Source organism: Dreissena polymorpha, chromosome 15 (genome assembly GCF_020536995.1).
Source record: "Dreissena polymorpha isolate Duluth1 chromosome 15, UMN_Dpol_1.0, whole genome shotgun sequence".
NCBI classification, from domain to species: domain Eukaryota; kingdom Metazoa; phylum Mollusca; class Bivalvia; order Myida; family Dreissenidae; genus Dreissena; species Dreissena polymorpha.
The window spans coordinates 9297620-9413937 of NC_068369.1; the positions used below are offsets into that span (position 1 = coordinate 9297620).

At 36.5% G+C, this 116318-nt stretch overlaps 4 protein-coding genes across 7 annotated transcripts; 2 read left to right on the plus strand and 2 right to left on the minus strand.

Annotated features, from left to right (window-relative positions):
• Positions 1–7927: 7927 nt before the first annotated feature.
• LOC127861051 (acetylcholine receptor subunit alpha-like) lies at positions 7928–21981 on the plus strand. Of its 2 annotated transcripts, none has more exons than XM_052399410.1 (10): positions 7928–8042; positions 11212–11351; positions 14168–14212; positions 15316–15425; positions 16150–16325; positions 18185–18352; positions 19004–19156; positions 19875–19958; positions 20642–20751; positions 21365–21981. In XM_052399410.1, the coding sequence occupies exons 3-10, from the start codon at positions 14210–14212 to the stop codon at positions 21716–21718; spliced, it is 1158 nt and encodes a 385-aa protein (XP_052255370.1). In that variant the 5' UTR covers positions 7928–8042; positions 11212–11351; positions 14168–14209; the 3' UTR covers positions 21719–21981. The 2 variants fall into 2 exon arrangements, with proteins under 2 accessions (XP_052255370.1, XP_052255369.1); XM_052399409.1 differs by lacking the exon at positions 7928–8042 and adding an exon at positions 8114–8759.
• A 7885-nt stretch (positions 21982–29866) lies between these two features.
• Positions 29867–44617, minus strand: LOC127861121 (acetylcholine receptor subunit alpha-1-A-like). Of its 3 annotated transcripts, none has more exons than XM_052399496.1 (10): positions 44258–44617; positions 40607–40746; positions 38416–38460; positions 37308–37417; positions 36562–36737; positions 34839–35006; positions 34063–34215; positions 32327–32410; positions 31417–31526; positions 29867–30769 (listed from the first exon to the last, which is right to left on the minus strand). In XM_052399496.1, exons 1-10 carry the CDS (start codon positions 44334–44336, stop codon positions 30413–30415), a joined length of 1422 nt encoding a protein of 473 aa, XP_052255456.1. In that variant the 5' UTR covers positions 44337–44617; the 3' UTR covers positions 29867–30412. The 3 variants fall into 3 exon arrangements, with proteins under 3 accessions (XP_052255456.1, XP_052255457.1, XP_052255458.1); XM_052399497.1 differs by having other exon boundaries at positions 44003–44617; XM_052399498.1 differs by lacking the exon at positions 44258–44617 and adding an exon at positions 42276–42490.
• Positions 44618–49638: 5021 nt separating this feature from the next.
• On the minus strand, positions 49639–79437 carry LOC127859966 (intraflagellar transport protein 57 homolog). The gene is made up of 11 exons (XM_052397623.1): positions 79279–79437; positions 74304–74488; positions 73344–73452; positions 72711–72764; positions 64220–64338; positions 62404–62497; positions 61354–61428; positions 59705–59824; positions 53461–53727; positions 52079–52145; positions 49639–50978 (listed from the first exon to the last, which is right to left on the minus strand). Exons 2-11 carry the CDS (start codon positions 74462–74464, stop codon positions 50812–50814), a joined length of 1233 nt encoding a protein of 410 aa, XP_052253583.1. The 5' UTR covers positions 74465–74488; positions 79279–79437; the 3' UTR covers positions 49639–50811.
• A 94-nt stretch (positions 79438–79531) lies between these two features.
• Positions 79532–109309, plus strand: LOC127859965 (tetratricopeptide repeat protein 12-like). Its single transcript, XM_052397622.1, has 17 exons — positions 79532–79679; positions 87613–87783; positions 87963–88046; positions 88885–89033; positions 90630–90740; positions 93681–93813; positions 94926–95114; positions 96899–97063; positions 97827–98007; positions 102989–103081; positions 103751–103814; positions 105205–105333; positions 106038–106322; positions 106763–106856; positions 107227–107449; positions 108441–108469; positions 108515–109309. Exons 1-17 carry the CDS (start codon positions 79541–79543, stop codon positions 108553–108555), a joined length of 2280 nt encoding a protein of 759 aa, XP_052253582.1. The 5' UTR covers positions 79532–79540; the 3' UTR covers positions 108556–109309.
• The last annotated feature ends 7009 nt before the right edge of the window (positions 109310–116318 follow it).

Sequence of the window (116318 nt, forward strand, 5' to 3'; positions counted from 1 at the left end):
CGTGAATGCAATCTTGCAACTCAAGAAAAGTACCTTTGAGAACGCTTATGTCATCTGCTTTACATTAATATATTACCTTAAACAAATCTGATTTTAGTATAAGATAAGTTAACTTTTATTTTTTTCACGTCGGGGTCCGTACATAAGTGAAACTAAGGACAATATCACACATTTCGTGATGGTTATCAAAGTCGTCATGTCATGTTTAGTAAATTAAAGGACATTGCAAACAGCGTAGACCCAGACGAGACGCCGCATAATGCGGCGTCTCATCAGGGTCTACACTGTTTGCTTAAACGAAATTCTGTAAGAAATATTCTAAAAAAAGAAATAAATATACCAGACATCCCTAATTTTGGAAATAACTTGATCCAATTTAGAAGGATGGGAGAGTCCACGAGGCATAAATGGGTTAACAAAAAGAAACAAGACATGATGTAATTCTGTATTTTACTATGTTGATCATTTCATTTTAATAGATGCAGGGACAGATGCGGCTTTAAAATTGTCAGAAAAAGAACGAACTTATCACCAATAAAACGTTATTTTTACATAAATAGACATTAACAGGTTATTACATTTCAAAACATTGTTTAATTAAAAAAAGCTTCATAGGTTCAGCATCATCGGAAAACTATTTTTAAAATTTGATTTATTGGGCGTTTGGCAAAGCGCAACAAGTTCTGTCTTTAAGCCATGTCGTTTGAAACATTAACTCAGACCCGACATGGGAGAATGGGTCTTACGCCATATTTTGCCGCTTATCTCCATGACAGCCTGCGTAAATCCGAAGTCTGGCAAATAATACAACCATCGGAGGAGATATGTTAGTCTCCGATTTCCAAGCCAAACATCTCAGTGAATAGACCTGTTATGTGATAAACCATGCTTACATTCAACTTAATATGAGTCGCGTTCTGAGAAAACTGGGCATAATGCATGAGCGTAAAGTGTCGTCCCAGATTAGGGACGACAATTTCCTCTTAAACTTGATTTTCGGTAAAGAGGGACTTCCTTGAAACTAAAAATACCATAAAAGCGGAATGTGTCGTCCCTGATTAGCCTGTGCGGACTGCAATCTGGGATGACACTTTACGCACATGCTTTAAGCCCAGTTTTCTCGGAACAAGGCTCATATAAATCTCAAAGAGAAGCCAGTTTTTAAAAATCGTGTATCCGAAATCTTCCGTGAAAAAAACCCTGAAAACAAAACTTATACTACACCGTTGTGTCATACATTATATTTCGTGTTTTTTATGCCGACTTAGTGTCATAATAAATGTATTACGGTTTTGGTTAAAAGACGTCTGAGACTTGAGTTTAGTTTAGCATAAAATACGTTGCCATGGTTTCAACATTACCATGTCTATGAAGATTTTATCACGTGGGCTTAATGTTCGTTAATTGTTTGCGTATCTTATTGATCCCTAATGGCGCGGACCTAATACACCGGAAACTGCAATTACGCGGGAAAGCTTCCTACGATTTTAATGTCGTAAACAACGGCTCACTTACGGTTTCCAGACGACAATTGATTTTCTTAATGAAGTGAGAGATTTGCGCGTCAAAAACAATCAAACGAGTTCATCCTATAATCATATCACTTTTGTCGATCATTTATGAAGCTTTTAAAAGACATTAACAGAGAAATTAGGCTATTAAAATCCATTGTTTGTTAAGGTAGTGGCTTACGATAATAAGCCAGTCATTTTCTACATTCAATCCAAAATACAAAATAATAAATAATTTAAAGACGTTTTAAAAATATCGAAATGTTCATCTCAAGAAATTTATAATTAACAAGTTTCATAGTTCGGTAATGGAAATGTATTCAAGCAAATTTCGACTATGTGGAAGACACCTCATATAAACGAAAACTTCAATAGAAATGGATACTTTAGTTAAAACATTATTAAGCGTTGCAACGCGAAACGATTTGATAATTTGGAGAGTTCTGTTGTTGTCGTTTAATTTTGTGAAACTACGAAGATTGTTTATATAAGGTATAAACTACGGCTCTTGTACATACTTGGCAGGATGGCCGAGCGGTCTAATTGGTTTTTACTCCAGGACTCCGGGGGTCACTGGTTCGAGCCCTGCTGCCGGCTACTTTTTTCCTTTTTTAAATTTTATGCTTGATTTTTTACTGGAGCTTTTTAGATCCAATGTTTACATTTATCAATATAAAGCATTTAATGACAAACTTCAAAACATGCCAAAATCTGTGAAAAGGCCTTTCTGCACCGTCTAATGAGGACTAAACTTTACGCCTAAACTTGATTTTCTTTTGAAGAGTCTTTCTTTGAATAAAAAAGCGGAAAGTTTAGTCCCTGATTTGCTGCTCCGGACTGCACAGGCTAATCTTGGACGGACATGGATCAAGTCCAGTTTTGCCAGAACAATGCCCAAAGAGTTCACTGACAATAGTATGCAAATTGTCCGCCTTATTGTAAACATACGATTGGCTCAGAAGGTAGCTTGTTACATTTAAGTTTCAACAATAAATCGGTGAAGCCGTCAACGCATGGTATGCGATATTTAAAGAGAGAATGTCACACAATGGCTGTGTATTATTATTATTTAAATTGACCAACTAATATGATGATAATGTTACAGCCTCAAAGTCAAAGGTTGTGAACGTATCAGAAATTATATCCGCATGTCTACGTCTGCCTCCTATTGTAATATAAAGCGGTATTTTTAAAGCAGTTTTTGTGCAAATATACGAAGACGAATAGTATTCAATGTTGTATAAATGGACGGTTTTTGTGGGGAGGCGGAAAACTACAACGGGCGAGGCAAGGTCAGGGGTGATTACCCCAAAAAAGGGTTAGGGTAAGGGTTAGGGTTAGGGGTCGGGTTAGGGTTAGTGTTGGGTTTAGGCTAACCCAAACCCTAACCCGACCCCATTACACTAACCCAAACCCTAACCCTAACCCTCTAACCCCCCCCCCCCCTTGCGCAATACCATACCATGCCTCGCCCGTTGTCGTTTTCCGCCTCCCTGGCTTTTTGTGCGCTGACGTTTGTTCCACTCAGGTTACATTATAATAATAATGGGGTTATGTAGGTTACTGCTTTTAAACCAGAAGAAAAAAGGAACTACATTCAACTGGACCGAGGAAGATATAACATGATTTAGCATAATATACTGTGTGAATTAATCAACACATTTCACTCGAAGGCATGTTTTAGACAATCGTTCCCTGTTATCTTAAACGACCTTTATGATCAAAGCACCGAAAACGAAAGCCAGATGGTTTGTCATGCCTTACTTACACATGCACGTTCAAGCATTTCTACGTAAAGAATCAATCTGAAATTAGGTATGCACTCGAAAATAAGTGAAAATCATAATGAAGAAGAGGTATTTTTTCTGGACTTATACACTGTAGTTTTATTTAAAGGGTAGTTCTCTAGGTAATCAAGGGCTGTTTGTAAAACATGCATGCCCCCCATATGGGATGTCAGTTGTAGTGGCAGCCATTGTGTAAATACGTTTTTTGTCACTGTGACCTTGACCTTTGACCTAGTGACCTGAAAATCAATAGGGGTCATCTGCCAGTGATGATCAATGTACCTATGAAGTTTCATGATTTTAGGCCTAATTATTATTGAGTTATCACCCGGAAACAATTTTACTGTTTCGAATCACTGTGACCTTGACCTTTGATCTAGTTACCTGAAAATCAATAGGGGTCATCTGTCAGTCATGATCAATGTACCTATGAAGTTTCATGATTCTAAGCGTAAGCATTCTTGAGTTATCATCCGGAAACCATTTTACTGTTTCGAGTCTCTGTGACCTTGGCCTTTGACCTAGTGACCTGAAAATCAATAGGGGTCATCTGCCAGTCATGATCAATGAACCTATAAAGGTTCGTGATCCTAGGCGTAAGCATTCTTTAGTTATCATCCGAAAACCATTTCACTGTTTCGAGTCACTGTGACCTTGACCTTTGACCTAGTGACCTGAAAATCGATAGGGGTCATCTGCTTGACATTATCAATGTACCTATGACGTTTCATGATCCTAGGCATAAGCATTCTTGAGTCATCATCCGGAAGTCATTATCCTGTTTCGAGTCACTGTGACCTTGACCTTTGACCTAGTGACCTGAAAATCAATATGGGTCTTATGCCAGTCATGGTCAATGTACCTGTGAAGTTTCATGATCCTAGGCCTAAGCGTTTTTGAGTTATCATCCGGAAACCATCTGGTGGACGGACCGACCGACATGTGCAAAACAATATACCCCCTCTTCTTCGAAGGGGGCATACAAATGTATTTTCTTTAGATGATACGGTATTATGAAGCATGCAATACTAATTAGTGTATGAATACAATGTAACGTAAAAGACAGGGCGTGTACTATTGTTTAGTTTTTAGCGTTATAAACGAATTTTAAGTGCAAAAAACACCAACTACATTATATTTTATTCAGACGACATAAAAATAATAATATAAACCCCGCTGGAAAAATAGAGCTTAATGCAGGCGCACAAAGTGTCCTCCAATATAAGCCTGCTTAGTCCGCACAGGCTTATGGGGAGGTGACAATTTCGGCATTAAATGGATTTTCTCTACGGAGAGAATTCTTTTAAACGAAAAAATCCATAAAAACGGAAAGTGTCTTCCTAGAAATGTTATGGATACAATGCTGATTAATACATAATAAATTATGTCTAAATTGCAATAGGTTTCGGACCAATAAAACAGTCACCACCCAACAGTCACCACCCAACAGTCACCACCCAACAGTCACCACCCAACAGTCACCACCCAACAGTTTGTTGAGAATATTCAGCGTCACGTTTTAACGTGCCAATCTTGCAAACGTGTCGCCTTCAATCGTGTTTGTCGTCGTCTTATCACACTTTCACAGAAGATCAATTCAATTGTCGTCTCCTAAAAAGAAGCCCTAACAGATCGGTATATGCTAATGACATTTAATCAAGTAATTATTTGTTGGACGTTAAAATATTGTTCTCGTGCCACGATTATGTGCATGTTCCACTGTTTATTGTAGTTATGTTTTCTTTTTGATTGATATACACTATTAGATCTGGAGGAATGTTCTGTGATACTTATCATTTATTGGTATAAAAATAATAACACCTTGTCTGATAAAACAGCTTATGTTACCTATCGGCTATTTTATATAAAAAAAAACGTATGAAATGAATCATTGGGATATTGTTTCAACCACATGAAACGTATTATTATAGATCACGCTGTCGATACTGTTTAGTTCAAATAAACATTCTGCAACTATATATTTGCATTCGCTTTTGTAAAGTGTATCATATATGCTTGCGTTTAAACATGGTGTCGTTAAATATATATTTTATTACTTCATTCGCTTTCGTTTAGAAAATTAAATATAGTAATTTTAGTAATGTATGTTTTGCCTCGAAGCTGACAAGAAACCATGGCAACCGCACACGCTTCATGATCCATATAAAGATGTCTGCTTTGTTACTAGATGAACTTTTTTAAACGATCGTCTATAACCGTTAAACTGTGCGTCAATAAAGGAGCTTAGATCTTGGAAAGCTGAGGTTTATTCAGTCCGAACAGGTTAATCAATGCAGACACTTTCCGCTCATAAGGTATTCTTCGTTTAACGAAAGTCTCGTGTTGAGGAAATCCGATGAAAGTGGACATTGTCGCCCATGATCAACCATACATCAATAAAAAATATAGAGTAAAAAAACGGAAAATAGTATTTAAATTGCTTGCTTTTATATAAAAATAAGATTATATAACGATTAAGCTTGTTAAATTTACCTTTCAATAATATATATCGGTGAAGACATAAATTTGTGTAATGTTATACACGATGTGAAAATGTCCCACAATGTCTGTGTATAACTATGTAAATCGGCCAACTAATACAATGGTAAGGTTACCTTTTCATAGTCAAAGGCTGGGGAAAGAATTCTCACGTATCAGAAACTGTATCCGCATGTCTATGTCAGCATCCTATTGGAATACGAAGCCGTCCATATCGTTTCATCTCAAAAGAATTTTAAACATATCGGGTTGTATTTGAATATGTAATTGACTATTGTAACGCCGCGAAAAGATAGTTATTTTATAATTGTGCAGTCAGGAAGAATACCTGGTAAGGTTTGTTGTTGTTTTTTTTTCAAATTGCAATACGAATACTGGTGAATGAAATTAAGCTTTCATTTGGTAAAACCCAGTTTGAAGTATGTTCGCAAAATGTGTTAAAATATAAGCATGTGAAGTCCGAAATCGGGGGCAACACTTCACGCACACGCATACAATCTCGTTTTCCATGAGCTAGCCACAATGTTTTTGTTAAATATTCATTTCTCGTTAAGGATCATTATTTAACCATTTGTTTTACAAAATATTTTTATTGGGAAAGGGTTTGTAACCTATAATCAACTATGATAAGTTATCTCAAAATGAACTCAAGACTATGGATATTGACAAATGATTAGAAAAAAAAACTGATTTGAAACTCAAAACATACTGTTTTTATTTTCCTCAAAAATATTGTTCGTGATTGAGAAATCAATTTTATTGACACATTCAAGTGCGCGTTTGTCAACAGTTTATTCTTGCTTGTCACACGAAATGTGAAATACAAAATCAATCAGGAAATGTATATATTAATTGCGTGAATGTTCTTAATATCTCGTAACCCTAGCTACGTCACGGGCTTCCGGGATCGATTGTTAAGAAAGACGACTTAAAGAGACTCGCTCTGAGAAAACGGCGCTCAATGCATGCGCGTGTACGTTAAATGACGTCCGTGATTAGCCTGTGGAGTCTGCACAGGCTAATCATGGATCAAACTTTCCGCCGTACCTGGATTTCCGTTAAGAAGGGACTTGCTTTAAACGAAGATTACAATGAAAATGGACATTGCCGCTCTTGATTAGCCTTGAGTGGACAGCACAGTCAAATCTGGAACGGCACTTTACGCACTTGCATTAAGACCATTTCTCCCCAAAACATGTTGGGGTATGCTTACTGTAAACGTGTGCGTTTTCGAGTCTTTCTAGGACCCAAAATTGTGTAACTGATCATCGTCACACCAGCATGACTACTGATCCTAACAGTGCATTGACTGCAAAATATCACAAAATAACTTCAAGAGACTTGCTAACAGATTGTTTGTTGTTGAATAGTACCAATTCATGGTTATACTGCATAGTTACAGTACTTGCAATAAATCTAAATTTATTGAAACAAATGAAGAATTTGTTTAAGGCTCTCGGCATTGCAACATGGGTTCTTTGAGAGCAAAACATTACCCGTTACCACTTGGCTATTCTGGCTATTCAAGCTGTATAGGTTTAGTGCTTACTGTCAACGCTACGTTAGGGAGAAGCGTATTTTTAACATTATCCATAAAAAACCGTACAATCGCTTATAAATAATTTTATCCATTTCAATAAAGGTTTATCTGTAAAGTTATCTATGTTTTAACGAATTACTAGTTATTGTAATTTCGCATAATACTTTATTAATTTTTATTCGATCACAGTTTTTGTTAGGGTCATTTTTAAGATGGACAAATAATAGACAAGTGTCCAACATTTTATCAGAGGTTCTACTAAAACAAATGCAATATCTTCCGTGTATTATCTGTTGTTCTGTTCGTATTCTTAAAATTAACAACCAGTAAATAATACACAACACATGGTTCGATTGCAAATGCAACTAGACTAAATAACATGCTGGTTTTCTCGGTAATACACTAGAAGAAACAATCACAACGTTAAGCACAATAGAAATGTAACTTGTGAGCATGAGCTCCTGATGTCGTTTTTTTGTGAAATATGTACCTTAGGCGCTTTAAATAACTTGCTGCATTTTCTACAGGGAGCGAGTATCGACAATTTGGTTATCTGCGTTCTACTCGAGTGCTCAGATTTCAGAAATTGTTGTTTGGAACGTTATGAAAATTGACACAATCGACAGAAGTCATGTCGTTTAATAAGCCTGCCATCGATTTCTTCTCAGCATTTCCATAAAATTTGCGACTCTCTGAAGATTGCAGGTAAAGTTTCCCTGAAAATTACTCTTTAGAACACCCCGGGGGTATTTGACATTCTACCGTCGGAATATATTAACTTTTCTCGTGTTTTCCGATCGACTAAAAGTCTACAGTTTATGTATTGTTTGTCACTGCTTTTGCGAGTTGTTGTTAACAGGGTTGGATACTGTTAAATTTCTCAATGCAACAATATTGGCTTTTACTTTTGTAGCGTTTTTATAACATGCCCAGACAAGAACGTCTTAACCGTTTGATCTTAAGGCAGATGGGAAAAGGTGTAGAACAGTTTCAATAGTATTAAAGCGACGACAGATTTATACGGAGAAGAAATGACCATCGTTTGCAACCGCAGAGAAACTGGTAAATTAAGTTGGAAAGTGATATATAGTATTTTAAAAACCCATTGAAGCGTACCGCCCTAGTAGCGAGATGGGTACAACACGTACGATTCTTCACACTGCAAAAGTAGATTGTATATGATTTCAATGTAATGGGTGTACTTGAGTATTATCTACTCGTATTCATGAACGTTTTCTACACGGGGAAGTTTTCATAATTATGTGCGGCTTGCTATACATTAAGACAGAAATTATTGGACACTTGCTGTTTATAAAGTGAGAAGACGGCGAAAGGTGTTTAAACCTATCTGAACTTTTATCATGGATAAGACATGTGTTTTTGCAATATTTTACGTGACGATGATCTATTTTATTCAAAATGGTAAGTTATTTGCTCATGTATGTTAATGGTTATTCGTGTGTTATGTTGCCAGGTAATTATATCTAGTCGTCTGTGTCTTAAAATATAACTTTACAAAAATGAACATTTGAGCCTAGCTCTAATGTGCGTATATGGTAGTTCCATATTAGCCTGAGCAGTATACACAATCTAATCAGGGACGATACTTTCCGCCTAAAATGGATTTTGGTTTTGAAGAGACTTTCTAAAAATAAAAACAACAGCGGAAAGATCGTCCCTGTTCAGCTGGTGCGAACTGCACAGGCTAATCAGGGTCGATACTTCCCACCTAAAAAAAGTTTTGTTTTGAAGAGACTTCCTTAACATAAAAAAATACCATCAAAGCGGAAAGTGTCGTCCCTGTAAAGCCGGTGCGAACTGCACAGGCTTATCTGAGACGACACTTTACGCACATGCATTCAGACCAGAACGAGGCTCATATACTTGCGTTAAGCATCACACTCGGTATCGTGATCTTCGATTTAATCTATATCGCAACGACATAACTAAACTAAGAGATAAAATTAAAATCAACCAAAATACAACCGAGCTGGTCCGATGCTACGATGGCCGCATGTGGCATACGACCCATTTTCGCATGTCGATGCGCATATGCAACTTCTATAATAAATCTAACGGCACGGTATACCAATGTTTAAAGATGCACAGTCTAGCATACAGGTGGTAGGATCAGGGCCCGTTTTCACGACGCGTCTTACGAAAATATTAAGAACCCTTCACATTTGAGGCACTTATACACTTGATTTTTAGAACGAACGACACGACGTTTAGAACGAACGACACGACGTTTAGAACGAACGACACGACGTTTAGAACGAACATGTGATAGTAGATGAAACTTCGAGTTCGCTTCCTGCAAGACATCAATAGTTTAGAAGCATTATGTAGAGGTCTTTAGGTTAAGGTTATCAAAATGTTTCGTTAACTTAATCGAAATTAATTGCTATTAATTAGGTCGCAATACATCAAACTGTAATTGAACCGGCCCGACCAGTTCATGAAGAATGGAGAATAACAACGAGCAATCTCAGATTTAAAGTTCCGTTTAATTTGATGTTACGTAACTTAAATGTGAAGACGAAAACAATGCGAACGTCAAAACATTTACGGATCTATTACTTGACACGACAAAACTACATGAGTATATATTCCAATTTAAAACCCATTGAAAAATAATGCCTTGCAAATTATTCGTATACATATTTGTACTTTACTTTTGAAAATAAATCAGGAAGAAACACATTCACGCATATGTATTTAGCCGAATTTAAACTATACATTCAGCAACGTTTATTTAACAAGAAACGAAAGTCCATAGTACCAGTTCATCTCGAAACTGCAAGTGGCAGACTAATGAAATTTAAATTTTATAAAGATACTTAGAGCTTCAAAACATAAATTGTGTATTTAAAATACATTTCTTCATCGCTAACAAATTTTACCTTCATAATTGCATACTTTCGTTTATTCGGTTTACAAAGTAAATTAGTCAATACAACAAACGCTTGTTAAAGCTTGGTTTACTATATATATAAGGAATTAGTGTGAGATAATTTTTAAATAATGCAGTATACCAAACAATTTCATATTGACATAATTTCTAACGTCAATATATGAAGTAAAAAGAAAACAAATTTGATTGAAAATCGATAGAAAATCCTTCCGGCAGTGAATTGTTACTCAAATATTTAATCTTCGATATTTTACAAGCAGTGACTTAACGATTCGTGTATAATCATTAAATTCAGACTTAACAACGCAAATATCATATGAGATGCGTTATACGAAAATCGGTCTTATGCCGTACGCGGCCAGCTCAGCTCTAGACCAGTATGCGAATAAGCACAGTCTGGTCAGGATCTAGCCTGTCCTATATAAAGTCAAAAAAATTGTGTTAGTAATAGCGTACATGGTAGCTCACGACCATACGTCGCTTAAGCGCAGGCCAGTCTGCATCTACGCGGCCGCATATGACTCAAGACCCATGCTCGAATGTCCCTCATTTATTAGTCAATATAAGTCCCTATACGGACTTTACTGTAAATGTATGTCGTTTTAAAATGTCACTTAATAAATTAACATTTGTGCAATCTTACAGCTCAAGAACAGTTACTAGGAGAACGCTTATGTCTTCTACCATAGGTTCTTACAATACCAAACAAATCTTATTTATGAATAAGATATGTCGACGTTTCTTTATTCACGTCAAGGTCTGTACAGTATACATAAGTGAAAGTTAACCTATTATTTTCGGTCAAGTTCAGGAATTACGTGATGATTACTTAAGGTCAAGTTATGTTAAAAAAAATTAAGGGACCTCTTTTTCCTGATCACAGTTAGTGCAATAAGTAATGCTCACCTCGTCTGTCAGATCAAGGTCACTACAGTTAGTAAATTTAACCTCTTCTTCCAGGTCTATGTCAGTACAGGGAGGCTAGTCAGCTACTCCAGGATTTGAGGCGTGGATACGAGAGACACGTGCCTCCCACGCGCACTTCCGGCTCGCACGTCTCAGTAAAAATTCACCCTTCCATTGTACGCATTAATGATCTGGTAAGCGATGCGAACAAATGAGTCTCGTTCGAGATAAAGAAACAATACATGTTGTGATTATGTTTTGAAATATGTTGAACACTACATTTAAAAATATTTGTGGAAAGATTCAGTTCGAAAATGTAGGGTAAAGACTGAACTTTCCACCAATAACACGCTGCTGCTTTTTCTGATTAATAAACATTAGAACTTTGTTACGTTTTAGGACGTTTTTTAATTCTACTACAAAGCAAACGTTTCAGGCACTTTATCATCGGTGAAGTATGCTTTTTATCTGCGCATGCGCGAAGTCTGGTCAGGAGCTACCCTGTTCAATAAAACAACGAAACCGTGACTTTATGTTGGACATGGTAGCTCCTGGCCAGACAGGGCGATTTCGCAAGCTGGTCTGGAGCTAGGTAGGAAGAAAACATATGACATAAGACCCAATTTTTCATGACTTGGCATAATTGTTACAATACAAAGAGCTGACTATACATCTGTTTGTTTAATTGTTGTATTAAAAAAATCGTGGAATTGTGCAACCAACGATATAGACTCCTGTTGGCTTAAGTAATAACATCTGATCAAGCAAATAATATTGCCCTTTAAGGAGATATTTTAGTCTCCGGTTTCCAAGATCAATTTCTCGGCGAATAAACATGATATGTGATTAAACGTGTTACTATTCAATTATATATCAATCTTAAAGAGGAGTCCTTTTGAACAAAAGTGTGGTCACAAAAACTTCCTGGAAAACAAAAAAAAAACAATGCAAATACTAAACCTTCTAATTACTCATAAAGGACATTTCGTTGTTGTTGTTTTTTATGCCGACGTATTGTCATAAAAGAAAGATTTTGGTTTCAAAATGTCCGAGACTTGTGTTTTGTTTATAATAAAAATACGTTGCCATGTTCGCAATATTACAATGTCTTTGAAGATTTTAGCACGTGGGCTTTATGTTCGTTAATTGTTTGTGTATCTTATTGATCCCTAATGGCGCGGATCTAATAAACCGGAAACAGCAATTACACGGGAAAGCTTCCTGAGATAGTGATGTCGTAAACCACGGCTCACTTACGGTTTCCAGACGACATTTGATTTTCTTAACGAAGCCACTGTTTTGCGCGACAAAAACAATAAAACGAGTTAATCATATAATAATATCACCCTTGTCTATCAATTATGGAAGTTTTAAAGACGCTGACAGAGTCTGAAGGAAATTTATATTTTAAATTGAGCAGTGGCCTGGGAAAAGGGGTTTAATGCATGTACGTAATGTGTCGTCCCAGATTAGCCTGTGCAGTCCGCGCAGGCTAATCAGGGACGACACTTTCCGCATTTATGATACTCTGTTTGAAGAAAGTCTCTTCTTAGCGGTCTAGCAGTTTAGGCGGAAAGTGCTGACCCTGATTAGCCTGTGCGGATTGCACAGGCGAATCTTGGAAGACACTTTATTCACTTGTATTAAACCCCTTTTTACAGAGCACGGCTCACATGTAGCTTTGTTTAAATATTGGTTTAAAAGAAATAGCCAATCGCCTGTTACATTTAATCGAAAACGCAGAATTTGAGAATGCCTATAAAAATTAAAGTACTTAGTATAAAAGGACGTTTTTAAAGAATGGAAGTGTACGTCTCGGCAAATTGGAACTTTATGCAAGCAAACTCCGACTGACCGTTGAAAGATTGCTTTATATGGATCTTGTAAATGGATCTTTCATAAACATCTTTCATAACATTTACGAACAAAAAATGTTCTTAACCCATTTATGCCAAGCGTCTAGAAAAAGGCATTGGCAAACAGCGTAGACCCAGATGAGACGCCGCATGATGCGGCGTCTCATCAGGGTCTGCGCTGTTTGCTTACAGGAATTTCTGTAAGAAATATTCTAAATATAGAAATAAATATACTAGACATACCTAATTTTGGAAATAAATTGATCAAATTTAGAAGGATGGGTGGGTCCACTAGGCATAAATGAGTTAAACTTCCCCTTATTTATCACAATTCTTACCTGGCGTGGACCGAAGTAAGTCTGTAAAGATAACCGAAATTTGGATAAATCTTTTTAAATGATAACCAATTGATTGTTTGATATGCACGAACTTAACTGAATATTTTGTACCGGAACTTATACATGAGTCGTGTTCTGAGAAAACTGGGCTTAATGCATGTGCGTAAAGTGTCGTCCCAGATTAGCCTATGCAGTCCGCACAGGCTAATCAATGACGACACTTTCCGCCTAAATTGGATTTTTGCTAAGAAGAGACTTCATTTTAACGAAAAATGTCATAAAGCGGAAAGTGTCGTCCCTAATTAGCCTGTGCAGACCGCACAGTCTAATCTGGGACGACTCTTCACGCACATGCATTAAGCCCAGTTTTCGCAGAACACGACTCATATAATCAAAAGTTTTAGATTTTCGTTAATTTCATTTTCAACTGAATTTTGTATGCCAACCAAATGATAAGCCCAGAAGACTTTTTCAAAAATTAAACATTTCCTTCTGCCATAAACACAGCGATGCACGATTTCTGGATACATTAAGTTCTGAAAACAACTTGGCTCAATACATGTGCGTTAAGTGCCGTCCCAGATTAGAATGTGCACTCCGCACAGGCTAATCAAGGACGAGAGTTTTCGCGAAGACTGAACTTTCGTTTAGAAGAGATCTCATTTAAACGAAAAAGTCCACAAAAGCGGAAAGTGACGGTCCTCATCAGCCTGAGCGGGCTGCACAAGCTAATCTGGGACAATTTACGCACATGCATTAATCCCAGTTCACCTAGAACGAGGTTCATTTTATTTATATTTGTTACATTTTTTTCAGAATGAGAACAGAGAAGCTTTATCAGCGACGATCAGCCTGTCAATGGTAACCATGTTACTTCCTTCGTAAAATAATAAACGAAGTTCCACGACACTCCTGATTCAATTTATTCAATCGCGATCAAACTGTAAAGTCATGAAAGTGGAGACTATCAGATGTTCACGACGCGACTCATGTTTTCAATCATCATTCCACAATTTAACCGCGCTCTGAAAGTAAAGGGGCCTTTAAAGGGGCCTTTTCACAGATTTTGGCATTTTTTTAACTTATTCATTAAATGCTTTATATTGATAAATGTAAACATTGGATCGTAAAAGCTCCAGTAAAAAATCAAGAATAAAATTAAAAAAAGGAAAAGAATATTGCCCGGAGCAGGTTTCGAACCAGTGACCCCTGGAGTCCTGCCAGAGTCCTGAAGTAAAAACGCTTTAGCCTACTGAGCTATTCCGCCGAGTACACATATTTGACGTATTTTATACCTTATATAAGCAATCTTCGTAGTTTCACAAAATTTAGCGACAAAAACAGAACTCTCCAAATTATTCAATCGTTTCGCGTTGCAACGCTTTATAATTTTTAGGTTTTAAAATCGTCAAAAGATGCATATAATGGCTATATTAGACCATGGTAAATGTTCAGTATTACTGTTTCCTCACAAATATCATAACTAGAACGAAAATTTGCGAATCTGAAACAACTTTTTTCAATTTTGTCAATTTACCAAAGCGTGAAAAGATCCCTTTAATTCATTGCGTAAAGTATCGTTACATATTAGCATGTGCAATCCGCGATCAGGGACTGTACACATTCAGTCCGGCTTTCTCGGAACGCGGCTTATTTACAGCATCCTATTGTGTGATATCGTCATGCAGCCGCTACAAACGTCATTATCGTCATCAGTATACAATAATTATCATCTTTTTCATAATCACCATTTACATCATTATTAACATCATTCAAAAAACGAAACATAAGCGACGCCAACTTTGAAACGACCATTCAGATCGAATTCATTTATATATGTGCTACGGCATCAACGTGGCGCCTTTATTTTTCTTCTTTTTACAACAATCAATTAAATCAAAGCGGGCATGATTAGTGGCTCTAGTTATTTCACTAACTTAAAACAATTGTTTTCATTCTCCTAGAATTGGTCTGACCTGCGCCTAGGCTGGAACCCGGCTCAGTATGCCGGCGTTGAGAAACTCTACCTGCCCGCCGACACCATCTGGCTACCGGATATCACCGTACATAACACGTGAGTTCATGAGGGTTAGGGTAAGAAGTGGCCTGCGTCTTATGGAGTATGTTCAAGTAGGACTAAAAAAACCTAAAATGGGTCCACTCACACCGTTTTTATGTTCAAATTGCAATTACCAATGTTTGAAAAAATGCATTTAAATGTAGTTTATGAATTTATTTTTTGTTAAAGTAAACTAACGGGGAAAATGTTCCATTAATGCTATATATTATATTGTTATAAACATTATTTTACGAGTCGCTACGTGTTAAAATGGGTAATACCGGTATGCCATATGCGGACAGCGCAGCACCGGAGTAGGCTGCGCATGCGCATTTGCGCAGTCTGGTCATCTAAACAATCAAGACAGATTGTGTGAACTTAATAGCGGACATAATGGCTCCTCAGCATCGCATAAGAATGCAGATGCATTTCTGGAGCTACTATGTTCGAACATGTTATAAGGCGGCTCTTAACACAATCGTGTGTGACTTTATGAGAAGCTTCCGTGGCGGTGTATTCGTGTTAATACACAGTGTAATTTCAGGAAAACGTGTACCTCAATGTTTCTTTCAAAAGCATATCAACTTACGATTTACTTCGTTTAAACTTGTTGCGGCTAATTGTGTCGATACAGATTCATGCAATTTAGTGAATGTGGAAACAATGACGCTGTCTGCTTTCAAAACAGTATGAATTACATTTGATTTTACTTTTTGTCAATCGCATCTGGATATTCCAGAGTTGAGGGTTTAATGCCGGAACATAGCACGAGCCAACTCGTGGAGGTCTCGCACATAGGTCACGTGCTCATGGTCTCGGTGCTGCACGCAGAGACCTACTGCAAGATGACGCTCACTGGATACCCACGTGACGTTCACGAGTGTGACGTCATCATCGGCTCGTGGATGTACTCAGGTGGGTACAGTGTCAGTTGGTTAAGAAATATAAAAATGGCAGAGTGAGTAAGGTAAATTGGGAATTTTCAGAGTTACACCGGTTCAGATTAGTGTTAGATATAGCATAAAAATAACGGTTTCGTTTTGTATTATATGGCATTAAGGTAGCGTCTATATAAAGGTCTAGTGTTGCAGTGGTGTAGTTGATATTGTGTCCGCCTAGCGATCGGGAAGTCACGGGTTCGAGCCCTATTGTGGGAGCGTTCTTTAGATTTCCCCCATAGACTACAAATACTGTTTTTAGTCCCAGGAAACGGACTCGAGAGCGTTTCAAATAAGTATTAGGCTTTCTATGCAATCAAGCTTAAATAAATTGGTTTAAACTAAAGGTCTAGTGTTGAAGACCGTTGTGGATGTATTGATTGTGAAGGCATAGTTGTAGAAGACATACTTGTAGTGATGGAATTGTAGTAGAGCGATATGCATTATAAATGTAACCGCATATTATTAGTGACGATAATGCTCTTGGCTGTAGATGTGGCAGTAGTAGTTCTAGTGATGATAATGTAATTGGTTTTAGATTTGGCAGTAAAAGTGTTTGTGGTAATATGGAGTTGGTTTTAGATGTGGCAGTATAATGTAAATGGTGATAATGGAATTTGTTGTAGATGTTGCACTTTAGATTAAGTAGTGATAATGTAAGTTAGCCTTGTTCTGTGAAAACGGGGTGTAATATACGTGCGTAAAGCGTTTTCCAGATTACCTTATGCACAGGCTAATAATGGAAGACACTTTCCGCTTTTATGTTTTTTCGGCGGAGTTGATTAACCCAGCTTTACACCTTTAATGACCTTAACATAACGCCAGCAGACCCGAATGAATACATTCGCAATATTCCTTTGGCCGATTTTCAGAATAATCCCCCGGAACATTGGCAACCTTATTGCGTCTTTGAAATATAGGATGAAACACTAAATAGTGATTTGCGGACTACTCTCTGTATGTGAAACCGAAACATAGACACACATTTTGGCCAAGTTGAAATTCCGCATTACCCGCAAATTCCATCCCCAAGACTTAAAGGGTCAGAGCTGGGTCATTAAATCTTCAGGGAAGACGGAATGTACTATCAATAAACGCCCTATGTGTATCACACAGTTTTGCTTTGAAGATATCAAATAACACGAGATATCAAATTTGTATCCTCGAACACTATTATACTTTTATGTGGTTTTATGCAGGAGAATTTCATAACAAACATTTCAAGTGGTGCATATGCGACTATTAAAAGAATAAAGAACACAACCGTTCTTATTTTATTTAATTTAATAACTTAGAAAACATTTCGACCTTTATTTTAAAGTCAGGATATACGCCGAATATCTGAATATCTTTTTCAGAGATAATTCTTGTTTTCGTTTAAAGTAAGTCTCTTCTTTGCTCAAATCCAGTTAAGGCGCAGAGTGGCGTCTCTGGTTGTATATCTGGCATTAGTAAAGGGAGTGTTAATAGCGAAAAGAAACTCAGTTCACGTTGTTCACATGATCTTGGTGGAGGTGGTGTCTGGAAACTATTGTCGGTTTGGTAGTGTGATAGTAGGAGATAAAGCGCTTGAAGTAGCAACAGAGGTACTGCCCATGTATTTGAGCTTCACATTATGTGTGAGTCCATTAATAATGTCATTGAATGGGGCGCCATGCATGTGCGTTTACAAAAGACTCCCTTAAAACGAAAAATTCAATTAAAGCGCTATGTGCCGTTCATGATGAATCTGTGCGTATTGCACTGACTTATCTTGGACAACACTTTGCGCACGTGCATTAAACCCGTTTTCTCAACAAGTCTCAATTTCTAAGATCGCCCTGTGCGTTATTCCAGCCAAGTTCCTGATACTCGAATCTTGGGCCGGCGGGACTATGATTGAGGACGTGCCCTTGTCCGCAAACATCGACGAAGCAATTCCGGCCCGCGATGGACGGAGCTGGAATCTGCTAGGACGCGCCGGCAGAGCAAAGATTCAACTTGTTACCTACGAGTGCTGCCCAGGTATTTAAAACGTGCGTCATTTAAGCACATAGTGGGGCAAGTTATAAGATTCCTTTAAGGAACATGGTATATTTTTGCAAGCAAGTTTGTGCATGAAACTTTTTTTCTTTTTTTTTATGTTGACGCCTTAGTCATTCATATAAAGAAATAAATTATTAAATGTACTTAAACACATTTAATAAATAAAGTGTGTTTAGATGCATTATATTTTCTTATAACATGCGTCTAGATTATCAAAATTAAGCTCGTACGCTACTCAATTTACCATCTGAAATTAACATCTGTGTACTCAAATATCTGTTCTTAACTATTTACAGTTAAACATAGCTATTTAGAAGTCGGAAAGGCTGTCTAAAATACTTCCAAATAAGCAAGTTGGAAATAGCGATTTTCTATCGTAAATATTAAGAAATACATTTGTATATTTATGTTTTATTATTAAATACACTTTCTTTAATTAAAGTGTAAATATTTCATTGATGCTTGGTCAATAAACGACCATCTGTCGTTGTGCTGGGCGGCTATCACACCACTCGTGCTAACGACATCGCGTTAAATTCACTACGCATTACACCATCAAGGGGTTTTTAACTGTCAAATGGACAACGATAATTTATCGAAAATTATTATTTCAAGTAAAATCCTCTTTAGATGAGCAGTACGTTCAGTTACGCATCTCACTGACCTTGAAGCGCCACGCCCCCTACCTGTCCACGCAGCTCTGGTTGTTCTTCCTGCTACTACCGGCGCTCACCGCTTTTCAGTTTCTCATTCTACCGGACAACGACAACAGAATCGTTTACGGTAATGGCTGAGGAAAAATGCATACATTGACTTGACTATATCTCCATAAAACTATGTATATATTTTTATTTTAATATAGTCGCAATAGTCGTTAGTCTGAAAATGTGTGTTACACAATCGCATGTTAGACTGAAACGCTGGTTGTACCTAGGGATTAGTTGCGTTGTAATCAGGTCAATGGTTCCAGTGAAATAACGCAAAATGACGATTATCATGTGCGGTTCATACAATTGCATGCATGACTCTTGCCGCGTAGCTTATTAATTAACAATTGGGTAGGTGTGAGGCTCGGGTGGTCCTACTGGTTTGCATAGACCGCTCAAATGCAGTTGTCCCAGTTTTTGGCATTTAATAAATAGTATATGTATAAAGTAACTCGCCATAGAGTCGATTTTGCCCTTGGGTCGAAACAGTTTGGCAATGTAGATTGTAAAGTGAAGTTTTGTTTTAAATTTAAATTTCATTGTTAAATGTACTCAAATTTTAAAATTTCCTAAATACATTGTAATCAAACATTTTCTAACGATGGCATTTGATATTAACAGTATTAATAATTTCTGGTGACGCTAAATTAATAATACTCAATTATAGATCAGCTATAAACCATCGGCATTTAGGCCACATGCATATAACAGCATTCACCCATGACTGTATATTAAAAAAAGTACTTTGTTCTGTAATAATAGAAGTTGTCGCACTGCTGTTTTACATATTGCAGGTCTGGTGGTCGTGCTGGCTCACCTGGTGTTCTTCGTACACGTCTCTTCAATGGTTCCGTTTTCGTTTGAACCGCCTCGTATCGGTAAGATAAAAAACCAACAGCTCGAAAATATAGACTGGTGATATTAATTTCACATTTCATTTAAGGTGTAAACAGTTAAAAACAATAAATTTTAGAAAAATGTTTTTTCCTTTTAGAACTTTTTTTTTAAATATGTATGTTTTCTTATGTACAATTAAGTAGTATAATAAGTTTTATGAACGTGTTCTATTAGTTGTTATTTTAACGTTTTGACTCTGGTTGACTTTTTTCAATCAAATGGTCAAACAATATTTTTTGAGAGCTCTAAGTTTAAACTAGATTTGATTTTGTTTCAAGTTTATCCACGCAAAAAAATAGAACAGTATTTCGACACCAGCATTGCTGTACCAAACACTATACGAACTGTCAGTGATGACTGAAGAACCAAATGGGCCATGCTCAATGAAAATGGGGTTTAATGCATGTGCGAAAAGTGTCGCTCCGGATCCACCTGTTCAGTCTGCGCAGGCTAATCAGGGACAACCCTTTCCTCCTAGACTGGATTTATTCTAAGAATACACTTTCTTTTAACAGAAAATATCATAAAAGCGGAAAGTGTCGTCCATGATTAGCCTGTGCGAACTACACTGACTTATCTGGGACGACACTTTACGCACATGTATTACGTCCCGTTTTCCCAGAACGATGCCCAAGGAGACCTGTATAGTTGTAAATGTTTGCAGGTATCCTAGCAACCGTTAATCTCGTTGTGTCCGCCATCGCCCTTCTGATGTCCATCGTCATTGCGAAGACAGCGACCGCTCCGAACAAACTCTGCCTCAAACTGATACAAGTACGTTCGTTTATTATATGAGCAGCGTTCTGGGCTTAATGCATGTGGGTAAAATATTGTCCTGGATTAGCCTGTGCATTCCGCACAGGCTAATCAGGGAAGACACTGTGCGCCTAAACTGGATTTTCGGTTTCAAGTAACTTCGTAAAAACGCACACTCTTTAAACCCCGTTTTCCCAGAGCAATGCTTATGAAGTAGTTATGGTGTTCAATGCTACAAAACACACACTTCAGGGTTTTAAGCAATCTCGTTACAATCATCTCCAGCCTGTCGCTGCTCTACATATATAAGTCATGAACCGCCATCGAATGGGGCTGATCTTATAATATCATTCTTATGATATTTTCTCTAAGCGAATTGTGGAAACTAGTACCTTATTAAACAAACTGCAAACGTATTGTCGAAAACGCACACGTATATCGCATTTTCATGAAAGTTCTTATTTCGATTTTTCGTCAAAACATTCGCATTGTTATCATTTGTTTCCGGAAAGGGCGTGTTTTCGAATTTCTGATTCTTGCACTCCAATTCGAAATAAAGCATGGTCTTAAAAGGAGCAGGTCTATGATAGTTTGCACTATTGTATAAATCTCGATATGTTTCTGTGTTTAGTTCCTTCCGTGCTGCGGTATCCAAGATCATTCCGCGGAATCAGTCACCGGGAAGCACTTTCGACCACCAAAGCCATCTGATGAAACCAAACACCTCATGACACCAAACGACACCAACGCCGTCGAATACATTGAACTAGTCGATACACATAATAAGACGAAATCTTCAGAAAGTCAATTACTAACAAACATTCACAAAGAAATAGCATGCATAAAAGACATAATGCGAGACAATCTTCAAAAGAAACAATATCTAGAAACCTCGCGTAGAACGTGCAATCTTCTAGATAATGTTTTATTATGTGTATTATTGTTTTCCTTAATTGTCAACATAATTGTTTTAGTAGTGCTGTAAGTGCATACAATCTTAATTAAAATATATTTATACGGAAATACAAATTATATTTAATCCACTCAGTGACTGATTGCATTTTCGACGCACTAGAAATGTTGCTATGCTACTATAAAGCACGGATGCTGAAAACATGATGTAAAAATGATGTTACAAAATGATGTTACTTTTGTCTTCATGTCACTGCTTATTTTAATATATACGAATTTACTGTTATACAGTATGAATGTACTCAGATATGCGGATGCCATTAAACTAGAAATATTCGTTTGTTCTTTTAAAATACTAAGGTCATTTTTGTTAATGGCTTTTGGCTGTGAAAACGTTTGAACAATTAATAAGTTGTAAGCTATCAATACTTTAGAGTTATACCTGATGTATTGCCAATTATAATTCTAATCGAAACCATTGTTTTCAGCAGATATGTTTGATACCTTGTAATGTGAGCTGTTTTTTCTGCTAATAATGAAACTTTGAAGATAGAAAAAAATAATATATCATGCGAATACTGCAGAATACAATATTGTTGTTTTGCAAGAAATATGTATTTATAAAATACCAATATATTGTGTATTTCAATGTCTTTTCTGCTTCATTTGATCTCACTGACTGGAATTAAACTTTATATTTTAAAGAAAATAATTTTTGTAATAAACAATTACATGGATTTATAAAACGAATTGTTCATACTTTGAAATCTGCCACTCAGTGTATTAACGTCGAATATTTAATCGTAGATTTTGGATAGTTCACAAATAATAATAAAATCACATATATTTACATAACAAAAAATACGTTTGGGGAACTCGTCGTTAAACTTCCAACTGTTCAAAAAGTCTGAAATCAAAATCAACCATTTTTCCTTTGCCATTCCGACTTGTATGCCGAACCTGCTTTAATTGTTTAGTGAAAGCAATCCACATTTTGTAAGCAAATTTAACGAAACGATCCCAAGAGTTCCGTCGTTACAGCACTGTCAGAAATTAGCACCCTTCGTATGAAGATAAAATAAATGCGCAAATGTAAACGGAAATAATAATGTACTCACAGAGAAAAGAAGCCAAGTATATTGAGTTCTGTGCAAACCGACACAAGCATATGCAAATAAAACAAACGGATGTGTGTTCGTGCCAGCTATTGAAATGTTTTGACAAAGATAATATGTAGATAGAACGTGAGTACATTTAACAATCAAATTTAAATTCCATTTGCATTCTTTTTTGTGTTATTATATTATAGTTTTGTTATTGATATTTTAAATTTAAATGTTTCAAGCCCTATCTGTACGAAATTTACAGGCGATGGCCCGAAGCTTCAAACAAAACCATTGCTACCTTACAGATACACATGAGCCTCGCTCTGGGAAATCGGGGCTAAATGCATTAGCGTAAATTGCCCTGCCAGCTAAGTCTAAGGAGTCCGCACAGGCTAATAAGGGACGAGACTATCCGCTCAATTGGATTTATAATAAGAAGATTCTTCCTTTAATCAAAAATAATATTAAAGCCGATTTATCACTGATTAGCATGTGCAGACTGCACAAGCTAATTTGGTACCACACTTTACGTACATGCATAAGGCATCCATTTCAAGAGCCCGGTTCAAATATTTCAATGGACAGCTTATTCAAGATTCATTCTTTATAGACACTCCAAACATTTTTTTTAAATAATTACATGTTTCTTGAATTGTTCTTGTCGCTTCATTAGGAAAATCAATTGTCTGCACTCAGGAAGAGGGACGTGAATAACGGTATAACAACCTCAGAAAGCTTTTCGGAATAATTGTTGTTAAGACGTATGCAAACGACAAACTCTTTCATTTGAAAGGACTATATTACCGGTAATAATGAATAATAATAAATAATACCAAATAAATAAATAAGAAGCGTTTGTCGTAAATAATAGTGCAAATACCTGTACACCAAACTTATCGTTAACAAATTGTGTTCCCCACACCACATGTGAAGGAAATTTTTCAACATTTTTTAAAGCTTAACCCTATAATTAGTTGAGGCCGTTGCAATGGAACGATGTGATAGCCATGTATTTAAAGATCTAAAAAAAAGCCGAAAATGACCCTGAAACATGTTACATCGCCCATATATAGGCGCCATCGAAGAACAACCATCATTTAAACGAATTATCTCATCCCCGCCATGCTGATGCATATAATATAATCAGTAATTTCTAGCTAATACATTCTACCAAACGGCTGTCCCCTGTTACTGATAGGGTATTGACATGCTCAAACCAAACATGCAAATTATAACTCAGGCGATGCCATATAAATATTATTTGTAACACAAGCCTCGATCGTTCTGGGAAAAGGGGCTTAATGCTTCTATTCTTATCTGGCCGATGCGTTTTAAATAGTAACGGCAATTGCTACGTTTTACTAGGCTTCACAAAGTATCAAGGTAACAATTGGTCGGAGAAGTTTAACGACTTTTATTGCGTATCATTAGAAAAAATAGCCAATTATATATGTTACGAACCAATGTATAAAACAAAACATAATCTTAACTTTTAATGAGCAATTAATTATTTGTTATAATAACATCAGCTAATTATACCAATAAAAGTACTAAGGAAATGCCAGTAAAGTGCGGAAAGTTTCGTCCCTGATTAACCTGTGAGGATTGACAGACTAAACAAGGACAACACTTTACGCAAATGCATTAAGTGCTGTTTTCACAGAGAGCGACTTAAGCAACAAAGCAGCGATTTTTTAATGGATCATTGAACTTATTGGTTACCATGGTTTCGTATCAGCTGCAAGGCACTACAGACATTAATACTATTACTAAATTTAATGAAAGCGAACGATATAATGATAAAATTTATGCCATGACACGTTTTTAAAAGGCAAGTATATCAGCATAATCGATAACGAAGAGGATGCAAAGACACAGTGTCAACATGTTTCTTTGAACTTAGCAATACCATAGGCGTGATTTAAAATAATGGAACAATCTCGTGTACGTTTCATGTGATGAAACCGATTTCGCAAGCATTCATTTAAGTCATTTGTGTAAAACAGCCTGTAAGAAACATAAGAAGTTATTTTTCTTGGCAGATGTGTCTATTTTTTATAGCAATAAATTATAAGTATCACACAACATTGCTCCACTGTCCAGAGCTTAAAATGTATATGAAGAAACATAAAACAACAACAACAACAACAACATTAAACACAGCAACACGCACATATTTGTGCATACTAACAATATTATTTACGTTCCAAATATAATTACATAATTTAATACCATTAGCATATACCGATCTGAGAGACTAATTTTTATGTGACGACAATCGAATTGAGCTTCTTCTATGAAAGTGTGATAAGACGACGGCAAACATAATTGGAGGGGTCACAACAAGATTTGCACGTTAATACGTGACGCTGAATATGCTCAACAATACTTAAAATAACCATTAATACGGCCAGCATCCGTTGATAACTGATTGAGACGCGTTTTGGGCAAACTGGGCTTATTGCATGAGCGTTAACTGTCATTTAATTGCAGAGGCTAATAAAGGACGACACTCTCCTCTTTTAAGGATTTTTCGTTTATAGGAAGTCACTTCTTACCGAAAATCAAGTCTAGGCGGAAAATGTCTTCTCTGATAAACGTGTGCGGACTGCATATCCTGATCTGGGACGAAACTTTACGCACATTCAGTAAGCTCTGTTTCCAAGACCGAGGCTCATAAACAATACTTTAAATCAAAGCGCTTAAGGCACTGAATATGTTCGCTGTTGTATAATCTTAGACGCAACTCAGTTTTTAAAATTATGTTATAGCTTTTTATATCGCAAGTTTGAAATGATCACAACCAATTCAAATTTATAAAGAGTGTGTTTTAAAGAACAGATCCAGATGTGTTGGTGTTTTTTTTCAAATAATGCATACAGCTAATCAGTGTGCACAGGCTAATCTTATTTGACATGCATTAAGCCCCTTTTTTCTGAAAGCAGCCAATATGTACAGATTTCATTGATAAACACAAGACTGGCGAACGTTGTCTTACAAGCTGTTAAATACTTTTGAATACATGCACACTATGTTGTGTACCAGTGGGAACTATAAACAGGCAGATGTGGTGCTTAGAGCAGACGCATTTATCATTCGTCGTCTGCTTAATTTTGATGGAGTTATCCACACAGGCAGTCACGGGTTACGGTTCCAAGCGTAGTTAAGCACATACTGATTTGCAAAATTGCCTCTACATCATTTGTGAGCTAACGCCAAAACCATTACAGCAAGCATCGGGAGGAATTGAGTTATTGGTCCGAAACCACTTACAATTGAACTGTAATTTGAAACTAAGAATAAATCAGTATTGTATACAGAGACATATGATTATCTTTATATCGACATAATGCAATGACTTTAATAATATGTAAGTATCTCTTTTGCACTAAATAATCATTAACAATGGCTTCTTTTCAAACAGTTTTAATATCGAACGAGGGGTTCGACAAGGATGTCCACTCTCATCATCGCTATTTATTATTTGCATCGAGTACCTATCACATCACATCCAATCAAATAAACACATAAAAGGCATATCACTAGAACCTGACGAAGAAATCAAACAATCCCTATTTGCTGACGATGCAACTTATTTTTTAAATAACAATTACGATTCTTTCCATAACCTAATAGAGTCGCTAACCCTTTACGGAATGACATCGGGTCTTAAACTAAACAAAAGTAAATGTACTGTGCTACGAGTAGGTAAATTAAAACAAAGTAATGTTCAATATAAAAAAGAAATGAAATTTAATTGGACATCCGATGAAGCCACAACGTTAGGAATTACATTCACAAATAATGAAAAGGATACAGTTCTTAAAAACATACTACCTAAATTACAGAATTTTAAAAAATGCTTAAAATCATGGCATCATCGTAAACTTACACTAATCGGAAAAAACACAGTATTGAAAACGTTTGCACTTCCTAAATTAATATATGTATTAACAGTTCTCCTCAATCCACCAAATGATGTTATTAACGATATAAAATCAGCAATATTTAATTTCAAATGGGACGGTAAGCCTGATAAAATAAAAAGAACTCAGTTAATTCGATCTGTAGAAAATGGAGGTATCCAATTAACGAACATTGACTCATTCTTAAATGCAATCAAATGCAGCTGGGTTAAACGATACCTAGATAATACCAATACGAGTAAATGGAAATTATTCTACCAGAAAATCCTAAAAAAATATGGTGACTCCTTACTCTTTGAATGTAACATCAGCAATACTATCTTACATGAAATTGCAAACGAAAACATATTTCTGTCTGATGTTCTATCAGCGTGGAGTGATGTCACTCATAACTTAGAAACCCAAACCAGCAGTAAAACAATTTTATGGAACAATAAAGAAATAACTTCAAACAATAAGACGTTTTTCTATAAAGACTGGTTTGAACGAAGCATTAAATATGTCGACCAATTATATGACTACAGAATTAAGGATTTCTACTCTTTTGATAATATATGCTACATATATGGAATACCTTCAAATAATTTTCTGAAATACTACACACTAATCAAAAGAATACCCATACATATAAAATCTGAAATCTATACAAATAATACACCATGTACTCAAACAACATTTGTAGAAAACATACTTGGAAGAAAAAACAAAAAAAATAAAATATTTTACACACTACAAATTAAAAACCCTACAGAAAACTCCAAAATCCAAAATAAATGCCAAGTCCTTTTTGTAGAAAATGAACTTAATTGGAAACACATATTTACCATGCCATATAAAGCAACTATTGAAAGCACACTGATAAATTTTCAATACAAATACATCCATAGAATTATAGCTACAAATAAATATCTCTTTAAATGCAAATTATCTAACTCAAATCTGTGTGACTTCTGCAGTGAAAACATTGAAACTATAGAACATCTTTTTTGGGAGTGCAAACACATCCAGCCTATTTGGAATCAATTAATATCTTTTCTTGAACAACATCAACTAAACGTTAAACTATCTTTCTTAAATGTAAGTTTCGGAATTAACTCATTGAAATCAATAGACTGTAATAATATTGTGAATTTTATGGTTATATTGATGAAATATTTTATCTTAAAAATGAAGTACAAAAAACAAGTACCAAATTTTAATTGTTTTGTCCACAGTCTTAAACTAAAAATCCAGATTGAGAAAGAAATAGCCCTCAGTAAAGACACATTACAAATCTTTGAACAAAAATGGAATCGGATTAAATTCTCATAATGTTTTGTCCACTTATATACATTTCACTCTAATGTTAGTTTATCTCTCTAAAATAGTTTTGTTTATTTATTTATTTTTTATTTTTATTTTTCAATCTGACAAGATCATTGTGAATACACAACAGAACACACAAGTCCAGTATGCTTTTCTCCCGACTTTATACAACTCATCATTTTTCATAACTATTCCTCTGTTGTTCTTTTCTTTTCTCTCATTTTTTTAAATATATTAGCATATCTTGTATAACATGTCTGAACTTTATTGCTTTGTACAATCACTATGTTGTATGATCATATACATGTTTACATTGTATGTATGATATTGAATAAAAAAAAAATATTCGTTCATAATGCTCGAAAGTAATAAATAGTACAAGCTCTATTATAAACATGATTTCCGATACTATTTATAATTAAATGAGATACTTATTTCCGGAAAATCCTTTCGCGTTTATAACGCTTTATAAGCATAGTTAAAGTTAAGTATTACTGTTTCCGTGCAAACAGCATTACAACAACGAACATTTTGAAATCTGAAACTTTTTTTCAATTGTGTCACTTTACCAAAACGTGGAAAGTAGAATATAAATAATTCACGTGACCATCTTAATGTATTCACCAATTGTGTTTGTTTGTTATATAAGCAAAGGAGGGATGTAAGGGAATACGATTGTGTAATTCGACATAGAAGGAGACCAATCGCATTAAGTTAACAATTGTTGGCGTAATGGCTTATATTTGTCTCAGTGGCCAATCATTTATGCAGATTAACCAATATATATGCATATAAATTGATCATACAAACATCCGTTGAAGTTATTACTACGAGCGTCTTTTTCTACAATTGAATAACATAAACGTTTAACATATGTGTCTTGTTCTGATAAAACTCGGCATAATACATGTGCGTAAAGTGTCGTCACAGATTAGCCTGTGCAGTCCGCACAGGCTAATCAGGGACGACCCTTTCCGCCTTAACTTGATTTTCGATTAGGAGGGACTTCCTTGAAACTAAAAATACAATTAAAGCGGAAAATGCCGTCCCTGATTAGCCTGTGCGGACTGCACATTCTAATCTGGGACGACACTTTACGCACATGAATTTAGCCCAGTTTTCTCAGAACAAGACACATATGTTCATCTTCATGCAGCGTCATGAATGTTCAAGACTTAATTGCATTTACAGCCATCTGGCTGGTCAGCATTTCATTGATGTCATGTATTCAAAATTTACACGGTAGCCCAACCGCACCTTGATACGAACATGTGTCGGACCACATTGTTGATAAATCACATGTGTTGAACATGTGGAAAATAGAGACTCAAATTGAACACTTCTATTAGGTCAGATTTTGTGTAGAAGTTATGACCGTGTCCGACTTTCGATAAACAACTATTATAAAAATAAGGTTGCGATGTTCCTAAGTAGTAGATTTGATGATGAAGATGATGAAGATGTCGGTAGCGGTGGTGGTGGTTTGGTCCAACACATGTTTAATAACATAACGTCATCTGCAGCACTCTTATTGTTTTCTTGAATTGCCTATGCATGTATCATTGCATTAATGTTGCAAACACAAATTTCATCTTAAAAGAAGACACACTAAATTTGATTTAACTATTCTAATGTACTAATTGTTTACCTCCATGTAAACTTTGTCAAAACATGTCGATAAATATCAATCGTGATACATCGACTATCACCGGCACCATCGTAAGCTGATTGATTGCATTTTGATCACAAGTTCTCTGGTTTAAATCCAAACTTATTTTTTACTATTTGATAAATATATGTTCTTTCACTATCATACATGAACTGTCGGAAAAAAAAAGAATATTTCAAGTATTGAATGGCGAATTTCAAAATATGACCACACCGTTTAACAATCCATATAATTGTTTATTATAAACAACATTTTCATCAAAACAAAAGGTTACATTCCGTGTGAGATCAACGCTACAGTAAAGACAGTAAAATTCAAAATAAATAAGTAGTTTATAAATTAACATTTGGTAAATAACTATTTTCTTATTATGCAGTATTCGCATTATAAATGAATTTGTATCTATAAAGACAATAATAACACACAAAAACACAGCCTGCATTACAATGTTTAAAACATGTCTGTTGACAACAATATGTTTTAATATTAAAATAATATTCAATATTGGTAACAACAGGTAAAGTTATTAATAACATACAACTTATTACTTGTGCAACCATTTCCACAGGTTAAAAGCAATTGACATTATTATGTTAAAGACACGAGTAATTATGTGTTATGGTATAATCAAATCTGAGTATACTAATATTGTATCACAATACAATCGATTATGAGTGCCTCGTTCTTCGGACTGCACAGGCTAATCACATTAAGCCCCGTTTTCCGAATTAAAATTATGTTTTCATTAATATTTTGAGCACTTACAACACAGACAGAACAATAATGTTTACAATAAATGACAACAGTAATACACATAATGAAACATTATCAAGAAAACTGCAAATTCTACTCGAGGTTTCTATATCCCGTTTCTTGTGAAGTTTGTCTCGCATGATGTCTTTAATGCATGTTATTTCTGTGTGGATCTTCGTTAGTAATTGACTTTCATCATATTTCATCTTATAATGTGTATTATGTGTATCTACTAGTTCAATGTATTCGACATCGTTGGTGTCGATTGGTGTTATGAGGTGATTAATTTCATCAGATGGTGGTCGGAAGTGCTTTCCGGTGTCTTGTTCCGCGGTATGATCTTGAAAGCCGCAGCACGGTAGGAACTAAAGGCAGAAACATACAGAAATTCGTAACGTAGTGCAAAACTCATAGACCTGTTTCGTACAATGTGAATGCAATAATCCGAAATGCGAAAACATGCTAATGGCGGAAACAGAATTACAACAAAGCGACTGTTGTTTAGGAACACGTGAACAATGGATATAATTGTGCGTTTTCGACACAACGTTTGCGCGTTTTTATCATTTCTGTTACAGTTGAAACAGGGTTGATTTTACCAGTATTTAGTAAGAGACAATATCATAAGAATAAAATCACAAGATTCGCCCCCATTAGACGCCGGTTCACGGCTTATACATGTGTAGAGAAGAGACAATCTGAAGGAGATTGAAACGAGATTGCTTGAAAAACCTTCACTTTGTGTTTCTTAGCATTTAATTAACAATACTGTATGAACCTTGCTCTGGGAAACCGGGATTTAAAGCTTTCATTAAGGGTCGCCCTAGATTCGCCTGTGCAGTTTGCACACGTTCATCAGGGACGATACTTTGCGAATAAACTGGATTTTGGTTTGGTAGAGACTTCATATAAACAAAAAAAACATAAAAGCGGAATGTGTCGTTTCAGATTAGCCTGTGTGGAACTAAACCCAGTTAACTAAGAACGCGGCTCATATAATAAACGAACGTACTTGATTAAGTTTGAGGCAGATTTTGTTCGGAGAGGTCGCTGTCCTCGCGCTGACGATGGACATCAGAAGAGAAATGGCGGACACCACGAGGTTAAAGGTTGCTAGGATACCTGCACACATTCACCAGCATACATGATTTATTGAATCTCGTTCTGGGAAAACGGGGCGTAATGCATGTGCAAACAGTGATCTTCCAGATTAGCCTGTGCTGTCCGCACAGGCTTATCAGGGACGAAAGCTACCGCCCCAAACTGGATTTACCCAAAAAGAGACTTTCTTTCAACGAAAAAAATACCATAGAAGCGGAAAGTTTCGTCCTGATTAGCCTTTGCGAACTGCAAATGCATTAAGCCCATCTTTCACAAAACGCGTCTCCGTTGCACAGGATTTTGAAAAACAAAGTGATTTGTTATGAAAGTGAGATTAGCATCTAATATATTCAGTCGGTACTGAAAGTTCTTAAAATACTTCAAACAGCATTGCTCGTGTCGAAATGCTGTTCTGTTTTCATTGCAGAAATGTTGTGCAACTTAAAAACAACATTATTTCAATGCAGATAAAACATAGAGCCCAGGTAAATATTGTTTAAAACCTGATTGCAAACAGTCAACTATAGATAAAGTGTTATTAAAACACATGATAATATAATATCAACTTCTAGAAAACGTTAATTTTTCTAACTAGATACTGCATAATAGTACATAAGAAAAGAACATATTAAGAAGGTATTTAAAAAAGGTCTTATTTGCAAGAATAAAATGCTGTCGAAATATTCATTACATTCAATACAAAATCTGCGACGAAATAAAACTGCTTTGAATTGTTAAATTAACAACAATAATTTGATTGTCGAGCTGTATTTCTTAAACGGTATCGTTATCGATAAACCTATGTGGGGTTTGCTTCTTACCTATACGCGGCGGCTCAAACGACGACGGCAAAATTGAAGAGACGTGCACCAAGAAAACCAGGTGAGCGAGCACGACCACCAGACCTGGAATATGTCAAACAACAGAACAGTGCGACAGGATGCGTATATTATTTAATTAGTAAATTTAGTTCGACCTAGAATGTATTTGTGAATAATTCTGGGCAAAATCTGAGATTTGAAGTTCCTTAACCCCCCCCCCCCCCCCGGTGTCTTCAGTGTAATTAATTTTTGTGTTAATCGCGTATATGTCTGTCTGGTCTAGCCGATTTGTTTGTGCCTCACTGTTTTAAAATTGGTTTCTTTCCATGATAAAAGGACAGTATGCTGTAATGATAAATCAAACAACTGCTGACCAAACTCATAGACATTATTTGGAACGCATTTAAAGACGACCTACAAAATATCATCTCAATAAAGCGTTCTAACTAAACAGACTTTCTTGGACATCTAAAGAATAAAAGACAAAAATAAACGAAATAACGTAAACACTTTAAAATCTCAACAACAAAAAACGTAAAAGCAATCGCTTTTAAAAACGAAAATAAAACGCCAAGTCCAAAAAAAGCTGCGCCGGGAATATTGGCGGCAAAAACTTGAAAACCTCATCTGTTACATCCTTATTTTAGAAAAATTTAACCGAGCATACTCGAACATTAAAAACACTGTTCTCGTACACCAAGACTAAAAAACTGAAAGCAAGACCATATCACATCTGAAGGAAAATGGTCTCCTTAAATCGGAACGACAAAACAAATCTAGTATACTCAACATATAATTTCAACGTCCCCCACCAGCACCTCTTATATAAACTAAAATACTACGGCATTACATCAAATGCCTTCTTCTGGATCTCTGACTTCTTAACAAATAGAACACAGACTGTTGTCCTGGAGGGAACCATGCCAGACAAGATACATGTTACTTCCGGAGTCCCACAGTGTACTGTCTTGGGGCCCATCTTCCCAGCTAACAATCTATATGGGACCCATATGGACCCCATGTGGGCACCTATATGGGCCCCATGTGGGCTGCCAGCATGGGACCCAGATGGGGAGTGCAACCGGGCTCCACATGGGTCCCATCTGGGCTACCCCATATATATGGGGTAGCCCAGATGGGACCCATGTGGAGCCCGGTTGCACTCCCCATCTGGGTACCATGTTGGCAGCCCACATGGGACCCATAAAGGTGCCTATATGGGCCCCACATGGGCAGCCCTTATACTCAATACGGGTTTCATACGGGCAGCCCTTGTACTCAATATGGGCTACATACGGGCAGCATTGTACTGAATATGGGCTACAAACGGGTAGCATTGTATTCAATATGGGTCCCACACGTACACAGAGCCTGTAAAATCTTGGACAACGTATGACTAAGATGCATTAATGGAAATTCAGGTTGTTATAAATAATATGTAGGCTGCACACATGAAATACTGTGTGTTCAATTTAACAACAGACAAAAGATTCCACAGTGTACTGTCTTGGGGCCCATCTTAAATTACTCATCTACAAAACGGACTGTGCAGGCTATACCAAACTTAGTAGCACTCTCAGACTTCTAACTGATGATGGCATCATTATAAAAAATATCAACAACCTCTCTGATGCACATAAGCTCCAGCTAGATATAGAAGCTGCTGGTCGATAGTAGCAGGGCTGGTTAATGTTAGCTTTATGGAGATAGTCAGGTTTTTTTTCGGCAACCATTACCGTAAACTGTTCTGTTGTCATTGTCCGGAGGAATGAAGAACTGAAAGGCGGTGAGCGCCGGTAGTAGCAGGAAGAACAACCAGAGCTGCGTGGACAGGTAGGGGGCATGGCGCTTCAAGGTCAGTGAGATGCGTAACTGAACGTACTGCTCATCTGAAGAAGAAAATAACTCCTCGAAATAATTATGTTTGCATATTTGCCAATAAACAACGCCTAGATGATGTAATGCGTATGAACTTTAACACACGATGTTGTTAGCACGAGGGGTGCAGTAGCCACATGGCACAAACAAAGATAGTTATTTATTGACCAAACACCAACGAAACATTAACAAGCCTAGTATACTTCATATAAACATGTATAACTAGATATATAAAATAGAGATGCGCTATTTCTATTATTCTTATTATTTATTCGAAATAGCTTGATTGTCTATCCGACTTCTTTACAAAAATGTTTCATTGTAGATATACTAGTATAAGAATTCAAATTTTAAATGAGTCATTTACCGCTTTCGAGTTTAATGTGTGGTCACTAGACGCATTGTCAACTAAGAAAATGTAAAACATCAAAGCACACTATAATTAGTTAATGTATTTTAGTACATTCAATAATATATTTCCCTATATAAATGGCTTCAGCAACGGTAAACAAACAAATAATATGTGAACGATTCTAGCCCAAAATTGTTCGTCCAAATACTAATAAACCATATTCCTCAAAGGAATTGTTAAAAGTTACTCACTTTGTGCTGATATGACGCACCATTTTATTACCTGGACAACATTCATAGGTCACAAGTTGAATCTTGGCACTTCCTGCGCGTCCCAGCAGACTCCAGCTCCGCCCTTCGAGGTCCGGGATTGCGTCGTCCGTGTTTGCGGACAGAGGCACGTGGTCAATCACAGTCCCGCCAGTCCATGATTCGAGCACCAGGAGCTTGGCTGAAATAACGTATACGCTTTACCACTTCTACCAAAAACAATCGTTGCAATATACCAGCTTACTCAGTGGCAGTTTTATCGCAATCTTTTTTAAACACAAGCACAATGTGTATTACTACTCCAATTTCAGTATCACCTATAAACGCTATACAGCCTGATATAAAACTTATTCCATAACCGCAACTAGCGCTATACTGTCGCATCTATAACCAATTCCAGAATCACAACTAAAATTATACTGCCACAACTACAACCAATTCCAGCATCACAACTAAAATTATACTGCCACAACTACAACCAATTCCTGCATCACAACTAAAATTATACTGCCACAACTACAACCAATTCCTGCATCACAACTAAAATTATACTGCCACAACTACAACCAATTGCAGCATCACATCTAAAATTATACTGCCACAACTACAACCAAATCCAGTATCACAACTAACACTTTACTGCCACGTCTACAACCAAATCCAGTATCACAACTAACACTTTACTGCCACATCTACAACCAAATCCAGTATCACAACTAACACTTTACTGCCACATCTACAACCAAAACCAGTATCACAACTAACACTTTACTGCCACATCTACAACGCCAACCAGTTTCACAACTAACACTTTACTGCCACATCTACAACCAAAACCAGTATCACAACTAACACTTTACTGCCACATCTACAACCAAATCCAGTATCACAACTAACACTTTACTCCAACACCTACAACCAAATCCACTATCACAACTAACACTTTACTGCCACATCTACAACCAAAACCAGTAACACAACTAACACTTTACTGCCACATCTATAACCAAAACCAGTATCACAACTAACACTTTACTCCAACATCTACAACCAAATCCAGTATCACAACTAACACTTTACTGCCACATCTTCAACAAATTCCAGTATCACCACGTACATTATACTGCCGCAATTAAAACCAATTCTATAATCACCACTAACAATATACTGTCAAATCTACAACAAATTACATGACCGCCGCTATCATTCCACCGACAAGTCTAGAACCAATTCCATTAATGAAGGTTGCCGTTTCGTAGTGGTTATGGTGTCCGCCTAGAAATCAAGAGGTCATGGGTTCGATACCAACCTGGGAGCGTTCTGTATATCTCCCTTTAAGACGCCATGTCTCGGTTCTAGCCTGGAAACGGTCTCGAGGGCGTTTCAATAAGCTTCGTCTGTCGATGAAACTCAAACTTGAGCTTAAATACATAGGTTTACATTTAAAAAAAACTCAATTCCATTCTCCCCACTATTACTATACTTCCACGTCTATAGTAACGTCTCCTCTACAACTTCATAACAACAGCTATCACTTCTACAACAACCATTACGACCAAAAGTGCATTCACAATCACTGCCTCCACAACAGCATTCACTACTTCATAATGTATATTACCGCTAAATGTATGCTTCATCAAACACTAACATGAAATTGTGTAACTCTGAAAATTCCTAATTTACTCGACTCACTCTGCCATTTTCAAAGTTTCTTAACCCACTGACAATGTACCCACCTGAGTACATCCACGAGCCGATGATGACGTCACACTCGTGTACGTCACGTGGGTATCCGGTGAGCGTCATCTCGCAGTAGGTATCCACGTGTAGCATCGAGACCATGAGCACGTAACCTATGTGCGAGACCTCCACGAGTTGGCTCGTGCTCTGTTCCGGTATCGAACCCTCAACCCTGGAACACGAGAATGAGATCGATAATGATTAAAATAAATGTAATTCATACTGTTTTGAAAGATGCGCGGTATGTAAAGCAGGCAAATTCTTTATTTATGCATTAAATTGAAGCCTTTCAGGTGCTTGTTTTTACAAACTGGCAGCAATTATTTTTAACAAACTAAATCTTCAACCGTTATGCTTCTGAAATAAACCTCAAGGAAAAAACACTTCCTGTAGTGCCGTCTCAGATTAATCTATTCAATCCGCACAGGTTTATCACGCACGACTGTTTTCCGCCTTAACTATGTTTTCGCTAAGAAGGGACTTCCTTGAACCGGAAAATACCATAAAAGCCGAAAGTTTCGTCCCTGATTAGCCAGTGCGGACTGCACAAGCTAATCTGGGACAACACTTAACGCACATGCATTGAGTCCCGTTTTCCCAGAGCGATGTTCATTTAAATGTGATCGTTCGTGGACATAAATTAACGCTTGCCCCTTTAAACACAACAAGTTGCGCGTTGATCCATTTTGGTACTGCGTTCATATTGTACCAGGTGGAGCATAGGCAAAAAGAAGCAACTCACGTGTTATGTACGGTGATATCCGGGAGCCAGATGGTGTCGGCGGGCAGGTAGAGTTTCTCCACGCCGCCATACTGAGCCGGGTTCCAACTGAGGCGAAGATCAGACCAATTCTATGAGAAGGAAAACAATTGTTTCAAGTTAGTGAAACAGATGTGGGCAACAATCATTCCCGCGTAATTGATAGCTGCAAAAAGTAAAAAACATGTGCCACTATACTTTCTGAATACATGCATGAATTAATTTTATCTAAATGATACTTTCGAAATGGCGTCACATGATGATACTTATGATAATTATTAAAAAGGAGCTGATGATTTGAGTTCAAGTGAGGATGATGTTGTTGATACGGTGGCATAGAGGTGACATTCACATCTCTTGTTTTAAATTGCTCTCCTCTTTTTTCTATCTCGTGGCCACGAGTTAGCTATGTCGTGGCCACGAGAAAGAAAAAAGAGGAGTGCAAAATTAAATAAAAGCGGTGTACAATTAAAAAAAGAGCGGTGCTTCTCTTTTTTTTAAATTGCTCTCCTCTTTTTACTATCTCGTGGCCACGAGTTAGCTATGTCGTGGCCACGAGATAGAAAAAAGGAGTGCAAAACCAAATAAAAGCGGCGTACAATTAAAAAACGGCGGTGCAGTGAATAAAGGCAGAGTGCATTAAATAAAAGAGGAGAGAATTTTCGTCATCTCGAGATCCCGAGTTAGTCAGCCAATCAAATTTTGCGTAACATGTGTAATACGCGAAACGAAAATCCAGTCAAGGCGGAAAATGTCGTCCCTGATAAGTCTGTGCAGATTGCTTTTTTGGGAAGAATGTGTATGCACATGTATAAGTATTTTTTTTTCCAAAAACAAGAATCAAGTGATAATGACTGGTAATGATGCTGATGCTTTTGGTGCTGCTGGTTGTGCTGCGTCAGCTGATGCTGCTGCTGATGATGATTATGATGGTTAAATACGTGTAATTGTGGAGTTATAATTGAAGACATGAAACCCGTCGTGAACATCTGTTAGTCTCCACTTTACAGTTTGATCGCGATTGAATAAATTGAATCAGGAGTGTCGTGAAAAATCGTTTATTGTATAAAGAACGAAGTAACATGGTTACCATTGACAGGCTGATAGTGGCTGATAAAGCTTCTCGGTTCTCATTCTGAAAAAAAGACAAACAAAGACGCATTAATCGAGCCTCGTTATGGGAAACGTGGGCGTCGAGCAGGTGCGTAAAGTGAAGTCCGCACAGACTGATCAAGGGCGACACTTTTCGCTTTCATTGAAACCTTCGTTTATAGCATGTCTCTTCTAAACGAAAAACCAGTGTATGCGGACTGCACAGGCTAATCTGGGACGATACTTTACGCACATGAATCAAGCCCGGTTTTCTCAAAACGCGGCCCAAGAAATCCTTCATCGCCGTGTCCAGGGCAGTTTGAAAAAAATCAGTTAACAATGAAATCGTAGAAAACTTAAAAATTAATGTTTTTGGTACAGATTACCAAACGGATATGCGCTTTTGATCATTTTGACAAACAGTTTGCACATAAACATACGGTTCGTTAATATTTAGTTCATGTCGTGTACATTAAACCCAAAATAGGAATTTATGAAAAAATATTTCTCAATACGTGAACAATCTTAACAGATTGGCTGAAGTCCAGTCCAGGCCAGGTAAAAATTGTGGTAAATAAGGGAGGTTCAAGAAAAAAGTATGTTGGCAAATGTCATGATAGATGTTTGAAAAAAACTATACACGGTCCGTATTTATATTCACTTATTCATAAAGGAAGTCGGAACACTGTTGAGACATGCAGTTCCATAGCTTTAAAACGTCCTTAATAGTTTATATGCCATAGCCATGTTCAGAATATGTGTTTAGGAGTAAATAAAGCAAATGATTATGTTTGTCTTTCCAGCCCATTCCTTAACAAAGCTAAAGATACAAATTGCCTGAAATCTCCGTCGGCGTCTTTTAAAAGCGTCATAAATGAATGACAAGGGTGATATTATTTTATGATAAACTTGTGTGATTGTTTTTTGTCGCGCAAAACTGTTGCTTCATTAGGAAAATCAATTGTAATCACAAACAGGAAGTGAGCCGTGGTTAACGGCATAACAATCTCAGGAAGCTTTCCCGCGTAATTGCAGTTTCCGGTTTATAAGTTCCCATCCTTTAGGGATCAATAAGATACACAAACAATTAACGAACATAAATCCCACGTGATAAAATCTTCATAGACATGGTAATGTTGAACCATGGCAACGTATTTTATGCAAAACAAAACACAAGCCTCAGACATCTTGGAAACAAATAATGCAATGATTAACTTCCGGAACAAAAAACGAAAATTCATTATTGAGTTAATAGATGGTTTAGTGTTTGTATTTTTTTTCGGAAGTTGTCGGAACCTTGATTTTGTTCAAAACAAATTCTCTGTAAGATTGATTTATACTTGAATAATATCATGGATAATCACATAACATGTTCATACAGAGGGAAACAGGAGACTAACATTTCTCCTCCAATGGCTATATTATTTGCTTGAAAGAATTTTATTACTCCAGCCAAGCGCAAGTCTTTATCGGTGGTTGCACAATTCCAATAATGTAAACTTGTGTACAAACAGATAAACAAAATATAGTAAGCTTTTTATTGTTACATTTCAGACGCGTCCTGCGAAAATGGCTATTATGCCATGTGCTTGGATCCAGACGAGCCTCCGCATCAAGCGTAGATAGCTCAGGATATACAATGCCCACCAAATAAGTGTTCGTCGTCTCTTAGGCGGACAAGTTAGCTCGTGTTAAGAGTACGCGGGTGCGCAGGCTGGTCTGGACCTACGCATATGGCATAAGACCTATTTCTCCATGACGTGGCTAAAAGAAGTTGTTTGGCAAGGTCAACGTCCAATACAAACAAATTAGAAAGTATACTTTACCAATGATGCTTTGCCTCTTTAGTTTGCTTTATAATTAAATTAAAAATATATTTTGAAACGTAACAACTATTTAATGTTTATTACGAGTACAGTCAGTTGAGCCGCCTTCTGCAAGAACTGGGATTAATGCATGTGCGTAAAGAGTCGTCCCAGATAAGCCTGTGCAGTCCGCACAGGCAAATCAGGAACGACATTTTCTGAATGAATCTCTTTAATGAATATTTCGTTTAAAAGATGGTCTATTCTAAAAGAAAAGCAAATGTAAGAGTAAATTTCTGCACATGCTAATCTGAGGCGACACTTCACAAACATGCATTTGGCCACGTTTTCCCAGAACGAGGCTCAGTTATACGCCTCGCTCACCAAATCGCTGATGCGCACAATGGATGGGTGTATCTTCACTGAAACGTGCGACCCGGAAGTGCGCGTAGGAGGCACGAGCCTCTCGTAGCCACGCCTTAAATTCTGGAGCAGCTCACTGGCCTCCCTGTACTGACCTTGACCTGAGAGAAGAGGTTACATTTACTTATTTAAACTTAACTTACTTACTTAAACGACTTTGATATTCAAAAAAAGGTTAAGGTCCCGAAATATATTTTCCTTTACGTAAAATAATTCAATCTCTTAATTTACTTAACATGACCTAAATGCTTAGGTCAGCATCACAAAATTCCTTATCTCGGTCTGAAATATGAGACCAAGTACCACTAATGTACTAACCTCTACGTGAAAAAAGAGACATAAATGTCATACACTGGAATAGAGTTTTTTGATGATGATGTATTAAATTATGACAAAACACCAAAGTGTTTCATAGAAACTGTTCTTCTTTTCGATTGTATACACGTTTATTGTTGAAGTGATCTTTGAAAACGACATACACGAATAGTAAACATCCATATATGTGCTTATATTGACCAATTCGAAGACATAAACGCCCCCATTTGAGCCAGCGTTAGCATGAACAAAATATTAATATTTAACTTAATATTGACATGGAATATTTAACTTTTAAAGCCCAAGTCAAATTGTATCATACTCAAACCTTATTCTTAGTTACTTAATGATGTTAATCTGTAGTGAAAATAGCGAATATTTATTATTTGAATACATTAATCACTATTTTAACATGTCTACGAGACTACAAAACTGTGCATGACTTTACAGCGGCCAAGGTAGCTCCTGAATAGACTGCGCATGTGCCAAGACTGGTCTGGAGCTACGCGGGTCGCATATTGCAAAAGATCAGGTATCGTATGACGAGGCACAAATGATATTTGCGTTTTTCAGTTTCTAATAACAATTAACATGTTATTAACATTAAAAAAATATCGGAGATGAAATATTTGATCGACTATTCATTGCCGGAAGGATTTTCTATCGATTTTCAATCAAATGTGTTTTCTTTTCACTTCATATATTGACGTTAGATGTTGTGTCAATATAAACTTGATTGTAATAGTGCATTATCGAACAAAGAGCACACTCTAATTCCTTCTATAAAGTTTGCCAACCAGTAGATTTTAAAATCGTGTGTTGTTCAGATTAATTTATTTTTTAAATTGAATTTAACAAAGTATGCAATTATCGAGGTAATATATTTTGTGATGGAGAAATCGATTGATAATCTATCCGTCATACCTGTATACCGGTACCTAATGTTCAATGTGAGCAAATGCATAATAAATACCAAGTTTCAATGTTTATGGCAATTAAAGGATTTAGCATTAAGGGGCTATTTTAAAAACGGGCTATTTTAAAAACAAATTTCCGGTTTTGAAGCACTAAGCGTATCTTTTTTAAGTGTATTTAATTATTCTGACACTTGTACTTTTGAGATGAACTGGTATTATGAGCATTCGTTATTTTTTATTAAATAAACGCCGAAGACTGTGTGTGTGTTTTTATCTAATGTAATTTAAAATGTAAATACGAATGTAGTGCAATAAATCCTATATACAAAGGATTTTAAATAAATTATATAAACATGAGAATAAGAACATCTCGAGTTGTAACTCATCAAGTTTTTTACCGTGAAGACAATGTCATTCTCTGTAACGAAACGTGGCAAAACATTAAACGAAAACTTGAAATCCGAGATAGTTAATAATTTCCATTCTTCATTAACTGATCCAGCCGGTTCAATCGGGGTTTGATATATTGCGATGTAATGAATATCCATTAAAGTTAAGGAACACTTTTTTTTTTATAAACTTTACATAAAGTTTCCTACATATTTTTTTTTAACTAGGGATGTATTGCAGGAAGCAAATTCGAAATGACCTCTTAAATGACACGATTGTTCTAAATATCAAGTAAATACTATCAAACTTCCGTATACAGTTTTCATAATCGAGTAGATCAAACCGACATTCGTAAAGCTTGGAAGAGACGTCTTAAATGCATGCGCACTTACGATGAATACTTAAGATCAATGTCTCTATACGAAATCTGAGTTTTCTAATTATTAGTGATCATGAGTCAGCAATGTATATGTATCTTTAGTTGTGTCAATGTATTTTAGTCCGAGACCGAAGGCTCGTTATAATCTTAACCCAGTTATGCTTAGCGTCTAGGCAAAAAGGCCTCGGCAAACAGCGTAGACCCAGATGAGACGCCGCATGATGCGGCGTCTCATCTGGGTCTGCGCTGTTTGCTTAAAGAAATTTCTGTAGGAAATATTCTAAATATGTAAATAAATATACTAGACATCCCTAATTTTGGAAATAAATTGATCCAATTTAGAAGGATGGGTGAGTAAATTAGGCATAAATGGGTTAAGGAATTTCCCTAAGAAGCGTCGTGAAAACGGTTCCTGATGCTAACACCAGTATGTTAGACTGTGCACCTTAAACATTGGTATACCGTGTTATAAGGATTATTATAGAAGACACATATGTGTATCATCATGCGAGAATGGGTCGTATGCCATATGCGACCAGCGTTACCAACTCCGGACCAGCCTGCGCAGTCTGGTCGGGATCCCCCTGTCCGATATAAAGTCACCACAGGCTTCGTAGTGTAATAAGCTGGGTAGCTCCTCACCAGACTGCGCTTACTGCATAGGCTGATCTGAAGCTACATAAGTGGCAAATTGCATAAGACTTATTTTCGCACGACGCTGGTCCTATATCATCAGTATATGTATTTTTATAAAGAAGTAGCATATATATAGTAGCCCTGTGTATATTAAAATACAAACAAAATACATCACTGTTTTCGATGCTGCGGCGTTTTTTTTTTGCAGTAGACAATTACGTGATATCGCATAACATATTAATACTTCGACAGTCCGCTATAGAAAGGATATGATATTTCGTAATACAATGTACATGTGTCTGAATATTAAAGGATTTCCATGCGTCTAATACACGGACAAAATGTGCAGGAGACCATACGTATCATGCTTAAAACGATTGAATTTACATATTAATATTGTAAACTCATTTACAGAAAAACCGTGCAGAATATAATTACATGAATACCGGTGCGCGTAAATTGTATTATGCTACCGACTTTAACAAAGATAAGAATGTGCACTTATAATAACAGAAAATTCCTCTTGTTAAATTACATTTTCGTAATCTTTGAGAAGAAGTAAAGTAAAGTCTATAAAATCAAATCTGAACTCCGTTTTCCCAGAGCGAAACTCATATGTTCATTTGTGTATAGTTGTTTTATAGACACATATGATTACTTATAATAACTTGACAACTAAACATACGCTTAAAAATATGAATACATGAGAAATTAACTTACCTGTTTGGATGAAATAAACCACCGTCAGGGTAAATATTGCAAAAACACGAACGTTATCCATGATACAATTTAGACAGGCTTTAAACACCTTTCGTCGTTTTCTCAATTTATGAACAGCAATTGTCCAATAATTTCCGTCTTAAGGTATAGCAAGCCGCACATAATTATGAAAACTTCCCCGTGTGGAAAACCTTCACGAAAACGAGTAGAAAATACGAAAGCACAACCATTACAAAGAAATCGTATACAATCTACTTTTTGCATTGTGAAGAATCCGAAATGTTATACCCATCCCGCTAGGGCGGTACGCCTCAATGAGTTTTAAATATACCATATATATCACTTTCCAACTTAATTAAACAGTTTCTCTCTAGTTGAAAATGATGGTCATTTCTTCTCAATATAAATCTGTCATTGCTTTAACACTATTAAAACTGCTATACACTGGTTTCCCAACTGCATTAAGATCAAACGGTTAAGACATTCAACTTTAAAAGGGTCTGTGTGCAGGCAAAGAAGCAAACCGCTGTTAAAGTAAAATCCAATAGCACTGCTTTGTGAATAAAACAGTATTATATCAGTCCTTGTTAACAAGAAGTCGCAAAAGCAGTGACAAACAAGGTAGAAAATGTAGACATAGTCGATTTGAAAACACGAGAAAAGTTACTACATGTATATTCTGACGGTGGAGTGGCAAATACCCCTGGGGTGTTTTAAGAATTAATTTCCAGGGAAATTTTACCTGCAATCTTCAGATAGTCGCAATGGATATGGAAATGCTGTGGACAAATCGATGGGAGGCTTATTAAACGACATGATTTCTGTCAATTGTGTCAATTTTCATCACGTTCCAAACAACGATTTCTGAAACCTGATCATTCGAGCAGAACGCCGATAACCAAATTGGCGACACTCGCTCGCTGTCGACAATTGCAGCAACAGTTTAAAGCGGCTAGGATACATAATGTACTAACAAACTTGAGACGCAGCTATTTAAACAACACCCTCGTGAGTTTGTGCTCACACATTATGTGCTTATTGCTAAGTTTTGTGATCGTTTCTACTTGTTTATTAAAGAGAAAGCCAACAAGTTATTTAGTCTAGTTGCATAAGCTAGTTAGCTCTTATTGACGAAGTATTTGATGCTTACTAAGTAATAGTTATTCCCATAATACGAGAGTACATTTGTTTCAGTGAAGACACTTGTCTATTATTTATCAAGCTTAGAACAGAAGCTAAGCAATGAGTTTATTCACAAAAGGACAAATTAATACAGTGTTATAATCCATAACCAAATACATAATATGCACGCAAGCGAAATAACAATACCGGTAATTATTAATATATTATAGACATAGTTTCCTTTATGAGTAAGCATTTCTCGAAATGGATGAAATTATAAAGGGTTTGTAACGCATTTTATTCGTTCTGCCATTTGAAAAAGTACTTCTAGCCGAGTTATCTTCTGATCTGCATAATTTTAAAAGTAATTCTCTTGTCACGACGTTACAATAGGCAATTACAAATTCAAACACAACCCGATATGTTTAAACATTCTTTCAAGATGAAACGATACGGACGGCTTCGGTTTACAATAAGATGCTGACATAGACATGCGTATACAGTTTCTGATACTTGAGAATTCTTTCCCAGCCTTTGACTTTGAAAAGGTAACCTTATCATTGCATTAAATGGTCAATTTACATAGTAACACATAAACATAGTGGGACATGTTTACTCTGTGTAACACATAACATATCTACGGCTTCACCAAAGTTTTGTTGAAAGGTTTACCGTTAATTAAACAAGAGCAATCTCTAGTTTATCTTAGTTTTATAGGCGAACCATTCAAACACTGTTTTATGTTTTTCTCAATATTTTTTAAATTGAATTTCTGATTAAGACAAATGCAGGCAGGGATTTGATCCAGCTATACTGGTTCCAGTCAAATCTCTGCGCAGAGGTTTCACAACCGCTAAAAGCTTTCCGGAATAATTGTTCTTTCCGGTGCATTAGGCCCGCGCCATCAAGGATTAATACGATGCACAACCATTTAGCAAGCATAACGCACTTTCTGACATGTATGTGGAAATAAGGTGTCCATTGCGGAATAGGGTCATTTACGCAAATTTGCATTCAGCAATCCGCATGTAATATTTGTATTCAGATATCTCACCAATTAGAGTGCAAACTGCTACCTTCGAACAGAATATGGTATTAAAGGCATTAAATATCAGAACTTGTACGAGATTCCATAAATATGTAAGACGAAACTCAAATAATGTTTATAAAGAAAATGGAAAAAAGGAATACATTGCCATTTTTACGACGATCTTATATATTCGTATTAATATACTTCTATTCAAAGAGAAAATTCTACAAATAAATACATATTTAAAATTTGATCATGTTGAACAAAGAAGCAATGTTACTATTAATTATAGTAATAAAAGGAACTGAAACACCTGCGCCGCAAACATTTGACGATGGAAAATTTAGATGCTTTGATAAATATTCATAAAATGGTCGTAAAATGTTTCTATATAGAACTCAGTGTAAAGTGTTTTGATTATATGATTAAATAGCAATACACAAGAGGAAATGTGTCCTTGGAGACGTATCAGATTGTTTTGTTTCTAGATTTGGGCCGTGCTCTGTGAAAAGGAGGTTTAATGCATGTGCGTAAAGTGTCGTCCCAGATTAGCCTATTCATCCGCACAGGCTAATAAGGGATGACACTTTCCGCATAAACTTGATTTTTGCTAGGAAGTGACTTTTTAAACAAAATATATCATAAAAGCGGAAAGTGTCGTCCCTGCGGACTGCACAGGCTAATCTGGGACGACACTTAACGCACATGCATTAAACCCCTTTTTCGCAGAGCACGGCCCATTTGTATTTAAATGGTAATCGTTCATTGCTGCAACAACTGTACGAAAGATGCTGATGTTAAAACACAACTAAGCGTTACAACCGGGTATTTTACATGAGTATAATTAGCAGTGTGTCACATTTTATGATATAATTGTCGAATGATATGAAAATATAGCAAGCAGATACATGATTTAAGCTTGGAAGCCTGTGCAGTCTGAACAGGATAATCAGGGACGACACTTTCCGTCTACATTCGATTTTCGCTAGAAAGAGACTTCATTTAAATTAAAAATATCACAAAAGCTTCACGGACTGCACAAGCTTATCTTGGTGACACAACGCACATGCATGAAACCCCGTTTTCGTTAAGGGCAGACCTTGGTAGTAGTGATGTCTTTAATTACTTCTTATTTTGAAACTGCATTTCGTATGCATTGAAAAGGTTTGTCATTTAATTTACTGCAGTTATAACATGTAAGCAACCCGTTTAAATGTCACTATTGAATGCGTGGAATGGTTTAAAGTTATGTAACACTACAGCCGAATGAGGGCATATTGCAGTAATGGTTAATGGAAAGAACGTCTGCATATCATCTTAATGGCGTCATTATGTGCTTGATTGAATTTGAAGCTAATCGCTCGTGCCGTGTTAAAAGCAGGGTTGATTTTGTTACGTGATTTATCGCGGTTCGCTGAAACTATGTGCGTTTTAACAAGATGGTGTTAATGCATGTTTTTTAGAATAAAGCGAACATACATCGTATTCCATTTTTTTGTGAATACTCAGATAGTCAAAACTATATTTCTTACATACAATATGAGCCTCGCTCTGGGAAAACGGGGTTAAATGCCTGAGCGTTAAGTGTCGTCCCAGATTAGCCTTTGCAGTCGAAATAGGCTTATTAAGAACAACACCTTCCTCCTAAACTGGATTTTAGAGTAGAAGAGACTTCATGTAAACGAAACATTCCATGAAAGCGGACAGTATCGTCCCAGATCTGGGACAACATTTAACGCGCATGTATTTAGCCCAGTTTTCAAAGAACGCCGTTCAAATTATGCGAGGTTGCCTCCTTAATGTCAATCCGAAGAGAATGTTCATCAAAATGTATTTCTTTCTTTCGCAGCAATCAATTCTGATCGAAAGACTGTGTTCACTAGATATTCAAGACAAACATGCGAATATCAGAATTTCCTGATTGATCTTTCCATTTCAAATTCCATAACGACCTTGTATCGTTGGATGTCGTCTGCTTGACAAAACACAACATCGAATGGTTGAGCGAGCACCGCAGAAACCGTTATAAGAGAAGTTTCATATGCTTAATCTGCGACTAATCGACGGGAGGACAGAATGGAATCAAAGCTGGTTTAGGATTGTTTAAGAACATTATTTTTTATGTTCATATATTTCACTGTCGACATTTGGTACAAAGAGCTGGTAATAGATAACTAAGAACTTTTACAGACGAGTGTAAAACACTTGACAAAGAAATAGAAATATTTTTTTAAAGAAATATTTTTTAAAAGAAATTATGCATTATGGGTACTATCAATTGTCAAATGGATTATAGTGTCATACTTTGCAAACAAGATTTAGGCGATTCTGAAAAAGGAGCCAAGCGATGTTCATATATATATATCTATTCCTAATCATATCCTGTATGTAGGTCGCTTGGCAGGAAGGCACTCGGTAACCCTCGACGCAGCTAGCTCCTGGGACGGAAACCGACCACGTCAAAAACAGGTTTTACAAGCAAATTCGTCGAATTGATATCCACCGTCAAAAATAAATTTCGTGACAGTTGGACGGACTAACAACGTCAATTCTATTTCCCTCCGCCATCGAACCTTCAACCATGTGCTAAATAGATATGCAGCATATGTCCAACTCGTTTGAAGTTCTGTCAAACTTCTGGTCATAACTAGGAACTTATCGTTTGTGTTCAATAACGAATATTAACGGCTGATAAGGTAAAGGATTTTATAAGAAAGCCTCGTTCTGGGAAAATATGGCATAATGCACGTGGGTTAAAGTGTCTCCCCAGATTAGCCTGTGCAGTACGCGCATGTTAATCGTGGGAATACTTTCCGCTTTCATGGTATTTTTTATTTATAGAAAGTTTTTTTTAAGCAAAATTAGCTTAGGCGGAAAGTATCTTGACATGTATTAGCCTCGTTCTAGCAAAACTGTGTTTAATGCATGTGCGTTAAATGTCGTCCCAGATTAGCTTGTGCAGTCCACAGTCAGGGACAATACTTTCAGCGTATTCTGGATTTTCGCTAAGAAGAGACTTCCTTTAAACGAAAAATACACTTAAAAAGTGGACTTATCAGAGACGACACTTTCTGCTTTTGTTTTATTTTCATTTCATGGAAGTCTCTTCGAAGTGAAAAGAGGAAAACGTGATAAGCATTACGGACTGCACAGGCTTATCTGGAGTGCCACTTTACACACATGCATTTATCCCATTTTTCCAAAGTCAAGTCCCATTAAGTATTTTATTTTACACGATTGCTTAACATACACGTCTCGTTTTAAATAAACGTGAAGACGGAATATGCTAAGCTCTATTACCTGTCATTTTAGGAGACATATCGTCGATATGCCTTTGTTAAATTCAAAACTCTCAAGTGTTTGCAGTGTCCAAATTGAAAAGTACATAGTCTCACAGTTAGACCTAGGAAACCCAATGATTTCATGCAACAAAGATATTACCAGGATGTTTACACGAAACATGAGAAACAATGATCCATTCATCAACATTTCATACATTGTATTGGCAATAAATAAATAAATACTAATAGAATAACATTTTTAAGTAGATCTAATACTACAGCTATAACATACTTCACATTTTTTCTTAAACATTCTCAAGATAAAAACCACACATACAAGATGCATTTTAAATCTTAAAAAATCTTTGTAAAGTGCACAATTATACATCTTAATATTTTCAACTTAAGTCAATTATCTAACAATCATAAAGACAAAGTTTGGACGGATTCATTTAATACACACAGAAAACAAGTGTGTTTATACATAATATACATAATCACAGAATATGCTTCTCAAAGTCTGTAAGAAAAACAATACACCCAAAATATTCATTTTTGAATACTAGTTCTTCATTAGACTTACTCACCATTTATTCCTTACAGTTATATGAAGAGTAACTTAAAGAACAAAACAACTGACCACTGTTCCGATAAAGCCTGTGTTTATTTCATTTTGAGCTGCGCTCTGTAAAAAGGGGGTATAATGCAGTCTACACAGGCTAATAAGGGACCACACTTTATGCCTACAATTGATTTTTGCCAGGAAGTGAAAAATATCATAAAAGTAGAAAGTGTTGTCCCTGATTAGCCTGTGTGGACAGAACAGGATAATTTGGGACTACACCTTTCGCACATGCATTAAACCCCTTTTTCTCAGGGCAGGGGGCATATCTAAGTTCAGTTCAAGATTAATCATAGCATAGGTTTACATGTACAGAAATATTCTACAAATATACAAGCCAATAACAAGAGGAAAAATATGATATGCTAAAAGGCAATTTTGGTCCAATTAGAGACTAAAAGAATTATATGAGCCATGTCATCAGAAAGTTGGTCTTCTGCCATATGCAGCCAGCGAACTCCAGACCAGCCTGCGCATCCATACAGTCAGACCAGACCAGCCTGCGCATCCATACAGTCAGATCAGGAGCTACACAGGCCACTTAAACGTCAAACAAGGTGATCACATTGGTGTACAGAGTAGCTCCTAACCCGTCTGAGAGACTACGCAGACTGGACTGGAGCTACACTGGTCCCCTATGGCATAAGATCCATTTTCCCATATGCCAATGAAACATCTGCCCATGTATAATGATAAAGTCAAAACCAATTCTGTATCAAGTCCATTCACAGCCCTGTTGGTGTTTCCTCTCTACTCAGTAGCTGGCAGTGGTCGGGGCAGTGTGCACCTGTTTGTTCTGAGAGGTCTTGTCCTTCAACTTGGCCTGCAGCAGTATGTGCTCCACGACTCCCATGCGAATGTCCATCTGTGTATTCTCCTTCTTTAGCTGCGTGATTGCCTGCTTGATCTTCACCAGTGGAGCTGGGGACATTGAGAAATACAAATATTAAATTGGCCTCGTTCTTGTAAAACTTGATTTAATGCACGAGCGTAAAGTGTTGTTCCAGATTAGAATGTGCAGTAAGCACAGGCTAATTAGAAACGACACTTTCTATTTCTCGGATTTTTGCTAAGAAGATACTTTGTTGAACCAAAAATATCATACAAGCAGAAAGTTTTGTCCCTGATTAGTCTGTGCAGACTGCACAAGGTAATCTGGGATGACTTTACGCACAAGCATTTAACCCACTTTTCACGGAGTTTTTTCAAATGTTAAATGGGCCTCGTCCTAGTGAAACTGGGTTTAATGCAGGAGTGTAAAGTGTTATTCAAGGTTAGCCTGTGCAGTCTGCACAGGCTTATCAAGGACAACAATTTCTGTCTAAACTGGATTTTCACTAAGAAGGAATGTAATTTAAATGTAAAATAATAATAAAAGCATAAAGTTTTGTCCCTGATTAGCATGTGCTGACTGCAAAGGCTTATCCGGGACAACACTTTCGGCACATGCATTAAGCCCAGTTTTCCCAGAACAAGCCTCATTTTTATGGAAACTCAATATATGATGAATTTTCTTCGTCATAATCATACTGTAACTCCACAGAGGTATCGATTTATCTAATATGTATTTAACTCTGTTCACTAACCACAGCTTTAAAGTTCTTCATGTCCAATCTGACACCAATCTTATTATTTAATGCAATAAAATACAGGGTATTGAAATCTGTCATTTGAATATTGTGTAAATTTAACAAGCCAAACGCAGCAAACAATTTTACTACAATTACCCTTAAACTGAAAATAAAAATGGGTCGCGCTCTGTGGAAAGGAGGTTTAATGCATGTGTATAAAGTGTCGTCCCAGAATTCCCTGTGCCTAAAGCACAGACTAATCAGGGACGACACTTTCCGTCTTAACTGGATTTTTTTGCTAAGAAGAGACTTTCTTTAACCAGAAAATATCATAAAAGCAGAAAGTGTTGTCCCTGATAATCTGGGACGACACTACGCACATGTATTACACCCCCTTTTGACAAAGCACAGCTCAAATATAATCCATTGGTGAGACGCAGCTGTTCTCACCTCCGTCAGTCATGCTGGACCCTCTGTCATCCATCTCCATCTTGATCTTCTCAAGCTCTTCTGTCACCTAGGTAACATACACAGCAACCACTTTTTAGTAAGTATTGCACATACAAATATCATTACAGTCCATTGTGTGTACAAAAGCCAGGCAAGGGAAGTGTTCAAAGTGGCTCCTGTAGGCAGGGGGCTGCTACAGTAAGGTCACCACTTTTTGATTGATAAGTGAGTTCCATACGAAACCAACTCCAAAGTTCTAATAGGTGGTTACTTAATTTGCAATAATTAAAACTTGTAATATACTCTGATGAAATTGATTTAAAAGATTTACCCGTATTTAAATAGAGTGGGCCACATTTATTATACAACACCAGCTACCGCAATAAGATTCTTTAGCTGCAATATAAAAGCTCAATATGACGTCAGGGTTGAGACAGATCGCAGATTGAGTCGAGTGTTTTCTTTTAATAGTTATTTGTGCTTTCTGCGATCTCTTAACACAGGTGAAAAATGGTGTTCAAAGCGAAATATACTGGCCACTGACTGCTCGCAGAAGGTGACCGCTTTATTTAAGGCGTTATAAAGACTGAATTATGTTGGGGGGTCTAGACTGACGTCGTACATCAGGTCACTGTTATCATCATTGTAAGACTTGTTTGCAGAGAATCAGTCTTGGCTAGAAGTGCCATCCCCTCAATGAGCTACTGCACTCACCAGGTGCATTCAGCCTAATTAAGCCAATGACAAGACTCAATTGTTTCAATCAACAGTAACAAAGAACAAGACATTGCATTCAATAAATGAATATGAATATTGATTGATTGGCCTATTTGAATAAACTCCCAGTGGAAGCAATGTCAATATTGATTGATTGGCCTATTTGAATAAACTCCCAGTGGAAGCAATGTCAATATTGATTGATTGGCCTATTTGAATAAACTCCCAGTGGAAGCAATGCCAATATTGATTGATTGGCCTATTTGAATAAACTCCCAGTGGAAGCAATGTCAATATTGATTGATTGGCCTATGTGAATAAACTCCCAGTGGAAGCAATGTCAATATTGATTGATTGGCCTATCCAGTGGAAGCAATGTCAATATTGATTGATTGGCCTATTTGAATAAGTCAAAAGTAGGTAAATGTCAAGGTCAAAATTAGGTCAGGTGAGTTTGGGTGTTCATTAATAACCTCCATGACTGCACAGGCTAATCTGGATTAACACTTTACACACATGCATTAAGTCCACTTTCCCCAGAACACATCTTAAGGACTAGGTTTATGAAGCAGCTTTATATGCCCTATGAAATTTTAAAACAATACATTTCACAAATTATCATAAAGGGATACAAAGGGTTAACATGCATTGAACAGCCATCTGACCTCTGCTAGTAGCCTTGACCTCTCTGTGACCCCTCCGCTGGCCTGGCGATATCTCTCCTTCGTCTCTGCCAAACTGTCCTGAGCCCCTCGGAACTCTACCAGATGGTGCTCCAGCTGGTTGTTTATGTATTTCTCACGACTCGATATTTTCTCAAGCGTACGTGTGATTTCGTCATGCAGTTTATCGAGGTAGCTTTTTGTCTCCGTAAGTGAAGACTCAATTCCTTCTTTGTGTTGGTGCATTTGTTCCACGTGCACTCTCCAATCCTTGAAAAAGGAATAGGGACACATAAATTATTTTAATATTTTGATTTCTACACAAGCATGTCTCACAAATGTTTCTTTTCCTGACAATAATCAAATACTTTAGTGTTTTAATAATTTATGTAACAATAGCAATATATAAACAAGAGCACCGCCTTGTGGGTGCAGACCGCTCATCTATTTTCTTTTTAAAGGTGAACGGACTCTCGATTTCAATCACAAAGGAGGGAGGGGTGGAGTGAAGAGGGGTGTATAGTGTGGGGGTGTGGACATTTATTACATAATCTTCCAAAAATGCGAAAAAAATGCAAAAAAAAAATCGGGAGGGGGGGGGGGGGGGGATTCTTGGGTGTGATGGTTGGACGGTATTTCAAACATAAAATAATAAAAATAAATATTTGTGTTTTTTAACCTTTCAAAAAAAAAATGTGGGGGGTGAGGTGGGGGGGGGGGTATAGTGTGAGGGTGTGGTGGTAATTTTTGAGATGATCTTACAAAAAAAAAAAAAAATTAGGGGGGGGGGGGGGGGACTCGGGTGGGGAAAGGGGTGGGGGTGGGGGGGGGGATTCTTGGGTGCGATGGTTGGACGGTATTTCAAATATAAAATAATAAAAATAAATAGTTGTGTTTTTTAACAGTTTAAAAAAAAATTGGGGGTGGGGGGGGTATAGTGTGAGGGTGTGGTGGTCATTTGTGAGATGATGTTAAAAAAAAAAAAAAAAAAAAAAAAAAAAAAATAGGGGCGGGGATTCGGGGGGGGGGAAGGGGGGGGGGGGGGCACAGGGGATGGTTTGGGTGGAGTCTATTGTGGTATGTCAGGTAAGAGTAGTTTTGTCAAAGTATCAATCAAATCTAATCATAAATAAAGAAGTTATGGCAATTTTATCAAAATTTAATAATTTGACCTTGAGAGTCAAGGTCATTCAAAGGTCAAGGTAAAATTCAACTTGCCAGCAGGTACAGTAACCTCATGATAGCATGAATGTTTTTGAAGTTTGAAAGCAATAGCCTTGATACTGTAGGAATAAAGTGGACCTAAACACAAAACTTAACCAAATTTTCAATTTTCTAAGTATAAAAAGGGCACATAATTCTGTCAAAATGCCAGTCAGAGTTACATTACTTTGCCTGCACAGTCCCCTTATGATAGTTAGTAAGTGTTGCAAGTATGAAAGCAATAGCTTTGATACTTAAGGAATAAAATGGACCTAAACAGAAAACTTAACCAAAATTTTCAATTTTCTAAGTATAAAAAGGGCACATAATTATGTCAAAATGCACGCCAGAGTTATCTAACTTTGCCTGCCCAGTCCCCTCATGATAGTAAGTAAGTGTACCAAGTTTGAATGCAATAGCAGTGATACTTTCTGAAAAAAGTGGACCTAAACGCAAAAATTAACCAAAATTTTCAATTTTCTAAGTATAAAAAGGGCACATAAATCAGTCAAAATGCACGCCAGAGTTATCTAACTTTGCCTGCCCAGTCCCCTCATGATAGTTAGTAAGTGTTCCAAGTTTGAATGCAATAGCATTGATACTTTCTGAGAAAAGTGGACCTAAACGCAAAACTTAACCGGACGCCGACGCCGACACCAAGGTGATGACAATAGCTCATAAATTTTTTTCAAAAAATAGATGAGCTAAAAAGGATTTGATTTACTTCGAACATTTTAATGTTTTTTTCTTTTTCATTCTAGAATCCTTAATATTAATTTTTATCTTTACTATCCATATTTTTTACCAGCAGCACAATAATTGGCAGTCATAAATAAAATGTTAAATGACCCAATTCACTTTATTTTACGACTGCAACGATAAAACAACACATTACTCCATTTAACTAGTTTAATGACCCGATTCCAAGTGCGGTGGGTGGGGTTTGTTGACGATCTGAACAAAAGCACAGGCAGTTTGCAAAAGGCGGAATGACGTAATATCACGTGGTACGGAAATGCGTAATTTCGTTGTTTTAACGAACTCTACCGAAGCATTCCGTACATAACGTTACATCCGTAATCTTATCTATAGAAACCAGCAAACAACATTCGTTTCCGCGAAAATAAATATTATTAATTTATATTCAGAAATTAATAAGTCTTATTTCTTAATAATTGCCTTGACAGCGGGACTCTATAACAACAAAACCACAATAACATCACCAACTCTGCAAATAACTGCAAGTATACCTTGTTGTAAGTCACCGCCACCACCACTATGCCCACCCATACCACTGTTGTCTGTCTGGATGGTAACATAAACCTGCGACAGCACTCTGATTTCTCCAATAACACCAACATCACTGTCACCACCACCACCACAACTTTCACCACCACCGCCCCATCACTTACAAAACCACCACTACCTTGTTGTCAGTTCGGGTGGTGACCTTTCAGCTGTGGTAGACTGCCACTGGAGACCACCACCACCACCACAAAAACAAACCCTACCTTTTTTTCATTCATGATTGTAACCTTGAGCTGGGGTAGTACTTAGTCCATAACAAGAGATGTGTTCGTCAGAAACACAATGCCCCTATTGCGCCGCTTTGAAAAAAATTAATAATTTTTTTTAACCTTTGACCTTCAAGGATGACCTTGACCTTGAACTTCCACCACTCAAATGTGCAGCTTCATGAGAACACCGCTTTGAGAAAAATAAATATTTTTTTTACCTTTGACCTTGCAGGATGACCTTGACCTTGAAGGATGACCTTGACCATGAACTTCCACCATTCAAAACGTGCAGCTTCATAATCACACTGCTTTGAATTTTTTATTTTTTTTAACCTTTGACCTTGAAGGATGACCTTGACCTTGAGGGATGACCTAGACCTTGAACTTCCACCACTCGAAACGTGCAGCTTCATGAGAATGCCGCTTTGATTATTTTTTTTACCTTTGACCTTGAAGGATGACCTTGACCTTGAAGGATGACCTTGACCTTGAACTTCCACCACTCAAAATGTGCAGCTTGATGAGAATGCCGCTTTGATTTGTTTGACCTTTGACCTTGAAGCATGACCTTGACCTTGAACTTCCTCCACTCAAAATGTGCAGCTTCATGAGATACACATGAATGCCAAATATCAAGTTGCTATCTTCAATATTAAAAAAAGTTATGGCCAATGTTAAAGTTTTCAGACGGACAGACGCCATATATTTGACATTTGACCTTGAAGGATGAACTTGACCTTCACCTTTCACCACTCAAAATGTTCAGCTCTATGACATACACATGCATGCCAAATATCAAGTTGCTATCTTCAATAGTGAAAAAGTTATGACCAATGTTAAAGTTTTTTTCGGACGGACGGACAGACTGACATACACACATACTGACTGACGGACAGTTCAACTGCTATATGCCACCCAACTGGGGGCATAATAACGTACTCCCAGAGCCTCTGATAATTTTTGCTATGGCGACTCTGGGTTATTAAGTTGCATAATTGCAACTAGGGTAGTACTAAATTTATAACACAACCACCACTACCACTTTCACCACTACGATGCTGTCCGGTAATCTTGCGCAGTTAAGGGTCAATTGGTTTAAAAAACATGTTCTTTTATAAATTGACAACATTATATCTATATTTATTATGAAAATAAGAAGTTCATGGGCTTATTAACAAAAAAATATCTAATTAATGCAGTGAAGAGCTGTCCGATTTGATTTCAAAACAAACATGACTCAACTCATTTTCAAACTATCACAGTGTCAGGTAATCTTGCGCACTTGGTGTAATAACCTCATTTAGGCAAAATTGTAGACATTATGGTGTCTAATAAGGGACAAAAAACATTCCAGAAAATTATCCAAAAAATCAGTTTGTAAAACCATTCAAATTTAATTTAGTGCATTTTTTTCAATACGTCAAATAGTCACTAGTAATCATTCAGCCAGTCTGTAGCAAAAGAAACAATAAACATATAAAATGATTGATTTCAAGCATGAACAAGAGATGTTTTTGTCAGAAACACAATGCCCCCTATTGCGCCGCTTTGAAGCCAAAAATTTGACCTTTGACCTTGAACGATGACCTTGACCTTTAGCCACTCAAAATGTGCAGCTCAATGAGATACACATGCATGCCAAATATCAAGTTGCTATCTTCAATATTAAAAAAGTTATGACCAAACTTTAACAAAGGTTAAAGTTTTAGGAACAAAAAATACAATGATATTTGATCTTTGACCTTGAAGGATGACCTTGACCTTGACTTTTCACCACTCAAAATGTGCAGCTCCATGAGATACACATGCATGCCAAATATGAAGTTGCTATCTTCAATATTGCAAAAGTTATAAAAGTTTAACCAAGGTTAAAGTTTTGTGACACACACATACAATGACTGACTGACTAACAGACAGACAGACAGGCCAAAAACAATATACCCCCGATCTTTTGATCCGGGGAGCATAAAAAAATGTTAATGCATAACAGGTTTAATTTTACCCCGATTATGCTTCCATAGTTTACAGAAAATATCAAATTTAGGCCATTGTGCATGCGAAGATCATACCAAATGTGGTTTGACAGAATGGCGGGAAATGATGACAATGTCTTCTGATGCGATATATTTTTAATGGCCAAAAAATACCATAACTGATAGGATATTGTGCAATGAAATGCTAAATTACACGTTGGATTTATGAATTCTTAATTTCAAGAATGAAAATGCTAAAGACTGCAGGCAATTTGTGATTAATTTCCAAATTTATCGTAAGTAGGTCAGTGTTTACGATACATGTACAATGTACAGTAGAATTGCAATAACTCGAGCTGGCGATTTCTCTAAAACTGGCGATTACTCGAGCATTAAAGGAAGTCCCTTACATTTTTCCTTTAATTTCTATATACAAATACCCGCAATAACTCAAACATGCGATTTTCGATAACTCGCGGATGTGTGCCGGTCCCTGAAAGGCATTTCACACCTAATTAACTGGCAATTATTCGAGGACACTTTCTCGTCTGGTCGGTGCTAAAAAAATTTGAGTTGTGAAAAGAGCGCAATCAAGCAGACAAAAGACGCTCGATTAGGTGTGAAGTTAGTTGCAGTTTGAGAACCACTGCAAATTGTCATCCTTTGAGAAACACTGCAAAATTAGTACGCCAATTCTTTCAAGCAAAGCCTAACACAGACTGGAAACTACAGATGCTCTGCTCGCTGTTGCGAAACGTCTTCCGCCATCAGTTCCGGGAAGCAAATGGGTTGCGACAATCTTTAACCCTAGACTTTGCGCAACACAAGTCTGACTGAATGAACATAAAATACAAAGTGTGTAGTGATAATGATGTTTTAGTGTTTTTTTCATGCGCATGTACGTACCTTGTGTGCTTTTTTAATATGCTACATGTACATTGAATATTTATGTAATATTTGTTATTATATTTGTGTTTTGCATGTATGTTGAATTAAATAAATGAATTTACAATCATCCTTATTGTTTTGTTTATTATACTGTAACCTTAAGCAATTTTAACAAAGCCTTTTTTTTCTAGCCCCGTCTTACATGTAAATAAAGCGTTTGCGGTCAGAAATTGAGCATCATCAACCGAGACAGTGAAAACAAATAATACCATGGATTACTCAAAACCTGCTATTACTCGAGCATCGAGATCAGTCCCGTGCTTCCTCCAGTTATCGCAGTTTTACTGTATAGGGATGACGCAACCGGTGTTAAAATGTAATGATCGAATTTTATTTTGCATGAAATATGTACCTTTTAAATCTGTTAATTCTTAAAAATGTGAAGTTCCATCTTTCAACACTAAAGAAAACCATTCGTCGTCTGCGAAATTCGCAACTGCAGAGTGCGCAAGATTACCGGACACGCATGATAACCGGATTTAACTGTACCTCTACCCTTACATTGTAACTTCTGATGCTTACTTTTTGCCGTGGTTGCAGTCAAATTTATAACACCATCACCACCAGCACCACCACCTCCACCAGCACCACTTCCCCCACCCCTACCTTGTTGTCAGTCCTGATGGTGACCTTGAGCTGAGGCAGCACCCTCTCCACCTCCATCTTCCAGTCGGCAGCATCGGTTGTGGACTCCATGATCTCCTCGGGTTTGGACTTTAAGTCATTCTACAAGCAGAACTTTTGTTCTCAGACTGAAAATCTTCAATTATAAAGGAACATAATAAATCATTGTCAAAATGGTGACATTTACCCCTCCCCTCAAACAAGGCTGCATGCTGTAATATTCATGTTATAGACCTTCAACAGTGAGAAAAGCTCTTGAGCAAGATTATTAAAATTGTACATGTAGAAAGTAATATCATAAGAAACAATGAGCATATTGGTTTGAATGCTTTAAATTTTGATTTGAAAATGTACACATATTTTATTCAACAAATTAGTGCCTATTGACAGATGGACAGTCAAACAGGTTCAGTTAATCCAGTATACCTCATTCTAATCCAATACATTTGTATTAATTGTCAAAATGTTTCATAGATAACAAAAGAGGTATCCATTAAACAAAAATCACATGCAATTCCACGTACATTTTTATCAAATCCATTAACTTAAATATCAAATTTTAACAAGGTCATGGAAAGAAAAATTATGCCCATCATATAAAATGGACCGCATATATTGAACGTTTGGTAAAGAGAGTTCAAAAAGAATTGGGGAAGACTGCTGCCGAAGTCTCAAAATATAGCAAAGCTAAATAAACAAGAGCACCGCAGTCAGAGACAGATGCCCCACCAAACAGGGCATTGACAACAATCACTCAATCCTTTGATAAAATATCAAACGGAAACCAATTTAACACTTGAACTTGACGTTTGATTTAGTGACCCGTATTTCAATAGGGGTCATCTACTGTCCAAGGCCAATGCACATGTGCAGTATCAAGCAAATGTGTCAATTTGTTGACAAGTTATTGATCGGAAACAATTTTCACACTTATTGTGAAGTGACCTTGACCTTTGACAAAGTGACTACAACATTAAGAGGGGTCATTTACTGTCCAAGGCCAATGCACATGGATAGCATTAAGCAAATCTGTTGATTTTTTGACGAGTTATTGATTGGAAAAGATTTTCACACTTATTGTGACAGTCACCTTTGACCAAGTTACCCCAATTTTAATAGGGGACATCTATGTCCAGCGTTAATGCACATGGGAAGTATTAAGCCTATTGGTCAATTCGTTGACGAGTTATTGATCGGAAACAATTCTTACACTTATTGTGACAATGACCTTTGACCAAGTGACCCCAATTTCAAAAAGGATCATCTACTGTCGTAGGCCAATGAACGTGTGAAGTATCAATCTGTAAATTTGTTGATGGGTTATTGATCAGAATATTTTCACACTTATTGTGACAGTGACCTTGACCTGAGACCTAAAGACCCCAATGTCAACATGCAGACAGACAGACCGACCAACTGACCGACATTCAGTTAAAGAATATACCCCCTTTTCTTCTAAGGGCGCAAAACAAAATTAAAGCATGTATCAAAATGCAAGAAAAATGTTTCTATTTCTACTTGAGGTTATCTTTGTTTAATAAATAAATCAGACAAACAGTAGATAGGGTACTAATAATGGCAACCTGCACTTAAACTTGGTATAACCCTAGAACATTCAATAATCCTGATACCTTCTGGTTGAGTTTACTGAGTCCCTCAAGATCCATCATTGGCTCATCATCTTCGAATTCCTCATCTTCATGAACCTAGAAAAACAAAAATGTTGCAATCATAGGAGCAGCATACTGGTAAAACTGGTCTAAACGAATGTACATAAAGTGTCGTCCCAGATTAGCCCGTGAAGTCTACGGAAGGAAAAAGCCATACAAATAAATGTTAATTATTATCACACGTATTTATGCAATTTTTTTACTTAAAACATAGTTCAGATATTATGTAACGATTAGCAGTGTGCCAAAACTACAGATCAATGTATTTGATTGAGAAAGACATAAAATACCAAGATGCAACTTTCATGTATGTTTGGTACAATATGATTTACTTAAGAACACTGAAATGTTACTATATTTGTATTTGATTAACAATCATGACCCAAAGGGAAACAAAAAGAACTACTTTTATGTAAACCACATCTAATTATCCGATTAATGTGACACAGAGCGTTTCTGGACAGTTTGGATGAAAACAAGAGTGCAATCGGCAGACCACACAACTGATTGACTTCCTAAGAAAGTAAGAACCTCATTCTGGGAAATCTGGACTTAATGCATGTCGCCGTGGTGTAATGGATATGGTGTCCACCTAGCGACCGGGAGGTCTGGGTTCGTACCCACCATGGGAGGGTTCTTTGGATCTCCCCCAAAGATACCAATTACTGGTTCTAGGCCCAGGAAACGGACTCAAGAGCGTTTATATAAGCCTTAGGCTTTAGATGCAATCGAGCTAAAATAAATAGGTTTAAACTAAACTACCGGTAATGCATGCATTAAGGGTTCCGCAAGATCAGCCAAACCACACAGGTTAATCTGGTACGACAATTTCCGCCTAAACTAGACTTCCATAAGAAAATACTCCCTTTAAACGAAAATACCATAATAGTGGAGAGTGGTCCCTGATTAGCCTGTGCAGACTGCACCGGCTAATCTGGGACAACTCTTTTAACACATGCATTAAGCCCTGTTTTCCCTGAATGTGGCTAGTATTATCCCTGTTGATCTTACCCCAAAGATATTGTCCTCCACCTTATTCAGAGTGAGTTCTGCATCATCCTCTACGATGTTCTCTTCCTCCATCTCTTCTTCTGGGTATTCAGGCCTGTTTGAGTGATAAATATGTTAACAGTTATTCATGTCATGATTTTCTCTAGTTTGTAGAGAGACATTAGCAATTTAAAACTGGTGATTCATTCTTTAAGAGCATTTATTAGAGAATTAATTTCCACTCATTCAAAATAATAACCATCACACAATTCTCATTTTAAAATTACAAAGTTACTAACCAACATGCTCTTTTGTATAAAATAATTTTTCTGCTTATCATGTTACAGTCAAACCTGAATTCAGCGGTCAGTCAAGGGAAATGATCAAAGTGACCGTTGTCCACAGGTGACCGTTGAATTCGAGTCACAATTTTAAGAAGGTTGGTCAGTTGGTAGTATTACTACGTCGTTACCCCACCCAGTCGTTTGCATACAGTGTAAAACAAATGCTCATTGCATTAACAAAGCATAATAACAGCATTAACTTACGCGTGTACATTGAATAATAGAGAATAATATCTTTTAGATTGATTTAATTTCATATTGTTAAATTAAACAATGACTTTATCAACGCTGGTATAATAGTTTACTCATGCATCTCATTCATTCAGTAAATAAAGCTTGTTACGTTCTGTTGACATCATGTCCGTAAAATACTAAAAAGCGGATTCGGTGTCATAAACCGATAGTACGGTGTAATTGTACCGTTCTAATTCAAAGAAATAGCGGTCATTTAATTAAGCGATAATTACGTTCAACAAGTCATAAACTCTGATATATTTTCTTTTGAAGATACCCCCACAATTATCCCCGGAAAAGAAACCTTCTCAACACCTTATAATTTGTTTACTCGCAGCGGGCCGCTTTTATAACATCATACACAATAACTGCTTTCAGACGCTTTAAACGCAAAATAGACGGACAAATAATGTGCTGTGTTTTTAATTTTCGCGACTCGAGACGACTGACGCGTGACCGTTGATTTCAGGTAAAACATGAATTTCGGAGTGGAATATTGTGGCCGTTGGCCGTTATAGTCAGGTGGCCGTTAAATTCAAGTGTAATATAGAGTGTTTTTCGTCGGGGGGATTCCAGACTGACCGTTGTCTGCAGGTGACCGGTAAATTCAGGTGGCCGTTAGGTCAGTTTTGACTGTATATCCAATTCCAATGACAGGCTGACATTTCTTGTTAATATAAAATAGGTTTGACAGATGTGGAAGCATAAAAGAGCCTCTTACTGGGAAAACCGGACTGTCTGCATACGCGGAAAGTGTAATTCCAGATAAACATGTGCAGTCTGCACAGGCTAATCAGGGACAGCACTTTCAGCTTTTATTGAATTGTTTGTTTCAATGTGGTCTCTCCTAAACAAAAGTCCTGTCATGGTGGAAAGTGTTGTCCCTGATTAGCCTGTGTGGACTTCACAGGCTTATTTGAGACAACACTAAACACACATGCATTAAACCTGATTTTGCCAGACAGAGGCTCAATTTAACTGCTTAATCTTTCTCGCTCAGAAGCAAAGTTAAATGGCTATAAGCAAACAGCATTAAACCAGAACAGCCTGCAAGACCCACAGTCTGTTCAGGTTTAATGTTGTTTGCCACTCATCAATACATTAAGATTTGAAAAGAACCCATAAAACTGGGAACTCGTAAGAAAGGTGTTAAATTTCATTTGGTTTTTTCTGGGGACTAAAACATATCTACATGCTATCTGAATGGTAAAGGGTTCATTTAAGCAGGATTGACAGGTATGCAAGCATCACTACCATACCTTGCCCAGCGGAAGTTGGTGGCCTTGAGGGCCTCATCTGCCAGTCGATCCAGTACATAGAGGCAGTGTTCACCTGCACCCTGCTTCAGCTTGGAGGGGGGAAAGTCCACTGAGTAGTTCTGGAATACAGAGGGGATAATGTATGTGAAAAAGGGGAAATACAATGGAGATGCTTTCTGTGAAATAAGGGGAAACTGGGGGGCGGGGGGGGGGGGGTGGAATACAGAGTGGAAAATATCTGGGAATATGGGGAACTGGGGGGAAAGTCTACTGAGTAAACCTGGAATACAGAGTGGAAAATATCTGGGAATGAGGGGAAACTAGGTATTTATGAAATATTTCTGAGAGGATATGGAGTGGAGAATTGTCAGAGAAATCTGGATAGTTCTAAACATGTAGTGATAATTGAATGTAAATTAGGGGAAAGAGATTTGATTAAAACAACAAAACATAGAAAATATTCCGATTAATTGATTGAAACTAATCTGAAATCCATGGGGTATATGGTGTTCGGAAATCAAGACAAAGTGGCAGTTCTCTTCCCTTCCTTGGGAAAAGGCCTGAAAACGAAGTCAATGCACAATAAATAAATAACATTTTGAATATGTTAATGTATGATAATGTTTTTTATACTATGTAACTCTCATACAGTTTACTGCATAATTTTGTTGTGCTTTGACAGGCAAATGTCTCTTAAATTACAAAAAGAGATTACTGTATAGTATACAAAAATAAAGTTGAGTAATAATATGATACTTTTTCTACCAGTAATACAACACGGTCTTCGGGAAAATGGCTAAAAACACCAGCCATCCACTAGACAGGCATTTTTTTAAAGTTGCCAATCCAACTTAAAAATTGCCAGACTGAAAATAGATGCCATGTTTAACTTTAAATATTTATATTTTCTGTCTGCTGGACCAATATTTCAGAAAACATTCCATTAACAAGGGCTGTTTGTAAAACATGCATGCCCCCCATATGGGCTGTCCGTTGTAGTGGCAGCCATTGTGTGAATACGATTTTTGTCACTGTGACCTTGACCTTTGACCTAGTGACCTGAAAATCAATAGGGGTCATCTGCGAGTCACGATCAATGTACCTATGAAGTGTCATGATCCTAGGCAAAAGCGTTCTTGAGTTATCATCCGAAAATCATTTTACTATTTCGGGTCACCGTGACCTTGACCTTTGACCTTGTGACCTCATAATCAATAGGGGTCATCTGCAAGTCATGATCAGTCTACCTATTAAGTTTCATGATCGCGTATGCGTTCTTGAGTTATCATCCGAAAACCATTTTACTATTTCGGGTCACCGTGACCTTGACCTTTGACCTAGTGACCTCAAAATCAATAGGGGTCATCTGCAAGTCATGATCAATCTACCCATGAAGTTTCATGATCCTAGGCGTATGCGTTCTTGAGTTATCATCCAGAAACCATTTTACTATTTCGGGTCACCGTGACCTTGACCTTTGACCTAGTGACCTCAAAATCAATAGGGGTCATCTGCAAGTCATGATCAATCTACCCATGAAGTTTCGTGATCCTAGGCGTATGCGTTCTTGAGTTATCATTCAAAAACCATTGAACTATTTCTGGTCACCGTGACCTTGACCTTGTGACCTCAAAATCAATAGGGGTCATATGCGAGTCATGATCAATGTACCTATGAAGTTTCATGATCCTTGGCCCAAGCGTTCTTGAGTTATCGTCTGACAACCACCTGGTGAACGGACCGACAGACCGACCGACATGAGCAAAGCAATATACCCCCTCTTCTTCGAAGGGGGGCATTAAAATATAATTTTTGGGGTCAACACTGGCTAACTGGCGATTTTGCACAGACTGAGGCTACAGCCATTTTAAATTGTAAAGATGCCCATCTTAGACAAGGTTTATGCATAAACACTGTTCCGTTGAAAGCCAAAAAAAGCATCATTACAACAGCATGTATGTGTAAGCCATATACACTGAAAAAGAAACAAACTATGTTAAACAAAACAAGAATCCATTTTTACTGACTAGTAAATAATCTGAATTGAAAATATATTGGTACAAAAAATTACTAACAAATATTATCAGAAATTAATACAGGGAGGAATATTAGATGATGCAAAAACAATATTCATGATAATTTTTTAAGTTTCTAATATGTTTTAGAACCTTTTATTCTGAAAATAATGAAATATGTTTAGTTTAAAATTCTGATTCTGACCCTTGTATTACAGGGTAAAACACTATAAATAGCAAGTAAAGATTACATAAAAATACTAACTACATGTAAACATACATTTCACTGTAGGTCATATATAAAGTATAAATATGTACCTTGCTCTGTGAAAAGGAAGTTTAATGCATCTGCTTAAAGTGTCGTCCCAGATAAGACTGTGCAGTCTGCACAGGCTATCAGGGACAAAACTTTCCACTTTTATTGTATTTTTAATTTAAAGGAAGACTTAACGCAAATCCAGTTTAGGCATAAAGTTTCATCCCTGATAAGCCTGTGTGAACTGCACAGGCTAATCTGTGACGACACTTTCCAAGCATGCATGAAACTCCTTTATAACAGAGCAAGGCTCATATATATCATCTGAATAGTCTAACATGCTTCTTGTATTCCTATTTTCACTTAACACCAATTATCATACATTTAAGCGCATGAAAGTTATACAGCAAAATTATATATATTTCAAAAAAACATATATTAAATAAATGTAAGTGTTCAATTTATTAAAAGCACGAAAATTTCAATCAGTAGATTAAATTTATGACCAGCAAAATGACCAGTGATAATGGCCGAAGCGCTCACCCAAGTTCAATGTTAACCAATCGTCTAAGAAAATACCTGGTCCCCTACTTTTTACCCCACTTGACATTTTCAAGATACATATACCCACACGTTTCTTTAAGATTGTGTCTTAAATGTGGCGTCCTGAGCAGTAAAATGTTAATTTCTGCGAAGACTTGATCTGATCTCCTCATTTTTGGAGAGAAGTGATCAACATTCAAAGTAGATATTTGCAAAAGAAATATTCTAACCAAGTTTCATCAAGATTGAGTCATACTGCGGCTGATAACGTTTCGTAACGTAACGTTTAGAGTGAACTTAGTTTAGACCTGGAGATCTAGTTTTCGGACGCATTAAAAAAGTGGCGTTGATATTGCCAAGACAGACATTCTGACCAAGTTACCACTTAGATATGTATTCTGACACATGTGTAGTAACTTAGAAAGTTAAATTTAAATAAATAACTTCCTTACTAGAGTCAAGTTTTTAAGGCTTCATTTCAAACACTGATTAGCAGCAAACAGCATAAAACCTGAACAGACTGTGAGTTACTCACAGGCTGTTCTGGTTTTATGCTGTTTGAACATAGCTATGTTCACTTTGGTTCTGAGTGTTATAAAGGGTTAAGATTGAATGCAAAAATGTGGCCTCTAAAGTGAAAATTTGCTAAAAGTAGGTTTTTTTTAGACTGGTGACCAAGTTTTTTTTAAACACCAAACCATGATTTTAAAATGGCCTAAAATTGTTAAGATAAACATTCCGTCCGAATTTCATCAAGACTGAGAAATATATGCAGCTTTTAAATCGGTAACAATGTTCTTCTATGACTTAACCCAGTTACCTAGGTAACAATGTTTTTCTATGACTTAACCCAGTTACCTAGGTAACAATGTTCTTCTATGACTTAACCCAGTTACATAGGTAACAATGTTCTTCTATGACTTAACCCAGTTACCTAGGTAACAATGCTCTTCTATGACTTAACCCAGTTACCTAGGTTTTGGACATGGCCAAGATTCAAACTTGCAGATGAATGCTCAATGTAAAATTACTGACTTAAGTTTTATCATGATTGTATGAACTAGAACTGTGTAACAGACATAGATGTGATGCCCCACAACGCATGTCTGGATACTGACATATCAAGAATGTAGTTTACAGTGGAAAAAAAGAAAAACACAATAATGTTATTATGTAACCAAAACTAATGGTAGTCAAAATTCTTTTCTTAACTATTATCAAAACAGTAATTTCACACAGGTGAGCTAAAAATTAAGATATGATTGCTGATTAAATGTGAAGTGGATGCCTGCTTCAAAATATTTTTTCTTTCAACAAATGAAGCCTGTTATAGCATATAAGCACTTATCACACACATCTTGTTAAGCTGCTAGTTTGATTTCTGTAGTATTCTTATGTGGTTTTGACCTTTATAACATGAAAGATAATTTTTACGCATAGATTTAGACCAATTACATCTTTATGTCTGCTGTTACGTATTATAAAAGCTCAGCATGCATATTATGTTAATTGTACAACATATTTGAGCCTAACTCTGAGAAAAATGAGGCTTAATGCATATGCATAAAGTGTCCTCCCAGATGAGCCTGTGCAGCCTGCATAGGCTTATCACGGACGACACTTTCCACTTTTATGGAAATTTTCATTCATAAGAAGTAACTCAAAACAAAAATCAATTCAAAGTGACCGTGTCTTCTCTGATTAGCTTATGTAGACTACAAAGGTTAATCTGAGATGACATTTTCCCTGAGTGTGGCCTTATACAAGTTGATCTATGAAGATCATTTTTACTAGAAAAATACCTGATCTTTTGGCATTAAAAAATTACAACTTTAATATCATAGTTAACATATATCTGACTGTGTTGTGTTTTAACGTAACTGTTTTTTTCTTATAAAATAATGATTACATCCAACTGTCTCTAGCTATTATCAAAGTTAGCAACCAACTAGGAATGTGTCCGTTGAACACTGATGCCCCCACTTATTTAAAATAAAAAACTGAAACAAATATGGATTTTTTTTTAAGTTTCAACCCTATATAAAGCAATTCCTTTGGCGTAACAAAAAATAAGTGCAACACAATTAAATAATGTTATAATTTGGAAAAAAAAGGCCAACAGTCCAGTAAACAAATCAATCTAAAATAACGAGGTGTCCAAGTTCACAGGTTGATATGTTTGCATAGTTTCAATCCTCTAGTTATAATACCTTTTAAATTATACAAGACATAAAAATGTGACAGACAAAAAAACAAAGGGAAGGACGAATGGACGGCTCGACAATGGCAAATCTTTATGCTCCCTACCTCTAAAAGTGGGGACATAAAAACTACATAATGCAACATAAAGCACATGTCCATGGATTCTAAAACACCATTTTATTTCTTAAACACAGCAAGTTTATCTAAAATGAGTGAGAGATTTATGCTGCCAATTGTTTTTTCTTACTCCACATTAAAAGTACTTTGATATTTTCAATGACATATACTATCAACAAAAGTTATATAATGCATCAAATAAAATTACAAGGGGTGTTATATTCCTTAAAACATTCCTTATTTAGCTTGAAATTGTCAACTGGGTCATATATTTTATCTTATTAAAATCATAATCAAAACAGCAGTATATATTCTGTGTCACAACATTTCATACAGAGTCTGAATTGGCTGACAAAATTTAGTTTTTCAAAATATTGATGAGCAAATTAATAAAAATGAAATTCCTTTTTTATAAAGTCCTAAATTTACAAATGAACCACTACAACTGTTTTATCAGGATTATTTAAATACATCAAAACTCAACAAAACATAATACTGTTATTTTGGCAAAGCAAACACTGCCTGCAATTTATTGTTTAATGAGAGGTTTTTGAAATGGTTGAATGTCTGTGTCGAATTGGACATGGAACAGAAGAGATGTATCATCAACTTAGCCTCTGGGAACATTGTGGACATGGAACAGAAGAGATGTATCATCAACTTAGCCTCTGGGAACATTGGACATGGAACAGAAGAGATGTATCATCAACTTAGCCTCTGGGAACATTGGACATGGTACAGAAGAGATGTATCATCAACTTAGCCTCTGGGAACATTGGACATGGAACAGAAGAGATGTATCATCAACTTAGCCTCTGGGAACATTGGACATGGAACAGAAGAGATGTATCATCAACTTAGCCTCTGGGAACATTGGACATGGAACAGAAGAGATGTATCATCAACTTAGCCTCTGGGAACATTGGACATGGAACAGAAGAGATGTATCATCAACTTAGCCTCTGGGAACATTGGACATGGAACAGAAGAGATGTATCATCAACTTAGCCTCTGGGAGCATTGGACATGGAACAGAAGAGATGTATCATCAACTTAGCCTCTGGGAACATTGGACATGGAACAGAAGAGATGTATCATCAACTTAGCCTCTGGGAACATTGGACATGGAACAGAAGAGATGTATCATCAACTTAGCCTCTGGGAACATTGTGGACATGGTACAGAAGAGATGTATCATCAACTTAGCCTCTGGGAACATTGGACATGGAACAGAAGAGATGTATCATCAACTTAGCCTCTGGGAACATTGGACATGGAACAGAAGAGATGTATCATCAACTTAGCCTCTGGGAACATTGGACATGGAACAGAAGAGATGTATCATCAACTTAGCCTCTGGGAGCATTGGACATGGAACAGAAGAGATGTATCATCAACTTAGCCTCTGGGAACATTGGACATGGAACAGAAGAGATGTATCATCAACTTAGCCTCTGGGAACATTGGACATGGAACAGAAGAGATGTATCATCAACTTAGCCTCTGGGAACATTGGACATGGAACAGAAGAGATGTATCATCAACTTAGCCTCTGGGAACATTGGACATGGAACAGAAGAGATGTATCATCAACTTAGCCTCTGGGAACATTGGACATGGTACAGAAGAGATGTATCATCAACTTAGCCTCTGGGAACATTGGGCTTAATGCAGGCTTACCAGGGATGACACTTTCCGCATCTTTAGAATTTATTGTTTACATGAAATTTCCACTGCAGACTGCACAGGCTAATATGGGACAACACTTTATGCACATGCATTAAGCCCTGTTTTCCCAGAATGAGGCTCAATCATTCATGATAAACGCATTTTACTCCCCCTGTCAATTATGAAAAATTGGCTATTATCAGTATTTGAGCGAAGGTGGATTCATACAAAATATATGGGGGAAAATATGTAAGAATTTTGTATATATCATGGCACATGTGAAACTACTTATTAAAGATAAAACAACAATATGAGCTTTATTCTGGAGCAACAGGGTTAATACAATGTGCATAAAGTGTTGCCCCAGATTAGCCAGTGCAGTGTGCACAGGATTATCAGGGACAACAATTTCTGTCTTTCCTTGATTTTCACTTAGAGAATACTCATGGATTTCGATTGAATCAGAATCCTGCTTTTTGATGCAAGCATTTTTAAATTGTGTCACTTTTGACTCCTCCATATTATCTGCCTTGCATCATATTGAAGCAAATGCTATCATGAAACTAACATGAAATGCATTTTATATTATATAAAATGTTGTTTTTTAGTTAAACAGTTTACACTTTCAGGTCAATTTAAAAGAAAATCCGAAGTCAATATTTTTTAAACAAAGCAACATTTAAAGAGCAATCAACAAATTTCCAGAAACAAAATATCTATACTTCAGTATTTTGACCCCTGAAAATTTCATCTGACCCCTGAAAATTTCAAGCACAGAGGTCATTTGACTCCTGGTTTTCAAAAGTTATTGAAATCCCTGAGACTTATTCAAATGAAAAATACCATAACAGCAGAAAGTGTGATCCTTGGTTAGTCTGTGCAGCCACTTCACCAAAGCGAGGCTAAATTTCCATTTGATGAATTATAACTTTTGTTGAATGAAACACAGTAGGTTATGAAATATAATGCTGTGTTTATTGGAATGTATATGTTCTTTTGCAGGTACCATAAATCCATGGAAAATGCTTCAACCAATAAAATGTGACCAATTACTTACATTTATTATTATGGTATCAGCATTTTCAGATGATGTTGATGGTCGCTTTTGGGTCTTTTGACCCTTCAAAATTATGAACAGGATGGTTATAATGACTGTGTTCACTAAACTAAATCTATTCTTACTCAGTGATTCTTTTTACATATCAGATTATTGGAACCCCCCTGATAAAAATCAGCATTACTAACACAATGTAAGATTGATAAATAAGAACAGAACCAACTAGTTAAGTACCCAAGTTACAAAGACAAAGGCGTTTTAAACAAAAATAAGAGACATGATATGAACAAATTTGTACCAGATTTTTTATTTTAATCTAGTCTGTGGGAACTACACTTCCAAAAACTGTGACTACTGAGCAAAATAATATGTTCTCTCACAAAATAGATTTGTGACTATTGCATTCCTGTCCTCTTGTAAATGCAGCTCAAGGCATTGTCAAATATGGTAATGATGACAAAGGAAAAAAATATAACCACCTACTTAAGCTTAGGGCAGCTGAACTTAAGCATAAACTTATCACTTATTTCATATGTTTCAACATAAAAGTATTCACTTGTGTAGTCTGTTCAATGACACAATCATTATATCCTGATTCTTCAAACAATAAATGCAAATACACTGACAACTTACATATTTCTTGACTTCGGCAATTATACTTGAGACAGTCGCATTTGGATCGTCATACTGAAAAAATGAAATTTAAGGAAATAAGAAATGGAACAATAATGCAAAAAGTAAAAGCGTAGAGGCAAACATAATTATACAGGACATATCAGTGGTTCAAAGGAATTAAATAATTAGTATCACCCTTGAACAAGATTGCATGTAAAATGTATAAAATCGTTTGAAGCAAATACGATAGTATGAGATTGCATGCAAAATATACTGCAACATTTGAAGCTAATATGGAAGTATGCAATATTGCATGTAAAATGTATTGAATCATTTGAAGCTAATACGATAGTTTGAGATTGCATGTAAAATGTATTGCAACATTGAAGCCAATATGGTAGTATGCAATATTGCATGTAAAATGTATTGCAACATTTGAAGCTAATATTGGAGTATGAAATATTGCATGTAAAATGTATTGCAACAATTGAAGCAAATAGGGAAGTATTAGACTGCATGTGAAATGTATTGCAACATTTGAAGCTAATATTATCTTATGTGTCCCTGTTTAAAGTGAGTAAACATGCCCCCCCCCCCCGCCTACAAACACACACCTTCCCAGATACCGGTACATAACACATTTATTTCTACCTCTTGGGGCTGTTCGAAGTCTTTCCCAGCGGTCCTCAGGAGCCAGGCAGCAAGTGATGTAAACATGAAGAACTGCTCGCCAGGGTTTGTTGCTATTGCAAAGTAGTGCCTGCAATGTGTACAGCAGAATAAATAAGTCGCATTATGGGTAAAGTGGGCTAAATGCACAGGCTAATCAGTGACGAATGCATGAGCGTACGCACTGGAGCAATCAGAGACGACACTTTCAAGCACTTATGAAAATAAAATTTAACAAGTCTCTTCTAACGAAAAATCCAGTTTGGGCAGAAAGTGTCATACCTGATTAGCCTGTGCATAATCCTTATAGCACATGCATTAAGCATTGTTTCCCAAGAACGGGACTGAAATGCATTAGCAGTGATAAAAGAGACGCAGGCTCATTACTAGAACAGCCACTAGTACATTTCTAACTTGGCTTAGTAAGATAATCAGATTAACAGAGCCATTTGTAACATGCCATCAAGTGATAACTTTGTATTGTCAGTATATATATTATGTATACATGTTGCATAATGGATCAGAGGTCTTTCTTTACAATAAACAAACTTACTCGTGGATTTAAGGCTTTTTATTTCAAACTGCTTATTTTGATACTTTAACAGAGGAACCTAAAACCCTAGGCTGATATTTTTTGTAACAAATAAATTACGGAAAATGTAAACCTAAGATAAACCTACTAATCGGATAATAACAGATAAAGACAAAGTCCTGTGTTAATTCAAATATATGTTTTTAAAAAAAGGCAAAATATAACATAATATTTGAGCACTTTATACATCTGAAATATTTGAATGCACCTTAGTGCTATACCGGTAATTAAACTCCTTCAGACTTCCATATTTTTACACCTTAGCCATTCCAACACTAATACCAAACCATCAAAACTGACATTATACTGTAATTGTGAGCTACTTCAGCACTTGTACATATCCAACAAACCTGCTGAGGTTCTTCATGTTTAATGGCTTGATGAACTCTGTCTCATAGCTGAGCAGTCTAAGCTTGTCTAGGAGCTCTTCATTAACAACAAACGGCATGTAGATAAGGCCTGGACCACCGTCCTCCACAGACTCTTCCCCACGCTTTTTGTCTTCAGCCATTTTGTGGGTTTACAGTCGTGAAAACTGTGAGAATAAACAATTATTGATATATGAAGCTTGCAAGGGGTTACTTCAACTTAAAATTCAAAGCACGGGATTCATTAAGAAACAAGACTCTAGCACTTTTTTGTAAGATTAAAGTCTTTATGTGAAATGAATAAAGAACAAACATGAAAAAATGTTTATCAGTTAAAGGACTTGGGTGCTGTTCTGATAAAGAGTAAGGGCTTTTTTCTTTGTTAAAGAATGGCTATTTTTCACAAATTTAATAAGTTTGCAACTCAAATGTTCACAAGAAGTTCACAATTCAAATTCTTACAGTTTTAACAAGTTTGCGACTCATTTCTTCCAAATTTTCTAAAGTTTGCAACACATTTTTATGTAAAATGAGGGGCCAAGGCAGCTTGACAAAAGTGGGAATAAAAACTTGATTGTAAAACTATTTATCAAATGCCATACCCTGTTTCCCATCTAATATAACCATATTTTTATCTTACACATGTGTAATATACTTTTTAAGCGTTTTCATTGGCTTGTTTTTGTTCGATTGACCAATCACAATTTGTTATTTTGCTGAAATGACGTTGCAACCTACCAATGACGTCACGAAATGTAAACAACATTCAGGATTTATCATTATGTTTGCGTAATATTTATTTAATTTGCTCTTTTAAAAGCATGTGATAACAAGAGATGTGTTCGTCAGAACACAATGCCCCCTATTGCGTCGCTTTGAAATAATAAAAAAAAAATTTTGACCGGGAATCGCTCCTTCGTAATATCTGAAGAACATTTTCCAAAACGAAAGTAGCTGATACTTGTTTACCTAAGCTACGCTTAGCGCGCATGTCAGATATGAGTCTGGTCAATACGGCTTAACCGACGACCGCCTTGATAAATGACGACCAGCCTTTTTCATGCATGGACATTGACAGCCAAGATAATAACGGTTTGAATGACAATGATCATTATTATATATTACTATTGCAATAACAACCACACAAATTGATATCTGCATCATTTAAATTTGAATAATCAGATTTATTATTATCTTGTTAAGCGACTAGGCCGTCATGGATTTGGACCGTCCTAACCCGCGTTTGTAAGATGCACAAAAATGGACCAATCAGGTGCCCTCTAAAATTCCGTCAGCAGAAAGAGCGTTAGTACGAAAGAGCACAAGTATAAAGAAGCTATCGCTGTTTTTGCACCTCAGAAAACTTTCAGAGCCATAAACAAACCCATACAAACCAATAAATTCATTCTCGTTTTTTACCGGACAATAGGTCCTGTAAATTTGACTGACAGACCGGACCTTACAAAAATCTTCAGGACATGTCCGTCGGTCCGGCCATGTTTGGCTGAGACTGCTAGATCCTATATTTATTTTAGCTTGTTTATTGCATCAAAATCATAAAGCTTCTTTGAATCGGTTTCGAGAACCAGAATCGGTGTCTACGGGAGAGAAATAAAGAACGCTCTCACAGTGGGGATCAAACCAGTGACCTCCTGTTTGCTAGGCGGACACAATATCCACTTTACCACAACAACCTTATAAACCTTGAGAGTTTATATGAGAATGCATAACTGCACTGACAAGTATGTTAAACATTAACATAATAGTTCATTGATCTTGAAATAATGTTAAACATTAACATAATAGTTCATTGATCTTGAAATAAATATATAAAATACATTGAGAATGTTCATAAGTTTTTCAGCATTTTTTTATTATCAGCAATTCATTCAGATCTACTAATGAATTCATTCAGATCTACTAATGATCTACCTGTTACAAGTGTTAACATACCCTACAAAAAAATGAATAACAAGTAGCAACCCCAGCTAATTTTTCATCATCTGTTTTTAAAGGCAATTGCATATTTGAAAAGAGCTCTTTAAGAGCTTTTCAGAACAGTTTTTCTTTTTAAAATATCTTAAAAAATAAAAAAGTTATGGGAATTTGAATATTGCTAAAATGCGCACAAATTCTGAATTTTCTCCCTATATAAAGTGAACAAGGAAGCGCGACATTCGCGGCACCGGAAATTCAAGTTCATACATTTTTACATAGTAAAATTGCCATAACTTTTTTATTTTTAGCGATATCTTCATGAAATTTGGAACATTTGTAGATCAATGTATACTCTGTTCATTAAAGTATTATAAACCCTTTTAGTTATTAATACACACATGGTAATGATCAACACATTTAGGAAGCATATACATAATTTTATTAGAGACATTATCTTTTTTTCGAAAGGCATCAGGCTAAAATATCTACAATTAACACATTTATTCACTCAAAAGCAATATTGGAATTACTTAAAATGGAAACCGGTTTTTAAAAGCAAATTTAACTAATTTAGTCTTAACTCTCTAATCAAATTTTCACAGGTGTTTGGGGGGGGGGGGGGGCGGAATGTCTTTTCATCGTTTTGGGACGGGGACATGCACACATTCTATAACTTTCTAATCGTTGAAATAAATCTATGAATATTTCTTATATATGTTATATATGTTGTCTTTTTTTGGTGCCTCTTTCACATTCCATAACCATTCAAAATTCAAACAGTCGGGCACAAATCCAGCAGAAATTAGGAATTGTTGTTTCTGAACCGTCTGAATGTCTTCTCGTAGAGGCCATTTGTACTGGCCAAGTTTTCTGGTGGTAGTCATGAATTTAACCACAAAGTTTTCTTTATCTTTAACTTCAAAATCCATACCAGGATACCAAGCATCCTGGTATGCAATTGCAACATATGCATTACAATTTAAAATTCTGCATTTAGATTCATCAAGTCTTTCACATTTTTTCACCGGGCACAAGTTTTTTTTCCTGGTCACATGTTCTTGAAACTTTGGTTTTGACATATTTTTCTGTTGATGCTTTGAATGAAGGGTTAAGATGACACAGACAGTAAATTGAACAACACAGTTGAAATTTCCCCATTTTTTCTATAAAAGTATTTATTTCAAGAATGAGTTCATTCTTCTGCCTGTTTATAGGCTACAAGGTTTCTGCCTTCTTCTAAAGAGAGGTTGTTATACCATTTTCATGACAGAATGGTCCTGGGTAGTCTTCCATTGACTTCATAGATCTACTGAAAAAAAGGAAAGAAAAGTCAGACCTACATCATCAGTACATGTATAAATCATGTTAATATGCAACTTTTACAGTGCAAAAACATTCTCACAGGCCAGTGGGGATATGCACATTTGGACAATTTCTACAACGTCGGGCAAATTTATCGATTTAATCATGTCAACGATTGTTTAGGTACTTAAGAAAACTTATTTTCATACATATAATTTACGGATAAAAACACCTTTGAGGGCATTTCATAACAGTAACACGGGGTTGGTTTTCCTACGATTCGATCGCACGAGCAAGTGCCCGTCCTTACATCGAAATTACATATTTGCACTGAAATAAATAATTAATCGAGTCAAAATCAAGGTTTCTAGAACTCACCTTTGTATTTATAATAAAGTTGAACCACATGAAGATGTTTTCTATCGGTAACATGCTCAAAATCGTCGATAGAAAAACGTGTTTACGATGCGTAATCAGTTAATCAAAATGGCGGTCAAAGGTGAAAAGCGAGGTCGCCGCGTGACCGGAGTAAATTTGAATAAATTACTACGTTCGGCTTAAAATGCGGGAGGGTTCCTATTGTTTCCGACAAAAGATTTTTATATCAAATTAAACTTCAGAACATTCCCTACAATATGATATATGATGCATAGTTCGGAAATCAGTACTTTTTGTAAAAAATCGGCGACACTTTAGGGGACTATATCTTCGGTTCGGATGAACTTAAAAATTTGCATCAAAGTCATGAATGGAGGTCGTGAACATTTCTAAATGGATTCGTCCATCTCATTAATATTCATAAAGTTTAAGTCACCCGCGAATAGGAACAAAGAGTACATGTGCCACGCGCCGAGTGCATGAAAGTTGATAATCACGCGCAACAGCGAAAAACCATAATATTTATTGTTTATTAACAGATAAAACTGGGTTATAGTGGGTAAAATACAAAAGTAAAACATGCATTTTGTAGAGAATTTTATTTGCTTTAAAATGAGACCAATTATAAAAATATTCATCTACAAATGTAATTTTAATCCCCAAAATGCCACAGGCGGTGTAGACTTTTCACAGTTTTCCAGATAAAATGTGGGATTATCGGAGATTAGCTGGGGTTGCTATAACAAGAGATGTGTTTGTCAGAAACACAATGTCCCCTACTGCGCCGCTTTGAAGCCATATATTTGACCTTGAAGAATGACCTTGACCTTTAACCACTCAAAAGGAGCAGCTCCATGAGATACACATGCATCATGCTAAATATCCAGTTGCTATCGTCAATATTGCAAAAGTTGTTAAAGTCAATATTGCAAAAGTTGTTAAAGTTTTCGGACGGACAGACTGACGGACAGACAGTTCAACTGCTATATGCCACCCTACCAGGAGCAAAAAAAGATATTCTGCTTTTAAACTCTCAAAACAGAAAAGCTCTTCTATTGAATAATGTATATCCTGAGAAAGTGAGAGTGAGATCTTTGATAATTGTTTTAATGTTAAGCAAGCAATGGACCAGATTTGTCATGGAGTATTTGCTAAATTTCATGTTTATTCATAGTTTTGTTTTAACGTTTATCATGTATTTTGGGACTAGAACCTTAATATTGTGCGAGCTTCTCTTCTCAAAAAATGAACGTTCACTATATCCGAATTGACTCTCAACAATATCTGTTTCGGATACCAGTTAATTAAACATTGAGAAAAATACATGTATTCAGTTTACCAATATCGTTTCAGAGAAGAAAATTTGTGCTGCAGCAAATTGACTAATGTCTTAAACTACGTTGAAAAAGCTTTAAATATTCGTATATCTGCGTAGCAACGTCAAAAATTTTCGCCAGTTGACATTTCCGAAAACTATTTTGAATTCGAAACTAGTGTCCTGGAGCTAACTTTAAAATGTAATTCCTATATTTTGATAATAGCTTTAAGTTATTTTTTAATAATATATATATAAGTTTGAGTAATAAGTATTTATCGATTTGATGATTCGTTATGTAAACAATAATTGTATTATATTTGTAATTCGAGTACTCGGCGTCTCTAATGAAAACAAGATGGAGAACATGGCAAGCTTGGATCCGTCAAAAGTAGACGATTTTCTCGAAAAAATCGACGAGATAGGTAACGCATACGTTTTTTATGTTTTTAAAATTAGTCTCAATAAACTGTTTTGATGAATATTTGGTAAGCCATGTTATTGTGCGTTGATGGTAATTTTATTGCTTGCAAGTTATAGGAACTTTCCAGAATTTCTGACTAAAGAGTCAAGTCACTAAGTAACCTGGATACCTGGATCGTAGGGCCATAATTTTAGCGTTTAAGCTATCTTGGACCGTCTTATAAAGGTCTTCTTGTAGGTTTCTCACAATTGATATATAACTAATTAATTTCATTGTGTGCATAACATGATGGTACACATTTTTGAACGTTCCATTTTTCCTTGTTCAGTCGGGTTTTGAAAAGGTTCACATTATTTGAAGAAATAGTTTCTTCACTCAGACTGTTCCAAAATGAAATAGCTCTAATTGAGAATGAATTTAATTTGATGTTCTTCTTGCACTTTGGTGTTTGGAGTTTCAATGAATGACCACGCAAATCATTTTGTGAAAGAGGGAACAGTTTGTCCCATTTCAGACCAGGGCTCGACATTTAAAGTAGTTCGACTGTCCGGGACAACCAAATTGTTAGTTCGGACAAGTAAATAAAGAATTTGCTAGTCCGACGGTACAAGTGGTCATTATAATTGTATAACTTAGAAAAAATGCCTTTAAAGCCATTATTTCTGTGGAGATATCACTCAACTTTTCCGAGTATATTTTGTATACGTTAAATCGTCGAAGCCTGAGATATTCCGATAGTTCCATGTGATACATGTACTACACTGTACTGTTCACAAGGGAAGCAACCCTTAGCATTTTTTTCTTTGCCAAGATAACAAGAATATTCTCCATCGTAGAGAATATGCATTTTACGACACCGGTACACACCGATCTTACAGACAATTAACGTAGTGACGTCCTCTCTATGTATAGAATGATTTTTTTTTAACATCAGTTAAGTACTGTACATATACATCACTTTTTACATTTTCTGTTTGATGTTGGCAACACACAAGTTTTTGTCAGGTATTACTGCTTTGTATAATGTTTAAAAATCAATAATCTTGAGTTTTCCTGTTATTTTAGTCAGTTCTTTTTGTATTGAAATTGCGTACAATTATGTTTACATGTATTTTGAACGATTCAAGTCTTTATGATTTGAGCATTTTGTATTATATCATTATTTTGCCAAGTACTGAGCAGAATAAGATATAATGGACAGGACAAGTTGCTTTTTGGTCAGGACAAGTGAAATTATGGTCTACTTGTCCGACTGGACAAGTGGCTTCAAAAGTTAATGTCGAGCCCTGCAGACTGTCAATATTGTGCATGGATTTGAACACTTGCAGGGTTTTCCCCAGGCCATTTAAGCGCCCCATGCCGGGGCGCTTAAATTTCGAAATCAGAGTCCCTGGTGCGATTGAAATTTTATGATCAGTGTATTTTTTAGTAAAACAAGGTGGAGATTGTCCAAAAAAATCAAGGTTTCTATATCAGTGTATCAATATTCCCTAATTTAAAAGAGCACTCGGTACCTACTGTCACAAGTAATCTCCATAAACACCACATGGGGTAATGGATTATCCACTGATAAGAGAATAGCATGACGCGCGTATCGATTATTCTAGCCACATTACACAGTCATTTAAGTGTTGACAATGACGTATCTGGTAACTTTCCAGTCGTCAAACTGTGAAGTTCATCGTCCAATCGGTTACGCGAATGCTTATGAGGGCGGGGTTAACTATCGACCATTATTTTTGATTGACCTCGGGCATGAAGTAAGAGTTTATCGCAGCTTGATTTGCAAGAAGTTGTACCATTTACATAATATAAAAACCGGTAATTAGTACTGTACAGTACATTAAAGACGGTTTCAGGCATCATCATCACACCTTGTTACCACAAGTGTTACCTATGACTCATAATTAATACAAGAAATTAATTGCAAGTGGTAAACAATTAATTATTATAGCGAGTAAGTTGTGCAAATGACTCCCGGTAACAATTATGTTATAACAATTTAATTCCAGTACATGTATATTTCATCATGTCCATTTATAGAACTGATTCACCTCGTTTTTCTGACATTTATTCGACACGTAATGCGCTTTAACAAATTTTCGTTGAATTAATTACACACACTGGTAAATGTTTCGTCCGATAATCGATAGTAAGAAGACTGATCATGGCAACCGGCCGTGATCCTCGTGGACAACGTAAATTTCATGCATAATTCCGTCAAAACATGTATTCGACTCGTAAAGTGTTTAAACAAATTATCGTTGAATTAATAAAGCAACGGTTAATATTTGTTGAAATCTCAAATGGGAATAATTAAATTTGTTATCCGAAACCCATTCCCGTAAGTCGATGTTAACGCGTTTTTAATCCGAAATACACTTCCGAATGACAATGTTACCGCAACGTTAAATATTTTTGCTTCAAATTAACAGTGCAAATTTATTTTGTGTTGAATCTTATTCTCAATTAAAAAAGGCGCGGAAATTATGCAGCATGTACAACGTCGCGTCATTTGCATACAAAAGCGTGCGTGTATTGAGCGTTTTAACAAGCACTCAACAGGTCAGGGGATTGACGCATATTCAGAGGCAATATTTCATCAAATCTATAAATAGTCACTTAAAAAATGGCAAGGTTTGTGTCAAAGAAATAGTTGAGAGCTTTTATCGTATATATTGACCAGAAAGTGATTGATAAAAACGGAATAAACGGGATTATTATATAATATAATCAGGTATAAATCGGGTAATAAATAGAAACTTGAAAAGTAGTAAGTATACAGTAATAGAGTCGGGTTGAAGGGGATGTATTGGGCAATCGTTCGAGTCGGGATTTTACTATCTGTGGGGGAAAGTTTTAAAACAATTAAACAATATAAAAAAATATATATTTTTAAACGACTGGGGGATTTTTTTGAAGAGTCATAGCGCACCAAATGACGTCTTTTGACGCTGTTTTTCTTTGAGTTATAACGCACCACAGAACGTGAGTTGACACGTTAAATTAAAAAAAATCAACGTTGGGAGGGGACACCCCTCCCGAACCACCCCTAGCAGCCCCGGGGCGCCTGACAAAAATCCAGTGGAAAGCACTGAACACTTGTATCATATCAGCTCTATCACGTCTATACTCCAAGGTGACAAGACCAAGTTCCTTCAATCTCTTAATGTAAGGAAGGTGAAACAAGTTTGGCACAATTTTGGTAGCTCTTCGTTGAATATCTTCAATTTTCTTAATATGTTTTTTCAAATGTGGAGACACTTGATCCATATTCCAATGTGGGTCGAACAAGCGATTTGTATAAATGTTTAAACGTGTCCTTGTCAAGATATTCAAATGTTTGGTGTATCAATCCTAGAATTCTTTGTGCTTTACATGTGATATTAGAAATATGTTGATCAAAATTGAGCTTATCATCAAAAGTTATTCCCAAATCTTTTTCATTTGTAACAGATTCAACATAAACAAAATTTCCATCCTTCTCTTTCATAGAGTATCTGAACACTTCTTCATTACTTCCAATGTGCATGACCTTACATTTATCGGCATTGTAACTGTTAGTAAGTTGTCTTTGGAATCTAGCCTAGCAGCCACCAAGTTTTGGGCCAGACTTGTTTTAACATTCTTGTTGATTTTCATGTAGACAGAAACACAGACTTTAATTAAATTTGTAAGTTTAATAAACAATGCAAAAGGCATCTTGGTCCAGTAAGGTCACTTACCAAAATATTTATAAGAATATGAAATCACCTAAATACTGCTATATATCTGCTATATTGCTTCTTATTTCCGGTTTAAGTGTTACCTTTATATTTAAAAAAGTCCAAATATGGTCTAACAAGGGACGGTATGTTCAGAATTATTTTTAGAATTGAGTGTGTTAATGTTGAGTTTTGGTAGAGCAGGTGCTCATAATTCCGAACATCTAAGCAAAGAAATCTACAGTTCGGAAACGCAACCACACTACCGCAAATCGATGCTATTTTTATAAACAACAACACACCTTTTAAAAACATCGATTGCGTGTATGGGTATTCGTACACTATTATTTTGGGGTTAAAGGAAAGGCAGTTATGTATGCTAAATCCGAACACTGGTTTCAATTCCGAACATTAGTGGTTTTAATTCCGAACACTCAAAGTGCATTCCAAAAATGTAAAATATTCAAAGAAAAGAAACAGACTAATTTATTCCACGAACAATAAAAACGAGAAAATATTTCCAACAATTGGAACAGTTATGCACTTTCAAATTTCAACAATATTTGCATTCAAAAGGAAGTTCATTGCAAATCAACTGATTTTCTATGTCAACACATGCAAAATGAAATCTCCGGCCACAGTTAGTGCATTCAATAAAGTTGTCATACGTCTTCTCACACGCAAAACATTTTCCGGCCTCAAAATCAACGTCGCTGTCTGATAACGAATCATTGATTTCCTGAAGAATTGCCTCCTTGTTCTCCTGTTTTCTTCTTTTCATGGTAAGTCTGCGTTGTTTTTCAGACTTTCTTGTCTCCCTCTTTTTTTCCTGTTCAGCATTTTTTCTTTTTTTCTCTTCCTCTTTCCTTGTCTTATTTTCTTCTCTTATTCTTTTTTGTTCACTTTTCTGTTGCAGTTTTTCTCTTTCTTCTGTATCTTTTCCTGCAACAGAGAGCGATAGGTAGACCCTGTGATGGCTTTAGGCACGAGAACCTGTTGGACCTTTGGCTTTTGCTTTTCAGTGGGTGATGATAATGTCGGTAATTTCAAATGCTTTGAAAAGGGAGAGTAGCCAGGTGAGTTTGTCTTATTTACTGGCGATACATCATTAGTCGCCGACTTCTTGGTGAGAAGGACTGTCGAGGTGACCAACTGGTTGGATGGTGAAACAGATGGAACTTCTGACTGGTTGGTTACCATTACAGTTTGGGCGACGGACTGGTTGGGTTGGCTGTTTGACATTCTGATCAGTTGATTGGGTAGCGTGACAGTCGGGGGGCATTTGGGTTGTATGACAGACAGAGTGACCGATGGCCTGTCTAACATGATATTTGGGGTGTCTGTCTGGTTGGGCTGACTGTCCAACGGGGCGACTGACTGTAGGGGTAGTATGACAGTCGGAGTGACGGACTGGCTCGGCTGAATCTTCAACAGGGCACCTGACTGGTTGGGAAGCATGACAGTCGGAGTCACTGACTTGTTGGGCTTACTCTCCGACGGTGTGACCGAATTATTTGTTACTAATACCGGTATGTCCACAGATTGGTCGAGTGTGGTGACTGACGTGGGGGACTGGTTGGATAGGCAACGTTTCTACACGGGCGGGTGAGGCGCCAGGCTGATTATGATGGCTCATATCTTTTTGTTTGTGAAAGCTATAAATAGAACATACACACTAGTTGGGAAATGCCTAACTAACAATAGAATAGAAAAACCTGATCGGGGAAATACTTAAATGACGTCATGTAACCTTAGGAATTAGTGAAGGTGAAATTGAGATTTGCTAATTCCACTCACTTGACTGGTTGGTGAAACGACTTTCCAAGATTCTTCAAAATTTAAACATCGTTGCCGCTCAAACATGGACGAAACGGAAAGAGTTAAGTTATGATGTCATAAATATGATGTCATATGTCAGAGTTCATGCTTGAATTATATTGTTTTTAAATGTTAAAATTTTCGTTTGGAATTAGACCCTGTTGGGAATTATGAGCACCAGCTCTACAAATCTTTGGCATTGAAAACATTCCATATTAAATTACTAACATCATAAGTCAGTGTGTTTGGCAGATGACTATATATTTCCTTTCACTGACAAGCTACTAAGACTGTAAAAAATTAAGTCATTTGTCATCTTTATTACCGGTAAATGTTGAGCTCCTTTTAATCACCAATTTTAAATTACAGAAATGATTGAGAATATTTCGAAAACAATTTCTTCATTGTTGTTTACTGTTTGACTGTTTCTAATGGAATTCTGTTGTTTTATATAAGATACAAGTATTTGTTTACAGGCCTTGAAATATCCACTCAACCGCTTGAATTTTCGAGTGAAGTTGACGGTTGGGCAAGTAAAGTTTGTAAAATACTTGACCAACCGGGCGAGTGCTGTTTTTTCTGGTTGAGAAATATAAATTCAGTTCCAGAACTCCTGCCACATCTATACAAATTGCAAACTATTTTTTGAACAAACAAAAAATAGTTTTAGTACACAATGAAACTGCACTTTCGTTTTGACAATGTAAATTACGTCACTGGCACAGTAACAATATAATTCTCGAAATCGGCAGCAGCGCTTGTTTCAAATAAAAATATGCAAGTACTAAATGAATGCATGAAATGTAATCCTCATGTATATTATACACCTAGCTTTCTTCTGACTGTAAAACTAGTGGCAACAAAATAAGTTTTTTTCCAGCAAAAAAAATGGAAGTTGTGTATAATTATTTTTTTGTGTGTCCAAAACTTTAGATACAAAAAATATTTGAAAATTAGAGGTATCCAAAAATTAAAAGACACAAAGTAAATGTCCGAAAATTATAATTATATTGAAATATAATCAATAACTCAATGCGCAATAGTGTTTCTACTTTGAAATAAATACTACTTCACAGCTTTGCTAACTCTTGCTTGAAATGATGCAGAACAAAAAAGTAAAAATGTTAAACATACCGCTTCCTTAATGTTGGGGAAGTGATTGTTCTCTGGTATGCATGGTCATTTACGCAATTACGCAAGTTATATGGTAAATTGCCCTCAGACATGCGTTTCCCAGTTTTTATGACCTTAATCTGTTTTTAAAAATCCACGATCAAAGTGTTACAAGATAAGCGAATACAATGCCTAAATCTAAAATAGCGCTGTAAAATATACTGTTAGAAAATTTAGAGTCACTAATGATAGACGAAAACACGCATGTCCGAAAATTAAGGGTCACGAAAAAATAATTATTTTTTGCCAAAAAAGGGTGTGTCCGCAAACTTGAGTAATTAAGGTAGATTGTTTGACAGTACTTTCATAACAAATCAAATGAAAGCATATCATAATTAAATGTAGCCAATATGTTTGCAAAACTTCACCTACACTAGTTCTAATTGATCCTTTATTTTTGTATATAAGAGTAAAATAATAACACACTCATGTGGTTTCTTTGAGTTATTAAAAATTAAGTTTTATAATTTTGGTGACAAATATTGAATACATTAGTAGACAGTATCAACAGGCTAAAATTGATGGACATATGTCTAATTTGGTTAGACATTATCATGGATGTATCAACAATTCTTAGAAATTCTGATGTGAGAAGATGCATATCATACTCAACAAAACTTGTGTAATAGTTATTCTTTTGACTGTTTCACAACAATAAATTGGCAACAAATCATCATTAAATAAATAAAATAATCATAAAAAAATAAATAAATAAAAATTGTAACACTTTTAAATCAACATTTTGGTACACTAGAGTGTCAGACTTTGACTATGATGTTGGGGAAACATGCTTAAATAGAAAACAACCACAAATATTACAGTATTCCAGCACTTCAATAATTTTTATAAATTTTAGCGATTTTCTTTGCCCAATTGGGAAAAGTACCCGTACCAGCTAATTGGGAAACATTTAGCGCGAAAAATCTGAAATTAGGAAAATTCGCGTTGTAAAGTCTTCAGATTGGGACATTGTTGTATTTTATTTGTTGCTAACAAATACTTTAAAATTGATAGCTAAGTCATGTCAAGTTGTCAATCTTATATTTTCTGCATGGGGAAATAATCTGAATCATGCATTTAATAAAAATTTTTTTTTTAATCATCTTCCATTGAGCTTGTTTGGACAGTAATTGGAAATGTTTAGTTTTTTCCCCATTGGAAAAGTTTTGTTACCTGGTACTTTATAAAGAAGGAAACAAATGGCTGAAATCTAGTTACTGTAATTTTTTAACTTTTCAGACTCGATAGTTAAAGGATTGCACTCTGGTGATTCTGAGACGGCAAGAGAGGCAATGTGCAGAGCTGATAAGCTTATTGCAGAGATTGATAAAAAGAAGAAGAATAAAGAAATAGGCTATGATTTCCCAGAACCAAATGAGGAGAAAGAGGCATTGCCAAAAACTAAGACAGGTAAGCTTTCATGGAAATATGTGTATCAGTGGTATTTAAAAAAAGTAAATAGTAAATATATTGTATGATTTTGTTTTTAGGAACATAATCTTGTTCTAAGAATAATGAGACCATATTATGCGGGAATATTAAGGTTTTAGAATTTAACATTCATATTGTGTATTTTTTTAAATTGCTAGGTTTCAGTAAGACTATTATCAACAAAGCCTCGGACAACGATACACCAGGGCGAGATGATGTCAACTATGAAGGAATGAATCAAGGTATAAAATAGCAGTCATTGTGTTTTGACACACATTAATTTGGTATACATTATCGCAAACATTCAGTAAAACTTTTTACACACTTTGGTTATGTTTGCTTGAGAAATAATTTTAAACCATGTACTTAATCCGATTATTTGCTTGTGTTTTTTTCCATCTATTTAAATGCCATTTATTTACTAAAATTAATGCAAGCATGAATACGTTAAGTAGCAATAAAATTATTGGTTCAACACGAATTAAAAATGTCAAAGTTATCCACATTTTTGTTGTCATAAACATGTAGTGTTTAGCTGTCTGATAGCTTTCACACGATCTTTTTAATATATGGTACAATATTCGGAAACCCTTAGTAAAGCTTTTTAGACATAGTGTTCACATGATCTTTTATTTTTCAATTTTCAGAAGTCTTTATGAATGCGTTTGAAACAGAAATTTCACACTCTTTTATTCTACAATTTTCAGAAGCCTTTATGAGTGCAATTGACACTGAGCTTTTATATTATATTTTATTGTTGTTCAGTACAACATTCAGAAGCCTTTCTTAAAGTATTTGAAACAGCTTTTACAATTATCACTAGATATTTCACATTGTCATGTATTGTACAACATTCATGAAGATGAGACAGAGCTTTAACACTATCTTTTTATTCAGAATCCTTTATGAATGCATTAAAGACGCACCTTTGGTTTATCTTTTATTTTAAAATATTAGAAGCCGTTATAAAAGCTTTTGCGATACAGCTTACTCATGATCTTTTAATGTACACTACCGTAAGCATTGATGAATGCATAATAGATACACCTTTGGCATTGTTGTTTATTTTACAATATTCAGAAGCTTTTATGAAAGCCTTTGAGGCGGATGCGCAGGCTCGCGCTGCAAGGAGAGAGGCCCGAAACAAGGTGGCAGAGGAATGGAAGGAGAAGGGGAACGCAGAGTTCCGACTGGGGAACTTTGAGAAGGCTCTTGAGTTTTATACTAAGGTAAGATTGGAAAAACAACAGAGCCTCAATCTGGGAAAACAGGGCTTAATGCATGTGAATAAGTCGTCCCAGTCTGAACAGGCTAGTCAGGACAGACACTTTCAGCCCTACACTGGATTTTCGGTTAGAAGATACTTCTTTAAAATGAGAAAAACCATTTAAGTGGAAAGCGTTGTCCCTGATTAACCTGTGCAAACTGCGATCTGGAATGACAATTTCTGCATATGAATTAAACACTGATTTTCCAAAGTTAGGATAATGATTATTAATATTATTATTATGTAGATTCTTTTAGTTAAGGTACTGGTATTAGAATATTATCTGATAGATATGCTGTGCTATTTGGGGTATCTCCTCCACATTGGCATCTGCATGTGAACTTCTGTCTATTGTTCATATGAAGGTGAACATGATATGTAATTCCTAAACCAGGTGCAACATTTGTCTGTGATTTGTACGAAAGTAATTGCTGTTTTATACTTCTAATTAAATCTTATGTTTTAGATCATAATAATTCAAAACTGCACCAATATTACATGAAACTGCCCTGTTTTCTTTATATTTGTAAATATCAGATCTGCATACAAATGTCTTATTACTTCATAAATTATTTTTGTAGTGCAAAATAGAAACTACTATTAAAACCAGCAACACCTAATTCATCTACTTTTTGTCCCCTACCGGTGAAACCGGAGGGGACTTATGATTTGCGCTCCGTGTGTCAGTCAGTCTGTCAGTCCGTCACACTTTTCTGGATCCTGCGATAACTTTAAAAGTTCTTCATATTTTTTCATGAAACTTGAAACATGGATAGATGGCAATATGGAGAGTATGCACGTCATTTCATTTCGTTCCTACGTCAAGAATTCTGGTTGCTATGGCAACAAATATTTTTTTTTTTAAATTATTGACAATGGTGGAGTTTCACCGGTAGGGGACAATATTGCTTGGCAATCAATTGTTTAAACAATTTTGAAAAATACCGTAATTCAATAAAACCAATAATGAAATCATCACCAAAATTTTGCTCACTCTAAATTTAACCCTTTCCCACTCAGAAGTAAAGTGAAAATGGCTATGTGCAAACAGCATTAAACCAGAACAGCCTGCGAGTAACTCGCAGACTGTTCAGATTTCATGCTAATTGCTGCTCGTTAGTATCTAAGGGTTGTGAATGAAGCCTTTAAAACTTGAATCTAGTAGATGATCTTTAATTAAAATTTACCTTTCTTAGAGACTACAAATGCGTCAAAATACATATCTAAGTGGTAAAGTTATAATTATGTATCTAAGTGGTAAAGTGTTAAATACGTATCTAAGTGGTAAAGTTATAATTATGTATCTAAGTGGTAAAGTGTTAAATACGTATCTAAGTGGTAAAGGGACAAATACTTTTCTAACTGGTTAAGGGTTTAAGGATCATGTTGTGATTCCTCTCTTTTTTTCTTTCACTGCATAACATTAAATAAATTCTCCTTCCCAGATAAGCCAAGAACTCCAGATAATAAAATCAATAATCTACCCATTACACCTTTGTAATATTGCTTGTCTGTAAGGAAAGTATAGCACTATTTTGACAATTGTTTCCTTGTTTAGGGGCTTCGAGAGGCAAAGGATATCACAGCTTTATACACCAATCGGGCACAGTGTTACATCAAACTTGGGAAGTATGAAAATGCATTCATAGACTGCGAATGGGCCTTGCGGGTAATTTGTCACTACTGTCAATTTGTACAGCTAAGATTCACTATCTTGAACTTGGTTGTGTAGAAGTTCGGTTTAGATCAATGCATTATAATTCCAGATTTTCACTTTTGTTGTATTTAAAATGTTGTAGTTTATTTAGAATTCTATGGTTATCTCTTTGTTTTGTTATCTCAAAGTCTTGTTCATAAAATCAAATTATTAGATTAAAAGTTGCTTTTTCTTGGACCTTACCTGTATTTTTACACAAATATTTGTGTTTGTCTTGATGTGACAACATGTTCAACAGCTTTAACCGGATATTTCTAAATGGTAGACATCTGTCAAAGATATTCACCCATTGCTAACACCCCAGTATGTGTATTTGGGTAATTCTCCGATCGTTAAAGCAAGCAGTTGAATTTAGTATTGAGCTTTACTCTGGGAAAACAGGGTTTTCTGCATGTGGAAACAGTGTGGTCCCAGATTAGCCTGTGCAGTTTGCACAGTCTATCAGGAACAACACTTTCCATCTAATATGGAGACTCTTTTAAATAAAAAGTGCTGTAAAGACGAAAAATGTTTCCTTGATTAGCCTGTGTCGACTGCACAGGCTAATCTTGGATCATGCCCTAAGCACATGCACTAAGCTCTGTTTTCAAGAAAAAAAAAGGCTGATTTATTTGTTAATAGTGTCAAAACTAAACACTTGCAAGATTTAGAGATAAGAATGTCTCAAGCTTCTGTCAGGTGACAAATATATGGACAACACACATGGATTGCTTCATTAAAAAAAACTTCATCTGCCCCAACATATCTCCAGATAGCAGGACCTACCTCATAATACATGATTTTTCTGGTTTGAACCATATGCTTTTGTATTAATTTATTTCAATGTTTAAATTAAAAGGTTATACTGAAATATATTATTGAAATAATAATGCCAATACTGATAGAAGCATTATTAAAAAGGCATATCAAAAGCATTATTATACAGTTTAAACACTGCCAATGTCACAACTGTCTAGTTAGGATATAGCAAACTATGGTTATTATCCCCACGCTTTTTGAAAAAAAGGTGGGGATATTGTGGTTATCTCCGCCGTCCGTCCGTCCGTCTGTCTGTCTGTCTGTCTGTCTGTCTGTCCGTCCTGGCCACTATCTCCACCTACACTAAAAGCACTAGAACCTTGAAACTTACACACATGGTAGCTATGAGCATATGTGCGACCCTGCACTATTTGGAATTTTGATCTGACCCCTGGGTCAAAAGTTATAGCGGTTGGGGTGGGGCCGCGTCAGAAATTATCACTCATTTTTTTTAGGTTATTTTACATTTACTTCTTTATTTCTACACCAATTCACTTCAAATTGATACTGGACCTCTCATATGACAATACGGTCAATCTCAACCATGCATGGCCCCATTCCCAACCCTGGGGCGCCCCGCCCACATAGGCCACACCCACCAAAAATTTCCATTTACTATAATTTTTTCATTTCTACACGGATTCACTTCAAATTGATACTGAACTTTTGTTATGACATTAGGGTCAATCTCAACTATGCATGGCCCCAATCCCAACCCTGGGGCGCCCGCCCACATAGGCCACACCCACCAAAAAATTCCATTTACTATAATTTTTTCATTTCTACACGGATTCACTTCAAATTGATACTGAACTTCTCTTATGACATTAGGGTCAATCTCAACTATGCATGGCCCCATAACCAACCCTGGGGCCCCGCCCACATAGACCACACCCACCCAAAATTGCCTTTACTATAATTTCTTCATTTCTACACCGATTCACTTCAAATTGATATTGAACTTCTCTTATGACAATACAGTCAATCTCAACTATGCATGGCCCCATTACCAACCCTGGGGCGCCCCGCCCACATAGACCACACCCACCCAAAATTGCCTTTTACTATAATTTCTTCATTTCTACACCGATTCACTTCAAATTGATACTGAACCTCTCTTATGACAATACGGTCAATCTCAACTATGCATGGCCCCATTACCAACCCTGGGGCCCCGCCCACATAGACCACACCCGCCCAAAATTGCCTTTTACTATAATTTCTTCATTTCTACACCGATTCACTTCAAATTGATACTGAACTTCTCTTATGACAATACGGTCAATCTCAACTATGCATGGCACAATTACCAACCCTGGGGCGCCCTGCCCACATGTCACACCCACCCAAAATTGCCTTTTACTATAACTTCTTCATTTCTACACCAATTCACTTCTAATTGATGATGAACTTCTATGACAATACGGTCAATCTCAGCTATGCATGGCCCCATTACCAACCCTGGGGCACACCTAGGTCAAACATTCGGCGTGGGGATACGCGTCAGCCTCTGCCGCGCCATTTCTAGTGTAAAAATTACTTTGCATACCCATATACCTGACGATAACAGCTGTATTTTACCAGTTGTTTTATTGCATGTTTTTTATCCATTTGTATTGCACTTTATTCCTTCAAGAAATGAAATAGTGTGAACAACAAAACATCTTTCGTCACTGTTTTTGATATAATTTCGTTATAACATATTTTTGGGAACCTGTTTGCTTCTTTATGAAACAGTACAAAAATATATTTCAACAATTCTACCACACATCGCCGCATACATCAGCAGTGCTGTTAGAAAAACAGGGCTTACAGGATCGACTTGCTCTGCCTAAACTGGATTATCCCTAAGAATAGACTTCCTGGTAACATAAATTCCTTAAAGTTGAAAGAGTCATCCCTGAATAGCCAGTGGGGACTGCATAGGCTAATCTGGGATGACTCTACAAACATGCATTAAACCCAGTTTTCTCAGAACGAGGTTCATTTTGTAAAAGGATAAAGTCTAAAACCTGTTTTCTTCTAAATGAAACATTAAGAAATGTGGTAACTACAATTCTACCACTCATCACAGCATACATGTGTGTTTTCCAGTGCTACCCCAACTGCATGAAGGCTCATGTTCACATGGGTAGGGCACACATAGGCATGAAAGAATACAAGGAGGCCAGAGAATGCTTCAAGAAGGCCCTCACATGTGACCCAACCAAAGATTCCCTTATCAATGGTGCGTGTCAAATCAAGTGTGAAAAGTGCCATCCCAGTTTAGCCTGTGCAGTCTGCACAGGCTCATCTGGGACTACACTTCCGCCTAAGCTGGATTTCCGTTTAGAAGAAACTAGAAATTCTATAAAAGCGGAAAGGATCGTCCCTGTTTAGTCTGTGTGGACTTAACAGGCTAATCTGGGATGACATTTTACGCACATGAATGGAGCCTATACTTAATGCTTACAAAAGCCTGATTGCCCATGGCTGGTGAAATGCTATTCAGGCTACTTGACATAATAATTTGTAAAGTCACCCTAGTGGATTTTTTTATCCACTCTATGAAAGCATAATGATTCTGCTTATGGTTTAAATATATCACTGTGCACACTGCTGAAGTTTTATCATAATCTTCAGTTTTTTATGTGGTATTCTGAACAGTTTGTTGCATATGGTTAAACTCAGAATTTGGTTTCTGTTAAACTTAGATTATAAATTACTGAAAAACTCAGATTATGAATTACCAAAAAACTCAGATAATTTATTACCATACATAGAAGTTTATGTATTACCCTTAATTCAGATTTTGAGTTGCCATAAAACTCAAATTATGAATAACAGTAAAACTTTGATTATTAATTAATATAAAACTCAGATAATAAATTACCTTTAAACTCAGATAATGCATTGCCGTAAAACACAGATAATGAATTTTGGTAAAACTCTGAATATGAATTACTGTGTAATATAGACTTGTGCAACAGTCGATTAAAATATCTTCAATATTACAAAATTAATTCTAAGGAGTTTTTTTTAATCTACTAGAATTTGTTCAATTTTTCAAATATGTAAACTTTGTGGCAAAACTTGAATGCTGATAACAAAGAATTATTGCATATTTATTTCCTTTACCAAAAATGCAATATTTTATTTTTTTTAATCACCAGAATACTCAAGTCAGAAAATTATTATATTCTTTTTTTATTGCAGATTATTAATCCTTTTCAGATAAAAATTATGCTATGCATTTTTCATTAATAACAAATAAATACCATTATTCATTAAATGTCTTAGGAACATTCAGGGATATCATAATTATGAGAAACATTGACATGTCATCATTGCCTCTTTAAGATTACTTGGCGGAGGTAGACAGGGCCGAACTAGCAGCCAAGCAAGAGAAAGCTGCTGAGGAAATCTTCCAGGAAGGCAAACCAGAAAACATGGGCGTAGTGGAGGTACTGGGGCGGGTACAGAAACCAGTTCAGCTACCGGTATTCTACAGTGGAGGACTGCGTATACTCAAGTCCCTCATTCAGAATAGTATGCTTGCTTTTTTATTGTTAGTTTTGATGTATTTCAAGCCTCTTAATTTCACAACATATGAAATGAACACCTGTCTTTCAAAATCATTCATGCTCAATCACTGACCAAAAAACTGGCTGGTCATAACAAGTCTTGAAAAAAAAACATTTGAGCAATACTCTGTGAAAAGGGGGTTTAATGCATGTGCGTAAAGTGTCGTCCCAGATTAGCCTATTAGTCCGCATAGACTAATCAGGGACAACACTTTCTGCCGAAGCTAGATTTTTGCTAAGAAGAGGCTTTCTTTGAACAGAAAATATTATAAAAGCAGAAAGTGTTGTCCGAGGTTAGCCTGACACTTTACTCACATGCATTAAACCTCTTTTTTACAGAGCACTGCCCATTTATTTTTATGTTCCCTTAAACTATTTGGGGGGAGCAAATAGTCTCCGCTTCGTCTGTCCGTGCATGTGTCCGTTCGTCCGTGCACAATTTTTGTCCGGGCTATTTCTCAGCAATTAATGACCGGAATTCAATTAAACTTTATGGGAAGCTTCACTACCAAGAGGAGATGTGCATATTATCAGCCGGTTCTCGTCGGATGATTTTATGGCCCTTTGAAATTTTCCATTGTTCATATAGTGCAATTCTTGTCCGGGCTATTTCTCAGCAACTTATTACAGGAATTCAATGAAACTTTATGGGAAGCTTCACTACCAACAGGAGATGTGAATGTTATCAGCCGGTTATGGTCGAATGATTTTTCACAGAGTTATGGTCCTTTGAAATTTTCTATAAACTGTACATATAGTGCAATTCTTGTCCGGGCTATTTCTCCTCAACTACTGACTGGAATTCAATGAAGCTTTATGGATAGCTTAACTACCTTGAGGAGATGCGCATGTTATTTGTGGGTTCTGGTTAGATGATTTATTTAGAAAGTTATGGCCCTTTGAAATTTTTAAGTTGCTAAACCATCCATCTTATTATTTTGTCCAAAGTTATGCCCCTCAAGACGTTTTTTATCTGAATATATAGTGCAATATTGAGACAAAAAAACCTTTAGGGAGCATCACCCGTCTCCGACAGTTTCTTGTTATTTACTTGATTTAGCTTAAAAATGAGCACCTTATGATTTGATAACTGGTGTAATATGATGCATGTATCCATTTTTTCACTATAAACATTGTTTGTTTATAATGATTTGTTTAAGATTGTTTTGTGCACTCTGTGATAACCTTCACTTAAAACATAAATACGATTTGTTTAGATTAATCAAACAAACAGGAAAAAGGGCAAGTACAATAATTTGCAACAACACTGAAAAACACAATTCACACAATGGGTAATAAAGTTGTTAACAATTAGCGCTAATCATTACTATTCTACCTAAACGAAGTCAATGCAGTCGATACAGCTGTACTGCACTCGCGTTTTAGAGCAATGTCATGTGTCAGTTAAGTACACTGTGTAATATACACCCTTTTGTGTCAAAACCGGATTAATCTTGATTATGAAACAGATGGAGTATGTATGCGTGGATCATGTTGGATTTGAGGGCCTCGTGCCTTTGGTAATTCAGTCTTTATAATTTGTTCAAATATGGGACATAATTGTTCATTAGGATCTTGAATTTGTCAATGGGTCAACTGATGGAATACACAAAAATTAATGACGGACTATTAATAATGGTTTCACAGTATTGGTTTAAAATTACTTTTTTACTTTTATCAAACATTTTGCAGGATAAATTCTACACAAATGTGATAATAATACTCATAATCTCTACATTTCCTTTTCAGCTACTGACCAAACCTTGTTCAGAACCAATGGAGGCTTGACTCTACTGGTCTCCATGGATACACTGCGGAAATGTTTCTCTGCATCACCCAGAAGCTTATCAGGGGAGGAGCTTGACATGCTGGCCTCAGCTTTTGATTTGTTTTCCGCAGCTTGCCAGGATAATGGTAAAAATTTGTTACTGATCTGTTGTTGTTGTTGTTGTTTTTTAACCCATTTATTCTAGCTTGATTGCATTTAAAGACTTATGCCTATTTAAATGCTGTGAGGTCAGTTTTCAGGGCAGAACCATTACTTTCTGTCTTTGTTGGAGATCAAAATAATGCTCCCACACTGGGGATTAAATCCGTGACCTCCCAGTTGCTAGGCGAACACCATATCTACTACGCCACATAACCATATATAATGGCACTCATACACACAGATCAGTAGTCTGATAGATGGCCATATTGGAAATATGTATGATATTTTAGTTTATGAAATAATTGCAAACTAAATTCTTGGTGCTGCCATATCTTAAGTACTTCATGTTGGTTAATGGAGCTTGCAGAGATCCTGTTCTTACTCTGTCAACATTTACTTGGTAGTGGACTGCTGTTATATCTGTGACAAAGTACTGTTATTCAAACATTGTTAATTCAATTTTGTCTCATGCTGGGACAACTGGGCCTAATGCATGTGCATAAAGTGTTGTCCCAAATTAGCATGTGCAGCCTGCAAGGCTTTATGTCAGAAAGTGTCACCCCTGATTAGCCTGCGTTTTTTGCCTAAACTTGATCGTTGTTTAGAAGAGGACATCTTAAAACAAAACATTATATATAAGTTTAAAGTGTTGTCCCTTACTGCACAGGTTAATCTTGGGAGACTATACGCACATACATTAATCCAGTTATTCCTCCAGACGACTCAATTAATCTATTTTTTTTGCAGAAAAGAGCTCTGAGACATTCCTTCAGCTAGACAATATCTCCATTCACTGCACACGATTCCTTGAAGTGTCTATGAAGGGGCAAGGGAGAGTATTACAACATGCAATCACCTCCTGTCTGTTTTGTCTGTCACAGAATGAGGTGGGCCGAAGGCAGATTGTCTCCCTTTTTGATATTCCAAAGTAAGGGATTCACTTATGTTTTTCATTTTATGAAATTTCAATACCGAATGGAATGTTTAAATTGTACTAATGTCAACTATTGGTTTATTTACTGGTATGTACACATTTATGTACTTCTCTTGTTTGTCATAATGATTGTTCATGGATTTGAGGCAAAATATGTACATGTTACTTAGTAAATAAAATTTGTTGTTTTATGATCATGTACCAGATCCAATAAAAGTGTTTCTTGTATGCAAAATAATATTTCTTACGAGACCTCATATCTCTTTTCTCAAACTTCAGGATTAAATTTGTTAAATTAATTAATTTAAACAGAGTTATAATGAGCATCTTTACAATTTAAAAAGAATTTTAGAAAAGAAAAAAAAAAGGAAAAAGTATATCCAAACTTGACTTGAACCAGTGACCTTTTTATTAAAAAAGCTTAACCACTCGGCTATCAAGGATGTTTATTAGGTAGACAATTTTATACTTATTTAAGCAATCCACATATTCTCATAAAATACACAGAAAACAACAGAAGCACTCCAAATTTTCAACTGTTTCATGTTTTAACGCTTTATAATTTAATCAATTTCAAATTATGCTTACTCATAAACAAAAATAAATTTGAGTAGGAGTGTACGCCGAATAAAGACCAGTGTTCCTATATTATTTAAATCAGTGACACATGTTGAACATTTTCATTTTGGTAATATGTGAACAAGTCCCTTTAAAGACAATCATGGCCCTATCTATGAATTATTACCTAGGGAAACATTATAATTAAGCTGTGCTCTATGAAAACCAGGCTTAAAGCATGTATGTACAGTATTGTCCCAGATTCGCCCATCAAGTCTGGAAGGCTTATCACGAACAATACTTTCTGCTTTCATGAATTATATCCAGTTTAGGCAGAAAGTGTTGTCCCTGATTAGCCTTTGCAGACTGCACAGGCGAAACTGGGACGCTTCTTTAGGCACATGCTATTAGCCCAGTTTTCCCAGAATGAGGCTCATTATTTTTCTCCTTTTTATTCCCCACAGGCTGTTGTCAGTGATGTTCACATTCATTATTTCCCCCTGTTTATTCCCAACAGGCTGTTGTCACTGATGTTCACATTCATTATTTCCCCCTGTTTATTCCCCAGAGGCTGTTGTCAGTGATGTTCACATTCATTATTTCCCCCTGTTTATTCCCCACAGGCTGTTGTCAGTGATGTTCACATTCATTATTTCCCCCTGTTTATTCCCCACAGGCTGTTGTTAGTGATGTTCACATTCATTATTTCCCCCTGTTTATTCCCCACAGGCTGTTGTCAGTGATGTTCACATTCATTATTTCCCCCTGTTTTTTCCCCACAGGCTGTTGTCAGTGATGTTCACATTCATTATTTCCCCCTGTTTATTCCCCACAGGCTGTTGTCAGTGATGTTCACATTCATTATTTTCCCCTATTTATTCCCAACAGGCTGTTGTCAGTGATGTTCACATTCATTATTTCCCCCTGTTTATTATTCCCCACAGGCTGTTGTCAGTGATGTTTACATTCATTATTTCCCCCTATTTATTCCCAACAGGCTGTTGTCAGTGATGTTCACATTCATTATTTCCCCCTGTTTATTCCCAACAGGCTGTTGTCACTGATGTTCACATTCATTATTTCCCCCTGTTTATTCCCCAGAGGCTGTTGTCAGTGATGTTCACATTCATTATTTCCCCCTGTTTATTCCCCACAGGCTGTTGTCAGTGATGTTCACATTCATTATTTCCCCCTGTTTATTCCCCACAGGCTGTTGTTAGTGATGTTCACATTCATTATTTCCCCCTGTTTATTCCCCACAGGCTGTTGTCAGTGATGTTCACATTCATTATTTCCCCCTGTTTTTTCCCCACAGGCTGTTGTCAGTGATGTTCACATTCATTATTTCCCCCTGTTTATTCCCCACAGGCTGTTGTCAGTGATGTTCACATTCATTATTTTCCCCTATTTATTCCCAACAGGCTGTTGTCAGTGATGTTCACATTCATTATTTCCCCCTGTTTATTATTCCCCACAGGCTGTTGTCAGTGATGTTTACATTCATTATTTCCCCCTATTTATTCCCAACAGGCTGTTGTCAGTGATGTTCACATTCATTATTTTCCCCTGTTTATTCCCAACAGGCTGTTGTCAGTGATGTTCACATTCATTATTTCCCCCTATTTATTCCCTACAGGCTGTTGCCAGTGATGCTCACACTCTTTATTTCTTCCCATTTATTCCTTACAGGCTGTTGTCAGAGATGTTCACACTCTTTATTTCCCCCCCTCCATTTATTCCCTAAAGGCTGTTGTCAGCGATGTTCACACTCATTAGTTCCCCTATTTATTCCCTACAGGCTGTTGTCAGTGATGTTCACACTCATTACTTCCCTTATTTATTCCCTACAGGCTGTTGTCAGCGATGTTCACTCTCATTAGTTCCCCTGTTTATTCCCTTCAGGCTGTTGTCAGCGATGTTCACATTCATTATTTCCCCCTGTTTATTCCCCACAGGCTGTTGTCAGTGATGTTCACATTCATTATTTCCCTCTGTTTATTCCACACAGGCTGTTGTTAGTGATGTTCACATTCATTATTTTTTCCCCACAGACTGTTGTCAGTGATGGTCACATTCATTATTTCCCCCCTGTTTATTCCCCACAGGCTGTTGTCAGTGATGTTCACATTCATTATTTCCCCCTGTTTATTCCCAACAGGCTGTTGTCAGTGATGTTCACATTCATTATTTCCCCCTGTTTATTCCCCACAGGCTGTTGTTAGTGATGTTCACATTCATTATTTCCCCCTGTTTATTCCCCACAGGCTGTTGTCAGTCATGTTCACATTCATTATTTCCCCCTTATTATTCCCGACAGGCTGTTGTCAGCGATGTTCACACTCATTAGTTCCCCTGTTTATTTTCCACAGGTTGTTGTCAGCGATGTTCACACTCATTAGTTCCCCCTGTTTATTCCCTTCAGGCTGTTGTCAGTGATGTTCAAACTCATTACTAGTAGTTTCCCTGTTTATTCCCCACAGGCTGTTGTCACAGATTTTTACATTCATTATTTCCCCCTGTTTATTCCCCACAGGCTGTTGTCAGTGATGTTCACATTCATTATTTCCCCCTGTTTATTCCCCACAGGCTGTTGTCAGTGATGTTCACATTCATTATTTCCCTCTGTTTATTCCCCACAGGCTGTTGTTAGTGATGTTCACATTCATTTTTATTCCCCACAGACTGTTGTCAGTGATGGTCACATTCATTATTTCCCCCTGTTTATTCCCACAGGCTGTTGTCAGTGATGTTCACATTCATTATTTCCCCCTGTTTATTCCCCACAGGCTGTTGTTAGTGATGTTCACATTCATTATTTCCCCCTGTTTATTCCCCACAGGCTGTTGTTAGTGATGTTCACATTCATTATTTCCCCCTGTTTATTCCCCACAGGCTGTTGTCAGTGATGTTCACATTCATTATTTCCCCCTGTTTATTCCCCACAGGCTGTTGTCAGTGATGTTCACATTCATTATTTCCCTCTGTTTATTCCCCACAGGCTGTTGTTAGTGATGTTCACATTCATTATTTATTCCCCACAGACTTTTGTCAGTGATGGTCACATTCATTATTTCCCCCTGTTTATTCCCACAGGCTGTTGTCAGCGATGTTCACATTCATTATTTCCCCCTGTTTATTCCCCACAGGCTGTTGTTAGTGATGTTCACATTCATTATTTCCCCCTGTTTATTCTCCACAGGCTGTTGTCAGTGATGTTCACATTCGTTATTTCCCCCTGTTTATTCCCCACAGGCTGTTGTCAGCGATGTTCACACTCATTAGTTCCCCTGTTTATTTTCCACAGGTTGTTGTCAGCGATGTTCACACTCATTAGTTCCCTTATTTATTTCCCACAGGCTGTTGTCAGTGATGTTCACACTCATTATTTCCCCCTGTTTATTCCCTTCAGGCTGTTGTCAGTGATGTTCAAACTCATTACTAGTAGTTCCCCTGTTTATTCCCCACAGGCTGTCGTCAGCAATGTTCATGCTCATTATTTTCCTCTGTTTTTTCCCTACAGGCTGTTGTCAATGATGTTCACACTCATTTTTTCCCCTGTTTATTCCCTACAGGCTGTTGTCAGTGATGTTCATACTCATTTTTCCCCCTGTTTATTCCCTACAGGCTGTTGTCAGTGATGTTTACACTCATTATTTTTCCCTGCTTTTTCCCTACAGGCTGTTGTCAGCGATGTTCACACTCATTAGTTTCCCTGTTTATTCCCTACAGGCTGTTGTCAGAGATGTTCACACTCTTTATTTCCCCCCCATTTATTCCCTACAGGCTGTCTTCAGCGATGTTCACACTCATTAGTTCCCCAGTTGATTCCCTACAGGCTGTTGTCAGTGACGTTCACACCCATTAGTTACCCTGTTTATTCCCTACAGGCTGTTGTCAGAGATGTTTACACTCTCTATTTCCCCCCATTTATTTCCTACAGGCTGTTGTCAGCGATGTTCACACTCTTTAGTTCCCCTGTTGATTCCCTACAGGCTGTTGCCAGTGATGCTCACACTCATTAGTTCCCCTGTTGATTCCATACAGGCTGTTGTCAGCGATGTTCACACTCATTAGTTCCCCTTTTGATTTCCTACAGGCTGTTGCCAGTGATGCTTACACTCTTTAGTTCCCCTGTTTATTCCCTACAGGCTGTTGCCAGTGATGCTCACACTCTTTATTTCTTCCCATTTATTCCTTACAGGCTGTTGTCAGAGATGTTCACACTCTTTATTTACCCCCCCCCCCCCATTTATTCCCTAAAGGCTGTTGTCAGCGATGTTCACACTCATTAGTTCCCCTATTTATTCCCTACAGGCTGTTGTCAGCGATGTTCACACTCATTAGTTCCCTTATTTATTCCCTACAGGCTGTTGTCAGCGATGTTCACTCTCATTAGTTCCCCTGTTTATTCCTCTAGGCTGTTGTCAGTGATGTTCACACTCATTCGGACTAGCAGGAAAACATCCACCATGGCTGCCAACCTCCTGAGTAAGCTCGCCCTAGACAAGAAGTGAGTTCAAGATACTATTTGATGGATTGGATCTGGAAATAACATATGGGTTGTGCTCTGTGAAAATGGGGGTTTAAATCATGTGCGTAAAGTGTCGTCCCAAATTAGCCTGTGCAGTCTGCACAGGCTAATCAGTGATGACACTTTCCATTTTTATGATATTTTTCATTTTAAAAAAGGTCTCTTTTTAGCAAAAATCCAGTTTAGGCAGAAATAACACATGCATTAAACCCCCTTTTCACAGAGCTCGGCTCATACATTTGTAGAGGATTTGATGGTCCCAAGTGGTAGCATAAAGTAATCGCATTATCCTTGCATTACATATAGGACATAGGCTAGTTGGAGTATGCCAGCTTTGAACTAGTAAAAATATATAACAGTACCTGTATACAACACTGCTAATACATCTATTTATTATAAATTGATTTCATTCTTTAATTATTGCATTATTCATGTTCAATATTTATATTTTAATGCCGTGAAAGAGTGCAAGGGTTTACCTAACTTTTAATGAAGCTGTGTGACGTTCTGTCAAGATCCTGTGTCTTGAGAAAAAAGCCCTCAGAGAATATGTAAAAAGGTATTTTAAGCATATTTAAATGTGGTTCTTAAAATAAGTATCACATGTTCATTGCTTTTAAAAAATGTTTACTTGTTTATATATTTCAGATTTAAATCCCATTTGCGTGACAAAGTTGACACAAGTGTTTGTCCCGCATTTGAACAACTTCTGGTGAGACATCTTCTTTTGTTATTCATTAGCTTTATCTGCTGAACATGGAATATTACTTGCAGGCTGGTTTTGAGCCTTGACATTTGCCACAAGCAACCAGCATATTTGTATGAGTTGAGTTAGCCCACATATGATGAACATTCTTAATTTTTTGCTCAACTCAGAAGATGAGTTGTGCGTATCCACTCAGCGGAGTATTGAGAAAGTCAGTCAGCTCATGTGTGATGTCCAATATGAGCTTTAAGAATGGTAACACAACCACCTCAAACTCTAAGAATGGTAACACAACCACCTCAAACTCTAAGAATGGTAACACAACCACCTCAAACTCTAAGAATGGTAACACAACCACCTCAAACTCTAAGAATGGTAACACAACCACCTCAAACTCTAAGAATGGTAACACAACCACCTCAAACTCTAAGAATGGTAACACAACCACCTCAAACTCTAAGAATGGTAACACAACCACCTCAAACTCTAAGAATGGTAACACAACCACCTCAAACTCTAAGAATGGTAACACAACCACCTCAAACTCTAAGAATGGTAACACAACCACCTCTAACTCTAAGAATGGTAACACAACCACCTCAAACTCTAAGAATGGTAACACAACCACCTCAAACTCTAAGAATGGTAACACAACCACCTCAAACTCTACGAATGGTAACACAACCACCTCAAACTCTAAGAATGGTAACACAACCACCTCAAACTCTAAGAATGGTAACACAACCACCTCAAACTCTAAGAATGGTAACACAACCACCTCAAACTCTAAGAATGGTAACACAACCACCTCTAACTCTAAGAATGGTAACACAACCACCTCAAACTCTAAGAATGGTAACACAACCACCTCTAACTCTAAGAATGGTAACACAACCACCTCAAACTCTAAGAATGGTAACACAACCACCTCTAACTCTAAGAATGGTAACACAACCACCTCAAACTCTAAGAATGGTAACACAACCACCTCTAACTCTAAGAATGGTAACACAACCACCTCTAACTCTAAGAATGGTAACACAACCACCTCTAACTCTAAGAATGGTAACACAACCACCTCAAACTCTAAGAATGGTAACACAACCACCTCTAACTCTAAGAATGGTAACACAACCACCTCAAACTCTAAGAATGGTAACACAACCACCTCAAACTCTACGAATGGTAACACAACCACCTCAAACTCTACGAATGGTAACACAACCACCTCAAACTCTAAGAATGGTAACACAACCACCTCAAACTCATTGTATGGTATAACTCTTAACTCAAAAAGGCTTTTGTTAAAACCCAATAATAATGAACCTCATTTACTACCTCACACAGGTGTATTATCCCTACAAAACAATAATGCCAGTTGTCTACTATGTTACAGGCTGACTCAGGGTCAACAGCAGTGTTGCCCAGATGTATTGCCATGGTTACCAATCTGACCGGTGATGATGTCATACGGGGGAAGCTTATGAAGCGAGATCAGCTCTGGGAGGCCTGCTGCAATGTTTTCGTAAGTTCTCTCTTCCCTCTTCGTTCACCTTTAGTATCAGTTATAAATTGTAGGTGAAGTCTGTTACCGCTGTGTGTCATTGAACAAAAAGTGGGCTGTCAACATAAAGAGATGTTTTATTCAATAAAATTAATTGCTAATAAAACTCTGGTTTTAATTAAAGCCAGAGTCTTATTGAAATGCTCTCAAGTCTGGATCTAATCAGTCCTATATTATGATAATTGATATAACTTACTAGTTATTTTTATATAGGAACATACTCTGTTTTTGCCACATGGTTTTCTTTGTAGAAAGGCAATAATTTTTTTTAACTTTAAAAATAGATGCATTTTAATTCTTTAGCATAAAAATTGTGTTTTTCCAAATATTCATTTTGACTAGACACAGTTGACGCTTTCCCTATTAGAAACAACATGAAAATGGCTATGTGCAAACAGCATAAAACCAGAACAGCCTGCAAGTAACTCACAGCCTGTTCAGGTTTTATGCTGTTTGCTACTCATCAGTATCTAAGGGTTGGAAATGAAGCTGTGAAAACTTGAATCTCGTAAGAAAGGTCTTGAATTAAATAAAACTTTCTAAGGGACTACAAATGCGTGAACATACGTATCTAAGTGGTAAAAGGTTAATCAGCACAATTTATGGTACCAGATGATCAATTAACATAACTACATTTATGGAACATGGAATGCTATATTTTTCAGAGAACCCATCACTTATTACAAGAGGATAATTCTCTTATGGAAGAAGTCGTGGAAAGTGTTTTAGGACTTTTGTTGAATCTTAGCAGGGCCATGTCTCCATGCCTTGAAAAATTTGGTGTAGAACTGTGTTCAAAATGCCTGGAAATGATAAAATTAGGCAAATGTTCTGAGCCATTACGGGTTCGAGGGGTGGGGATTCTGAGCCATATATTACCTCATAGTGACATTGCCTGCAATGCAGTGGTGGATAGTGGTGGAACAGAAATACTGCTGGAATATATCAAAGTAGGTCCAGCGGCATTCTGATATTTTGTTATTTTAGGCATTTGTTAAAAAATATTACACACGTAATTAAATATAAACAATTATGTTTAACATAATAAAAGATGCATCTTTAAAGTGCAGTTTTTTATGGAGTACGGATTATGTTTTTGAGAAGATTTCTATTTGTTAAAAGAAGAGCGCATAAAGAATCCATAAATTTCTCAAGACAATTAACAGAAAATAAGTGTACAATGTAAAATGTTTGAAACTTACTCTAACTTTGTTCAGTTAATCTAAATATATTTTTGTTTCAATTGAAAATGCAAATTAATCACCAGGATGCTTTGAAGATAGATAAAAGAAAGTAAATGTGAAAGAACCTGATGGCTTGTATAAAAAATAAAACAATTTACTTGGTATTATATGCAACATCTGAAATTTACTTTGACTGTTTTGTGAAGGATGAGAGACTGTGCTACAAGCCTGCCCTGAAAGCTTTGACTGCCATCACAAAATGCAATGAAGCAGGAAGGAAATACATCGTTGACAATAAAGGTACCGGTATTTGTAAATTTCAATGTTTGTTATTCAACAGTTTGCATACTAAGTATTTGAAGCACAAGATTTATTTACTCTGGAAACAGTATTAACTGAACGGATATTGATTGGTAGTACGCTTTGTCTTGTGGTACCAGATAATGGGAAGTTGGGGCCTAATGCATGTGCGTAAAGTGCGGCCCTGATTAGCCTTTGTAGCCAGCACTGACTAATTAGAGAACACAATTTCTGCCTAAACTGGATTTGTTTTTAATGACACTTCCAATGAGACTAAAATTTCATTAAATCGGAAAGTGTTGTCCCTGATTTACCTGTGCAGAATGCATAATCAAATTGCGCTATATTTGAATTGATAATAATTATTCAGGACTGGGAACATTAATCAAGAGGTTGAAGTCTGAGGATGAGACCATAGTTGGCAATGCCGCCCTGTGTCTCAGCCATTGCACGCAGGTCTCAAAGGTGTGTGCATTGTTAACGAAGACAGACATCATCAAAGATCTGCTGGTGCTGGCCAGAGATGGGAAGAAACCGGCTGTCCAGCAAAACTGTGCGATACTTATTGCAAAACTGGCTCAAGGGGACAGCAAGTAAGTGTTGTGGGGGGGGGGGGATGATAGCACGATTTCCGCCTGGACTGGAAATTCGTTTAGAAAAGACTACCTTTAAATGAAAAATTCTTTGAAAAGAAAGTGTCGTCCCTGATTAGCCTGTGCGTTATGCATAAGCTAATCTGGGAGACTTTAACATACATACATGTAGCCCTGTTTTCCCACAGTGAAATTCATAGTGATAACCAGTCTGTTAATGCGTCCCAACAAAGTGACAGACCTAAACATTGCACATGACTGACTGTCCATGCCCTTGGTATGCATGAATCTTTTCTATCTTGTTAATATCTGGTAGCTAATACAACTATGTATTATTATTTATTAGTTTATTGCATATTTTGCTCAAAGCAATCTTGATTTCTGAATATTAACAATTATTTATTAATATCAGAATCATTGTTGACCTGAATTGTGTGTGCTGTCAAAGTCTTGATGGTAAATGGTATTGGAGACTTGAGAATAATATACATACAACAAATTGGGTTGGGGTCATTCTGCACATCTCTTTTGTAATAGCTCTGGTCCTAAAGACAAGTTGTTCAATTAAAACTTTGTTTCTAGGGGCAATAATTTATGTTGGTATCTTTGACAGAGTTGTGTTGACTTTTCACATAGATTTTTTCACTTGATAAGGAATTCACTTGAAACTACATAAATGTCAGATCAATAAAGTAACAGCAGAATTCACCAACTGAGCTACGTATAGTCAATGGTATTACAGGGCTCCCCCTGGCTGAAAATTTTCTTTGGCCAAATTTATGATAGAAAACAGAAATTCTTCACATTTTATCAGTTTTATTGGGTTTAATTTTGAAAAATTATTTGTAGCCATTTCCTGCCAGAGCAGGCCCTGCGTGTTATCTATAGACCACTCTTATTAATGTGTGTATTTTATTTATCAATTTTAGCTTACTTTTCCTTTCGTTTTTTCCCTCTCATGTTTACATGTACTTTGCCTCTCATGTTTCAGACATTTGGAGAGACTTAGAGAGCTGCATGGTGTTGAAATACTGCATTCCTGTATGAAATACATCAAATAAGGGTGTGTTGAAATACTGCATTCCTGTATGAAATACATCAAATAAGGGTGTGTTGAAATACTGCATTCCTGTATGAAATACATCAAATAAGGGTGTATGGTGTTGAAATACTGCATTCCTGTATGAAATACATCAAATAAGGGTGTGTTGAAATACTGCATTCCTATATGAAATACATCAAATAAGGGTGCACATGAATTGGACATGTTGTGAACGTATATAGTGATATAGTGTTAAATACGAGAGGTGTTTATATATCAAGTTTTTTGACACAATAAAAATGGTTTGTCAAAGACAATTGGGAAGCAATTGAAGAATTATTTTAATAATACTGACCATAAACATGTTGTTCACACTACATTTAGTCATAATCAAGTAATAAGGCGTCCTTGTTGACAATGTTTTGTGCATACCTCCATTAAGGTTGGTCTGGATGTTGTAATTATGTGTTAAATATGAGAAATGTATATGTATCAAGTTATTTGACACAAAACGAATGGTTTGTCAAAGACAATTGGGAAGCAATTGAAAAAATATTTGAATAATACTGACTCTAAACATGTGGTAAACACTAAATATAGTCATTATTAAGTAATCAGGATTCCAGGAATTCTTGTTGACAATGTTTTGTGCATACCTCCATTAAGGTTTAAGGTTTAGATGTTGTGATTATTCAGAAATAATTTTTGTATATAAAATTGTCTTAATATCTTTGTTAATTTATTGTTAAGGAATGATACTTGTAACGTCATACAGTTTCCTTGTGATATATTTTAATGATAAAAGGATTTGAAGCAAATCTTGTTGTATTTTATTGTATGTAATGGAAGAATCTACTGCAGTTCAGTGTTTATCATTTCATACACAAAAATATGCCCAACTTGGAAATGTACATGTTAATTAAAAGTATAGCTCGCTAACAATAGGCCTTCACTGACCTTTATGCATGCATGCAGGTTTTCCAGCATTCCTACTATTTTCTGTGTCCTTATTTTTCCTATTTTATTTTTTAAAGCTGCTCCTATTTTTTTCTTTTTCTGAAATGATTATAGTATTCCTTGCTTTTCAGTTTAAGCATTATGGTTGGTAAATTAAACTCTTTAAATTTTTATCCAAAAGGCTCTTAATGTGTTAACACTTTACCACTAAGATACGTTTTTTCATATTTTCATGCATTTGTAGTCCCTTAGAAAGTTACAATTAAGACCTTTCTTACTAGATTCAAGTTTTAAAGGCTCAATTTCCAACCCTTAGATACTGATGAGTAGAAGACAGCATAACACCTCAACAGATGTGAGTTACTCGCAGGCTGTTCTGGTTTTATGCTGTTTGCACATAGCCATTTTCACTTTGCTTCTGAGTGGGAAAGGGTTATATCTAAATTGTTTAAAGAAATATTCAGCTGACTTATCTGGGATGTTGACAAAGTGGTTTAAAGGTGACACTGAAATATACGAGAGGCGCCCAGATTATATTTGAACAAAATTAATAAGGCAAAATAAGAATTGCAACAGTACCTTTATTGAAGTAAGTGTTCAATATGAGATCCATGACATGCGTTAGTAAGCCTACACCTTTTTGGCCACGATTCAAGAGTCTTGTTAATAATATTTTGGTCCAGTTTTCTCCACTCGTCCTTAAGAGCTTTTTTAAGACCTATAACAGAGTTAAGGTTGCGCTTCTGTAGACGGAGTTTAAGGATTCTCCATATACCAAAGTCCATTGGAGCAACATACGGAGACTGTGGCATCCATTAATCACGGTCGATAAAGTTAACTTTCTCCTTCTTAAGAAACTGGCGGGTCTGTTTAGATGTGTGACTTGAGGCACTGTCCTGATGGACGACCATTGACTTCCGACCTTCTTGAAACAGTTCCGGAACTTCATTTCGAAGAAACGGCTTCAATACATTATTGATATAGAAATTGATATAAACTTTAGTTCCTTTGTTGGTAAAGCGAATCTCGGTTTTACCTCTATTAGAGACACCAGCCCATGCCATTAAACCCTTGGTGAAAGAGTCCCGCTTAACGAACTTAAGTTTGTCGTTAACTCTTTCGCCTTTTCTCATATAGCAAACTTAGCGTCGCCCGTACGACCCACCTAAATAGAACATTGCCTCATCAGAAGTAACAAAGTTCTTCAATCTTCCACCTCTTAACTTCATGCATAACTGCCATGATCTAGCCCTCTTCTTATTAATTTATGCTTATTAAGCTGATGAACTTTGCAATTTGTTCTAAGTTAAGCTTCCAATATTTTTGTGATAATGTTATATACAGTTCCTTTAGAGATGCCTAACATAGACGACATCTCACGTTGGGTCGATGGATTAACTTTGGCGATCATACGATTGATTTTTCTGACGACATTCGGTGTGGCCACATTTTGACGATATCTAAACTTTGGCATAGGAAGGCCAACCTTGATATTTGGTGTTAATGTGCAATATTATCACGAATGTTCTTGATGGAGCCCAAGGAAATCGATCCCATCACTTTCAACGCATTTTGAATATTCCTATTTGTGTGTTTAGTCTTCCAAAGTCCAACAACTACCCCTTCCATTTTATCACTACTTTTTTGACGCACCATGCTATAAATGACGAAGATCAATGTTGAAACATCAAGATTTGCATGGGATTTTCATGCTGTACTGTCTAAACGTGTATTCAGATTTTGTTCAAATATAATCTGGGCGCCTCTCGTAGTTTGGCATTCACTCATGGTTTAAGATATTCCCCAGACAGAAGCATCATTCTAAATAGTAATTATTGTTTATTATCCCCTGTCATAGGCGGAGGGATATTGTTTTGGCGTTGTCCGTCTGTTCGTCTTTCCGTCCTTACGGCACTTTTGTGTCCAGAGCCATATCTTGCAAGTGCTTTGGCGGATTTCAATGAAACTTGTCATGAGTATATATATATGGATAAGAGGATGATGCACCCCTTATGGCATTGTACACCATCTGTTAATAACAGAGTTATGGCCCTTTGTATCTTGGAAAAATGCTTTTTTGTGTCCGGAGCCATATCTTGGAAGTGCTTAGGCGGATTTCATTGAAACTTGGTATGAGTATATATATGGCTAAGAGGATGATGCACACCAAATGGAATTGTACACCATTGGATAATAAAGGAGTTATGGCCCTTTGTATCTTGAAAAAAATGCTTTTTTGAGTGTCAAATATAACACTTTTGTGTCCAAAAGCATATTGACGGGAGATATCAATTCAACGAATTTGCTTGTTTGTCTTGTTTCATCGTCATTTAGAGCAGAGCTATTTGAGCTCCGTAGGTTATGCACTCTTTGATATATCCAAAGTTGTTACTTTTTAATACTTTCCCACTTAGAAGCAAGGTGAACATGGCTACAAGGAGTGTTATGTGGTTGTGACAAGGAGTGTATAGTGGTTGTGATATTGAGTGTATAGTGGTTTTGCTTTTGAGTGTTTAGTATTTGTTATATTGAGTGTATAGAGGTTGTAATATTGAGTGTACATTGTTTGTGACAAGAGGTGTAAAGTGGTTGTGACAAGGAGTGTAGTGGTTGTGATATTGGGTGTTTAGTGGTTGTGATATTGAGTGTATAGAGGCTGTGATATTGAGTGTATAGTGGTTTTGATATTGAGTGTTTAGTGGTTGTGATATTGTGTGTATAGAGTCTGTGATATTGAGTGTATAGAGGCTGTGATATTTAGTGAATAGTGGTTGTGATATTGGGTGTTTAGTATTTGTTATATTGAGTGTATAGAGGTTGTAATATTCAGTGTACATTCTTTGTGACAAGAGGTGTTAAGTGGTTGTGACAATGAGTGTACTGGTTGTGATATTGGGTGTTTAGTGGTTGTGATATTGAGTGTATAGAGGCTGTGATATTGAGTGTATAGTGGTTTTGATATTGAGTGTTTAGTGGTTGTGATATTGTGTGTATAGAGGCTGTGATATTGAGTGTATAGAGGCTGTGATATTAAGTGTATAGTGGTTGTGACATTGAGTATATAGAGGTTGTGATATTTGGTGTATAGTGGTTTTGATATTTAATGTTAAGTAGTTGTTATATTGAGTGTATGTAGGTTGTAATATTGAGTGTATAGAGGTTTTGATATTGAGTGTTTAGTGGTTGGGTTATTGAGTGTAAAGTGGTTGTGATATTCAGCGTATACAGGTTGTGATATTGAGTGTATAGTGGTTTTGATATTGAGTGTTTAGTAGTTGTTATATTAAGTGTTTAGAGGTTGTAATATTGAGTGTACATTGTTTGTGACAAGAGGTGTAAAGTGGTTGTGACAAGGAGTGTAGTGGTTGTGATATTGGGTGTTTAGTGGTTGTGATATTGAGTGTATAAAGGCTGTGACAATGATTGTATATTGGTTGTGATATTGAATGTATAGTGGTTGTGACATTGAGTGAACAGAGGTTGTGATATTGAGTGTATAGTGGTTGTGATATTGAGTGTATAAAGGCTGTGATATTGAGTGTATAGTGGTTGCGATATTGAGCGTATACAGGTTGTTACAAGGAGTGTATAGTGGTTATGACAAGAAATGTATAGTGGTTGTGATATTGAGTGTATAGTGGTTTTGATATTGAGTGTTTAGTAGTTGTTATATTGAGTGTATAGAGGTTGTAATATAGAGTGTTCATTGTTTGTGACAAGAGGTGTAAAGTGGTTGTGACAAGGAGTGTGCAGTGGCTGTGACAATGAGTGTATAGTGGTTGTGATAGTGAGTGTATATTGGTTGTGATATTGAATGTATAGTGGTTGTGACATTGAGTGAACAGAGGTTGTGATATTGAGTGTATAGTGGTTGTAATATTGAGTGTATAAAGGCTGTGATATTGAGTGTATAGTGGTTGCGATATTTAGCGTATACAGGTTGTGACAAGAAGTGTATAGTGGTTTTGACAAGAAATGTAAAGTGGTTGTGATATTGAGTGTATAGTGGTTTTGATATTGAGTGTATAGAGGTTGTAACATAGAGTGTACATTGTTTGTGACAAGAGGTGTAAAGTGGTTGTGACAAGGAGTGTAAAGTGGCTGTGACAATGAGTGTATAGTGGTTGTGATAGTGAGTGTATAGTGGTTGTGAAAGTGAGCGTAAAGTGGTTGTGACATTTATTGTATAGCGGTTGTGATATTGAGTGTAAAGTTGTTGTAACATTCTGTGTAAAGTGCTTGTGATATTGAGTGTTTAGTTGTTGTGATATTTAGTGTATAGTGGTTGCGCTATTGAGTGTATAGTGGTTGTGACATTGAGTGTATAGTGGTTGTGACATTGAGTGTATAGTGGTTGTGACATTTAGTGTATAGTGGTTGTGACATTGTGTGTATAGTGGTTGTGATATTGAGTGTATCGTGGTTATGACTTTGAGTGTATTGTGGTTGTTATATTGAGTGTATAGTGGTTGTGATATTGTGTGTATTGCGGTTGTGACCAGGAGAGTTAAGTGGTTGTGATATTGAGTGTATTCTGGTTGTGACATTGAGTCTATAGTGGTTGTTATATTGAGTGTATAGTGGGTTTGATAGTGAGTGTATAGTGATTGTGACAATGATTGTATAGTGGTTTTGATGTTTTGTATATAGTGGTACAGTTGTAATATTGAGTGTATAATGGTTGCGACATGAATAGTATAGTGGTTTTAATATTGAATGTATAGTGGTTGTGACAAGGAGCGTTAAACATTTCCATGAAGTATCGTTCCAGAATAAGCGCACAGGCTAATCAGGGACGACAATTGCCGCCTAAATTGTTAGATGATATTTTCTTTTAATTAAATAAACACAAAAGCAGGGATCACTCTGTACGCGCATGCATTAAGCCCCGTTTTCCCAGAGTGAAACTCAAATCATTTAATGACATGTTAGCTAGTCGTCGAGAGCCCTTGTTTATGAAAATACACATGCAACTTGACTTATCGCCAATAGAAACTATTTTGAGTCGCATCCACGGACGGTCTTCGATTTATAGACAAAGTGTTTTGTGTTTTGTAAGGACGACAAGCACAAATATTGGTATGTGATGCAGTCTTGTTGACTACGCCTTTTCATTTATCGTTAACCCATTTATGCCTAGCGTCTAGAAAAAAAAGGCCTTGGCAAACAGCGTAGACCCAGATGAGACGCCGCATGATGCGGCGTCTCATCAGGGTCTGCGCTGTTTGCTTAAAGGAATTTCTGTAAGAAATATTCTAAATATAGAAATAAATATGCTAGACATCCCTAATTTTGGAAATAAATTGATCCAATTTAGAAGGATGGGAGAGTCCACTAGGCACAAATGGGTTAATGATAATAGCCAAGGATCTGTGTCTGTATTCATCAAAACACCCTTTGAATAGAAACGATCCTCGCAATGATACAATATACATGTACTCATATTAATTTGTGTTGTATGAAATCGTTGAAATGCCATTCATCAGTCAATTTACGTATTGAGTTAGATTGAGATAAACATGGTGTGTTTTGTACTATCACAGCAGGCGAAGTCATATTATATTTCGATATTTTATAATACTGACCAAATAATGAAAATATGCTGCACTTTGTAAAATATAATTTGCTGTATGAGTCTCTTTTTTTTCATCGGACTCCCGGCCGTGGCCATTTGTTATGCTCCCACCCCTTCCCCCAAACGTGTAGAGGTGGAGGCATATTTGCCCGTGCCCGTCCTTCAATCCGCCCTTCGTATGTTTGTGTCGCGCGAAACTCAAAACGTTTCTAGAGGTCCGCGCTCTTTGAAACGGGGGTTTCATGCATATGCGTAAAGTGTCGATCCAGATTAGCCTGTGTAGTCCGCACAGGCTAATCAGGGACGACACTTTACGCTTTTATTGAATTTTTCGTTGAAAGGAAGACTGTTCTTGACGAAAATCCAGTTAAGGCGGAAAGTGTTGTCCCTGATTAGCTTCTGTGGACTGCACAGACTAGTCTGAGATGACACTTTACGCACATGCATTAAACCCCACATTTTTTCAGAGCGAGGCTCATATACATAATAACCAGCATGTGAACCAGCGGGCCCCGATATTTTGTTCCGGACTTTGTCGACAAAGCTTGAGTGACGGCTTCTATACCGAACAATATGCAGTTTTAATATTTGTCACGCGTACAGAAGTGTGAAACTTAAAAAAACCCACATAAACCCAACATGTTGACTTTGTTTATGCCTAACTTTAAATTATTGTTAGAGGAAGTGAAATTTATAACAAATAAAGCGTCATGTGAACCTTCTCATATCCATATTTGTGTTCATATTCTTTTTTACATGTATGGAGTTTTGAGACAGAATTAAAATGTTTCCGGTTTGTATTTCCGTCTTTCGCTCAAACATATATCGATTAAAAGGCATGGCAACCATGAGTTCTCTCTTTTGCTATCGATGCAAATATGAACGTCGTAATGAAAAAAAACACGTGTATTTTGCCATATGTGACTATTATATTTCTTGCCAGCCTGCACATTCGCGCATTCTTGCCAGAAACTACCATGTCCTATAAATAGTTACGCAAGGTTTCATAATTAGACAGGTTAACTCCTAATTAGAATGCGACGGCTGGTCTAGAGTTGCGCTGATTCATATTATAAATTGCATTCGCTAACATTTAAGTTCCAATATGTTCACTTTTTCAACTGTTTTTTTAATATTAAGTATACCCCATTACGATTGGTAATGGGGGGCTATATAGGAGTCACTTTGTCGGTCGGTCTGTCTGTCCCGAAAATTTTATCCGATCTTCACCAAACTTGGACAGAAGTTGTATCTAGATGATGTCTAGGTCAGGTTTGAATATGGGTCATCCCGGG

Bases quoted from the DNA above. Each gene is read 5' to 3' on its own strand.
- LOC127861051 (XM_052399409.1), top strand. From the start codon at position 8,699: ATGGATAAGACATGTGTTTTTGCAATATTTTACGTGACGATGATCTAT. The intron at 11,352-14,167 runs GTAAGCGATGCG...CATTTTTTTCAG, and splicing joins TTGTACGCATTAATGATCTG to AATGAGAACAGAGAAGCTTT. The intron at 20,752-21,364 runs GTACGTTCGTTT...TTCTGTGTTTAG, and splicing joins TCTGCCTCAAACTGATACAA to TTCCTTCCGTGCTGCGGTAT.
- LOC127861121 (XM_052399496.1), bottom strand. From the start codon at position 44,336: ATGGTATATTTAAAACTCATTGAGGCGTACCGCCCTAGCGGGATGGGT. The intron at 34,216-34,838 runs GTAATAAAATGG...TTTCTTCTTCAG, and splicing joins GACCTATGAATGTTGTCCAG to ATGAGCAGTACGTTCAGTTA. The intron at 31,527-32,326 runs GTAAGAAGCAAA...GAATGTGTGCAG, and splicing joins GTTTGAGCCGCCGCGTATAG to GTATCCTAGCAACCTTTAAC.
- LOC127859966 (XM_052397623.1), bottom strand. From the start codon at position 74,464: ATGGCTGAAGACAAAAAGCGTGGGGAAGAGTCTGTGGAGGACGGTGGT. The intron at 64,339-72,710 runs GTAAGTTGTCAG...TCTGTATTCCAG, and splicing joins TTGCCGAAGTCAAGAAATAT to AACTACTCAGTGGACTTTCC. The intron at 52,146-53,460 runs GTCAGATGGCTG...TATGTTACCTAG, and splicing joins GGTCAAGGCTACTAGCAGAG to GTGACAGAAGAGCTTGAGAA.
- LOC127859965 (XM_052397622.1), top strand. From the start codon at position 79,541: ATGATTCGTTATGTAAACAATAATTGTATTATATTTGTAATTCGAGTA. The intron at 79,680-87,612 runs GTAACGCATACG...TTAACTTTTCAG, and splicing joins CGAAAAAATCGACGAGATAG to ACTCGATAGTTAAAGGATTG. The intron at 93,814-94,925 runs GTGCGTGTCAAA...TGCCTCTTTAAG, and splicing joins CAAAGATTCCCTTATCAATG to ATTACTTGGCGGAGGTAGAC.